The sequence below is a fragment of the Castor canadensis genome, chromosome 2, assembly GCF_047511655.1.
Source record: "Castor canadensis chromosome 2, mCasCan1.hap1v2, whole genome shotgun sequence".
NCBI classification, from domain to species: domain Eukaryota; kingdom Metazoa; phylum Chordata; class Mammalia; order Rodentia; family Castoridae; genus Castor; species Castor canadensis.
In genome coordinates this window covers 167,255,206-167,399,384 of record NC_133387.1, presented here as the reverse complement: position 1 = coordinate 167,399,384, position 144,179 = coordinate 167,255,206, and the positions used below count along the sequence as shown (strand labels likewise).

Sequence of the window (144,179 nt, the reverse complement as noted above, 5' to 3'; positions counted from 1 at the left end):
TGTCTTTTCTTCTCCTGTGTTTTTGTACTGCCTGCCCTTTCATGGTTTTGTTTCCTTTCATTTTCTGTGTGCAGGATTCTTTGAAGAATTTTTGTAGTGGTAGCTTGGTGATCATATATTGTTTTAGTTTCTGCTTATCATGGAAGACTTTTATTGCTCCACCTATTTTGAATGATAGTTTTGCTGGGTAGAGTATCCTAGGGCTGAAGTTATTTTCATTCAGTGCCCGGAAGACCTCACTCCATGCTCTTCTTGCTTTTAAGGTTTCCATTGAGAAATCTGCTGTGGTTTTGATTGGTTTACCTTTGCATGTTATTTGTTTTTTCTCTCTTACAGCCTTCAATATTCTTTCTCTAGTCTCTATGCTTGTTGTTTTAATGATAATATGTCATGGGGTAGTTCTATTTTGGTCAAGTCTGTTTGGTGTTCTGGAGGCTTCCTGTACCTAAATGGGCATAGTTTTCTTTAGATTTGGGAAATTTTCTGTTATTATTTTGTTGAATATATTACACATTCCTTTTGCTTGCACCTCTTCTCCTTCTTCAATGCCCATGATTCTCAGATTTGGTCTCTTGATGGGGTCAGTGAATTCTTGCATATTTCTTTTCATAGTTGTTTGACTAATAGCTCTTCAGTTTTCCCTTTAATTTCCATTTCATCTTCAAGTTCTGAGATTCTGTCTTCTGCTTTTTCTAGTCTGCTGGAGTGGCCTTCCATTTGTGTTTTGTATTTCTGTTTCATTCTTTTTTCTGAAGTTTTCCATATCATGGGTCACTTCCTTTTTAATATTGTCAATTTTTGTCTTTAATTCATTTATCTATTCATAGTGTTCTCTGTTTCACTTTGGTGTTTATTTATGGCTCCTATGAGTTCATTTATTTGTTTCTGTGTCTTCTCATATTCTTTATTTTTGTTGTCTTGGAATTTCTTGAGTGCCTCTTGTATGTTTTGGTTGACCATGTCTAGTAACATCTCCACAAAATTCTCAGTGATTACTTGCAGGATTTCTTTTTTCAGAGTGTTCTTGTGGGCTTCATTGGGTTCCTTGGAGTAGTTTATCTTTGTTTTGTTAGAGTCTGGAACTGGGTATCCATTTTCTTCATTTCCCTCTGAATCCTGTATTTAATTATTTTAGGGGGGGAAGAATGGTTTCCATCCCTTCTTTGTCTTCCCATTGCTCCATTTTGTACTGTGGAACTATGTTCTTGATAGGCTGTTGGTGGTTTCAGTCACCTGTTTTCTTTCCCTTGGTTTAATTTTGTTTTGTGGGTGTGTTGGGTTTTAGGTTTATGTATGTATGCTATTTCTGTCCCTAATCTGTGTGTAATTTATATTAGCTAACTCACAATAGTAAAACTAATAAAACAAAAACAAACAAACAGAAAAACCCAAAGAAATCAACAGGGAGAGATGGACAAACACACACAAATAAACAAAGAGGAAACAAAGCAAACAAACACACAAAAAAATTCCAGGTTCAGGAACAATAGAATTTCAGTCTTAGTAGTTCTGGTGTTATTCCTTTAGCATCCAGTCCTGCTGTTGGTATTTAAGCAGAGGCTCTGTCTTAGTCTCGCCAGGTAGTTGGGGAGTCTTGCCAGTTATTTTTTTTTTCCTGTCTTTCAGCAGCAGCTGCTTGGTCAGGTCCTTCCTCTGTGAGGTGTGGCAGTTTAAGTTAGCATGCTGTCCTCAGGTTCAGGAGATCAGCTCTGTAGCCCACCAGCCATCCTGCTTTAGAGTTGGGTTTTCACTGTGTTGGTTTACTGGGGGCTTGTTTCTTTGCCTTGTCCCCTTTCTCTGGGGCAAGGTCAGTGATCCATCAACCAGCCCCCTGCTGTCAGTGTGTTGTGATGGTTTGCCAATTGTTTTTCAATTTTGCAGTGTCATTTGACTTTGGATGTTGCTCATTGGCTTATGAGATGAGCTTTATGGACTGCTACCTGCCCTATTTCAGGCAGCAGCTTATCACCCACCCGCTGTCGGCCCTTCTGCCTTTCCAGTCTTTGTTTACCAAAACTTCCTGTGGAGATCAGCTCCTTGCTCCTCCCTCCTTCTCCAGTGTGCTTACAGCACCCCACCCCCTCTGCTGCATGTTCGTGTTCAGTTCTTTTATTTTTCCCCAGGGTGGGGGATCAGTCTGTCCAGGGGGCTATGCTGGTTTATCCCAAGGGTAGCTGTGGGAATACCATGTGACACTTGGTACTCACCTGTTGGTCTGCTGGATGTCTCCCAAGCAGGTTTAAAGCTGGCGTCTGGCAGCACAGGAGCCCTCCTGTTTTCTCAGAGTAATGTGACTTGGAGAAGCTTTGTACCAGCTAGTGGTTCAGGGTGTCAAAGTTTTAATTCTTTGTGGTGCTTTTTTTTTTTTTATTGCCAAGCATGGCTCCAGAGTCTCAGGAAGACTTTGATTTACAGAGCTCACGCTGTCTGCCTCTGCACCCTAGTCACCATTTTGTACCCTCTCTCAAATTCCATACTTTTCAACCTATTGGACTTGCACCTGCAAAACAAATGCAGAAAGTTTTACTTGCTGGAAAAATGGTATCAAATAAAATGGGTATGAATTATTTCAATAATATGTGCTGTCCGTCCATCTGTACTGAGATGTGAGCATGACACAGATGACAGAGCATGAATTTTGGAATCGGGCCACTGAGATCAAATTCCAACTAGTTTTGCAAGTTTGGGAAACTTGCTTAATATCTCTGAGGTTCCATTTTTCTCATGTGTAAGGGGGAAGGTATGTTTGCCTTGCAGTAGTGTAGCAAAGATTAGCTGAAATCACTTGCATAAAATAAAAATAATGAAATGCATATAAAATAAATCAGATGATATATTACAGTAAATGGACTCAAAAGTAAAGATTTTCACATAGAAATTCTCATTTGATTGTTGGAATTGTGAAATATCCTGAAATGGACTTGTCAAATGAAAAGATGGAATCTCTCCAAAGTAGTTTTTTAAAATAGTCTGTATTCTCCATTCTCTAGAATGATTGACTATGACCCTTCTGCAGAAAACCATCTCCGGGCACAAGATGCAGAAACAGAGCTCTGCCAAACTGAGACTCCACTGACTTTGACAGAACACCTGTGACCGTCAATCATGCTTCACTATCACCAGGAACACCTAAGGCTTTGGGATCCATTCTTTCTTCCCACCAGAGAAGGTTGCTCTAAGAATATGAGGACCAGCCCAGTGCCAGTGGCTCACCTGCAATCCTAGCTACTAGGGAGGCTGAGATCCAGAGGATCATGGTTTGAGGCCAGTCTGGGCAAATAGTTTGCCAAACCCCATCTCCAAAATAACCAGAGCAAAATGGAGTGGAGGTGTGGCTTAAGTGGTGAAGCACCTACTTTATAAATGGGAAGCCCTCAGTTCAAACCCCAGTCCCGTCAAAAAAAAAAGAAAAAGAATGAGAACTTTGTCTTCTATAGCTTCTCACACACTTTTAAGATGATTCAGAAAAGCCCAGCCCAGGAAGCAAAAAAATGCCATTAGCAGGAGAACTAATCATAGCGTACCCACACACTAAAATACTACTGAGCAATGAAAAAGGGCTTGTGGAGTGGCTCAAGCAGTAACAGCACCTGCCTAGTAAGCATGAGGCCCTGAGTTCAAACTCTAGTGCTGCCAAAAAAAGAGCAATGAAAACAACAACCAGATAAGTACAATGTGGAAAAATCCTCTCTCTCTCTCTCTCTCTCTCTCTTTCTATCTCTCTATGTATATATACATATATATGTACATATGTATATATACATGTATTCTGGAACACATTTATGAATATATATTCTGGAAATATCTAGCTAGGATAGACAGGTATCTGGATAGATAGATAGAAAGCTAGATAGGTAGATACAGATATAATCTACAGTGGCAGAATCAGAATAGGAGGTCGCACACTCGGGGCCGGGATTGATTACACAGGGACACCAGGAAGTGTTGGGTGATGAATCTTGGGATGGGTGACGGTTACACGGTGCACACAGGCTGGAGCCCATCAGGCCATCCAGAGAGCTGATCATTTTCAAGGCTTTCGTAAGTCATTCCCCATTGGACGCTTGGAATTGGCCGTGGCCACGGGGGAGGTCTTTACACCAAGGAAACTGGCAGACACTGCAGAGCAGGGCGTCTTCGTCCCACCAGAGAGCCTGTTGTTAAACATTTAGCAACACAGCACTGTGCACACTCACCAAAGCCCAAAAGAGCTTTATACAGCACTGTGTGAAAATTAGACCTTCATCATACCTCAAAAAATATAAGTGTGCCCATCAAAGTGAACAAAAGCACAAGGGTGGAGGCTGGGGCCAAACAGTCGTTTGGGAAAGAGCAAAACTGAAGGTGTGTTGCCCAGGGCCTGGGAAGTAGCTCAGAGATAGCGCTTGCCTAGCGTGTGAGAGGCCCCGGGGTTCAATCCCGTGCACTGAAAAAAAGTGTAGATCCAGTTGCCAGGCCTTAGCGAGGGGATGCGAGGCTCATCTCCCCTCCAGAACCCACTGAACATCCTGTGCAATTTATTACTTTTATTTTCGAACCATGGTATGGTAAAATTTACTTTTCTGGTGTACAGTTCTGTAATTTTAACACACATATAAGTTCATAACATCACGACCATGCCCGTTCAACAAAATAGTGCTATCACCCCTAAAAATCCCCTCATGTTCTTTTTGTACTCACAGCCTCCTCCTAACTAACTGGAATCCACTGACCTATTCTCTGTCACTATTTTTGTCTTTTCAAAAATGACCATCAAATGAAAACCACAGTAATAAACGTCTGATACTTCTACCTCCTAGTGCAGTGCCCTGGAGTACAGCAATTCTGCACGTATGAATAGCTCACTCCTTTTCATTGCTAAGTACTATTCTATTGTGTGGACATACCACAGGTTTTTTTTTTATCTGTTCACCCTTTGAGGATGTTTGCTTGGGGCAATTACAAATAGAGCATCAGTAAACTTTCATATACAGGCTCTCCTGTGAGCATAAGTTTTCATTTCTCTAGGGAATAGAATTGCTGGACTAGATGATAAATTTGAGTTAACATCATAAGAAATTGAAAAGCTGTTTTCCACAATGGCTGTACCATTTTTTCAGTCTCAACCAGAGTGTAGGAGAATTACAGTTGTTCTGTATTCTTGCCAGAAGTTGACATTGCTGATATTTTCATTTTTGCCACTCTGTTAAGTGTCTGTTCATCGTTTATATATCTTGCATAAAAGTCTATGACATATGTGATTTGCAAATCTTTTCTCCCACACAGTGTTTAGTCACAGAGTAAAGGTCATTAGATTGGTCTTGATATAGAACAATGTATCAATTTTTTTTCTTTTATGGATCACTTTTGGTACCATGTCTAGGAACTCCTCCTAACCTCAGGAAAATGTTTTCTTCCACATCATTTTCTAAATTTTTCAGTTTTACATGTATGAAAATAGAAAAATGAGACCTGTTGAAACTATTCCAGGAATGGGGGAAGGAAGAGATAAAGGAGAAAGATGGAGGGGGTAAGCTCAAGTTTGATATATTGTAAGAACTTTTGTAAATGTCATAATGTATCCTCAATACAACAATAACTTTAAAAAAAAAAAGTCACAGGAAAACATGAGCACCTTTGGAAAAAATAAAATTTTTAGAGTTTTAGATTTAGATCTACTGTCTACATCGAGTTAGTTCATACATGGGCTGTAAGGTTTAGGTCCGTTTGTTTATATGTTCATTTATATGGATATCCAGCAGACATAACATCATTTGTTAGAAAAAGGAACCTTTCTTCATAGATTGTTTCTGTACCCTTGTCAAAAATCAACTGACCTGCCACCTATGGTGAAGCAGCCCTGTAATCCCATCCTTCAAGATGGCAGAGGCAGGAGAATCCCTATTTCAAGACCAGCCTGGGCTGCATAGTGAGACCCTGTCTCAAAAAGAAAAAGGAAATCAGTTGGCCACATTTGTGTAGCTCTATTTCAATGCGTGCTGTGGCATCGATCTGTGTCGCTGTACGATGTCCACTGTCTTGATCACTGCAGCTTCACAGTGTGTCCTGCAAGTGGGCAGTGGGTCATCTACATTATTGTTATTTTTCAAAATTGTTTTAGTGTTTTTGGTTCTTTGCATATCTGTGTGAATATTAGAATAGGCTTGCTTACATTTGGACAACGGCCTGGTGAGATTTTTTACTGTGTATCAATTTTGAAAGTACTGAAAGGTTTTTTTCTGTTAACTCTTCCAATCCTGAAATAGGGTATTTATTTACTCAGGCCTTCTTTGAGTTCTTTTATCAACATTTTGAAGTTTTTAGTGAGATCACTGCTTACTTCTCTGGGAGGGCAGTACTAGGGTTTGAACTCAGTGCTTTCCAGTTGCCAGGCAGATGCTCTACCGCTTGAGCCACGCCTCCAGCCTTTATCTGCTCTGGTTATTTGGGGGATGGGGTCTCACTTTTTTGCCCAGGCTGATCTGGACTGCGATCCTATTTTAAGTTTCCCACTGTTGCTGGGATGACAGGCACCAGCCACCACGCCCAGTTTTGGTTTTTTTTTTGGTTATGATGAGGTCTTGCTTGGGCTGACCTGGAACCATGATCCTCCCAAGTAGCTGGCATTACAGGCTTGAGCCAACAGAGCCCAGCTTTTATTTCATTTTTTGAAGCTTTTTCAGTGGCAATTTTAATTTTCCTTTTCAATTATACATTGCTGGTTGTGATAGTTAATTTTATGTGCCAACTTGGCTAAGCCCCAGGGCCCAGTTTCGAGTGAAACTCCAGTGTCGACATTGCTGTGAAGGAGTTGTTTTTAGACGTGATCAACATAGAAATGAGCACATTTTGGGTAAAATAGATGACCCTCCATCATGTGGGCGAGCCTAACCCACTCAGCTGAAGACCTTAACAGAAAGCAGACTGAGGGTCTCCAAGGAAGAAGGGCTTCCTCCTCCAGGTAGCCTTCACATGTGACCTGCAGCATGAAGTCTTCCCTGCGCTCCAGCCTGCCGTGTGCTCTGCCAGCCCACAGTTTCACACAGCCTCTTCCTTAGACTGAGTCTCTCTCTCTCTCTCTCTCTCTCTCTCTCTCTCTCTCTCTCTCTCTCTCTCTCTCTCTCCACACACACACACACAGAGGGATGGGTTCCATGACTTTTCCAGATACAAAAACCCCATAGATTTTTGTTCCTTTCTATAAAATAACCTGATATTTGTATAAGCCGATACACATTCTCCTGTAAACTTTAAATCATCCCTAGATGACTGTAATTCCTAATACAATTTAAATGCTGGAAAAATAGTTGTTACACTGTGAAGTTTAGAGAATGATAACAAGGACAGAAGTCTGTACATGTGTAGTACAGATTTTCTCAAATATTTCCAGTCCATGGATGGTTGGCCCCAAGAATGAGGAACTCACGGGTGCAGAAAAGCACTGTGTGTCTGCGTCTAGATATTTTACAGGTTCTGTTTCTCTGGAAAGCCCTGACGAATGCACTGGAATGTGGACATATCATTGGCGTGTGTGTAGATCTTATGTCCTGCAACCTGGATAAACTCACCTACTAGATCCAGGGTTTTCTGAAGACTCCTGGGGATCCTACCAGACAACCATGTTCACTGCAAATAGGAGCTGTCACCTGGGTGGCAGGACTCAGAGCCCAGGGTGAGGATAGCATGTCCCTTGGATTTCTCATTAGCTTAGAGATTTCGGGGATGTACACTGCTGCCCTGGTCCTTTTGAAAAATACAGTCATTCTGAGAAGTGCAGCATAGAACAGGTCTTCTCAGTCATGAGGTAATGAGGGGGATTCCTGCCCTTGATTGGCTGAGACAGGCCTAGACTGGGGGGCAGGAGGCAGGAGAAGATAGGTGAGGACCACAGAAGGCAAGCCTGTCCCTCAATGAGGCCTAGCTTGCAAATCAAGCAGGAATCTGCACTTAAACTGAGGTCCGATTCTGTGCAGGGTTGGAGGAACTCTGCCGTTCTGCTGAGAAGCTCAGTGGAGATCACTGGTGGTGATGGGGAGAGGTGTTGCTAAGAAACTTTCTGTGGTAGAACTCATAAAAGGAAAGAGAAATCAGATGCAGTGAACTGACCCAGAACAGAGCTCAAAGCATTCTGAGCACAACACCAATAAAAAAAGAGTTTCACCTAAAGTCTATAGAATTCCGGACATCAGGACCGGATACAGTGGCTCATGCCTGTAATCACAGCTACTCGGGAGAAGGAGATCTGTAGGATTGTGCTTCAAGGCTAACCTAGGCAAAAAGTTAGCAAGACCTTTCTCTCAACAAGCAAGCTGGGCATGTTGCTGTACATCTGTAATCCTAGCTATGAAGGAGGCATAGGTAGGAGGATCACAGTCGAGGCCAATCCAGGCAAAAAGCCTGAGACCATATCTGAAAAATAACCTCAAGCAGAAAGAGCTGGGGATGGAGGGGCCATGGCTCAAGTGGTAGAGCGCCTGCTCAGCAAGCTCCATATCCTGAGTTAAAACCCCAGTACCTCCACAAAAAAAGAACCCTGGGCATTGGCACCCCTTCTTGGGAACCCATCTCCTAAGCTGTAACTGCAGGATGACCCCCACGACCAACAGAGCACAGTGACACAGGTGCCAGCAAAGAGATGTGGAGCTGTGGTGGGCATTGACCTTGCCCATGAGTGCATGGACACTCCATGGGGACTCCAGAAACACTAGCTACAGACTGAAGGGAAAACACCCTGTGAGATTTGGGGGATGCAGGAGTCAGTGCAATTGGAGTTTTTAACTCATAATGTGCTTTTTCTTTGGGCCTGTGAAATCAAGAGAAAGTTGAAAAGAGAAAGGGGAGTACCATGCTTGTCCCCTTAGAACACCTGTGTATGTCACCTCTGTCACCTATGCCAAGATGAGCTCCTGCCATCTCTATAGCACTGCGGGCTGTGGTGTTGTCTGACCACCTATGAAGTTGATGAGGTGGCAGAATGTCACCTGACTCGCCTGTGAATTATCACACCTCCTCCATCGTCCCATGGATGGTTTCTGACAGCTGCCACAAGTCCTCCCAGGCAATAGAAGTTTCTCTTAAAATGACACTTAAAAACACTTACTGCCCCAAACCTTCACCTCCCTGCCCACCCTTCCTCCTTCTCTCTTTCGTCTCCTCCATCTTTAACCCACCTTCTGTTCCTTCACTCTTTTCTCCCCTTCACCCCGCACCCATTCCTCCCCAGCCTCCCTTTCCCGCTTCTTCCCCAGTTCCTCACACCAACATGAAACACTTGTCAAACCCTGGTGGCCCTGGCCTTCCACACATCCTGCGGCCCGGTGCCCTCTAACTTCCTACCCGCCTCCAGTCCCTGAACGCCTGGCCTCCCTCTGACAGCTGGGCCCTTCCTGGTCCCCGCTGTATCACCGAGCTAAGCCAATGTTCCAAAATTGTCTCCTGAGGGATGAGGACAACTGCACAGTTATTTTGGAAGGTGTATGTGGCCAAAGTCCCAGAACAATGTAGAGATGACAATGGGGTAGCAGGCAGTGGACCTCCTGGCCAGCTCTGTGTGTGCAGATGAATTCCTAAGCCTGGCATTTGTCCTGCAGGATGACCAGAGAATGCATGAGCCTTTGGGACAACACTGACACTGAGTCCCTATGCTCCTCACCCCTTAAATACACACGAACCTTAGAGATACAGAAATGGCTTCTTTTCCGTTTGACTTTACAGCTCTCTTGGCTTGGGTTGCACCAGGTCAGGGCATAGTCTAAGCACTAGCCTTTGTCAATGACAGCGTCTAAAATGGCCCTGAATGGGCTCCAGTCATTCTCTAAGTTTATTTTCTGTAAGTTTTATAAAATACACGTACAGAAATGAGCATAAGTCATACGTTTATAGCTCAGTGAATTTTCACAAAGTGAAGAAAGAGACTAGTCTAAAGCCCAAAGCCCTCCGCACCCCCACTTCCAGTGACAGCTCCCCCAACCCCAGGGTGACCATGCCCTTGAATTCCAGCATGGTGGATTGACTGTGCCTGTTCTGGCACTTTCTGCAGTGGAATCATAGAATAAGAATACTCTGTAATTGGGGTTTTTTTTTCCAGTCAACATTATGTTTGTGAGGCTCATCCTTGTATGCAACTCTAGTTAATTCATTGCTGTATAGTATTTTATTCAGTAAGTGTGCCACAGTTAATTCATCCACTCTGTTCAAGCATTGGGGTTGTTTCCAGATTGGCAGCATCAGTAATAGAAGTGGTATGAACATTCTAGAACATGTTTTTCAGTAAACATGCAGGAAGTTCTGTTGGAGTGGGAGTTCTTGCAAATTTACTTCAAAGAAAAGAAACCAGCCAGGTGAGGTGGCACTTGGGAGGCAGATAACAGAAGGATGGTGGTTTGATGATAACCTGGGCTAAAACGTAGTGAGACACCCCCCTCCAGTCTCAGCCAATAAAAACTTAGGTTGTGGTGTGCCATCCCAGCTATGCAGGAAGCATAAACAGGAGGATTGTGGTGCAGACCAGCCTGGGTATAATGCAAGACCCTATTCAGAAAACTAAAGCCAAAAGGGCTAGGGGCGTGGCTCAAGTGTTCGAGTGCCTGCCTAGCAAACATGAAGCCCTGAGTTCAATCCCCTGTACCACCAAAAAAGAAAGAAAAGAAAACAGCTTCATTTTGATACTGACTTGACTGTTGCAAGACATAGATTCTGTGACTGTGGTGACCCCAAGCTGGTTGTGGAAGGAGGGTGCTGCTTAAAGAACAATTGTGATATTGGGAGACATTCAAGTCTCAAGAGAAGTGCCAGTGTCACCAGTGGTCACACTGGTCTCAGATGACCGTGGTGGAGATCTCAGGTCTTTGCCTCTCAGATCAAGGCATTGGACAGAGGCGCAGTTGGCAAGCAGTAGTACAGTTTTTTTGAAGAAAAAAAGAAAAAAGAAAAGAAAAGTGTAGACATGAGGAAACGCCACAAGACAGAGTGGTGGGCTCTGGCCAAATGGCACTAAAGCCTTGATCTTTGTTCAAAGGGCAACATAGGTTTAAAGGCAAATGGTGGAAAAAACTCTGGGCTGTCTTTGCAGGAGAGGCCAGGATGATTGACAGGTTTAATTGACAGATGTATATAGCTTCATGTGCACACATGTCCCTACCTACAATGCATTCTGTTATAACTGCATGTGTGACAGGCCGTCCACATTGTATGAGGCTTTGGAGGGGTGGAGGTGAAAAGGTCATCTGAGGACAAGACAGGTTCCCCAGCCCTCTGCGCACGTGCTGACTCCAACTCCGGGACTTTCCCTTCTGCACAAACATCCTCTTTTATCAAAATGTAAAGGCTATTGAGTCAACCACAAAAAGGACGTTCCGAGGACGTTCCCAACAAGAAGTCTCCTGAAGGAGATATGTCCTAGGTGGGACTTGGGGCATGTCCTAAGCGAGACTTTAATGACATTTTATCTGATCATTCTCCACCCCCTCTTGGCCAAACTGTACTTCCCTGTTCTCCTGCCTCACCAAGTTTTTACGAAATGATGGAAAGAGTTCTGAATAAACACCATAAAAGCATGCAGATAAACAGGCTGATGGTGGGGTCAATTAAGTCTCCAGAGACGTGTTCAAGATCACCCAGCTATCCTTCGTTCTTCCCTGCACAAATTTCTGAGAGCCAGGAAGCATTGGAGAAGGAGACCAACAGGTGTGGAGAGCATATTCTGTGCATATGGGGTCTTCAAAAACTCTGTCTGCTTTAGCGCTGGAGGTGTGGCTCAAGTGATAGAGCGCCTGTCTAGCAAGCATGAGACCCTGCGTTCAAACCCAAGCACCACCAAAGAACAAAACAAAACAAAAAAAAACACTCTGCTTTGGGAGTTTTTAAAAGTCCTGGATGGATGTAAGGGGCAGGTGAGATTCTATGATCTTAAGGAAAGAAGACTCCATGCCACAGTTCTCTGACCTGGTCTAGGAGTGGAATCAAAATTAATTAATGCTATCAGATCCCCTTAATGAGACTTCTAAGAAATATTTATGAACAATTCCATGTCATTCTCACTATTATGAAAATTGATCGTCCCATTTTAAAAATAGCGAAACAAATTTACAAAACTTTGCACTTTCTGGTTCTAGGCGACCATCCCGGAAGTTCTAGCCTGGTAACCAACCGAGAACGCTAGGCATGGATTCACAGCGCCCTCTGGCGTTCACAACGAGCAGCTGCGTTTCTCCGCAAGAACGTGCTTTAGTCATTCAACGTCAGTCCTATGCCTCACCGTTTGCGTTAGGTGCAGGGCATTCAGAAATTAATAAGGCAGCTTTAGAGGGCAAATATTTTTTAAATTTTAAATATTAATGAGATAATGAAGGACTGGAGGAATGGCTCAAGGGTAGAATGCTTGCCTAACAAGCACAAGGCCCTGAGTTCAAAATCCTAAAACCACCCAATCCCCCCAAAAAAATCTTAATGAGGTAATGTGATGTTTGGATATATGTATATATTTGTGTAATTTTTAAAACAGATTAACTGTTTCTATCATATCAAGCTTTTATGATCTCTTTATGGTTAAAAACAATCTTTCAAAATCCTTCCTGCTAGATTTTGGAAATGTACAGTACATTCTTGTTTTCTGCAGTCACCCTGCTGGTCAGTAGCACCCCAGAACTTCCTGCTCCTCTAAGTGTAACCCAGTACCCACCCATCAACTTCTCCCCAGCCTCCAGCCACCCTAAATTCCCAGCCTCTGCTCGCCAGCATTCCTCTCCCAATGTCTATGAGATGAACTCTTTGAAGTCACACACGAGTGAGATCACATAGTACTTGTCTTTCTGTGCCTGGTTTATTTCACTTCACACAATCAGCTCTGCCCATGTAGCTGAGAATGGCTGACTAGTATTCACTCTTTCTGGCTCAATAGTATTCTATATTCTAACACTTTCTTTATCATTTATCACTGATGAACACTTATAGAGCCGGAGAAAATATTTGCAAGCTATACATAATACAAGGAGTTGATGTCCAGAAGATACAAAGATCTCCAAAAACTCAATAGCAAATAATAAGAAGAACCCAATTCTACTTGAGTAAATGACCCAAGCAGACATTTCTCAAAAGAAGAGATACAAATGGCTAATGAGTGTATGGAAAAATACTTGCCATCACCAATCACCAGAGAAATGCGATCAAAACCACAGTGGGATATCATCTCACCCTAGTGAGAATGACTGTTATCAAAAAGACTGATGATAACAAGAGCTGGCGACGGTGTGGAGGAAAGGGAGTCTTGGCACACTTCTGGGAATGTAAATTAGTACAACCATTATGGAAAACAGTACGAGGTATCCTCAAAAAACAAAAGTGAACTAGTGTGTGATCCAGCAATCCCACTCGGGGTGTGTATACAAAGAAATGGAATCCATATGTCAAAGAATTATTGCTTGTCTGTGTTCATTGAAGCCCTATCACGGTAGAGTTCAAGTCTTTCCGTTTTGTTTTGTTTTCTTCAGATGGGAACCTCACTCTTTTTGTCCAGGCTGATCTTGAACTCTGGGCTCAAACTATCCTCCTGCTGCAGCCTCCTGAGCAGGTGGGACTACAGAAGCATGCCACAGAGCCCAGATTAGAGTTCAAGTCTCAATTGCCACGTGGCTTTGAGAAATGTCTTTGACTTTGCTGTGTTTCAGTTTCCTGAACATGGAAATGGAGATAAAATATAAGATTCATAGTTTTTCAGAAGAGTAAATAAAATAAGCAACATAAAGCATTTACGTTTTTTACTTGTTAATCACTCAACAAGTAGTAACCACAAAACACATTCCCTTAAAGACTTATGGGAGGGGGCAGGCACATAAGTGAACACAGAAAATACATGATAAATACCAGCAGAGAAATTAAAATACCACATGGATAGCTCCTTCACATGATAGGCATCAGCGTGTGACTCTTACATGTGACCTTTAGTATACAGTAAGGCTTCTTTAACCTCAGTCAAAAATAAGTAACTAAGAACTGGTGGAGTGCCTCAAGTGGCAGAGCTCCTGCCTAGCAAGCAAGAGGCCTTGAGTTCAAACCCCAGTACTGCCAAAAAATAAATAAATGAGTAAAGTAACAATTAAAGATCATTTATGTATCCAAAGAACTTTGGGACACAAGTGGTGAGTTATCTAGCAGTGTTATGGTCCCAGGTCCCATTTCTCAAGTCTTAGTTGTTCCTTCTCAAACATTAACATTTCAGAAGTGCATTTAAGCTGTAAGTATTCTCTAAACCACAAACATACAAGGGCTAGTGTCAAAGACTATGGTGATAAAAATCATGGCATATAGACAAAGTAGCATTGCCTCTGACTCAAAAGTGGAATTCATTTGCCCCCTGATCTTGCCCGCTCTTATCCTAGCTCCTCGTGGCTCAAGAATGCTCCCTACAATAAATCAGATGTATTGCCGTTTTCAAGCTTTATTATAACTTTAGAAAAGCTTGTTGGGTTGCTCAGTTGGCTGTGTAACAAATGTACTCTGCGTCCACCAAAGCTGCTTCCTTTCTGTATTATGGCTTCCCTTGCTGACACTAAACCCACCCTCCCGCTATGACACTACTGCGCCCAAGGCTGGGCCCATGGCTCTCCCCTCCCACTCCCTCTTGTATCACCATCACTGTTTCTGGCTTCAGAGCCACAGACCCTCAGCTAAGCCTCCATCCAGGGCTGGGGGCAAGGGTGGTAGAGGAAGTGGGGGGAGTGGCAGGAGGCTGCCATTGCAGGTGACAAGGTCAGTTTTTGCTCTTTCCCTGCTGCATCCACAAAAGGGAGCTTCAGGCCAGCTTCTCCAGCCACAATCACAGCCACCAAGACACTTCCTTTCCAAATGCCTCTAGGGGTGGCACCTCACAACCTGCAGCTCACAATGCCAATAAAAAATTAGGAGGCATGAAAAAAATGTAGAAACACATGACCCACAATAAAAATAAAAGCAGACATGAAAAGCAACCTAGAAATGACATGTACTTATAGAGTTAGTGGACATTAAAATAGATATTATATTGTATCCTACGTGTTCAAGCAGACAGAGGAAGAATTAATTTGTTGGTAGACACATATAAAATTGTTTTTAGGACTGATGGAGGGTTCAAGTGGTGGAGCACTGCTTAGCAAGCGTGAGGCCCCGAGCTCAAACCCCAGCACTGAAAAACAAATTGTTTTTTTTAAATATTCAAATCAAGCTGACATGGTAGCACTCTTATAATTCCTGCTATTTGAGAGGTTGAGGCAGGAGATCACAAGTTCAAAGACCAGCCTGGGCTACATAGTGGGACCTTGTCTCAAAATAAATAGGTAAATAGAGTCAAGTTGAACTTGTGGGGTTAAAATTACAATATGCCTGATAGGAAAATACACTGGATGAGATTGATATCAGAATAGATACTGAAGAAGAAAAGATGCGTGAACTTGAAGACAACAACTCAATAGAAAAATACAGTAACGCAACGACAAGCATTGGAACGCAGCTAGACAGCTTCAATTGTCTGACGGTCAAAGAACTAAAAATACTTTTAAAATTAAAGAAGTCATTTGTTAGAGTCTATCAGAATTTTTAATAGCTTTATTGGAGGGGGAAAAACTTCATTTTGCATCCTAAGACCCCAGAAGGTAAATCACTGTGACAAACCCTCTATGACATCACCAACCCAGTCAGGCTGCTCGGGCACTGACACAGTCACCACCAGGACCTCATCACCCATCTGTACTTTTTTTTCTTTTCATTTTTAAGACAGGTTCACACTGGCATTGCACTCCCAATCCTCCTGCCTCAGTCAGTCTACTGAGTGCTGAGATTACAGGTGTGTACCACCACACCCAGTTAATATTTTTTAATAATATAAAAGAATACTTCATCAAGAAGGGTCTCTTCCAGAAATGCAAAAGTTATTCCACAATATGAGTCCTGTCTATATAAATAACTACATTTATAAACTAAGAGGAAAACCCAGATTATTTTATGAATAAATACAAGAAAATTTCTTCCCTCATGTGTAATAGCACCCTAATTTAAATATATACCATGTAGGACTAGAAAGAAACCACTTAAAGGATCAGGCACAGTGGCTCACACTATAGATCAGTCAAATCAAGGTTGAAAGCCAGCCTAAGGCAAAAAGTTAGGGAGACCCCATCTCAACAAATAAGCTGGGCTTGCTGGAGCATGCCTTTCACCCCAGCTATAAGGGAGGGTATAGATAGGAGTGGCATGGTGTGAGGCCCACTAAGGCAAAAATTCAAGACTTTATCTGAAAAATGACTAAGACAAAAAAGAGAGTCGGGGGCTGTGGCTCAAGTGGTAAAGCACCTGTCTAGCAAGTACCAGGCCCTGAATTCAAATCCCAGTATAGCAAAAAAAAAAAAAAAAACTACTTAAACAAGATGAAAAAATCTTTTTTTTTTTTCCTACTAAAGCAGGAAAACAGAATTCTGTTTTCAACCATGATGGAATAACAGAGACTTTACCCTCCTGCCTTTCACACCTAAAAGCTGGACAAAATACATGAAACAAAACTTTTCTGACATTGGACAACAGACACTGAGGGACAATGACGCTGAGGGAAAGAAAGCAGATGGGCGGGAAGTACGAGGGCCCCCTCCTCACTGCCTGAAGAGTCTCCAGACTGACGACAGAAAAAGAAAACAGCACAGAGCCAACAGCCTCCCCGACTGCTGAGTCAAGGTCCCGGCTTCCAGCAGGGCATGGTGATGAAAATTTGTGAGGCAAAGAATCAGAGAGGAACCAGGAACCGCAGGGAATGAGGGCTCCAGGGGTCCATGGGGCGGCCCCCTGTGTCTGACGTGATGTCCAGTGAGGCAGGCATGGGCTAAACCATTTCAAACGTTCACACAGAGCCAGAACTAGAGTCCACATGAGCAAACAAGGGTGGCTACAGTGTTGGTACAGTCCTATTACCTCGGTGGAACCAAATTAGCCCTTGGGGAAAAAGTGTCTTAGATCTGCTCTATTGGAATTTGAAAACCAACCTGGAAAAACTCAAACTGATTCCAAGTTAGTTAGTTACATTCTTAATAAAGCCCAAAAGAACCTGAATGAATTTGAAGCATCCAGCACCCAGTCACACAAAATATTCCAGTCTAGAATGCAAACGTTAGCAGGTATGAAAATAAACCAGAACATGAGGACATGGAGCCAGAAAAACATCCACCCATTGACATAGGCCCAGATATGACAAAGACATTAGACTTCACAGACAGGACATGAAAAAGGAGATTACAAACGTACTCCCAGTGCTCAGGGAGGCATGAGAAAGCCTGTGTGACAGCACAGAAGCTAAAGTTCCTGAGATGAAGCTACAGTCAGTCTCTGCTGAAAAGTCTTTTTTTGGGGGGGATTGGGGGGTAGGACTGGGATTTGAACTCAAGGCTCATGCTTCCTAGTCAGGTGCTTTACCCTACAGTCTCTGAAATGGAAAATACACTATCAGGATTAGCAGCAGACTAGATGCTCTGGGGAGAAAAATGAGTGAACTTGAAGACATAGCAACCAGAACTATCTAAGCCAGACGCCGCTGGCTCACACAAGTAATCCCAGCTACTCAGAGGGAGACAGAGATCAGGAGGATCCCAGTTCAAAGCCAACCTGGGAAAATCGTTCGAGAAATCCTATCTCAAAAAAAAAAACCCACACAGAAAAGGGTTGGTGGAGTGGTTCAAGTGGTAGAGTACCTGACTAACAAGAGTGAAGCCTTGAGTTCAAACCCCAATACTACAAAAAAAATTATTTAATTAATTAAAATAAAATAAAGTGAAACAGAGAAAAAAAGACTGAAAGAAAACTAAACAGAGCATCAGAAAGGTGTGGAAGCAATGCCAAGTTGCCTAACGCACAGGTAATTATAGTATCCAGAAAAAAGGAGAAAAATATACTGGAAAGAAATGGCTTTATTTTTCCAAACTTAATGAAAATTATTAAACAGTGTGTACTTATCAGGTTCTTCAAAGAAGTAGGATGAGTAAGACATATATTATATTTTTATTACTAGTATGCTTGGAAAATAAAATATATTTACAATGTATTTATAATATCAACTCACTTTATATAGAGAGCGAGCAGGAAAGAACAAGAGAGACTGATTGATTATGAGGAATTGACTCATGCAGTTATGGAGGCTGATCTGCCATCCACAAGCTGAAGTCCCAGGAAAGCCAGACCTGATCCCAGGGCACAGTAACACTAAAAGCTATCCTAAGGGAGCCCTGCATTCGAGTCACGAGCTTCCTCGCCTCCTCTGTGGAGCAGCAGCCCCATCTCCCTGCAGTCAGGATCAAGCCAGCACAGTAACCCCCTCCCTTGTCTGCTCATTCAGAAGCATGAGGGCTCCTTTGACCTGGTGGCAGTCTTAACTTCCAGCTAGCAGAGTCACATTATGTCCCCTGTGGAAGCCTTCCCCCTCTGGGACTAAGATGCCTTAGATCAGCAGAGCACAAAGCCACAGGAACAGGAAGCAAAATGTTCACTATGTTCACTCGTGGATCATTCACGGAAATGGTGAGTGCTGGTGCGTTTCCATCCCTCGATTCCTGGACTCGTGAATCCTGGTTGTGGAAGACACAGCACCATGTGGTATCAGAACCCATGCTGCCTCTGGAGCCTTGTCCAGTCCCACAAGGTACTGCCACTAGCTGGCACTGTAGTTGAATCTTCAAAAAGCCGTGAGTCTGAGGGTGAGAGAGCATGGGGAAACAATGGCAGAAACCCCAGTCTGAGCAAGATGAGATGAGGTGTCCCTACCTAACAGTGAGGAGCAAATACCCTCCCTTCACCTTTGTTCTATTCAGGTGCTCGGCAGAGTGTCCGGTGTGACATTGGGAGGGCAGTCTATTTTACTGAGTCTACAAGTTCAAGTGCTTATCTCATCCAGAGACTCTGTCACACCCAGTATGTTCAATGTTTAACTGGGCACCCTGTGGCTCAGGAAAGTTGACACAGAAAAATTTAACTACCACAAGTCCAGCCCCTTATCATCTTGGCGCCTGTCCACATCTCCTCCTAGCAATACTGAATCTCCAAGTAAAGATAGCAACAAGGTTGTAATTCCATCTAGCCTGATAAAGCTATCACATGTGCAGCTGGAACCGTACTAATCTCTCCTCCAGAAAAGGAGATAAAGTCCTGGAGCAGTATTTACCCTTCTCCCTGACAGCCCATAACCTAGACGTATGATGTCAATTCAACAGTACTGAAGGTGCGTGACATAAAATCAATGCATCTCATGTTGCACGATAAGCAAATGAGAGGAAAGAAAATGAAGGCACACAAATGTATTCATGGTAAAATAAGGAAGAAGCAATCGTGACAGTTGCCTTCCTCCTTTTTGCAACTGGTCACATGGTCATGGCTGGTGTTTACAACTCCCTCCTTCGACTCCTGATTCTGTATTCCCTTTGTCTTCAGGAGGTACCTCAGTTGTTCCCAGTTCTTCACCTGACTGACCTGAACCTTCCTTCTTGAAGAGTTTGAGCCATTGGTGGTCCTGTCTGTAGAGAGTTGCAGTTTTCCATTGGTCGTAATCCAGGGCACAGTAACACTAAAAGCTACCCTAAGGGAGCCCTGCATTCGAGTCACGAGCTTCCTCGCCTCCTCTGTGGAGCAGCAGCCCCATCTCCCTGCAGTCAGGATCAAGCCAGCACAGTAACCCCTTCCCTTGTCTGCTCATTCAGAAGCATGAGGGCTCCTTTGACCTGGTGGCAGTCTTAACTTCCAGCTAGCAGAGTCACATTATGTCCCCTGTGGAAGACTTCCCCCTCTGGGACTAAGATGCCTTAGATCAGCAGAGCACAAAGCCACAGGAACAGGAAGCAAAATGTTCACTCGTGGATCATTCACGGAAATGGTGAGTGCTGGTGCGTTTCCATCCCTCGATTCCTGGACTCGTGAATCCTGGTTGTGGAAAACACAGCACCACGTGGTATCAGAACCCATGCTGCCTCTGGAGCCTTGTCCCAGTCCCACAAGGTACTGCCACTAGCTGGCACTGTGACTGAGACTTCAAAAGGCCGTGCCACTCTTCTACCAAGTCAGCAGCTTCAGGGTACCAAGGACCATAGTAAGACCAAGCAATGCCATGAGCACGGGCTGTGAAGACAGTTCACAATGTTGTGACAGAGTGTGTGGCCCGTGCCTGTAATCCCAGCTGCTCAGGAGGTGGAGATCAGGAGGATTGCAGTTCAAGGCCAGCCAAAGCATAAAAAGTAGTGAGACTGCATCTCAATCAATAGCTGGGCACCATGGCGTGTGCTTGTCATCCCAGCTACGCAGGAGGAATAAACAGGAGGATCGTGGTCCCAGCTAGAAAATAACTAAAACAAAAAGAATTGGTGGCTCAAGGGTTAGACTACCTGCCTAGCAAGCACTAGATCCTGAATTCAAACTCCAGTACTAGGGAAAAAATACAAACATGGAATACCATGACCGTAGATGAGGCATTTTGTAAGCCCCCAAATAGCAGTAGGGTTTTGTTTTGTTTTGTTTTTTTGCAAAAGCATCACATACAAGAAAGGCAAAGCCATATTTAGAGTAAGTGCCTATCCCAGGGAGAACAGAACTCTGCCCTTTCATGATGGAAGTGGGTCAAAGCTTCAGGGTAGCTGGCTGCATGGGGGCTTGCGCTTGATTTCTGTTGCTGAGTGGTTGACCACTCTTTCGTGGCTACAGGCACCCTAGCCTTGGGAGAGGGAGTCTGTGTTGCTTGGGCCACACATTCCCTCCCTCCATGCCACCATGGTCACTTTTTCATGAAAGCATTGGGTGCCTAGCAAAGAGGCTGGCGTATCCACGGAGCAGGCCATGCTATCTGCTTGACTGTTAAAGTCCCCTTTGGCGAGCACTCATATGTGACATAAATTTGCTTTGTGACATAACTTCCCCAAATTCCACAAACTTCCTTGCCAGCTTCCAGTCACAGTCCTTCTAAGACCAAACCATTAGCCACAGCCTGAACTGGTATAAAATCACACGTCTGGCCATTTCTCCTTCCAAACAAGGTATACAATCAAGTATCCCGCTGACCATTCTGACCACTGGGGGAATATGCTTTCACAACAGCCCTTCACTGCTGTCCCAGAAAGGGGCGGTCGTGAGGCTACTGCCCTCTCTTGGGTGGTGCTTGCATACTGTGCAGAACCATCTGTAAACATGCATTCATAAACCACAATTCTCACACAAATTTATTGTCTCCCTATTCTACTGGCTAGAAATCCAAGGTCAAAGTATCACAAAGGTCACATCCTCACTAGAGAAGAACATCACACTCCATGCCTCTCTCCTACCTTCTGGTGGCTCTCTAGCCCGCCATGGAATTCCTTGGCTTTTGCTCCATCACAATTTCTGCCTTCATCACACTCTCCCCCTTTGTGAGCCTCTGTCTAAATTGCTCTTTTGATAAAAAAAAAACACTAGATACTTTGGATTAGGACCCCATCCTACTCCAGTATGACCTCATCTCAAGGCAATAACATTTACAATAACCTTATTACCAAATTAGCTCAGACTCTGAGCTACTGGAGATTAGCACTTTACATATTATCCTGTGCTATCTGGCACATGAAAGCAAAATAAAGTGTTTGCAAGCATGCAGAAGATGAATTTGCTGCTGAGAGATTAGCACTAGAGCCTTGTTGAGGGAAATCCTTTAGATAGAAGGGAGATGATAGCACAGTGATAGCTGGATCAAAAAGAAATAAAGAACAGAAAAATAGCAAATGCATGAGTAAATATAAAGGCTCTTCTTGTTTTTAAAATCTATGTAAAGGATATTAGTTGAGCTTCCAGAATCTGGACCAACATGAAAGACACTTAGAAGTTGCCACTGAATTCTGTCAGGTAAAAAGCTGAGAAAAATAAAAAATCAACAACCCTCCTTGAATCCGTAAAAGAACTGAGGTCACAGAATAAGCTGCTGCCCCAAAATGGAAGAGATGGATAGTCACATACAGAGAGCTACAACTTCCCCAGGAGGACACTCACCAGCAGAAGTCTGCATGGGAACTAAGTTGGAATGATGAACTGTGGTGTGGACAAGTCTGAGGTGAAAATTCCAGGAGACTCAGTTGTCAGGAGGCCCCCATATTTTTGTTAGTTTTACCCCCTAGAGTTTGACCTGTACTCACAGCACATATCAGAGAAAAATTCTCTCATGCCTCTGGCATGGGGGAGGGAGAGAGGAAGCACATTTAAGTATGTTTTTCTTAACAAGGCCTGTCGAAGGGAGAAATTATTTACTCAAAGCCCATCTGCTGTGGTTTATCAGCATCCGACTAACTATAAGGAAGAAAAATACCCAACTCCAATCCCATCAGACTTCCACAGGGGGAAGGGGAATACCCAACTCTAGCCCCTGGAGCCATCCTGGCCCAAAGAAATGTGAAGGATGAAGAGCATTCACAGTCCAGAGGCTCAGGTTTACTACAAGCCTGACACCTCACCATAGGACTGTAGACCTTTACTTTCCATCAACACAGCACTAAAAATGGCCTATTTGCTACAGTTTCTCTTACCCAGTACATTACGCTTGCTTATCAAGAAAAAAAGTCACAAGACATACTAAAAGACAAAAACAAACAAACACAACAGTGTGAAGAAACACAGCAAACATCAGAATCACGTATGGCAGGGGTGCTGGAATTATCAGACCAGGAATTTAAAGCAACTATGATTAAGAGGCTAAGGATTCTTCTAGCATGCACAAGGCCCTGGGTTCGATTCTCAGCCATGGCAGAAAAAAAGGAAGAGATTCTCAAGGATAAAGCAGACACCACTAAGAATGGAGGCACAGTATAAGCTTAAGGACATGGCAGTACTGACCTCTACAAAACTAAAAGACAAGGAGAAAACCCAAAGTACCCAAGAACTACAGGACAACTGTCAAAGGTACAGCATTCTAGCCAGGCACTGATGGCTCACGCCTATAATCCTAGCTACTCAGGAGGCAGAGATCAGGAGGATCACGGTTCAAAGCCAGTCCGGCCAAATAGTTCAAAAGACCCTATATCATAAATACCCATCACAAAAAGGGGCTGGTGGAATGGCTCAAGATGAAGGCCCTGAATTCAAGCCCCAGTGCTGCCCCCCCCCAAAAAAGGCATGGCATTCTCTTAATGGTAATACCAGAGTGGGGGAAAAAGTGAAAAGAACAACAAAATATTTGAAAAAGTAATTACTGAAAATTTCCTACAATTAATGTCAGACACCAAACCACAGATCTAGGAATCCAAGAGAACACCAAACAGGATAAATGCCCAAAATTTGATACCTAAATGTTTCATCTTTAAACAGAAAACCAAAGATAAAGAATCCTTCTGTGTTTTGTATATTGATCTCTTACAGGCACCTGGTTTGCAAATATTTCCTCCCATTCCATTGGTCACCTTTTCACTCTGTTGACTGCCCCCTTTGCTGTGCAGCTGTTTAGTTTGATGCAATCACAATTATTTACATTTGCTTTTGTTGCCTGAGTTTTGGATGTCATATTTTTAAAAAGTCATTGTCCAAACCAATGTCATTAACCTTTTCCTGTTTTCTCCTTGTTGTTTTATGATTTGGAGTTTTCTATTTAAGTCTTTAATTCATTTTGAGTTGATTTTTGTATATGATAAAGTTCCAATTCTGTATGTGGATATCTAATTTTTCCAAAAGAAATTACTGTTAATTAACATGTAAGTGATAATCATCCATTACAGGAGGCACCAGACCAGAGGGTTCATTGGTGAATTAACCAAACATTGAAAGAGGAAATTATAGTGATTTCAGGAGATTAAAACAGAGGGAATGCTTCCGATCTCATTATATAAATCCAGGACAATCCTAACACCAAAACCAGACAAAGATTTTACAAGACCACTGCTTACCAATATCTCTATGAACACTCTGCAAAAATTATCAAAAAAGTCGCAAGTCAAAGCCAACAATATATAAAAACAACATGTACACTACAACCCACTGGGAAAACCATATCAGCAGATGAAGGAAAAGCACTTGACAAAATTCTACACTCAGTTATGATTTAAAACTTATGGTAGCCAGGCATGGTGGCAATGTATTCAGTCCCAGCTACCGGAAGTAGAGGTAGGAGGACTGTGGTCCAAGGCTGGCCCTGGCAAAAGTGCAAGACCCTAACTGAAAAAAACAATTAAATGCTAAAGGACTTCCTCTACCTGATACAGAATTTCTGTTAAAAATCTGCTAACACCATACTAACGGTGAGACATAGGGAACTTTCCCCCTAAGATAAGCAAGACTGGCTACTCACCAGGTCCTTCCAACACTGCAGTGCAAGTCCTACCTAATACAATAAGATGAGAGAAGAAGATGAGACCTATGGTTCATGCCTGTAATCCTAGCTTCTTGGGGGACTAAGATTGGGAGGATCATGGTTCAAGGCCAGCCAGGGCAAAGAGTTCATGAGACTGAAACTCCAAAATAACCAGAGCAAAATGGACTGGAGGTGTGGTTCAAGCTGTAGAGCACCTGCTTTGCAAGCACAAAATCCTGAGTTCAAACTCCAGTCCCACCAAAAAATAAATAAACAAATAAGATGAGGATTTTCTATGTACCAGCAATAAACAAGTGGAGACATTGCACCCCCAAAGATAAAAGACTAACAAAATACACACAAGATCTATGTGAGGAAAACTACAAAATTCTGAGAAATAAATGAAAGGATTCAATATTGTCAGGATGTCAGTTCCTCCAATTTCAATCCAATCGATATCCCAGAAAATTCATGTTGTGGATATTACTAACTGATTATAAAATCTGTAGGCAGAGGCAAAAAACCTTGAATAGCCAACTCAATTTTGAAGAGTCACAGAGTTGGAGCACTGATACCGCCTGATTCAAGTCTTATCATAAGGCTACAGATATTAATACAGCATGGCATTGGGAAAAGAATAGACAAATAGATCAGTGGCCAGAAAAAAGACCCTCATAAGTATAGTCTATCTTTGTCCAAGGCACAAAAGCAATACAAGAAAGAAAGAAAGAAGCCCACCAGGTACCAGTGGCTCACTCCTGTAATCTTAGCTACTTGGGAGGCTGAGATCAGGAGGATCACAGTTCAAGGCCAGCCTGGGCAAATAGTTTATGAGACTACCATCTTCAAAATAAACAGAGCAAAATGGACTGGAGGTATGGCTCAAGCAGTAGAATGCCTACTTTGCAAGTATGAAAGCTCTGAGATCAAATCCCAGTCCCACAAAAAAAGAAAAAAGAGAGGGAGGGAGGGAGGAAAGAAGGAAAGAGGAAAGGAAAGAGGAAAGGAGGGAGGGAGGAAGGAAGGAAGGAAGGACACCTTATACCCTTCACAATAATTTACTCAAAATGGGTCACAAACATAAATTTAAAATACAAATGTATAAAACTCCTAGGAGATAACATAGGACAAAATCGAGCTGACTTTGACCTTGAAACTAAGTTTTTAACTTTTTAGTTGGGACACCAAAGGCATGATCTGCTCTGCCAAGGACACTGGCGAGAATGAAAAGACAAGCCACAGACTGGGAGAAGACATTTGCAAAGACATAGTTGGTAAAGGAGTGTTATCTAAAATATAAAATGAACTCTTAAAACCCAACAATATGAAAAGAAGCACCCCAATTTAAAAAATGAACCATAGACCTTAAGACACCTCACCAAGACAAGTCAGAGATGGCAAACCAGCATATGAAAATATGTCCTGCATAATATGTCATTGGGGGAATGTATATTAAAATGACATTGTACCACTAACATCTATGAGAATGGCCAAAACCCAGGACATTAACACCAAACGCTGGCCGGGATGTGGAGTGACAGGAACTCTCATCGCTGGGATGCAAAATGTTTTGGCCACTTTCAAAGACACTTGGAAGATCTCTTACAAATACACATATTCTTAACATACTACCCAGCAACTGTACTCCTTAATATTTACCCAAAGGAGTAATTATGTCCACATACTTACACCCAAAGACCTGTGAAAGCTTTATTCCTACAAATTGAAAGCAATCACGATATCCCTCAATAGTTGAATAAATAAATCATGGTACATCTAGACAATGGAATATTACTCGGCACTGAAAAGAAATGTGGTATCAAGCCATGAGGAGACTGGAAGGAAGCTTACATACATACTGCTAACTGAAAGAAGTCAATCTAGAAAGGCTCCATACTGTATGATTCCAACTGTGTGACAGTCTGGAAAAGGCAAAACTGTGGGGATGGTGAAAAGATGATTTGTTACCAAGGAGGAGCCCTGAGGAGAGATGAGCAGGCAGGGTCAGCAGGAATTTTAGGGCAGTCAAAGTGCTCTGACTCCACACAGTGCTACATGTCGTTATGCATTTGCTCAGATCCACAGAATGTGAGAGTGGACCCTAATGTGAACTGCAGACATTAGGTGGTAATGATGAGTCCTGGCAGGTTTGTGATTGGAGTAAAATGTACGACTTCGGTGAAGGATGCTGATAATGAGGGAGCCTGGGGGAAGGGCTGGGTAGATGGGATACCTCTGTGCCTTTTGCTAAAATTTTGCTGTGAACCTAGAACTGCTCTTAAAACGAATTCTGGTTTTTTAAAAAGATAATTGACTGACTACAGCAAAATTAGGACCGATGAACTTTGGAGTTTATAACATATGTAGACGTATAATGCATGGTGACAGTTCAAAGGCCAGAAGAGAGGGAAAAGAACCTCGTTATCGTAAAGCTATCGCACTGCAAATAAAGTGCAATGTTATTTAAAGGGATGTTGTGATAAATAAATTAAATGTGTAAATTGTAAGCCATAGAACATCTACTACAAATTTTTAAATAACAAAGAAGTAGGACAAAAAGCCAACAGTGGTAAGTGTACTTATTAGAAAATCTGAAAAGAGACAAATGAATTCCACTATCACCCTTTTGTTTCCATGTCACTAGAAAAGAACAGAGCCCAACAGTTATTCCCACTTGGGCTGCAGAGATAAAGAGATGAGCAAGCTATGTGCACCAGCCTATAATCGTAGACACTGCAGAGTCTGACACAGGTAGAATTGCTTGAGACCGGGAGTTTTGAGCCAGTGTGTGCCACATAGTCCACCACCTTCTCAAAATACAAATAAATGGAGCCAGGCGCCGGTAGCTCACACTCATAATCCTAGCTACTCAGGAGGCAGAGATCAGGAGGATCAAGATTCAAAGCAAACCCAGGACAAAATAGTTCTTGAGCCACTATCTCAAAAAAAAAAAAAATCACACACACAAAAAAAAGGCTGATGGAGTGGTTCAGGCAGTAAAGAGTGCCTGCCTTGCAACCGTGAGGCCCTGAGTTCAAACCCCAGTGCTGCCAAAAAACCCTGAAGAATGGGATACAGAGAAAGCAAATACCAAATGGTAGATTTAAACAATCACATTGATACTCTTGACACTGACCACAAATCTACTAAACACTCAATTGCATGCTGCATACAAGAAATCCATTTTCTGCTCACACACATTTAACGTTAATGTTTATTCATTTATTTATTGAGATGTGCTCCCACTATACAGCCCGGACTGGCCTGGAACCCGTGATCCTCCTGCCTCAGTCTCTTTATTTTGATTTTTGGTGCTGCACAGGATGATGTTCCATCTCTTCTTTTTTTCTGTTTGATGCTGTTACCTTACTTACTGACAGTGAGCGGGAGCATGTGTGACCTTTTCCTTTTTCTGCAGGCCATCTTAAGCTTTCTAGACTTGGAACATCCCAAGGAGCTGAAGGGAGAAAGGAGTCTGCCCACAGTAACTCTAGGAGAGGGAGGTGCCTTGTCACTCATGCCCTAAGGTAAGTGACTGTGCAGTTCTATTTCACTTTTAGCAAATTGTGCTTAAGGTTTTTTTTTTTTTTATTACATGTGGGGTTTCCTTGGAAGAGAAGCTCATTCTGGCCACACACAGCACTGAGTGATGTCACATCCAGGGTAGGAGTGGTGCCATCTCCCCACAGCGCTGAGTCTGGAAACTTCGCAGATGAGGCGGCCCTGGCCGGCTCCACGGTGTCCCCAGGAGTAACATAAATTCTGTACACTAGGCCTCAGTTTCCATTTTCCTGCTAGTACTCAGTGAGCAGGTCTGGCTTGTCGAAGGACCACACCATGGCACCGTGTGCACACAAGCAGCCATCTGTTAGTCCAGACTCTCTGGAGGACGTCCAGGGCCTCCTGCAGGCTGTTGGTCAGGCTGTCCTCCTAGGTGACCACCATGAGGATGATGGCAGTTATATCACTGAAACCCTGGATCCATCTACAGCCATCCTTTTTTTTTTTTCATTTTTCTTTTATTATTCATATGTGCATACAAGGCTTGGTTCATTTCTCCCCCCTGCCCCCACCCCCTCCCTTACCACCCACTCCGCCCCCTCCCTCTCCACCCCCCTCAATACCCAGCAGAAACTATTTTGCCCTTATTTCTAATTTTGTTGTAGAGAGAGTATAAGCAATAATAAGAAGGAACAAGGGTTTTTGCTGGTTGAGATAAGGATAGCTATTCAGGGCATTGACTCACATTGATTTCCTGTGCGTGGGTGTTACCTTCTAGGTTAATTCTTCTTGATCTAACCTTTTCTCTAGTACCTGTTCCCCTTTTCCTATTGGCCTCAGTTGCTTTAAGGTATCTGCTTTAGTTTCTCTGCGTTAAGGGCAACAAATGCTAGCTAGTTTTTTATGTGTCTTACCTATCCTCACCCCTCCCTTGTGTGCTCTCGCTTTTATCATGTGCTCATAGTCCAATCCCCTTGTTGTGTTTGCCCTTGATCTAATGTCCACATATGAGGGAGAACATACGATTTTTGGTCTTTTGGGCCAGGCTAACCTCACTCAGAATGATGTTCTCCAATTCCATCCATTTACCAGCGAATGATAACATTTCATTCTTCTTCATGGCTGCATAAAATTCCATTGTGTATAGATACCACATTTTCTTAATCCAATCGTCAGTGTTGGGGCATCTTGGCTGTTTCCATAACTTGGCTATTGTGAATAGTGCCACAATAAACATGGATGTGCAGGTGCCTCTGGAGTAACAGTCTTTTGGGTATATCCCCAAGAGTGGTATTGCTGGATCAAATGGTAGATCGATGTCCAGCTTTTTAAGTAGCCTCCAAATTTTTTCCAGAGTGGTTGTACTAGTCTACATCCCCACCAACAGTGTAAGAGGGTTCCTTTTTCCCCGCATCCTCGCCAACACCTGTTGTTGGTGGTGTTGCTGATGATGGCTATTCTAACAGGGGTGAGGTGGAATCTTAGCATGGTTTTAATTTGCATTTCCTTTATTGCTAGAGATGGTGAGCATTTTTTCATGTGTTTTCTGGCCATTTGTATTTCTTCTTTTGAGAAAGTTCTGTTTAGTTCACGTGCCCATTTCTTTATTGGTTCATTAGTTTTGGGAGAATTTAGTTTTTTAAGTTCCCTGTATATTCTGGTTATCAGTCCTTTGTCTGATGTATAGTTGGCAAATATTTTCTCCCACTCTGTGGGTGTTCTCTTCAGTTTAGAGACCATTTCTTTTGATGAACAGAAGCTTTTTAGTTTTATGAGGTCCCATTTATCTATGCTATCTCTTAGTTGCTGTGCTGCTGGGGTTTCATTGAGAAAGTTCTTACCTATACCTACTAACTCCAGAGTATTTCCTACTCTTTCTTGTATCAACTTAAGAGTTTGGGGTCTGATATTAAGATCCTTGATCCATTTTGAGTTAATCTTGGTATAGGGTGATATACATGGATCTAGTTTCAGTTTTTTGCAGACTGCTAACCAGTTTTCCCAGCAGTTTTTGTTGAAGAGGCTGCTATTTCTCCATTGTATATTTTTAGCTCCTTTGTCAAAGATAAGTTGCTTATAGTTGTGTGGCTTCATATCTGGATCCTCTTTTCTGTTCCACTGGTCTTCATGTCTGTTTTTGTGCCAGTACCATGGTGTTTTTATTGTTATTGCTTTGTATTATAGTTTGAAGTCAGGTATTGTGATACCTCCTGCATTGTTCTTTTGACTGAGTATTGCCTTGGCTATTCGTGGCCTCTTGTGTTTCCATATAAATTTAACAGTAGATTTTTCAATCTCTTTAATGAATGTCATTGGAATTTTAATGGGAATTGAATTAAACATGTAGATTACTTTTGGGAGTATCGACATTTTTACTATGTTGATTCTACCAATCCATGAGCGTGGGAGATCTCTCCACTTTCTATAGTCTTCCTCAATCTCTTTCTTCAGAAGTGTATAGTTTTCCTTGTAGAGGTCATTCACATCTTTTGTTAGGTTTATACCTAGGTATTTGATTTTGTTTGAGGCTATTGTAAATGGAATTGTTTTCATACATTCTTTTTCCGTTTGCTCATTGTTAGTGTATAGAAATGCTAATGATTTTTCTATGTTGATTTTATATCCTGCTACCTTGCTATAGCTATTGATGATGTCTAGAAGCTTCTGAGTAGAGTTTTTTGGGTCTTTAAGGTATAGGATCATGTCGTCTGCAAATAGGGATATTTTGACAGTTTCTTTACCTATTTGTATTCCTTTTATTCCTTCTTCTTGCCTAATTGCTCTGGCTAGGAATTCCAGTACTATGTTGAATAGGAGTGGAGATAGTGGGCATCCTTGTCTGGTTCCTGATTTTAGAGGGAATGGTTTTAATTTTTCTCCGTTAAGTATAATGCTGGCTGTAGGTTTGTCATATATTGCTTTTATAATGTTGAGGAACTTTCCTTCTATTCCTAGTTTTCTTAGAGCTTTTATCATGAAATGATGTTGGATCTTATCAAAGGCTTTTTCTGCATCTATTGAGATGATCCATTGGTTTTTGTCTTTGCTTTTGTTAATGTGGTTTATTACGTTTATTGATTTTCGTATGTTGAACCACCCCTGCATCCCTGGGATGAAGCCTACTTGGTCGTGGTGAATAATCTTTTTGATGTGTTGCTGAATTCAGTTTGCCATTATTTTGTTGAGGATTTTTGCATCAATGTTCATTAAGGAGATTGGCCTATAGTTCTCTTTTTTGGAGGTGTCTTTGCCTGGTTTTGGGATAAGTGTAATACGGGCTTCATAAAATGTGTTTGGCAGTTTTCCTTCCCTTTCTATTTCGTGGAACAGTTTAAGGAGGGTTGGTATCAGTTCTTCTTTAAAGGTCTGATAGAATTCAGCAGAGAATCCATCAGATCCTGGACTTTTCTTTTTGGGGAGACTCTTGATTGCTGCTTCAATTTCATTTTGTGTTATAGGTCTATTCAGGTGATTAATAGCCTCTTGGTTCAGTTTTGGATGATCATATGTATCTAGAAATCTGTCCATTTCTTTAAGATTTTCAAATTTATTTGAATATAGGTTCTCAAAGTAGTCTCTGATGATTTCCTGGACTTCCATGGTGTTTGTTGTTATCTCCCTTTTTGCATTCCTAATTCTACTAATTTGGGTTTTTTCTCTCCTCATTTTAGTCAGGTTTGCCAGGGGTCTATCGATCTTGTTTATTTTTTCAAAGAACCAACTTTTTGTTTCATTAACTCTTTGTATGGTTTTTTTGGTTTCTATTTCGTTGATTTCAGCTCTTATTTTTATTATTTCTCTCCTTCTATTTGTTTTGGGATTTGCTTGTTCTTGTTTTTCTAGGAGTTTGAGGTGTATCATTAGGTCATTGATTTGGGATCTTTCAATCTTTTTAATATATGCCCTCATGGCTATAAACTTTCCTCTCAAGACTGCCTTAGCTGTGTCCCATAGGTTCTGGTAGGTTGTGTTTTCATTTTCATTGACTTCCAGGAACTTTTTAATTTCCTCTTTTATTGCATCGATGATCCACTCTTCATTAAGTAATGAGTTATTTAGTTTCCAGCTGTTTGCATGTTTTTTGTCTTTACTTTTGTTGTTGAGTTCTACTTTTACTGCATTGTGGTCAGATAGTATGCACGGTATTATTTCTATTTTCTTATATTTGCTGAGGCTTGCTTTGTGCCCTAGGATATGATCTATTTTGGAGAAGGTTCCATGGGCTGCTGAGAAGAATGTATATTGTGTAGAGATTGGATGAAATGTTCTGTAGACATCTACTAGGTCCATTTGATCTATTGCATATTTTAGATCTTGGATTTCTTTATTGATTTTTTGTTTGGATGACCTATCTATTGATGATAATGGGGTGTTAAAGTCTCCCACAACCACTGTGTTGGCGTTTATATATGCTTTTAGGTCTTTCAGGGTATGTTTGATGAAATTGGGTGCATTGACATTGGGTGCGTACAGATTGATGATTATTATTTCCTTTTGGTCTATTTCCCCTTTTATTAGTATGGAATGTCCTTCTTTATCTTGTTTGATCAATGTAGGTTTGAAGTCTACTTTGTCAGAGATAAATATTGCTACTCCTGCTTGTTTTTGGGGGCCATTGGCTTGGTAAATCTTCTTCCAGCCTTTCATCCTAAGCATATGCTTATTTCTGTCGGTGAGATGAGTCTCCTGTAAGCAACAAATTGTTGGATCTTCTTTTTTAATTCATTTTGTCAAATGGTGTCTTTTGATGGGTGAATTAAGTCCATTAACATTAAGCGTTAGTATTGATAGGTATGTGGTGATTCCTGCCATTTAGTTGTCTTAGTTGTTTGAAGGTTTGATTGTGTGTACCTAACTTGATGTTACTCTCTACTGTCTTGCTTTTTCTTATCCTGTGGTTTGGTGCTGCCTGCCTTTTCATGGTTAAGTTGGGTGTCACTTTCTGTGTGCAAGATCCCTTGCAGAATCTTTTGTAATGGTGGCTTTGTGGTCACATGTTGTTTTAGTTTCTGCTTATCATGGAAGACTTTTATTGCTCCATCTATTTTGAATGATAGCTTTGCTGGGTAGAGTATCCTGGGGTTGAAGTTATTTTCATTCAGTGCCCGGAAGATCTCACCCCACGCTCTTCTTGCTTTTAATGTTTCCCATCTACAGCCATCCTTACAAGAGCCACCCATGTGGCACGTTTAGAAGTTGACTTTGTCCACCCAGAATTTGATCTCCAAACCCCAGAAGTCAGAGCTGGGAGCAGTGGCTTACATCTGTAATCCCAGCTACTCGGAGGTAGCGATTGGGAGGATCCCAGCTCAAGACCAGTCACAGAGACTCCATCTCAACCAGTAAAAAATTGGACACCAATAAAAAGTGGTGGCACCATGCCTGTCATTCCAGCTACTGCAAAAAGTTTAAACAGGGGGATTTTAGACCAGGTGGGCCTGGGCATAAATGTGAGACCCTATCTCAAAAATAGCCAGACCAAAACAAGTATGAAATCCTGGGTTCAAATCCCAGTACTGCCAAAAAGGGCTAGGGGCTTGACTCAGGCAGTAAAGTGCCTATCTGGCAAGCCCCAGGTCTTAAATTCAACTCTAATACCAGTGGGAAAAGAAAGAAAGAAAAAAAAAAAAACCTAGAAGTTAGGATGCAGTGGCAGAGCAGGTCCTGGATACCTGGCACATGGTGGGCCTGCTTGATGACCTCAACCTTTTCCAGAAAGTTCTCAGCACCATCAGCTGGTCCTGGTTGGAGCATTCATGGCAAGCAGGCCCTCCTCATACTCCCACACCAACATGCCATTGGTGGGAAGTCAAAGTCTACTGTGGTCGCCATGCTTAGAACACAGTCCCCTGGGAACCAGTTCTCTGCATCCTCCAGCTCCACAGGGGTAGGGGTGGGCAGGACCACCTTGCTCATAGTTGTTGATTTCAGTGGCCTCTTTCAGGAGGTTTCTACTGTCCTGCTCCATCTTTCTGAGGCCTTCTCCCTGTGGCTATTGCTCCTTGCAGCCCTCAAGTCCTCATCTGTTTCACAGGGTGCTCTCATGAGGTCCAGTACCCAGCGGCAGTCAGTGTGTGGCATAGAACACCTGCCTATCCTTTATGACTGTGTCTGTACCTCCTGGATGGCCTCACACTGCCTTCTGCTTGTCACACGGGTCTCAGTCTTACTGTGCTCAAAGCAGCACTGGTTGGCTCCTTGCTAGGAGTGTGCCTGGCATCCTGGTAGTATGGATTACACAGGAGGCCAGGACTCCCCTGGCCAACACCAGAGGGACTGATGGCCACCAAAAATCAAGGAACAGGAAAGCAGGAGCCAAAGGCGCTGCTTGAGATCCTGTTTTGAACATAAAGACACAATCATTTCAAAAGAAAGTAGTGGGGTAATTCTCTCATATTAATGCTAATCAGAGGAAAAGCTAGAGTGGCTACATCTCAAGGACAAGGAAAGATCATTCAATAATCATAGAAAGGTTAATTAATCAGAAGGAAATAACAATCTTAAATATATATACTCCTAACAACAAAGCTTCAAAATGAATGTCACAAAGGCTGATGGAACTGAGAAACAGATAAACCCTTTTTTTCTTTTTTTGATTTTTTTTTTTTTTTTTGGCATACTGGTGATCAAACTCAGGGCCTCTAGTTGAGGCACACACTCCACCACTTTAGCCACACTCCGTGTCTTTTTGTTCTTGTTTTTTGTTATTGTTGTTTTTAAGGTCTTTAGGTTTTTGGTTTTTTTTCAGGTAGGGTCTTGAGCCTTTGTCCTTGCTGGCATTGGACTGCCATCCTCCTATCTCTGCCTCCTGAGATTACAGGCATAGTCCATCACTCTGGGCTTAGCTAGACATGTTCTTAATTGTAACTGAACATTTCAACAGACCTGTCTGAACATTTAGAGAAAAATGCACACTGAAAGTTTTCCAGCTTGATTTTCCTCACTTTTGCAAAACGTCCTTCCCAACAGTGGAATATACATTCTTCTCATGTGTCCAAAGAACATTTACCAAGATTGACCATGTTGTGGGCTATGAATCATGTCTCAATAAATTTAAAAATACTCAAGTTAACATATGTTCTCTGGCCACAGTGAAGTTAAATTATAAATCAATAATAGTAAGGTCTCTGAAAAATCCTGAGATATTTGGAAATTAAAACACATACTCCATTTAAAAAAAAAAAAGATGAACCAACATCACACAAAATTATGAAATTCTGACTCCCCTTCCATTAAAATCAGGGGTAAACCAGGCACAGGTGGCTCATGCCTGTAATCCTAGTAAGCTGAGATCAGGAGGACCGAGGTTTGAGGCCAGTCTGGGCAAAGCAAGACCCTATCTCAAAAACAACCACAGGAAAAAGGGCTGGAGCCATGACTCAAGTGGTAGAGCACCTGCCTAGCAACCACAAGGCCCTGAGTTCAAGTGCCAGTACCTCCAAAAAAAAAATATCAGGATGCCTGTTATTACCACTATTATTGTTTTAGAAGGCCTATCTAATGCAGTATGGCAAGAAAATTAAATAGGCAATACAAACACTGGAAAAGGGAGACTTCTTTTCCACTGATGTCATCATAAAATTATATGACTTTAATCTGCACTCCCACTAATACGGCAACATCTTCAATAACAACCACGGTGCTATTACTTTTGATTCCTTTGGCGAAAACATTCAGATGAAGTTGCTGTAGGGTTGCTGCTAAACATTGCTTAGCACGTGCTCAGAACATCACCTGCTCTGATTTTTGTTGCTTGATTCCTTATAAATGCATAGTTTAGTAGTTTATTGCATGATTTGCTTTGATAGTGATTGGAGCTGGGAAGTTTCATCTTTCTTGGGAGAGGCAATAGTTTAAATTGCTTGTTGACTATTTCCAACATAGCTTTTCACTATGTATAAAGAAGAAAGCAGTGACTTGGGGGAGATTATTTTGATGTTCATCAAGTTTGTTGATGAGAAATGCTATATCCTGTTCTGTGCCTACCATGCCTCTCCTCCACTTCCTGTCCCAGGGGGAGGTCAACAGAAACCCCTTTAACTATGTTTTAGCCAACATTCTCTCTTGCCTCATCAAAGCTTTTAGAAGCAATTGCTTTCTCAAAAATTATAGAATTGGCAGACTGCCTCTTCCGATTCTTGGAACTAAATACTCCAGAAAGATTTTAAAAAGAAAAAAATGAAAGCCAGACTGACACATTATTTCCTCTGAGCCCTCTGGTCTTCAAAATATCCAGCCCTGCCTCACTTCTGACTTCTTCTGCATTCAGTTGTGTGTTCCTTCCTTTTCTTTGTTGATTATATTCTGTCTTTGCTTCTAATTTAAAAAAAAAACTTTTCAAAGCAAAAATTTAAAAAAAGTTGCTAAGTATATACCAACGTATGCATAGCCAGTATTAAACAGCTGTGACCATTGTGTTTTTTACTTTAGATCTCTTTGAACAGGGAACATTTGTACTCTGCTTGGCTTGCCATGTAAATATGTGTACTCTTGTCTAAAATTCATGCAGATAGTTTTTTTTGTTTGTTTGTTTGTTTTTGGTGATACTGGGGTTTGAACTCAGGGCCTTGCACTTGTTTGGCAGGTGTGCTGACACTTGAGCCATGCCCCCAGTCCTTTTTTCTTTAGTTATTTTTCAAGTAGGATCTCACATTTATGCCCGATCTGGCCTGGACCACCATCCTCTTTATTTACATGTCCAGGGTAGCTGGGATGACAGGCGCACACCATTGCATCCAGCTTTTATAGTTGACACGGGATCTTGTGAACTTTTTGCCTGGGCCAGCCCCAAAACGTGATCTCCCAATCTCTGCTAGGATTACAGGCATGAGCCACCATGCTTGGCAAGACATGTGTATTTTGGTGATCACATCATCCCTATGTGGTAGACATTCTCATTTCCATTGTACAAGGAGAAGTCGAGCATGCAGAAGTTTGCACTGTCACATGTCTGATAACTGGCAGGTTTGAAACTTGAACCCAGATAATTTATATGTGAAAGTTCATGATTTTGACCTCTAAACCATTTACTGCCTTGAACACAGAGGCTATAGGAAAGATTGTCATTTAAAAAGGAATGAAACTGTACAGATGTATATCATGCACCTTCTTCCCACACTGTCCTTCCCACATCCCCCAAAGCAACCACAAACCTGCAAATGTGGGTAGTTCCTCACAATAGCTCCTCTTGTTGCCCCACGTTTGGGTCTCATGGGAAAAAGGTGGAAGGAATCAGATACTCCCTTTTCAGCACAGAATCTATTTGGTCCACATAAGTTCCTCTCTTTTTTTTTTTTTTTTTTTTTTTTTTGGTACTGGGGTTTGAACTCAGGGCCTCTCAGTTGCTAGGCAGGTGCTCTACCACTTGAGCCACACCTTCAGCCCTCCTCTTGTTTTTTTTTTAATTAATTTATGGATCCCCTTTATCCCTGCTTTCCATTCTCAGACCCTCATTTCCCCACCCATCACTTCCATAGTTAACTTCTCTAGTGTGACTTTTGTGTATTTTTTAATTCCCACATTTCTTTTTTTTACTGGCATAAATAAAGCAGTACAGGTTTAATATTTTATAGTTCAAAAGGTCAGAAGTTAAAAATCATTGTCACTGGGCTGAAGTTCCAATGTTGGCAGAGCTCCATCTTTCTGTAGGCTCTTGAGGTGTGGGTCCCCTGATTTTCCTTCCAGCTTCTAGAAGCTCCTGGGTCCTTTGACTTGTGGCCACTTCCACTGTCCTCAAAGCCAGCCATCACCATTACCATATCTCCTCACTGCCTCCCTGTTGTAAGAACCTTATGGTCCTGGGAAATGGATGATTTTACCTTTTTAAAAATTTTTCATTGTCCTAAATTATATGCACAAAGGGCCTTCATTGTGACATTTGCAGACATGCATATAATGTGCTTTGAACAATTCACTTCCTCTTCATACTACTCCCTCCTCTCACTTTCCATATTTCTTTATAAAAGCCATATTGACAATAGTGGTAGTGATGGTGGTGTGCGTGTACCTTAAATGTGTAGAATGGCCACCTCGTGGTGTAGACCTGGTTAGCACAAGGCCTTTCTTACTATTTATACACAACGTGGTTTCATATCAAATCCAGGTTGCCGCAGACAACTCACCATTGCCCAGCAACAGATGTAGTAGTACACATCTGCCACATCTGTCCTAACTGCTTCTGCTTCCTACAGTTACAAACAGATCAACAATCCCCAATGTATACATGTTATATTGTATTGTGGATCCATGGGGGAATTTCCTTGGAATATATGACTGCTGAGTTTTCTTTTTGCCGTGCTGGTGTTTGAACGTTGCATGTGTCAGGCAAGCACTCTACCACTGAGCCACACTCCAGCACTGCCCAATGTAAATGTAAGTAATTTCACTACATGTGCATGCTCAAAGACAGCACAATGAAACCCACCAAAGACTGCTCCAGAAGGGGAAGAAAAGAGGGGAATGGGGATACGATGGAGGGCTGAACTTGTTCACAGCACACTGCACACGTGTGTAGTTATCACAATGGACCCCTCATGTTATTAATGTATTCTAATCCAGAAATGTGGTAAAACTATTAAAAATAACACAGTACATTATCTTACTAGCCAAAGAAATCTGCACCAGCCCAAACTCCCCAGAAATGCGGAAGGGTTCCTATTTTCCCCGCACCTCTACATTTGGTATAATCCAGTCTCTGATTTTCCAAAATTCTGATGTCTAGGCAGGCATAGTGACTCATGCCTGTAATCCTAGCTACTCAGGAGGCAGAGAACAGGAGGATCATGGTTCAAAGCCAGCCTGAGAAAATAGTTCACAAGACCCTATCTCAAAAAAAAAACCTTCACAAAAGAGGGCTGGTGTGGTGGCTTAAGTAATAGAGCTCCTGCTTAGCAAGCCTGAGGCCCTCTGTTCAAACCCCAGTACCACAAAACTCTGATGTCTGTTTTCTCAACACCTTGTAGGTTTTTGAAATTACAATTGTGTTGGCATTTATCTTGGGGTACTTTTCACTCAGGGTTCTCCACTTGGGATTTTCCTTCTCACATCATTTGCCAAGGCTCCCTGGTGATTCTCATTGTTCATTCACAAGTTGCTTCTGTGTTCTACAATTGGTCTCCTTCAGTTTAGATGCATTCTCTCAACTGTGCAGTTTCAAAAAAAAAAGTTGTTACAATGAATGAGCTGGCATGTAAGTTATACCTCTTTAAAAGTAATGAAAATAACAACCAGCCATGGCCAGGGCTGAGAAGGCAGGGGAGCAACAAGACGGTTGAAGTTAGGTGACGGCAATAGCATTCATTTTATGCTTTCTTCTCCTTCTATGTACATTAAAAACTTTTCATTATAAAGTGTTTTAAAGTTGGGGGCTAGCCCTGTTACACCTGAGAGAAGTCTCAGGACCCACCCTGCTTGATTTTAAAATTTACTATACTAATCAAGACTGTGGAAGTAAGTGTGTAACAGGCACCCAGGTCCAGGGAGTGACCCAGAAGTGACCCTTTCGTTAATGCTCAACTGATTTTAGACAAAAGGCATTCAGTGGGAGACTGATGACAGGCCTGAGGGAACAGAACAGGGAATTCAGTGGTAGAAACGTTGATACATGATAACATGAGGCCACAAATCAGTGCTCAATAGATGGGATTGAAAAAATTGGTCCACAGGTAGAAAAACTAAATGGGATTCCTACCTTATCCCAACCTTATTTATAGAGTTGGACCTTAGATGGACTGAAAAATCTAAAGATACATACTTTTAAAAGCCTATATAAAAGTATCTTGTGACTACTTAAGACCCCAAAGTATATAGCATATGCCAAGAAAAATAACTCAATAGTGTGCTAGTCTGCTTTCCATTGGTGTGACAAAATACCTGAGATAATCAACTTAAGAGAAGGAAAGGTTGACATTGGTGCACAGTTACTTGGCCCTGTTGCTTTGGGCCTGTAGTGGTATACATTATGGCAGGTGCATGTGACAGAGAAGGACAGCTGACCTCAAGGCAGGCAAGAAGCAAAGAAAGAGGAGGGACTAGGGTCCCAATACTGCTTTCAATGGCACGTCCCCAGTGACCTAACTTCCTTCCACTAGGCTCCATCCCCTAAAGGTTCTGCCACTTCCCACAAGCACCTCGGGTTAGTTAGGGACCAAGCATCTGACATGTGGGCTTGTAGGGACACTTCCAGACAAGCCACAGCAAATCGTGTGTGTAATGCTGTTACGTTTGCAGGTCCTTGTAATTTTTTCACTGCACCCATCCCAGGGGGTGACTGGAATTCTGTCATGTTTTAATTTGTGTTTTCCTAATTGCTAATTCTATTAAGCATCTTTTTGTGCTCATTAGACATTTGTTGGTGAGATGTCTATGTAAATATTTTGCCTGTTTTTCATGGGGTCTTCTTAATGAGGTATTAGAATTGTTTATATTTTCTAGATACAAGTCCTTTATCAGATATATAAGTTGGATTTAGTTTCTCCCAGACTATGGCTTACAGTGTTTTCTCCTTCTTAATGGCCTATTTTGAGGTTCTAATTTTGATAGAATCCGATGCCTTTTCTTCTTTCACAGAGCATGCTTTGGCATGGACCTTAGGTCCTGTCCCATCTCACCTGTATAGATACAAGGATAATATAGCAAGGGCCTCCATCTGTCTCATATTCTACATCCCATTACATGTTTGGTCAGTCCCCCAGTTCATTGCTTGCACCAACCAACCAGGTTTGCAACTTGGGGATATCTGCACTACTGGTTATCTCCAAGTTTGTAAACTTTTTGCCCAGCTGTCTGCAAACTTCATTCTTCCTGATCTCAGCCTCCTGAGTAGCCAGGATTACAGGCATGAGCCACCACATCCGGTCCTATTAAGTCTGCTTTTAAGATCTGAAGTATGGATTTAAATTTTTTCCATAAAGGTCTAATCTTAAAAATCTGATAATATCTAAATTTTTACAGTGCCATTGATTTGAATGATATCTTATTTTCTATTCTGTTATCAAATAATTTGACCAGGCACACTGGCTCACACCTATGTAATCCCAGCTACTCAGGAGGCAGAGATCAGGAGGATCACGGTTCAAGGCCAAGGCGGGGGAAAAGTTAGCAAGACTCCATCTCAAAAAATGAAGCCAGGTGTGGTGATATATGTCTGTAAACCAAGCTACATGGGAGTTAGAGGTAAAAGGATTGGGGTCTGAGATCAGCCCTAAGCAAAAGTGAAAAGATCCTTTCTGAAAAATAACCTAAAAGCTAAAAGGGCTGGAGGAGTGGCTCAAGTGTAGAGTGTCTGCCTAGCAAGCATGGGGCCTTGAGTTCAAACCACAGTATCACAAAAAAAGAAAACAAAATCTTAAATTAAAAAAATCTAGAAGATGGCAACCAGAACAGAACCATCTGACCTCCATGATCCAGGGACTTTGATAAGAAGCTGGAAACACACTTGACAGAGATAAAGGACCAGGGAGAGTTGATACATCAGCACTCTGAACCCCTAGCTCCTGGGAGTCCTCTCCACCTCACCATATACTAAAAGAACAGCAGGGCTGTATGCTAAGCCCCACCCCATAGGCCCACAGAGCTGCTGCTCCACACACCATGGGATCTCCAATCCTCTGGCCATGCTCCTTTGCCCCACCAGGGTTGTGCTACCCCAAAGTCCCACCCCTCAGAACCACATGATCTCTGTGGGAAGAGCCCTTAAGGCCAGGGATCCACAGACATTTACAATCTCCAACAGGCCATGCCCCCCAATAGCCTACCAAGAACATAGTTACACAGTACCAAATGGAGCAATAGGAAGACAAAAAGGGATGGAAACCATTCTCCCCCCAAAAATAATTTAATGTAGGATTCAGAAGGAAATGAAGAAAATGGATACCCTGTTCCAGACTCCAACAAAACAAAGAAACTACTCCAAAGAACTCAATGAAGCCCAAAAGAACAATCTGAAAGAAGAAATCCTGCAAGTAATCACTGAGAATTTTGTGGAGATGTTACTAGACATAGCCAACAAAACATACAAGAGGCACTGAAGAAATTCCAAGACAACAAAAATAAAGAACATGAGAAGACACAGAAACAAATAAATGAACTCATAGAAGCCATAAATAAACACCAAAGTGAAACAGAGAACACTATAAATAGGTAATGAATTAAAGACAAAAATTGACAATATTAAAGAGGAAGGGACTCATGATATGGAAAACCTCAGAAAAAAGAATGAAACAGAAATACAAAACACAGTAGAAGGCCACTCCAGCAGACTAGAACAAGCAGAAGACAGAATCTCAGAACTTGAAGATGAAATGGAAATTAAAGGGAAAACTGAAGAGCTATTAGTCAAACAACTCAAGACCTATGAAAGAAATATGCAAGAACTCACCTACTCCAACAAAAGACCAAATCTGAGAATCATGGGCACTGAAGAAGAAGAGGTGCAAGCAAAAGGAATTCATAATATATTCAACAAAATAATAACAGAAAATTTCCCAAATCTAGAGAAAACTATGCCCATTCAAGTACAGGGTGCTTCCAAAACACCAAACAGACCTGACCAAAATAGAACTACCCCACAACATATTATCACTAAAACAACAAATACAGAGACTAGAGAAAGAATATTGAAGGCTATAAGAGAGAAAAAACAAATAATATACAAAGGCAAACCCATCAAAATCACAGCAGACTTCTCAACAGAAACATTAAAAGCAAGAAGAGCATGGAATGAGGTCTTCCGGGCACTGAATGAAAATAACTTCAACCCTAGGATACCTTACCCAGAAAAACTATCATTCAAAGTAGACGGAACAATTAAAGTCTTCCATGATAAGCAGAAACTAAAACAATATATGACCACCAAGCCACCACTACAAAAGATTCTCCAAGAATCTTTTTCAGAAAATGAAAGGAGGATTCCAAGATGGTGGCTAGAGGGAGGAAGCAGAAAGCGAGCCTCCTATAGTGAAATCTTGGAGAGACGCCGGAGACACATTTTGCAGGCATAATCACTGAGAAAAGGCATAACTTTGACCCCTCCACACCTCCAGCCGACGCAGAGAATCTCCATTTCACGTTAAACAGAGAAACAAGGAGGGCCCCCAGGCCGCCAGTTGCTGGCGCCAGATGGCTTGGGAAGACGTGGACCAGGTGTGCTTCGCAGTACCGTGGTACTTCCACAGACAAGCCTGGGCCAGAGCAGCATAGCCCCCTGGACAGACTGACCTCCACACGGGGAAAAAAAAGAGAAGCTGAGTAATAAGCAATAAGAGCAATAAAGACACGCTGGAAAGAGGGTGGGGCGCCCTGAGCGCTGAAGATTGGGGGAAGGGAATCCTTCCTGGAACTGTAAATAAACAAGCCGGGCAGGCTGGAGAGCCTCTGGCAGGAGTGGGGGCGGGGTGGACGCCCAGCAACCAGGAACAGGAAAGCTTGTGAGAGTGGTGGAGGGAGGAAAACTCCACAGGAGAGGAGGGAAGACCCACTTCCCACGTGAACTGTAAACAAACATGGCAGCTGGCAGGAGCAGCAGCACCGCCCAGTAATCAGGAGCAGGAAAGCTTGTGAAATCGGAGGTGGGAGGAGAACTGCACAGGAGAGGGGGGAAGACCCACCTCCCACATGAACTGTAAATAAACACACAGGCCTGAGAACACGGGTGCAGTGTCACCTTTCCCAGTGCTTGGAAAGGGGAAAGCTTGTAGCAGAGGCTCACACACAGGAGAAATCTGAGCAAACAAAGCCTGCAGGGCCAGGTGAGTGCTAAGCTCACCTCAGAGATCTGCATAAATAACGCCTCCAGCAACAGCAGGCTGACAGCATCAGGCAGGCAAGCCACAGTTGCAGATACCATTCTCAGGACTGTCTCCAGACTCTTTGTTTTTCTTTGTCTCCCTACCTTTGATGAGAGAACAACTGAATTACACCTGCAAGCTGAAAAACTTACTGAAACTATTGCATTTGAACTTGGGACACTTGGTGGGGTTTTTTTTTGTGCGGGTGTGTGTAGTTTTGTTCTACTTTATGCGTCCCCTTTGATGAGACAACTACAGAACAACATCTGAGGCACCGTCTCCAGGACTGGAGACTGAGACTTCACTGCATTTGAACTAGGAGGTTTTTTGGTTTTTGGGGTTTTTTTTAAATTTTCTATTTTTTCATTTTATTTTAATACATTTTTATAAACAGATTTTTCTTTCATTTACTTATTTTTTATTTTTATTCTTACCTTTTTTTTTTTTTGATTTTCAATCCTCTCTCTGTCTCTCCAATGTCTGTTCAGCTTACTGTCGATCAGTACACTAAAGCTCCCTGGTAATACCTTTGAAATCTTCTTGTCTGATACCTTGTTCTGTTTTCTCCCTCCAGTCTGTGTATTTGTTTTTCCCATTTCTTTAACTTCTTGCTTTCCATCTCAGCTCACTCTTCCATTCTAAATATTACCATTGTTATTATTACAAGCTAGAAAATACTTAATTACACACAGTACAGGGACAGTAACAGCACCAAAGACAATGACGGGAAGACAGAAAAAACAGGGAAACCAATATCCCCACAGCAAAAAATTAGTACAGGAACCAGAGGGGAATGAAGAAAACGGGTACTCAGATCCAGACTCCAACAAAATGAAGATAAACTATGCCAAAGGACCCAATGAAGCCCATAAGAATAATTTAAAAGAAGACATACTACAGGTACTCAATGAGAATTTTATAGAGATGATACTGGATAGGGTCAGCCAAAATGTACAGGAGACACTCAAGAAATTCCAAGACAACAAAAATAGAGAATTTGAAAAAACAAAAGAAGAAATAAAGGAAACCATAGAAGCACTATATAAACACCAAAGTGAAAGAGAGAACACAATGAATAAACAGATAAATGAACTCAGGACAAAAATAGACAACATTAAAGAGGAAAACAGCCAGGATATGGAAAACCTCAGAAAAAAGAATGAAACAGAACTGCAAAACAAAACGGAAGGCCAATCCAGCAGAATAGAACAAACAGAAGACAGAATCTCAGAACTTGAATATGAAATGGTAATTAAAGGAAAAACCGAAGAACTATTAATTAAACAACTCAAGACCTGTGAAAAGAAAATGCAAGAACTCACCGGCTCCATCAAAAGACCAAACTTGAGAATCATGGGCATTGAAGAAGGAGAAGAGGTGCAAGCAAAGGGAATGAGTAATATATTCACAAAATAATAACAGAAAATCCCCCAAATCTAGAGAAAGATATTCCCATACAGATGCAAGAGGCCTCCAGGACACCAAACAGACCAGATCAAAATAGAACTACCCCATGACATATCATCATTAAAACAACAAGTTCAGAAACTAAGGAAAGAATATTGAAGGCTGTAAGAGAGAAAAAACAAGTAACATACAAAGGTAAACCCATCAAAATCACAGCAGACTTCTCAACAGACACATTAAAAGCAAGAAGAGCGTGGGGTGAGATCTTCCGGGCACTGAATGAAAATGACTTCAACCCCAGGATATTCTACCCAGCAAAACTATCATTCAAAATAGATGGAGCAATAAAAGTCTTCCATGATAAGCAGAAACTAAAACAATATGTGACCACAAAGCCACCACTACAAAAGATTCTTCAAGGGATTCTGCACACAGAAAGTAAAACCCAACTTAACCATGAAAAGACAAGCAGCACCAAACCACAGGAAAAGAAAAAGCAAGACAGTAGAGAGTAACATCAAGTTAGGTACACACAATCAAACCTTCAAACAACTAAGACAACTAAATGACAGGAATCACCACATACTATCAGTACTAACACTTAATATTAATGGACTTAATTCACCCATCAAAAGGCACCACTTGATGAAATGGATTAAAAAGGAAGATCCAACAATTTGTTGCTTACAGGAGACCCATCGCACCGACAGAAATAAGCATAGGCTAAGGATGAAAGGCTGGAAGAAGATTTACTAAGCCAATGGTCCCTGAAAACAGGCAGGAGTAGCAATACTTATCTCTGACAAAGTAGACTTTAAACCTACATTGATAAAATGAGATAAAGAAGGACATTCCATACTAACAAAAGGGGAAATAGACCAAAAGGAAATAATAATTATCAACCTGTATGCACCCAATGTCAACGCACCCAATTTCATCAAACATACCCTGAAAGACCTAAAAGCATATATAAACACCAACACAGTGGTTGTGGGAGACTTTAACACCCCATTATCATCAATAGATAGGTCATCCAAACAAAAAATCAATAAAGAAATCCAAGATCTAAAATATGCAATAGATCAAATGGACCTAGTTGATGTCTACAGAACATTTCATCCAACCTCTACACCATATACATTCTTCTCAGCAGCCCATGGAATCTTCTCCAAAAGAGATCATATCCTAGGGCACAAAGCAAGCCTCAGCAAATATAAGAAAATAGAAATTATACCGTGCATACTATCTGATCACAATACAGTAAAATTAGAACTCAACAACAAAAGTAAAGACAAAAAATATGCAAACAGCTGGAAACTAAATAACTCATTACTTAATGAAGAATGGATCATTGATGAAATAAAAGAGGAAATTAAAAAGTTCCTGGAAGTCAATGAAAATGAAAACACAACCTACCAGAACCTATGGGACACAGCTAAGGCAGTCCTGAGAGGAAAGTTTATAGCCATGAGTGCATACATTAAAAAGATTGAAAGATCCCAAATCAATGACCTAATGATACACCTCAAACTCCTAGAAAAACAAGAACAAGCAAATCCCAAAACAAATAGAAGGAGAGAAATAATAAAAATAAGAGCTGAAATCAATGAAATAGAAACCAAAAAACCATACAAAGAATTAATGAAACAAAAAGTTGGTTCTTTGAAAAAATAAACAAGATCGATAGACCCCTGGCAAACCTGACTAAAATGAGGAGAGAAAAAACCCAAATTAGTAGAAACAGGAATGCAAAAGGGGAGATAACAACAAACACCATGGAAGTCCAGGAAATCATCAGAGACTACTTTGAGAACCTATATTCAAATAAATTTGAAAATCTTAAAGAAATGGACAGATTTCTAGATACATATGATCATCCAAAACTGAACCAAGAGGAAATTAATCACCTGACTAGATCTATAACACAAAATGAAATTGAAGCAGCAATCAAGAGTCTCCCCAAAAAGAAAAGTCCAGGATCTGATGGATTCTCTGCTGAATTCTATCAGACCTTTAAAGAAGAACTGATACCAACTCTCCTTAAACTGTTCCATGAAATAGAAAGGGAAGGAAAACTGCCAAACACATTTTATGAAGCCCGTATTACACTTATCCCAAAACCAGGCAAAGACACCTCCAAAAAGGAGAGCTATAGGCCAATCTCCTTAATGAACATTGATGCAAAAATCCTCAACAAAATAATGGCAAACCGAATTCAACAACACATCAAAAAGATTATTCACCACGACCAAGTAGGCTTCATCCCAGGGATGCAGGGGTGGTTCAACATATGAAAATCAATAAACGTAATAAACCACATTAACAGAAGCAAAGACAAAAACCACTTGATTATCTCAATAAATGCAGAAAAAGCCTTTGATATGATCCAACACCATTTCATGATAAAAGCTCTAAGAAAACTAGGAATAGAAGGAAAGTTCCTCAACATTATAAAAGCTATATATGACAAACCTACAGCCAGCATTATACTTAATGGAGAAAAACTGAAACCATTCCCCCTAAAATCAGGAACCAGACAAGGATGCCCACTATCTCCACTCCTATTCAACATTGTACTGGAATTCCTATCCAGAGCAATTAGGCAAGAAGAAGGAAAAAAAGGAATACAAATAGGTAAAGAAACTGTCAAAATATCCCTATTTGCAGATGACATGATCCTATACCTTCAAGACCCAAAAAATTCTACTCAGAAGCTTCTAGACATCATCAATAGCTACAGCAAGATAGCAGGATATAAAATCAACATAGAAAAATCATTAGCATTTCTACACACTAACAATGCGCAAACTGAAAAAGAATGTATGAAAACAATTCCATTTACAATAGCCTCAAAAAAAATCAAATACCTAGGTGTAAACCTAACAAAAGATGTGAAAGACCTCTTCAAGGAAAACAATACACTTCTGAAGAAAGAGATTGAGGAAGACTATAGAAAGTGGAGAGATCTCCCATGCTCATGGATTGGTAGAATCAACATAGTAAAAATGTCGGTACTCCCAAAAGTAATCTACATATTTAATGCAATTCCCATCAAAATTCCAATGACATTCATTAAAGAGATTGATAAATCTACCGTGAAATTTATATGGAAACACAGGAAGCCATGAATAGCCAAAGCAATACTCAGTCAAAAGAACAATGCTGGAGGTATCACAATACCTGACTTCAAACTACATTACAAAGCAGTAGCAATAAAAACAGCATGGTACTGGCACAAAAACAGACATGAAGACCAGTGGAACAGAATAGAGGACCCAGATATGAAGCCACAAAACTATAAGCAACTTGTCTTTGACAAAGGAGCTAAAAATATACGATGGAGAAATAGCAGCCTCTTCAACAAAAACTGCTGGGAAAACTGGTTAGCAGTCTGCAAAAAACTGAAACTAGATCCATGTATATCACCCTATACCAAGATTAACTCAAAATGGATCAAGGATCTTAATATCAGACCCCAAACTCTTAAGTTGATACAAGAAAGAGTAGGAAATACTCTGGAGTTAGTAGGTATAGGTAAGAACTTTCTCAATGAAACCCCAGCAGCACAGCAACTAAGAGATAGCATAGATAAATGGGACCTCATAAAACTAAAAAGCTTCTGTTCATCAAAAGAAATGGTCTCTAAACTGAAGAGAACACCCACAGAGTGGGAGAAAATATTTGCCAACTATACATCAGACAAAGGACTGATAACCAGAATATACAGGGAACTTAAAAAACTAAATTCTCCCAAAACTAATGAACCAATAAAGAAATGGGCACGTGAACTAAACAGAACTTTCTCAAAAGAAGAAATACAAATGGCCAGAAAACACATGAAAAAATGCTCACCATCTCTAGCAATAAAGGAAATGCAAATTAAAACCACGCTAAGATTCCACCTCACCCCTGTTAGAATAGCCATCATCAGCAACACCACCAACAACAGGTGTTGGCGAGGATGCGGGGAAAAAGGAACCCTCTTACACTGTTGGTGGGAATGTAGACTAGTACAACCACTCTGGAAAAAAATTTGGAGGCTACTTAAAAAGCTGGACATCGATCTACCATTTGATCCAGCAATACCACTCTTGGGGATATACCCAAAAGACGGTGACACAGGTTACTCCAGAGGCACCTGCACACCCATGTTTATTGCAGCACTATTCACAATAGCCAAGTTATGGAAACAGCCAAGATGCCCCACCACTGATGAATGGATTAAGAAAATGTGTTATCTATACACAATGGAACTTTATGCAGCCATGAAGAAGAACGAAATGTTCTCATTTGCCGGTAAATGGATGGAATTGGAGAACATCATTCTGAGTGAGGTTAGCCTGGCCCAAAAGACCAAAAATCCTATGTTCTCCCTCATATGTGGACATTAGATCAAGGGCAAACACAACAATGGGATTGGACTTTGAGCACATGATAAAAGCGAGAGCACACAAGGGAGGGGTGAGGATAGGTAAGACACCTAAAAAACTAGCTAGCATTTGTTGCCCTTAACGCAGAGAAACTAAAGCAGATACCTTAAAAGCAACTGAGGCCAATAGGAAAAGGGGACTAGGAACTAGAGAAAAGGTTAGATCAAAAAGAATTAACCTAGAAGGTAACACCCACACACAGGAAATCAATGTGAGTCAATGCCCTGTATAGCTATCCTTATCTCAACCAGCAAAAACCCTTGTTCCTTCCTATTATTGCTTATACTCTCTCTACAACAAAATTAGAAATAAGGGCAAAATAGTTTCTGCTGGGTATTGAGGGGGGGAGAGGGAGGGGGTGGAGTGGGTGGTAAGGGAGGGGGTGAGGGCAGGGGGGAGAAATGACCCAAGCCTTGTATGCACATATGAATAATAAAAGAAAAAAAAAACGGAAAAAAAAAAAAGAAAAACAAATCATTTTCTACATGCAAAAGTGGCAGGAATGGTGCTTTTTCTCCCACCATGTCTGCATTCCTATTCTGAAGGTGGTTGAAAAAGATGCTAATATTTATTCATATATTCTAGGAAAAAAGAAAACGATACTTCTTTTTGAAATAGTTCCAAGGAAACTGATGGTTTTGTGACTAAATTTTGATTACTGTGTGCTAATTTTAAGTAATATAATCTTTCATTTTAATTAGAGGTAATGTTCAAGAAAACACATTTGTTCAAAGACAAAAAAACAGTCAACAATTAGAGGAAAAGGCTTATTGTCACTTGTTTTCTTAAGGTTCTGTTAGAAAGTTGGTAATAAACTTGTCAGTTCTCTGAGGCTGTGGAAAGGATGTTGAATGACTAAAATCAGGAAAATTTATAAAGCTGCTTTTCCTAAATTGTTTGTTACTTTTCATCTATAAGTGGCAGACATTCATATTAAAGCCTAGAACTGAGGGAGGAAAGGGGAAGAGGGTGGGGGAGAGGGGCAGAGGGAAGAAATGACCCAAACAATGTATGCACATGTGAATAAAAGAATAATAAAATTAAATTAAATTTAAAAAAAAATGAAAGGAAACAAAACCATGAAAGGGCAGGCAATACCAAACCACAGGAGAAGAAAAGGCGAGAGAGTGAAGAGTAACATTGATTCAGCTACACATAACCAAACTCTTAATCAACAAAGACAACTACACGACAGGGATCACCATGTACTTATCAGTACTAACACTGAATGTTAATGGACTAAATTCCTCCATCAAAAGACACCAATTGGCAAACTGGGTTAAAAAGGAAGATCCAACAATCTGCTCCCTACAGGAGACCGACCTCATCAACAGAAATAAGCACTGGCTGAGAGTGAAAGGCTGGAAGAAGATTTACCAAGCCAATGGTCCCCGAAAACAGGCAGGGGTAGCAATACGTATCTCAGACAAAGAAGAATTCAAACCTACTTTGATCAAATGTGATAAAGAATGACACTCCTACTAATAAAAGGGGAAATGCACCAAAAGGAAATAACAATTATCAACCTATGTGCACCCAACATCAATGCACCCAATTTATACTCTGAAGGGCCTAAAGACATATATAAACTCCAACACAATGGTAGTGGGAGACTTTAATACCCCCCTATCACCATTAGATAGGTCATCCAAACAAAAAATCAATAAAGAAATCTTAGAACTAAATCACACCATAGATCAAATGGACCTAGTTGATGTCTTCAGAATATGTCATCCAACTTCTGCACAATATACATTCTTCTCAGCAGCCCATGGAACGTTTTCCAAAATTAATCATATCTTAGGGCACAAAGCAGGCCTCAGCAAATATAAGAAAATAGAAATAATCCCATGCATTCTGTCTGACCACAATGCATTAAAACTAGAAATCAACAACAAAAACAGCAGTAAAAAACACACAAACAATTGGAAACTGAACAACACATTACTCAACAATGAATGGATCACTGATGAAATAAAAGAGGAAATTAAAAGGTTCCTGGAAGTTAATGAAAATGAAAACATGACCTACGGGAACCTATGGGACACAGCAAAGGCAGTCCTAAGAGGAAAGTTTATAGCCATGAGTGCATATATTAAAAAGACTGAAAAATCTCAAATCAATGACCTAACAGTACAGCTCAAACTCCTAGAAAAACAAGAACAAACAAATCCCAAAACAAGCAGAAGGAAAGAAATAATTAAGATAAGGACTGAAATCAATGAAATAGAAACAAAAAAAAACATGCAAAGAATCAATGAAACAAAAAATTGGTTCTTTGAAAAATTAAATAAATTGACAGACTCTTGGCAAACCTGACTAAAATGAGGAGAGAAAAAAACAAAATCAGTAAAATCAGAAATTCAAAAGGAGAGATAACAACAAATACCACGGACATAAAGGAAATCATCAGAGACTATTTTGAGACCCTTTACTCTAATAAATTTGAAAATCTCAAAGAAATGGACAGATTTCTAGAAACTTTCAACCACCCAAAACTGAACCAAGAGGCTATTAATCACCTGAATAGATCTATAACACAAAAAGAAATTGAAGCTGCCATCAAGAGCCTCCCAAAAAAGAAAAGTCCAGGACCTGACGGATTCACTGCTGAATTCTATCAGACATTTAAAGAACTAATACCAACTCTCCTTAAACTGTTCCACAAAATAGAAAGGGAAGGAACACTGCCTAACTCATTTCATGAAGCCAATATCACTCTCATTCCAAAGCCAGACAAGACACTTCCAAAAAGGAGAACTACAGGCCAATTTCCCTAATGAATATCGATGCAAAAATCCTCAATAAAAAACCGAATCCAACAACACATCAGAAAGATCATTCACCATGACCAGTCGGCTTCATCCCAGGGATTCAGGGGTGGTTCAACATACACAATTCTATAAATGTAATACAGCACATCAGTAGAAGCAAAGACAAAAACCACTTGATCATCTCAATAGATGCAGAAAAAGCCTTCGACATAATCCAACACCACTTCATGATAAAAGCTCTAAGAAAACTAGGAATAGAAGGAATGTACCTCAACATTGTAAAGGCTGTATATGACAAACCTACAGCCAACATCATACTTAATGGTGAAAAACTGAAACCATTTCCCTTAAAATCAACATAGTAATGGAATTTCTAGCCAGAGCAATTAGGCAAGAAGAAGAAATAAAAGGAATACAAATAGGTAAAGAAACTGTCAAAATATCCTTATTTGCAGATGATATGATCTTATACCTTAAAAACCAAAAAAAAAAAAACTCTACCCAAAATCTCTTAGAAACCATAAACAGCTACAGTAAGGTGGCAGGATACAAAATCAACTTACAAAAATCATTAGCTTTTCTATACACCAATAATGAACAAACTGAGAAGGAATATATGGAAACAATTCCATTCACAGTTGCCTCAAAAAAAATCAAATACCTAGGAATAAATTTAACAAAGGATGTGAATGACCTCTACAAGGAGAATTACAAACTCCTGAAAAAAGATCTAGGAAGACTACAGAAGGTGGAGAGATCTCCCATGCTCATGGATCGGTAAAATCAACATAGTAAAAATGTCTATGCTACCGAAAGCAATCTACATGTTTAATGCAATTTCCATCAAAATCCCAATGACTTTCATCACAGAGATTGAAAAATCTACCCTAAAGTTCATTTGGAAACACAAGAGACTGAGAACAGCCAGGGCAATACTCAGCAAAAAGAGCAACGCTGGAGGTATCACAATACCCAACTTCAAACTGTATTACAAAGCAGTAGCAATAAAAACAGCAAGGTACTGGCACAAAAATAGACATGAAGACCAGTGGAACAGAATAGAGGACCCGGATATGAAGCCACACAACTATGCCCACCTTATTTTTGACAAAGGTGCCAAAAATATACGATGGAGAAAAGACAGCCTCTTCAACAAATGTTGCTGGGAAAAATGGTTACCCATCTGCAAGAAACTGAAACTAGATCCATGTCTATCACCCTGTACTAGTATCACCTCAAAATGGATCAAGGACCTTAATAACAGACCTGAAACTCTGAAGTTACTACAGGAAGGAGCAGGAAACACTCTGGAATAAATAGGTATAGGCAAAGACTTCCTCAATAGAACACCAGCAGCCTAGCAACTAAGAGAAAGGATGAATAAATGGGACTTCATAAAATTAAAAAGCTTCTGCACAACAAAAGAAATGGTCTCTAAATTAAAAAGACCACCCACAGAGTGGGAGAAAATATTTGCCAACTATACATCTGACAAGGGACCAGAATATACAGGGAACTTAAAAAACTAAACTCTCCTAAAATCAATGAACCAATTAAGAAATGGGCAACTAAACTAAACAGAACTTTTTCAAAAGAAGAAATTCAAATGGCCAAAAAACACATGAAAAAATGCTTACCATCTCTGGCCATAAAGGAAATGCAAATCAAAACCACACTAAGATTCCACCTCACCCCTGTTAGAATAGCCATCATCAAAAACACCACCAACAACAAGTGTTGGCAAGGATGTGGGGAAAAAGGAACCCTAATCCACTGCTGGTGGGAATGCAAGCTGGTGTAACCACTCTGGAAAAAAATCTGGAGAGTTCTTAAAAATCTAAACATAGACCTGCCATATGATCCAGCAATCCCATTCCTAGGGATATACCCAAAGGAATGTGACACAGGTTACTCCACAGGCACCTGCACACCCATGTTTATTGCAGCACTGTTCACAATAGCCAAGTTATAGAAACAGCAAGATGCCCCACTACTGACGAATGGATCAAGAAAATGTGGTACTTGTACACAATGGAATTTTACTCAGCCATGAAGAAGAATGAAATCTTATCATTTGCAGGTAAATGGATGGAACTGGAGAACATCATTTTGAGTGAGGTCAGCCAGGCTCAGAAGACCAGAAATCGTATGTTCTCCCTCATATGCGGACATTAGATCTAGGGCAAATGCAGCAATGTGGTTGGACTTGGATCACATGACAAGGGGAGAGCACACACGGGAGATACAGGAATAGGTAGAAAACCCAAAACATGAACGCGTTGGATGTCACCACTCCAGAGGAGCTAATACAGAAACCTTAAAATGACAGGTTATCATGAGCAGGGGTTCAGGAACCCACGCAAAAATCAGTTAGAGTTGAATCAACATGGGTTGTAACACATTTGTACATGAAAGCAATAGTAGGAATCGCTCTGTATAGCTATCCTTAACTCAACTAGCAAAAACGTTCTGTCTTCCTTATTATGCTTATATCTTTTCTTCAACAAAATCAGTGATAAGGGCAGAACGGGACCTTCCTGGAACAAAGCAGGGGAGGAGGAAAGGGTAAGGAGGGGGGCAGGGGAGAGAAATGACCCAAACAATGTATGCACATGTGAATAAATGAACAAAAAAAAATCTAAGCCTCCACCTTTAGGGACTAGGAAAATAGCAACAGATTAAATCCCAAGTAAGCAGAATATAAGAAACAATACAAATTAGAGTAGATATCAATGAAATTGAAAACAGGAAACAATAACGAGAAAGAAAAGATCAATAAAGTTGACAAGCCTTTAACCATGCTAGAGAGAGAGAAAGAGAGAGAGAGAGAGGACACAAGTTACTAACATTAGAAGTGATCCTAGTTACTCAGGAGGCATAGATCAGGAGGATCATGGTTCAAAGTCAGCTCTGGGCAAATAGTTCACAAGATCCTATCTCAAAAAAAAACCAACACAAAAAAGGGCTGTTGGAGTGGTTCAAGGTGAGGGCCCTGAGTTCAAGTCCCAGTGCCACAAAAAAAAAAGATGGATCACAGACATAAATATAAAACACAAACTATAAAACTGGCTGTGCATGGTGGTATACATCTGTAATCCCAGCTACTCAGGAGGCAAAGGCAGGAGAGTCACAAGTTCAAGACCAGCCCAGGAAAATTTAGCAAGACCCTATCTCAAAAACAAAATTTTTTAAACAGGGGGTTGAGGGCTGGGAGCATAGCTCAAGTGTTAGACGTGTTGCCCTGGATTCAATCCCCAGTACTGCAGATAAATAGATAATACAGATGATATAGATACAGACAGATAAACTCCTGAAAGATAACATAAAACAAAATCTAGCTGACCCTGAGTTTAGCAATAACTTTTTAGTTGAGACACTGAAGGCATGGTCCTTGGGAGAACTGGCCAGTAGAACTTTATTAAAAATTAAATTTTTCTGCCCTGCAGACAACCTTGACAAGAGAATGGAAAGAGAAGTCACAGACTGGAAGAAAATATTCACAGAAGACATATCTGATAAAAAGCACAAAGAATTCTTAAAACTCAACAATGAAAGAGATAAAGCAGTCCAGTTCATTAAGTGGGTCAAAGACTGGCAGACACCTAGACAGCTACGTGACAAATAAGCACTATCTTTGGGAAAATGCAATTAAATACCATTGAGAACTTGCTAGAATGGCTGGAACCCAGAACATCACTAACAGCTAATGTGGGTGGTGATGTGGAGAACAGGAATGCCCATTCATTGCCCATGGGAAAACAAAATGGCACAGCCACTTTGGAAGCCAGTTGAAAAGCTTCTTACCAAACTAAGCACACCCTTGCCAAGAGTGTGGCAATGGTCAATAGCTGCCAGAAGGAAGAGAGGAAGAGGAAGGGCAGGAAACTCCATGACATGATACTGTCAGGGCACACAGCACGCTGTAAATCCTAGTGCCAACTGCTGATGTGGGGTGATAATGCCCTGCCAATGTAAGCTTGTCCATTTCAAAGGTGCCACTCTGGTGTGGGGCGTTGATCATGAGGGCAGAGATCACGTGGGAAATCTCTATGCCTGCTGCTCAATATTGCTGTGAACCTTACCTAAAAAGTCTGTTTTTAAAAAGAAATAAGAGAACAAGCACTAGCATCCCCCAAATCCATCTCCTTTTCTTTTCCAGTCACTAGTTCCCTAGATAACAGTTATCATAACTTCTAAACCATGCATTCCTGTTGCTTAATTTTGAAAGTCACATGCATGCCATCAGAGACAATGACGGCACACGCTCCTGCTTTTCAGTCTTTTTCTCCTTCCGTCCAACACAGCTGGTGAGACTCTTCCATGGTGCCGCGTGTAGCGACAATGCATTCGTTCCCACTGCTGCATACTCTTCACATGTAGGAATGTATAAACTTTTCTTTATCCATTCCACTGGTGTTGGTATTTGGCTTCTTTTTAAGTTTGGGCTAAAAAGTCTTGATTTGAACAATCTTCTTCAAGTCTTTGGGGAATCAGCTGAATTTATTTCTTTGGGTAGGTTCTTTAAAAGTTTGGGTAGCTGGGTCATTAGTGTATATGTGTGTTCAAATTTATTGTATATTGCCAAATAATCTTCCAAATAGTTTTAACCAACCTACACTCCCATTAGCAGCAGATGAGGATTCTACTTGCTCCACGACCTTGCTGACACTTGACATTGTCACTCACACTCACTTTTGTTGTTTGGTACATGTATATTCATACCTTATTGTGTCTTAAATTTGTATTGCTGCGATGAAAACAAGACTGAGTTGTCTGCCTAATTATTATTGATTTATAGAAATTATTTATACATTCTAGATATGACAAATACTTTCACCCAGTCTGTTTCTTGTCTTTTCACGTTCTTAATGTTGCTTTTTTTTTTTTGAGCACAGAGTCTTAATCATAATGAAGTTTCACTTATCAATTCTTTCTTTTTTTGGGGGGGTAGAACTGGAGTCTGAACTCAGAGCCTCATGCTTGCCCTCTACCATGCCCCGTCTCAGTTCTTCCTTTTAAGATTATTACCTTTTGTGCCCATTATAGGAAACATTTTATTCTCAGATAATACATTTTTCTATATTATCTTCTGAAAGCTTTATCCATTTCTTTTTTGGTGGTGCTGGGTTTGAATTCAGGGCCTGCCATTTGAACCACTACTCCAAGCCCTTTTTGCTTTAGTTATTTTTCAAATAAGGTCTTTTGCTTTTGCTTTTTCCCCGTGGACTGGTCTTGAACTGTGTGTAATTCTCTTACTATGCCTCCTGCATAGCTGGCATTGCAGGCATGCACACCTGTAATTGTTCTTTTGGGAGGTATTGGGGGTTGAACTCAGGACCTCAACTTGTTAGGCAGAAGCTCTGCTACCTGAGCCACTCTACCAGCCCGTGGCTTATTCTTTGACATAGGGCCTTCACTGAGTTTTTTGGCCTAGCCTGGCCTCAAACAACAATCCTCCTATCTCTGCCTCCCAAGTAGCTAGGATTATAGGTGTGAGCCACCACCAGTAACAGCTTTATTGTTTTACCCTTTGCAAATATATATACAATCCACTGTAATTGACTTTGTGAACCAGTGTGGGAGGCACAAAAGTTTTTATACAAACATACAACTGACCCAGCTCCATTTATTAAATGACTATCCTTTCCTTACTGCACAGCACTATAAACTTCATCATAAATCAAGGGACTACACATTGGTGTGTCACTTTCTGGGCTATTTTTTTCTGGGGATTTTTTTGGTTGCTTGTTCATTGTTCTGTCCTTGTGATAATTCCCACATTACCTTGATTACTGTGACCTTTTAATGGTCTTGATACTCCAGATTTGTTCTCCTTTTGGCTTATCAGCCATTCTGCACTCCCTTTGTACTTCCATGTTTGTCTTAAAACTCAGTTTATTGCTATTCACGGAGACAAAAAAATTCTCCACTGATTGATTGAGATTGCATTGAATCTATAAATCACTGTCAAAAGACAAGCATCATTACTGAGACATGGATGTGACACACCCTTCCTGTAGTGGAACTTCTCTCCTTCCTCCTCTTCTTCCTCCTTCTTTCTCTTCTTACCTCCCTTCCTCCTCTTTCCCTGCTCCTCATCCTTCCTCTTAGTTCCCTACTACCTCCTCCCCCTCTTTTTCCTCCTCCTCTCTCCTCCTCTTCTTCTCCATCTTCTCCTCCTCCTTCTTCTCCTTCTTCCTCTTTCTCTGTTTTTTTGAGACAGGGTCTTGCTGCATAGCCCAGGCTGACTTGAAAAACATGATCCTCCTTCCTCAGCCTCCTGAGTGCTGGGATTACAGGCATGTACCACCATAGGTCTTCTGTAAGCTCCCTCAATATCATTGCACAGATTTCTGTGTAGAAGTGTTGTCCATTTGTTGTTAGAGTTATTTTATTAATTGTGAGCATCATCTAAAGTTAGGTCTTTTCTGTCAAAGGAGTTAATGCGTTGATGCCAGCTAACCTCCCCCAATTGCTGCCTACATCTTTGTGAAACGTTGCTTGACCCTGAAAGATCAGACAAAGAGCTGTTTGCCACCAGATGCCCTAACCTCAAACTGCTTGATGAGTAAAATGTCAGCCCCCTTCCCTTTATCTGCAGGGGACCTTGAGAAATCACTTTCTCACTGAACTGTAAAAATGTCACTGCTTCAGAAAACCTTGCCCTTACCCCCAAACAATATCAAGCCAATTGCAAAGACTGTGAACCAAACCCATCCATTAGGGTGAGGGGCAGAGAGATAAAAACTGAGCTGACTCCCTGCTCAGTGTGTTTTGCCTATCAGACTCTGGTCTGTGGCTGCACCCTTCTGCAGAAGTGGAACTTTTCCTTTTTGCCTAGCTGAGCGACTCCCGAGTGTTTCTTTGATCACCATTTGGGAACAGTGCTTCTAACCCTAGTCATCATTGTCTTATGATGAATTGCCAAATGGCAATGTTCTGATCCTATCATTCATTATGTATTCATTACCTATAATTATTCTATAAACAGCTTTTTTTCCTCATCTATTTAATTTGCTTGACACACAGTTCAGACCAGAAAGTCTTTAATGACCTATGATTAGCAAGTCATTTGTCTAAAACTGCCCAGTTCATTCACTTTACTTATCTTTCTCTTTTGAATATCATTTTGAACTGATGGGTTTTTTTTTTTATAAATCTCATAAATTTATGTTTGTGTAAATTGCGGACATTTTGTTGGATTATCCTATCTTTGGACAGAATGTCCTTTCAAGCTAGCTCCTGTGTCCTTCTGACAAATTCCCACCTTTAACTAGGTTTCCCCAAATCAGGGCCTGAGGAAAAGGCCAAGTCTAGGTGTGTTTCTGAGAAGATTCCAGAGAACGTGAACAATGTGGAGAGTATCACCAGAAAGGAGGAACAAGTTGGCCACTGGTACTTTTTGAAGAGCTTTTAAAAACGAGTTTCAGAATTCTCTGCTGAAGGGAAAAAAAGGTTGAAACTTCTATCCTTTGCCTCACTGATCAAGATGGCCTCGTGGGCTCTGCTTCTCTCAAAATTCTCAGTTGCAGCCAGGAATGGGGACTCACACCTATAATCCTAGCTATTGAGGAGGCAGATTCTACCTTCTGGGAAGCTTCAGAGAACACCTGAGAGCAGGTCAGAAGCAAGAGATCAACGGCGCCAGCAGACAGATGGGCACCCTCTCTGTCATGCCCAAAGCCTGCCAATGCTTGCATACAGGCTCACCAGGGCCATGACTGAAATAAGACGTGGGACTGAGGGGATGGGAGACACAAGTGGTGCTGCATTCTGCTCACTTTAAGCTACTTGTGCCTCTTCCTTGCAGTCCTCCACAGAATCTCCTTCAAGGCAACAGCCTGCACAGTGTCTGCAAGCACTCCATATAAGATCATTAATGGAACACTGCTCAACTGGCCATGAGCCATGACTAGGATCATTGTCACCTACCACCCAGCCCAGATTCACACAGCCTCACCCCACTTCTGAAAAGAAGGGATCACTCCCCTGCCTCCCTAGTATCTGATGACATTGTCACAGAGCAACCAAAGTCACTTTCCACAGCTTCCTTATATGGTCACACGTGTAACACACACAAAGCTAATGGAAATGTATATGGTGTGTAATATGATCTCATTATTGTGAAATAGACAAGCAAAGGGAAAAGAAAAAACATACCCATGGGTGTAACAGGCCTCTACAGAACACTACAGCACAACAGGATACACGTGCTCAAGTGTTCAAGGTCACAGATCAAATCTCTATAGACTTAAAACAACAGATAGAAGACAAAGTGTCTGCTCTGACCACAATGGGATGAAATTAGAAACCAGAAACGGAAAACATTTTTAAAATCGTAATTTTATGGAAATTTTTTAAAACAGGGTTTTTGTTTACAGTACTAGGGTTTGAACTCGAGGCCATATGCTTGCTAGGCAGGCACTCTATCACTTGAGCCACTCCTCCATCCCTTTTTTGTATTAGTTATTTTTAAAGTAGGGTCTTTCATTTTTGCACAGCCAGCCCTGAGACCATGATCATATTACCTATGTCCTCTCACGAAGCTGGGACCTCCAGCCTGCATGCCACCACACCTGGCTTATTGATTGAGATGGGGTCTCCATAACTTTTTGCCTGGGCCAGCCTCCAACCATGATTCTCCTGATCTCTTCCTTAGAAATAGCTGGGATTATAGTTGTGAGCTACCACACCCAGTCTTAAAGCACTCTTGCACAACCAATGGGTCAAAGAAAAAGAACACCAGCTTCCTGGCTCCTCCCTCCTCTAGACTTCTCCTTGACCCTGGCCCAGAAAGGAGGCTGAGAGGGCAGATGAGATTACTTAGGCTCAGGTCACCCTGCCTGGAAACATCATCCAAAAGGGAATCCCAGCCAAAACTATTTCTGCTGCTTTCTGTGACATTTCCCTTAGGGTGTCCACATTTTCTGGTGATACCTAAAAAACATAGGCCCCAGATTTGAACAGCAGAAGATGATAACGAAAGTCTTCTTGCTGCAGTCCTGAGCCTGGTGAAGGATCTTTGAATGGTAGCGAGGGAAGGTGCAGGTGGGGGCAGTCTGTCTGTCATGTTCGTCTCCACGTTCTTGGAGGTGAGAAGATGAAATGACCTTCTGATTAAGTAAGCAAGGGTTAGGAGTAATTTTCTCTTTTCTGGGCAATAATAGTACTTGAAATTTCCATTACAGTTAAATAGCACATTTATTTTGCCTGTGAATAGAGACTGGAGAAATAAAAACCTACCCATAATAAAAGACATCGTTGTATGTTTTTTAAAAAGAAAAAGAATGCACAAAGAAGTTTAGAAAATACTTACAGAATGAATGAAAATGAGAGCATGTATCACCAAAAGTTATGGGGTGTAACAGAAGTAGCATGGGGGAGGAGGAGCCGAGAACATTACACTCAAGCTCAAATCAACAACCTAACTTTACAACTCAAGGAAGTAGAACAAGGTAAACTCACAACTTATAGAAAGGAAGGAAAAGCATAAAGATTACAGCAGAGAAATAAAATGGAGAACCGAAAAATACAGAGGAAATGGGAGAAACTAAAATTGGGTGGCTTGAGAAGATAAATAAAACTGGCAAATCTTTTAGCTAGATTGACTCAGACATAAAGAGAGAAAAGTCAAATGACTAGAATCAGAAATAGGGCTGGAGGTGTGGTTCAAACAGTAGAGTGCCTGCTTTGCAAGTGTGAAGCTCTGAGTTCAACCCCAAAACACCAAAAAAAACCCAAAAAAACCCTAGAATCAGAACTAAAGGTGGATTTGTTACTATAAGCGAAAGGATTTTAGGAACACTGCGGTCAGTTTTACTCCGAATTGAGTAACTGATTGTAGTTTGAATGTTTTTATCCATTCCAAAATTCACACGGAAACTTAATCCCCAAAGCAGCAGTGCTATGGGGTGTGGCCAAAGGAGGCAACTGAGTCACTATGACTCGGCCCTTGTAATGTGATTAGAAGCCCTTGTTAAAGGGCCCAGCCAGACACCCCCACACCCTGCCTGTTGCCCTGGGGAGGAGGAAAGGAGCCTCTCCCAACCATGAGTTGTCTCCTCCCCCCAAACTGGATCTGCGGGGGAAGGGAGGGCTCTGTCTGTCTGCTGGAGGGCTAAGAGAAGGAACTCTTCCCGGTTCCACTCTCTAGGCACATGCAAGCTGTGGGCAGAGGTCTTCCCCTCTCCAGAAAGGCTGAGAGCCAATGGGATCCTCTTTGTTCCCTGGAATGTCCTTTGCTCTCCTCTCTGCAAACTTGCCCAAAGGCCCTGTTTCTGGAATCTTGGTCAGCAAAGAGGGGACCTGGATACTAGGCCTGCCCACGTAAAAAGGCTGTTTTAATCACTGAATGAGATACTTACTCACATTCAACATAAAAAGTAGGGATTCTCATCCCCACCCTACAAATGAGAAGCCTGACCAGAGCCCTGACCACAAAAGACCTGCAGTGTGCCACCCCCTTCCTCAAGCTTCCAGGGAATCTTTGGTGAAGGGAGTAGGAGGATCCAGCAGACACTGGACACCCAGACACCAGGCTCTTGTTTCCTGTGCAAACAACAATCAGACAAAATTTGAACTTACATTTGTCCATCAGAATAAAATTGTAATTGGCACTTTAAAAAAGATAATCTTGGTGAAAAGAACACAACAGAAGTGATTATATAATGAAGAAAAAAAAGGGCTCAACCAGAGTCATCCTGTTTCTTCTAACCCCTCTGCCACATGAGGACAGGTTTTCCTGACTTAGCAGACATGGCAACAAGACACCATCTTGGGAGGAGCAACTGGGCCTCTGGCCAGACACCAAACCTACCATGCCTTGGCCTTGATCTTCCTACTCTCCAGAGCCGTTCTTTATAAATTATCCAGTTTCAGGTACTTTGTTATAGCAGCACAAACAGACTAAGATGATAATCTAGATGAAATGGACAAACTCCTAGAAACACACAACCCATGGAAACTAAACCATGAAGAAATGGCAAATCTAAAGACTTCTAAGTTTTAAGATTGAATCAGTACCCAAAAATCTCCTAGCAAAGAAATGACCTGACTGGACATGGTAGTGCACATTTGTAATCACAGCACTCGGGAGGACGGAAGAGGGAGGGAAGGAAAGAGGAAGGGAGGAAGGGAAGGAGAAAGAGAAAGAGAGAAAGAAAGGAAAGGAGGGAGGAAGGAAAGAAGGAAGGAAGGGAAAAGGCACGAATCTAATGGCTTAATTTGCTAATTCTACAAACTGTTAAAGCATTAATACCAATCCTTCTCAAATTCTTCCCACCTAAAAGAGGATGTAAGGATGTTTCAATACATAAAAATTCATCCATTAGTATATCACTTGAACAGCATGAAAAGAAAAAAACACACAATCATTTCAAGTGATACAGAAAAAGTGTTAGGCCAAGTTCAACAATCCTTCATGATAAGAGAATGACAAACGAGGACTAGAAGGAACCTACTTTGACATAATAAAGGCTAGATTTGAGAAAATCAGCAACTAACCTCAGACTCTGAGGTTTCTGAAAGACTGAAAACTGTCCCTCAATGTCAGAAACAGGACAAGGACTGCTGCTTCTGGTACTGCTGTTCAGCAGAGGACTGGAATAGAATTGCCAGTTGGAGTGATTGGAATTGGAAAGGGCTAGAGGTAAGAGGGTCGTTGTTCACAGGTGACATGGTTTTACATGTAGAAAAACTGTCACCATGAAACCTCATTAGAAGTAATAAATGAGCTCAGCAAAGTAGCAAGATAAAAAATCAGCACTCAGAAATTAGTTCTGCTTCTGTTCACTAACAATGAACAATGAAAAGGGAAATTTTTTTTTAAATCCCATTTACAATATCATCAAGGGGAATAAAAGAATAGTTAGAAATGAATTTATGGGCTGGATATACAGCTCAGTAGTATATAGAGCTTAGCATAGGAGAGGCCATGGGCTCTTCACAGTACAAAGATGGGGAGGAGAGAGGGAGGGATGGAGGGGGAGGAGAGAGGGAGGGATGGAGAGGGAGGGAGAGAGAGGAAATAAAGGGAGGAAAGAAGGAAGCAAGGAAGAAGGGAGGGAGGGAGCAGGGAAGAAAGAAGGAAGGAAAGATGGAAGAGAGGAAGAAAGGACAGAAGAAAGGGAGGGAGGGAGGAAAAAAGGAGGAAAGTAGGAGAGAGGGAAGAGGGAAGGAGGGAGGGAGAAAGGAAGGAAGGGAAGTGGCACAATACAAGTGGTAGAGCAACTGCCTAGAAAGTGTGAGGCCCTGAGTTCAAGCCTCAGTTCTGTTAAAAAATTTCCTGAAGAGCAAAACCTATGGCTTGCTGATGACTGGGATTTAATTATCAGCTAGAAACAGTCTCTTATCTTCCTGCCAGAAAGACGGTGGATTCTGGAGGATTATGCAAATTATAAGGAATCCTGAGGAAAGTTGATAGTGAGGAGTGTGGTGTTGATGAAGTTGGGGCAGGGGTAAGAGTGCACTGGGACCTCGGGTGCCCTACAACCCTGAGAGAGAGCAAGATGCTGACATCTGGGCGCAGGGAGGGCCTGTCTACTGAGACTGTGTATACAGATTGCAACGAGGTAGGCCTGTACAACTCTGGTAAGAAGAGACTTCTCTTCACAATTTTCTCACATACCTGGTGAAGAATCTGCGACTTTGCTCGGTGCCAGCGGTTATGAAGCGGCCCCTGGGAAGCATGGAAGGCCGTGTGAGTAGCTCTCACTCAGTATGTCTGGATCTCTAAAAACACACTTTTGTTCACAGTGCCTCTCGTATAAAGGTTGTACTTTGAGGATGTTGGTGTACAACAGAACTGATGTTTGTTTTGTTTGAGAGACAGACATGCTGTAGAATGTTTTATTGCCTAGTTGACAATGCTGCTTTTGATGCTGGTGGTTCCATTCCTTGGACACTATGCATTTTTGTAATATGTGTTAATGGTATATGAAAAAATGCTGTTACCTAGGCCAAGTACGGTGGCTCAAGCCTGTAATCCTAGCTATTTGGGAGGCAGAGTTTGGGAGGATGTCAATTTGAAGCCAGCCTGCACAAAAGAAAAGTTCTCAAGACACCACCTCAAACAAAAGCGGGGTATACTGATATGCAGCTGTAATCCCAACTAGGTGAACGCACACATAGAGTCCTCCAATCTACTTTCATGCCCAGTTCAGGCTGGCCCCAGGATAGAGTAAGACTCTGTCTCAAAAATAAGCAATGCAGACAGGGCTGGAGGCAGGGCTCAAGCAGTAGAGTGCCTGCCTAACTTGCATCAGGCCCTGAGATCAAACTCTAGTACTGCAAAAGAAAAAAAAGATGGATAGATTCTAAGTAGACAGATAGATAGACAGATTCCTAGTGCCAAAGGTGTCAGTATCTATAACTGGACACACTTTCTTTAAACATTTTTATTAGTACATGGTAGTTACACAGGTAGGGCTGGTTGTGCAATTTCCATGTATACATATATTACACCCCAGAATGGTTCATTCCTCCATTATTCTCCCTCTTCCCCCCACTACCCTTCTTTAAATGACTTCGACAGGCTCTTTTGGTTTTTTTAATGATGCTTAAAGTTAACAGGCTGCTCCTCAGGCCTTTTACCTTTGCTCAAATTGTTGAATGCTGGCTCAATTTCATGGTTTTTGGTTTGTGTCTAAGGTACATCTTAACATGATAGACTCAATGCATTGTGTAGCTGTGGTTTTTTGGAAAAGTCAATCTTTTAGAAACTGTTTTTCAATCTTTGATAAATGTTTTCTTTAAAGTTCAAAAACAATTTAATTTTTTTGAATCAAAGGACACACATAGTGGGAGAAAATATTTGCAAATTACATATGTGAGAATGGATCAATATCCAGAATATGTAAAGAACTCCTGAAACAACAAAACCAGAATACCCAATTCTAAAATAGGCAAAGGACTTAAGTCAATCTTTCTCAAAAGAATACACAGTGGCCAATAAAGATGTTCAGCAGACTAATTACTAAGGAAATGAAAATCAAAACTACAATTAATAAAGTGGTATTCACTTTATACCCATAAAGGTGGAAAAATTAGAACTCTGGTGCACTATTTGTGGAAATGTAAAATGGTGTAGCTTTGTGGATAACCATGTAACAGTTCCTCAAAACACCGCTGGAGATGTGACTCAGTGACAGAGTGTTTGACTAGAATGTGGGAGGCCCTGGGTTCAATCCCCAGCACCATGAAAAGAAGGAAGGGAGAGAAGGAGGCAGGGAGGTGAGAAAAAGACTGAAACACAGAATTACCACTAAGTCTAGCAATTCTACTTCTGGGAATATAAACAAAAAGATGAAATCAGGGACTAGGTGCAACATACTCACAATAGCCAAAATGTAGTAATCACCCACAAAAGATGAATATAAAATGAAATGTTGCATAAACCAACTTACAATGGGATATTATGCTGCATTCAAGAGGAATGAAATTCTGACAGATGATAATATGTGGATCAGACTTGAAGATATTATGCTAAGTGAAATAGCCAGACACAAAGGACAAACATTGTATGATTCCATTTACGTCAAGTTCATAGAGACAAAACAGTGGTGGCCAGGGGATAAGGAGGAATGAGGGGTACTGGTTAATGGGTACGTCTTGGTATAGAATGTCAAAAGGTTTTGGAGATGGGTAGTGATGGTGGCTGAACTCCATGTGAATGTACTTGATACCAGGGAACTGTATTAAACTGTTCAAAGGGTAATTTTTTCTGTTCAAAGGGTAATTTTTTCTTTTTTCTTTTTGGTAATTCTGGGGTTTGAACTTAGGATCTTGCACGTACTAGGCAGAAGCTCTACCACTTAAGTTACACTGCTAGCTAAAGGGTAACTTTTATGTAATGTATCTTTTACCACAATAAAGAAAGAAAAGAAAAACCCCTCACTACTCCCTGACTTTTTAACTTTAACAATACATCATAATTGTTTTCCTGGCCAATAAATGTACATCTAATTCATCCTTTTCCAAACATCCTAGAAACATGCATTGTATCCTAGGAAGGGCATGTGCAGAATACAGTCCAACCACTCCTGAGGACTTTGCTGTTGTGTGTCAATTAGAATGCTAAGGTTTTTATTACCTGTTAGTTCTGCACAACAGAGTTCCCAAGTGCCACCCTTTGATTACTATGGCCCACATGTGGACCTATTTCTACACTAATTTGCTGAACTTTTCTATTAAAATATCTTAATAATAATTTGTTAATTGGTGTTATTGTATTATTTTATAGTTGAATTTCTAATGATTTTCCTTTTTATAACTACTTCATTGAAGCTGTTTGATTTAGGTTGTTTTTATAGTTTAAGTTAAAGATGGTCAAAGTTGTATTTGAAAAAAGTGGTTTGTCTTAACGCCTAGATATTATAATTTGAGGCAGACATAACTTTCTTCATAATGATCTTTCAATATTAAGAAACATCTCTCCCCACCCATAACTATACAACTAAGATGTCTCAAATTTGTTTTATGATCGTAGCCTATGAGAAAAATAAAATATTACTAAAGAGAAAGTCCATAAGAGGAATTTGAGCAAGCTGTGATAGTGCACATCTGTAAGCCAACATTCTGGAGTTTGAAGCCAGCCTGGGTTACCTAGTAAGATCCTATCTCAAAAAAAAAAAAAAAAGAACAAGACAGGGAGAGCTGTGGCTCAGGCCTATAATCCTAACTACTTGAGAGATGAAGACAGGGAAAATTGCTGCTAGAGGCCAGCCAAGGCAAAAGTTCAAGAGACCCCATCTCAACCAATAAAAGTTGGGACTGGTGGCATGTGCCAGCCACCCCAACTATGAAGGAAGTATAAAAAGAAGGATCACAGTCCAGGCCAGCCTGGGTATAAATGTGAGACTCTATTAGAAAAATACCTAAAGTAAAAAGGGTTGAAGGCATGGCTCAAGGGGTAGAGCGCCTGCCTGGCAAGCACAAGGCCCAGAATTCAAATCCCAATACCACCAAAAAACAAACAAAAAGGATCTAGTTATAGAACTGCCTCTCCTTTCTCAGGGTTACAGCCATCCCAGGCCCCACCTTCTGCCCCATTTCAAAATCCATGGGTGTGAGCAGGTGACAGAGTGAGGACTAGTGATTAATCACATTCTCAAGCTGAGGTGCCTGGCTCACACCCATGAATTTTGGAATGGAGGATAAGGTGGAACCCTGGATGACTGTCACCCTGGGATGGGCTGGTCTCTGCCATCAGAGCCTCCCTTTGGGTTTTTCTCTTCAGGAACTTGGAAGGCTGTTGTCCATCTCCTGGCTGTAGTACATATGTGTCACATGCATGGTTCCCTTATCCTTCTGAGAGCTCAGCCTCCTGGCCACAGTCCTCTCCAGCCAGGGTCCCCTTCACTCTATTTTACAGAACAACGCATTGCTCAGGTTAATGCCTTGTGCTCCAGAGTTCCTTTATTTGTACAAAAAAAGAAAGGTTATTTGAGCAAAAGAAGCAGCACCGGTTCCATGCCCTTCTGTGCTGCTAGTCTATCCTTTGCTTTCGAACTTGAGTACAAACATCCTCCCTGATCTTTCAACAGTGGAAAAATTGGAAGGTGCCTTAGAGATCTAGACATGGGGTTCTGAGCTCTGACTTCCTCCCTCCACCAGAGCAGCTTTTAGTAGGTACCTCTGCCAGCACTGCCACCCCAGATTCTTATTTGGAGTTTACATACAGCCTTACCCTCAGCGTTCTTTTAATGTCTTCAGGGTGACAGAACGGGTCCAATCCCTCAGCTACAGATACTACAAAGATAGCTACCAAGACTTATAGTAACTTAGATATTTATGACAAAGAATGCCATGTATTCCTAGGCAAGAACCCCGTTCCTCCTTGGTTGTGTTCCTGAGGCTTAGAACTGTGCTCATCTCTCAGATGAGTGGTTGGACCAGTGCATGGGCAGATTTATTGGATGGATGAATGGATGGACGGACAGATGGACAAATGAACAAATGTGATAAAGTTAGCCACCACCAAGCTTTACCTAGAAAACGTGAGTTGTGGTCCTGCATGTACCACCGGAACCTCCTTTGCTGGAGAGCGATCCGTGGTGGCCGTTCCTCCGATGTGCAAGCTTTAGAGCTACAACTCCTCCCCACCTTTAGAGCTCAGCTCCTCCCCACCTTCCAGGCCCTGTGATTGCTTTGCATAGCAGAAGGTCACGGTCGGTTGAAGTCCACCTGCAGAAACTGCAGAAGCACACACCTAAATCAGGGAGTGCCTGGGACGGGATAGGAAGGAGGGTCAGGAAGGGTCACGAGCGCAGAGGGAAGTGCAGTTCGGGCGACTGGAGGCTTTGGCAGGAGGTGGATGGAGGGTGGAGAGGCAGCGGGCGGGCTGGGCGGGGCGGGGCCGCGGCGGCCTCCTGCACCTGCTGGGGCGGCGCTGGGCAGTTGGCGGCCGGCGCTGGCAGCGGACACCTCGGAGGCGCCGGGCGCAGGTCAGACAGGGGGCTCGGACCAGGGGCCGGGAAGGAGGCGCCCACCGGGAGGGGATCCGCTGGGAAGGGGACTCAGACAGATCCGGGAGCTCAGATTTGCGTGGGTCTCCACTGAGGATGGCGCTGGGATGGGGAGGGGGCCGCGGAAGCCTCCAGCTGCGCCCCGCGCATCCCGACCCGGGCTTTCGCAGCCCTAAAACTGAAATGACTCAGGTGAGGGGACCGAGTGGGGCTCCTGGCCTCCATGCAGCCCGCGGGAGCGGCTCACGTCCGCCCTAAAGACCCCCCAGCTTTCAGTGCTCCACACACACACTTAAGTCGTGCGCACAGGGACCCTATCTGTTGCTCCTTGTTAGCTCCGATCCCGACGTGTCCCTTCTTCCAGGAAGTCTGGTGTCTGTTAATGCCAGGGGACTGATCAAGTCCCTCAAGTCACTATTCAGCTTGCACTGATAGGGCAAGGGGTAGAAGCAGAAGGTGGGATCAGCCCTGCCAGGTGAGGTTCAAGTTGGTGTCTTAGCCCAGAGGGGTGATCAGAGATCTGATCCAATCTTCCACAGAGGAATCCGGTGTATATTTCAGCCAGGAAACCAAGCGCTTTATTAGTTTGAAATCACCTTACAATTGGAGGGCAGCCCCTCCTAAAAGTCACAGAAATGGCCATTTCCTTTCCATCCTCACTGGTGCCTGCCATTTTCGTCCTCTTCCCCCACCGCTTCCCGCATCGCCCCGCCCAGCGCTCCCGTTTGACGCCTGAAGTGGCCTAGCCTTCTAAACCGAAAGGCAGACAGCATTGGGCCAGTAATCAAACACTCATTTTAATAGGTAGTGTGGCTTATTTTTCAGAAGAAACGTGTCCTTTTTAAAAATTCAGTAGAATCTGAGTTTTATACCTTGAAGTAGAGAATTGTAATACATTGTGAGATATGAGCCTAGGGCACGTCAGACTTGGTGCTTCACAACAGTCTTGTCACCCTCTGCTCTTCTGGTCTCTAGAAAAGCTAGGGAATTGACTTTAAGGCTTCTTTGAATATGACGCCTTGGTTTTACAAGGGGGGAGTGGCTGTGCAAGGGGAGGGTAGGGCATTTTCTCTGTGCACATTATTTGTTCTGTTATTATAGGAGCCAAGCACTCGATTTCCGTCTTCCTAAAGAGCTCTGATTTCCTCTCAGTTTTCCATGAAAGGTAGAAACACTATTGCCCACTAAATGCTATATATTCTGGGTCCTTCTCCAGCCCTTCTGGTTGTTGCTGCTTGTAATGGCTTAGATGAAGCTATTGAATTTCATGTGTAGCACCACTTACTCTATGTGGGGTCTCCCTTCATATGTCCCTGGCTATGGCTCTGGCTTAATCGTGGCAAATGGTACTTTGAGATAGGATTTGAGTGATGGAGAGAAAAGGGGTAATGAGATAGACTTCTGTTTATCTTCCCACTACTTCAAGATAACACCAACTGCCATACTTAATTGTTCAAAGTACAGATGATGCTTGTGTTGGGTATAATCAAAGGATTATCTCTCCTCTTCAGACATCTGCATGCTGAAAATGGGTAAGGTTCATTTCACCGTAAGTAAAGCCACCCCGATAGCCAAAGTCCTGAAATTTCAAACCTTCTTAACTATAAGAGAATCAGAATCATTAGTGTGCTGTCAAGAAATGGGTGTGTACATAGACACGCATCTTAACCCACATTTGTTTCTACAGACAGGTCATAAGACAAACACTAGGTAAGACTGTACTGAATATGAGCAGCTAGAGGACACAGGCAAGCGGAACTCTGAGCGTCCAGCCTTCAGACCAGCCCGCCTTCTCCCCCAGACTTTCACTGGAGCTAGAAACAAGCGAAAAAGAAATCATTTCAATTTTAGTTGCTTTGTTTCTTTTATTTGTTCTCCTGTGTAAAAATTAGATGCTCACAAAGTACATTAGTAGAGGCCAGAAGGAAGGTCCAAAGGTCTATCAGCCACCTGTATATGATGCAGTTACATTGGAGATACCCAGACATGCCAAGATAAGCCATTATCACTATCTTGCTAGTAATCAAAGCATTATGGGGCTTCACAGAGCACAGAGTGGTTTCTGTAGCAGCACTGTGAGGTAAGAGTGGTGAGTGCTGTCTGTACCATAAAAAAGGAAACTGAATTGGGGCATTGTTGTACTTCTGGCTCAGGGTTATTCAATGGTAGAACAAGCATCCCAACCAGAATTTCTTCCAAAATGGAAAAACACCCATGGGTAGGGGTAGTGGTGTCATTTGCTTAATTTTGTGATGGGAGATTGTGGTTCATTTCTCCTGAACATACGTTTGTTTATTTATTATTTGTTTATTTATTTTTGAGACAGATTAATTTTTTATTTTCTTATTATGTAAACCAGGCTGGCCTTGAACTCACAATTCTCCTGCCTCAGCCAAGTGCCGGGCTATAGGGTCCACCATCTCACCTGGTTTTTTGTTTTTTTGTTTTTTTGGTTTTTTTTTTTGCAGTACTGGGGCTTGAATGCAGGGCCTACACCTTGAAACACTCCACCAGCCCTTTTTGGTGAAGGTTTTTTCAAGATGGGTCTTGCAAACTGTTTGCCTGGGTTGACTTCAAATTGTGATCCTCCTGATCTCTGCCTCCTGCGTAGCTAGTATTACAGGTGTGAACCACTGGCACCCGGCTCTCCTAAACATTTTTTTCATATATTCTCTGACTTGAACTCTTAGAATGTAAGTTTGGAGATGGGTTGGTCCATCCATGCCGCACATCCTTGTTCAATGTCATCACAAGAATATTTTAGGCTGGGAATAGCCTTAAAGATCTTCAAGTCCAATCTTCATGTACTTCAGAAAAGAAAATAAGGTTCTGGAAAAGTTAAGCAAGTACTCCATGTTCCTCCCCCAAATCTACTTGGTTAAAGAACTACATCTAAAACCTAGGTCTCCTCAGGTTCAAACCGTTGTTCTTTCTGCCATCTAGTCCCTCAAAAGTCCTCTAAATATATATATATATTGATCCAGTCTGTTGTCTTGAGTCATAGTGTCCTGGATTAAAATGTACATTTCCTTGATTTATTATGGAGTTATGTTCTGATAAGCCCCTTTGTAAACTGAAAATATCAAAAGTTAAAATGCATTTACCACACCTAACTCCTGACCATGCCAGCCTGGCAACACGGGACACTGTGCTCGTTAACTGACTTGGAGTGCACTCGCCAACTGCCCAGCCTCACAAGTATACCAATACACAAAAGGGCATTGTATGGCCAGCCTGAGGGAAGATCGAAATGCAAAACTGAACACATGTGGCTGTCACGCCATCATAACTCAATAATCCCTAAGTTGAACCATTGTAGATCAGGTTCATGCCTACTGATCCTCCTGTTCTATTCTGTGTCCTGTGAGGGACAGAGCCTTCTTTGTCCCCCTATGTGATTCCTAGCACAGTGCACTTAATCAAATGTGTTCAATACATGTTAAATAAGTGTCTGAATACATATGAGATGGCATTAGAATTTCATTCAGCTACAAGTGACAGAAGGTGGCTTAAACAAGGAGTTTGTTCTTCAGTAACTAGGAGTGAGGAGAAGGCTCGCAAAGGACTGCCTCCTGGAACAGGCTCTTTGTGTCTTCCTGCATGTGTGGGACTTTCCTCCTCACCTGGCAGAGGTGCTTATCTCTCCTGTATTTTGGCAGAAGGAGGGACAGAAGGCAGTACCAGCTGGTTCTCTCCTTTCTGGTAACTACTAAGAGTTTTTCTGGAACCTCTGCCCATGGAGTTCTTACATCTCACTGACCAGAACTGTCACATAGATGCTCCAACTGCAAGGCAACCTGGGGAAATCTCGTGTTTTACTTGGACAAGTTACTGGAACAAGTAAGAGGAATTCACTTAATAAGGAAGAGAGAAGATGGATATTGCCAGGGGAGGAGGGGAGTATCTGTGTCACCCATGAATCCTTTATGAGTCACAGACTGTTTCTAAATGGGCTGGTTTATTTATTTGTTTTACTAAAAAAGCTATAGATAATGCAGTGAGTCTAAGGGGAACTTTTGAAAACAGATTCTGAGGCCTAACTCAAGAAATGCTGGTTACAACTGGCCATCCATATCTGGGGGTTCTACAACCACAGATAAAAACAACCTTGGATCAAAAACAGTAAAAAAAAAAAAAAAAGAAAGAATTGTGGATACACTGAACATGTACCAGCTTTTTCTCTTTGTCATAGTCCCTAAATAAAACAGTATGAAAATGATTTACACAGCATTTCTATGCATCCATCCTGTCAGGGTTTCCTAAGTGGTGTAGAGACGATTTAATTTACATGGAAGACGCATATAGGTTCTATGCAATGCCGTTTTGATTGAGATAATTGAGCACATGCAGATTTTGGTGTCCCTAGAGGTGCTGGATACTGAGGGATGACTGTTAAAAAGTCTGGACAAGTCTATGACTCTCTGGAATTCCAAGTGCTTTGCCTGCAGGCAGTTGCATTTTGAGAAACACTGAATTTGGGGTTAGTTTAGTAGAAGTGGCTTTAATTTATTCCCAACTGCTTTTCTGCCCCGTTCTTCTTGAGGCTATTACTTTTTTTAAACTTTCCTTCTTGGACAACACAAATCATGGTTTAGTGTTTGAAGTTGTTGGTCCTAGGTTTATATGGAGTTTTTACTGAGTCGCCTCTCCTGGCAGTGCTTTTGTCTGTGTTTTTCTGATCGTTACTGACGTGTTTCTAAGTGGCATGTGAATATTGACCATTTCTTTTTCTTTTTTTTTCCAGTTCTGAAAAACACCTATTGACATCTTATCTTGGAGGGTGAGGGTTTGGCTCTTTACACCCTTACTCTTCCCTCTTACATTGGCTTCCCTTTCTCTAAGCTCTCTAGAGGTCTAGCGCAATGGCTTGCTGTGTGAAAGGTAAGAAATATTCACATTATAGTAACTAAGGAAATATTGTTCCCAGCTAAGCCATATGACATATCCTGGTCTTTATCCTTCCTGTCTTCACCAAACCTTTTGTTTTTGTTTTGTTTTATGTTACTGGGGCCTATACCTTGAGCCTCTCCACCTGCCCTTTTGTTTATGATGGGCTTTTCTTTCTTTTTTTTCAATTTTTTTTTAGGATAGATTCATTATATGGGGGAGGGGGATTCACAGTGACAATTCCTATTAGACTTCCATTGTACATTATTTGGGTCTCAAGAACTGTTTCCCTGGGCTGGCTTTGATCCTCCTGATCTCTGCCTCCTGAGTAGCTAGGATTACAGGCGTGAGCCACTGGCACCTGGCTTTTTCACCAACCATTTTGTTTCTCCCGGAGTTAGTAATTGCTACATTTTCTTCAGGTGCTTAGTGATTTGAGCACTCCTCACCAATTCTTACTCAAACTCTGGTAGAATGATAAAATTCCTCTCAATAAAGTTAATCATCAGGTCATTAATGAATTTTTTTGGAAGCATCCAGGCTCAGACCTCCATTCTCTGGAACTGACTATTCTCGGTCTGCTGGTTGTTCTGGGATGTCCCCTCACTGCTGCCCTGGAAATGATGACTGAGTTTTTGCAGGGAGAAGGGAGTGCTGGAGATGGAACTCAGGGCCTGGAGCTTGCTAGGCAAGTGCTCTACTAAAGCCCCACCCCCAGTCCTTTTGTTTTACTTTCTTTTTCAGACAGGCCTTGAGCTCCTGCCAGGCTTGGTTGGGGCCTCTATTCTCCTACCTCCACCTCCCAAGTAAGTAGTTGGGAGCGCAGGCATGTGCCACAACACTGGCTTGGATTCTCTCTCTTTATTTTTTTCTTTTCTCCTTTGACATAGCTTCACAGGGAGGCAGAAGCAGACTTATCTTAGAGCAAAGGACACTCATGGTGCCCCTCTGAGTGCTTGCAGTTGTCTGGTAGAAAAGCCAGTTGCTGTCGGAAGCATTTGGGGTAAATTTTCTAAAGAGATCTTAAAAGAAAGGGCCCCGAATCTGCACAGCCCTCATGTGCCATGATTTCTTTTCTGATCCTAAATACATACTTATACCCAATTTTGGATTTGTAATTTTATTATGTCTTTTTGTAACAGGGACTCCTAAAGTTATATGAGTCTCGGGTCACCCACGGCCCTCCCTGCTGCTGGTTGAGATCTTGGCACATTTAAGATGTCATTTTTCTTCCTTCACACTTGCCTAATGATTTTGGATATTAATTGGAAACAATTTCCTCTCTGAATTTTGAAAGCATTGCTCCATTTTCTTGTGCTTTCTTACAGTACTGGTTTGGTTTTGCAGATTTTGTTTGTATGTTTTGTCTCAAGTTTGGTGGGACTGAGGTTTGAGGTCAACAGCTTGCCCTTGCTAAGCTGGTGCTTTACCATTTGAGCCATGCCCTCCCCTTAACTGTGGGGCCCTTCAGTTCCTTCCACTGCCTTTGATCCAAACCTTCTCTTTGATCTGTTTGTTTTTCTTCCCCCTCCCTCTACCTTTATCTGCCACCTGGTATATTTTAGACAAAGCACCTTGTCATCCTAAATTCAGAATACCTGCTCCACCAATCCTGCAGATGTCCTTTTGGTCTCAGTGTGCAAGTCTCTCTCTTCTGGATGTTCCTGAGACCATTTCTGCATTGGTCTCACTGGTCCTATTTATTTGTTTTTATGAAAGTTTTAGAACATTAACTAAACTACAATGTAAAGTCTGTGGATTACGGTTTCTCTATTGCCACATCAGCAATAGTCCCTGTACTCTCCAGGACATGGAGGCTGGGCTGAGAAGAGCCTGGCATAAACCACACTCCTACTACTAATAAATGTATGCTAACCAAATACATCGACTTAAAGATCATTTTCCCCAAAATCCTTAGGAGAAATTGATACTGCAGAATGATTATCGTGTTGGTGCTGTGGTTTCAGATATGGTTTGGGGATGGGGGACTCACCCATACACCAGTCTCTGAGGCACAGTAGTAGATGACCAAAGACTCATCAAGTGCCACAGGCTGAGTGAGACAGTGAAGAGACCTAGAGCCTGACCCGGATGGCTCCCTGAATGGAACAAAGCTACCAAGAACAGGAGGTCAGTTTCATGCGTTCATTCTGCTCTCACCCTGGCCGACCTTGCTCTAATTCCTACATTTCATTTTGTGATGTATTAATGAGGAGCACAGATATAGGGGATTTTAGAATTAAGAAGGGCCATGATACTTCTTGCAAACTACAATTTAAAAAAGAAAAAAATAGATTCCAAGAGTATATGTGTTTTGCTCAAAGTCACAGTCGACAGAACTTGGGCAGCAACCAGGTCTTCTCTCAGAGGCCAGTGTTTGTTTCAGATATTGACAAAGAATGGAATTTAGACCAGATTTGTTCTTTGGACTTTAATTTAGGATTCCAGTAAAACTGCCTAATTTTCATAACAGCTTGAAAGAGGCAAGGAAGAGGCCTTGGTCAAATGCTACCCACTTTATAAAGCCTTCTCAAATTCTCTCTGGGTTGTTTTGGTTTTTTGACTGTTGCTTTGGTTTTTTGTATTTTCTTGTTTTGTTTTATCAGTGGAACTGGGATTTGAACTCAGGGTTTCATGCTTGCAAAGCTGGCACTCTATGGCTTGAGCTGTACCTCCAGCCCAATATGCTCTGGTTATTTTTGGAAATGGGATCTCTCAAACTGTTTGCCCAGGCTGGCCTTCAACCTCAATCCTCCCAATCTCAACCTCCCAAATCTCTAGGATTACAGGCGTAAGCCACTGACCTGGCTCAAATTCTCTTGTGAGTTACTCACTTCTGATTGTATATGCCCAAGGATTGCTACCAGTATATCACACGATGTTCAATCTTTCACAGTTACCCAGCTCTCTACAGATTGTAAACTCCTTCAGGGTAGAGATCATTTCTTATTAACTTTACTATTTTGTAAGGAACTAGCAGAATCTGGTATTTAATTGGGAGTGGGGAGAGAGACAGAGAGAGAAAGAGAGATGGGAGGGGACAGGGCTGAGGCCACCTTCTGCTTAGGAATGAGACTGGGCTGGGAGTGGGTGGTTTTGTTCTGTATCATGGTGACACCATGCCGAACAAGGTCCAGACTCTTATTCTGATGTTACTCTTTCTGACTGTGTGGCTCCTGAGAGCCACCCATACAGGAAATATCAATGATGGTAGTAGTGCCATTTTTTAAATTATTATTTTATTGTTGTACTGGGTGGGAGTACACTGTGGGATTTACAAAAGTTCTTACAGTATTTCAAATATATCATACTTGAATTCACCTCGTCCATCTTTCTCCTTTATCCTCCCCTCCCCCCATTCCCGGGATAGTTTGAACAGGTATCACTTTTCCATTTACACACTTGTGTACACACACTTGCACTAGATTCACCCTCCCATGCCCTTTCCCCTAGGCAGGACCTGTTCTGCCCTCCTGTTCTCCAATTTGAGTAGTGCCAAATTTTAAAGAGGGCATTGCACTCCAGACCTACTTAGGCTTGTCAGGCTACCACAGAGCAGAGACATGCCTTAGCCTAAGTTCAGGACCATGGTCTCAGTCACATCCTCCTGTGAGCAAGAGAGAACTTTCAACACTGTCCCTACCTTCTGTCACTCAGCAATTCACAGAGCAGGAAGTAGTATTAACCTTGCTATTTTCAAGGTAACAAAATACAGGCTTGGCTGTATTCCAAAGGAAACTCAGATAGAAGCAATCTGAGTGTTCTTTCTGGAAAGGACAGAATCAGAAAGTCTAAAAATCATGTCCTGTAGCAAAATAATATGGTACGATACTTCACTACTGACCACGCAAACACCCCAACCCATAAAACAGATATAAATGCTCAGGGTCTGCCTTCTCTGGGATTGGGTAATTTTTCTCTTTGTGGGGTCAGCTACTCAAAAGCAAAGGACAGCAGCCTTAAGTTCAACAAGTGTACCTTTCTGGGGAGGTTTCTCCCCCATTAACACTGGGACTAGGTATAAGAGCACCAAATTAGATAGGAAACTCCATTTATAAAATGCTTACTCTGGTCAACTGTTAGATTTTTTCAGTTAATCCTCACAAGAGCTCCAAAATGTAGGTATTCATGTCCTAGTTTTAGAAGGCGGAGCACTGAGATTCAGGGAGATGAAAATTTGATCAAAACTAGGATTGATCTTGAACTCTTGACACTCCAGTTCCTCCTTAAAGAAAAGCTTAGGAACCCAGTTTCCTTTAGGAAAATCTAAGAAATCGAAGTCTTTTCTATCTCTGCTTTCCTTGGGCTCATATATGAGTTGGTGTATATCCTTTTTCCAGGGACTCTCGGGCACATAGACCATAATGTCTGTTCAATTTAACTTTTTAGTATACTCTTTTAGTCAGTCCAATCCAACACAATTTTAAGGTTTACAACATAGTGCTCCCATGGAAGATAATGACTAGTGGCCTTCCTTAGTCAACTAGGTGATAGGGTGATGAGGCCAGCCAACACTATCCTACCCAACTCTGCTATTTGGATTATTAGATGCCATGCCAGTTGCCTTTGCATGTGCTGTGTGCTGTTCCTGGAACTCCACCCACACTGATGACTAATGCTTGCTTGTTTTTCAGGGACACTTTCAAGACACTTCCCTTTATTGTGTTTCTGTCACTTCCCCCTCTAAACAGCAATCCTTCCTTTCTTTTCATAATACTCTGTAGATGCTAGCACTTTATATGTATCATAATAATTTAATCCATTTTATCACAGTTCTAGTAAGTTTAAGGAAAGTCCTTCTTCGAAGAGTCATGCAATATCTACTTTTGAGATTAGAAGGGTAGGCCAGGCATGGTGACTCACATCTATAATCCCAGCTATTGGGAGGTAGAGATGAGGAGGATTATGGTTCTAGGGAAGCCCAGGCAAAAAATTGTCTGGACACCATCTCCACCAATAAGCCAGGTGTGGTGATGTACAGGTGACTGAGTCACAAGCACTCTGTCCTTGGGAATAGATTAATGCTATCACTGCCACAGTCCCATCATTACAGAGGGAGTGGGCTCCTCATACAAAGACGAGTTCAGCCCCCTCCTGCCCTGTTTCTCCATACATTCTTCTGCCGTAGAATGACACATTAACACTGCCTGCTGATGAGTATGGAGGTACACACCTATAATGCCAGCACTTGAGAGGCAAAGGCAAGAGCAAGGCAAGGTGAAGGCCAGCCTTGTCTACATATTGAGTTCCAGATAGCCTGGCCTACATAGCAAGACCCTGTCTCAAAAAACAAAGCAAAACAAACCAGATGCCTTTGCCAGGTGTCAGTGCTTTGACATTGGACTTCCCAGCCTCCAAACCAGTGAGGCAATACATTTCTGTTTTCTGCTCATTAGAAACTTGCTAGCCTCGAGAATTCTTATAGTAGCACACACAGAATGTAGGTAGAAAGATGTATGTTAAAGGTACTTCTGATATCTTGAACTGAAATAAGGAACGTGCTACTGAAAACTAGAATAAACTTGAGCCTTGTTTCAAGTGGCAGAGAACTTGGTTGAATTACTAATATTCTAGCATTTTGTGGAAAGCAAAACTCATAAATCTTAAACTCAGATATTTAGTAGACATTTCTCTTTTTTTATCATATTGTTGTACAGGGGGTATGTTGTGACATTTACAAAAGTTCTTACAATATGTCATGGTTGAATTCACCCCCTCCATCATTCTCCTTTATCCTCTCTCCCCATTCCTGGAATAGTTTCAATAGGTCTCATTTTTCCATTTTCATACATGAGTACATAATATCTCCACTACATTCACCCTCCTACACCCTTTCCCTATATCCTCCCTCCTCCTACTGGTACCAACCCCCAGTAGAGGAGTTTTCTAGACAAAGTATCAAAGATGTTGCCTGGTGTCTCCTTGCTGCTTATTGTAAGATGTAAGATGAAAAAGGAATGTTTTAATTTAAAAAAGGAACCAAAACTTGAAGATTCAGGAAATTCTCAGCCTATCCCTTTGGCAAAAAAAAAAAAAATGAGAAAGTATATTCTAGACAGAACATGAAAGGTGTGGGTGGGCATCTAAAAAGATTACCTAGGTGACAGGCTCATGGATACAGTAAACCATCTCAGCAAAAGTCAGAGATACAAAACCCGGCCTGATGGCACATGCCTGTAATCCCCCTGAGGCAGAAGAATCATAAGTTCAAAGCCTACATGGGCTATATAGTGAGACTCCATTTTGAGAAAAAAAAGTCAAAACTAGAAATGCAGTTGGTTATCTGGGAACACCTGTGGAAGACCTTCTTACCTAATGGTAAGGCCCTGTGAATTGCATGGGAGACTCTTCTGGTTCATTTTCTATTGCTACAATGAACATCTGGGGCTGGGTAATTGATGAAGAGCTTTATTTTGGCTCGCAATTCTGGATACCGGAAAGCCACATCTAGTGAAAGTCTGGTGCTGCTTCGTAGCTTTGGCAGAAAAGTAGTAGCACAAGTGGGTGCACGAAGAGGCAAAGCACAAGGGGCCACCTTGCTTTATAACGCACTCTTGTGATAAGTGACCCAGTCTTGCGAGAAAGGCATTAACCCATTTACAAGGACTCCACCCCTACAACCAGAACACTTCCTACTAGGTCCCACCTCCCAACATCACAGCTTTGAGAACCAAGTCTCAACGTGAGTTTTAGAGGGGACAAACCATATTCAAACCATAGAAGAGGCCACCAAGGCTCTGAGAAATTATATCAGACACTCTGCCAGTGTGGACTAAAGGTGACAGAAATGGGGGCAGAAGGAGGCTGTCAGACTTCTGGAATTCTGTTGGATCATCTGATAGAGCTATATGGCTGACATGTTTACTACAAGAAAAGGGAAGCATGACCTCAAAGTTCAGAGGTCCACAAGACTTCCACTACTAACTTGGACTAAAAGGACACAACTGTCTCCTCCTTGGCTTTTGGGGGCAGGACCACATTCCCCATTTCAGGGGATGGCCCGATCTCCTTGGTTTCAATAGGCCAGGATTCCCCAGTTCAGAACCAAAGGAGCCCCCACCCAGGGCACAGGGGTCAGGGTCACTGCTCCTGTTGGCCAGGAAGTCAGGGCCACCCATGGACCCAAACAACACAGCATCAAGCCAAAGAAGATGACTGTCAAGGCTTCAAGTCTAACAGAATTCTGCATACTGATTTCCAGACTCTCTTGGGACCCATGACACCTTTCTTCTTTTCAGTTCCACCCAGTGGAATGGGAATGTCGGTTCTATGCTTGTCCTATTTTGGAAGCAGATAACTTCCTGTCCTGGAAAAGAGTTTTGCCCCGCAATGAATCATAACTCTGGTCTTACCCACACTCACATGTGGTTCATAGTTGGTGCTGGAAGGCTAAGGGTTTTGGCACTGTCGGAAATGGTGAATATCTTTGCATGTGAGGAGACATGAATTTGGGGGGTGGGGGAGCAGGCAGAGTGTGATGAGATGAATTGTGCCCCCCAAATTCATGTTCAAGTTCTAACTCCTTGTCCCTCAGAAAGGGACTGTATTTGGAGATAGAGTTCAGTTCTTTTTTTTTTTGGTGGTACCAAGGATTGAACTCAGGGCCTCACGTTTGCCAGGCAGGTGCCCTACCACTTCAGTCACACCTCCAGCCCTTATTTGTGTTGGGTATTTTCAAGATAGGGTCTCTCAAACTATTTGCCCAGGATGGTTTGGAACCTTAATCCTCCTCCTCAATGTCTCCTGAATAGCTAGGATTACAGACATGAGCCACCAGGGACTGGCAAGATAGGGTCTTTACAGAAGCAATTAGATTAAAATGAGATCATACGGGTGAGCCCTCTTTCAATACAACTAGAGTCTAAAAAGAACTTGGGAACACAGACACACATAGAGGGAAGACTGCGAGGACATAAGGAAATTGTATATCTGTAAGCCAAGGAGCGAGGTGTCAGATAAAACCAACCTCATCAATTCTTTCATTGTGAGCCTTTAGTCTCCAGAACTGTGAAAAGAGGAATTTCTATTGTTCAGGCAGGCTTTCCAGTCCATGATACTTTGTCATGGCAGCCCTAGAAAAGTGAACAAGAGTTTAGTTTAATATAGGGAAATAATATTCAGCTATAAAAAGGAACTATTAGTGATACATGCTACATTATGGATGAACCCTGAAAACATTAGGCAAACAGAAAGAGCCAGTCACAAAAGACTATCCATTCATTGTATGGTTTAATTTATTAATTGAACAGGCAAATCCATAGCTATAGAAAGTAGATTAGCAGCTGCTCAGTGTGTGGGGGCAGGGAACTAGAGGGGATAAAGACTGGCTGATGAGTAGAAGGTTTCTCTGGGGGTATGATGAAAATGTCTGAGACTAACTGGTGATTGTTGCCCAACTCTGTGAATATACTCTAAAGTATATTTGAGTATACTTAAAGTGTTTACACTTTAAGTAGGTTAACTGTGTGGTATATGTGGATTACATCTCAATTAGGCTTTTTTTTTTAAAGGATATAGGCCACAAGGAAGAAAAATTCTGAGCAAATGGGCTATTATTATGGCAGTACTGGGGGGTTGAACTCAGAGCCTTGTGCTTGCTAGTCAGCCACTCTATCACTCGAGCCCAGGAAGTGGGCTTTACCTCCACAAATAGGGAGAGGAGCCCTTGTAAGAAGAAATAAATGATGACAGAAATAACAAAGAAAGTGAGGCAGGTTAAACCTCTGCTTCTTTCAGAACAAAAGCTGTATAAGAAGCTTAACTGCCACGCATGGTAGCCTGTAATCACAGCATTCAAGAACCTTCAATAGCTGGGCACTAGTGGCTCATGCCTCTAATCCCAGTTACTCTGAAGGCAGAGATCAGGAGGATCATGGTTCAAAGTCAGCATGGGCAAAATGTTCAAGAGACCCTATCTTGAAAAAACCTATCACGAAAAAGGGCTGGTGGAGTGGCTCAAGGTGTAGGCCCTGAGTTCAAGCCCAGTACCGCAAAAAAAAAAAAAAAAAAAAGTAGAAAGAAGGTGAGGGAGGACAGGCAGAAGAGGAGGAGGAGCTGGGCTCCAGTAGAGGAGAAGGGTATCAGACTCTGTGTTATTGATACTTGGCTGTGGGGGCTGGGCTGCACCCTCTAGGACACTCATTAGGTGCAAGTAATGCCACCCCCCTTCTCTATTGTGACAACTAAAAATATCTCCCCATTTTGTACCTTTAGACTAGAGAACAGATCTGAAGACTTGGCCCTGTTGTGTGACAGACCCTAGTTGTGTGCATTTTAATTATGCTGTTAAGGGAAGGCAAGACAGGGTGAGACACTTGGACACCACTTCAAGGGAAAAGGTATCCTCCTGGTACCATGTTGTAAAAGGAGAAACGTCAGGGCAGTTTTATATACAATTTGCCAACATGGTTTGGATATGCCCCCCAGCTTTGTGTGGTGGAAGCCAGTTCCCCAATGCAGAGCTGTGGGGAGGTGGGGCCTAGTGAGTAGTCACCGGGCAGAGAGGGCAGAGGGTGAATGAATGTCACTGTGGGTGACATTGCCAGACTCTGTTCCTTGCCAGACTCTGATGCCTTGACATTGGACTTGCCAGGCTCTAGACCACCAGCCAAATAAACTTCTCTTGTTTGGAATTACTTACCCTGTCATATTCTGTTAGGTCAACAGAAGACAGACCAAGTCAGGCATGCTTTGGGTCTAATTTCTGCCATTCTTATGACATCACAACATCTTCTGTAGATTTAGTGGGCGTTTCAGTACTTGTTTTTAGCTGCATATGCCTGACCATTCTTCCCCATAACTGTTAGTCTAATATATACCTGTGTAATTCAGAATGGGTTAGGTTCTGCTGGGTCAGAGGCCACAAAGCCTCTTGGGCTTCTTACAGCTGCTGTTTTTCTCTCGTGCTCTGGGTTCTCATGGTTTCTTTGCAGGTCTGCTCCCTGGCTCTTCACTCTGGAAGGTAGGCTGCAGGAGGATCCACCATGTACACATGGACGGTGTGGTAGACGAAAGTGTTCTGGCGAGCACCGACGAGCACTGAACTGGCAATTTCATGCTTTAGCCCAGAGATAATTTACTAAGACACTTCTACTCAAAGCTCATGGGCCAGTACTAGTCCCAAGACCCCACCCAACCACTAGGGGACAGAAAGTGCAATCATACCATGTGGCTGGAAGACAGTCAGAAATACTTAATGATTACCATTAAATACTCCCATATCCTATTACCTCCTGATTCATATAGTCATGTATACATATATGTAAATTTCATATATGTAGAAATGCATGGAGGCCATTATTATTGTTTCATGAAATTGAATCATGTTCAAGTAGTCTTTTTGGGCTGTACTCACCTTTGAACTCAGGGCCTCGCACTTGGCAGGCAGGTGCTCTACCACTTGAGCTACATCCCCCCAATAAAGTAGTCTTTTTTAACTTGCTTGTCTCAGCCAACAAAACCTCCTGAGAAACCTTCTCAGCCAGCTGGTATAGGTCTGATTCATTCTTTCTAATAGTTGTATCATATTCCAGGATGGTGATAAAATATATTCAGTTGAGAATATGATTGAAACTAAGTAGAAGTGTGGATGATTGATGGTCTATATTTTTTGTGTCACCAATTTCTGGTGATAAATTGGGAGGGATTGGCTCCACCCCTTCCCCCTGCCACGAAAGCCCAGTCTCCAGCTCTCATAATGCTGGATGCTGGTTCCTGGGCCGAGGCACATGGAGGAAACCAGAATCCCCCCACCCGCTTTGATCTCTCACTCATCTAGACATCCCTCTGTCATCATCCCCACTGTACCCCTCCAAAATAAGGAGAAATCCTGCTTTTTCTTTCAAGTACCATGTCCAGTTTTATTTTTGCAGGCACCTGGCACCAGTCATGTTCTCTTCCCCTCTGCACCTCTTCCTCTCTCTACTCTTGTGGCCTCCTTCCTCCTGTCTCCCTGTTCCCCACTCTCTGTTGCCCTGACCTCTCTCTGACACCTTCTACCTTTTCTTCCACTTCACTTACCACAAATGAAAGGGGGAGAGAAAGAGGAGAGGAGGAGAGGAGGGGGGAGAGGAGGGAAGGAGAACATAGATTCAAGAAAAGATTAAAAAGAAGAGAGTAAGCTGGGTGCCAGCGGCTCACGCCTGTAATCCTAACTACTCAAGAGGCAAAAATCAGGAGGATGGCAGTTCGAAGCTAGCCGGGCAAATAGTTCGGGAGACCCTATCTCCAAAGTACCCAATACAAAAAGGGCTGGTGGAGTGGCTCAAGTGTTAGAGTGCCTGCCTATCAAGCGTGAGGCCCTGAGTTTGAATTCCAGTACTGCCCCCCCAAAAGATATACCATCTAATCTCACATAAATATCAACCAACAAGTAAATATAGCAAATTAAGAAAATTGGGGAATGCGTTTGTTTTCTCACTTGTGGGGTTTCTGTTACATCTGGAGGTCTTCTGAGCTATGGTCACACCGCCTGTGTATATTAGCACATTACTCGAGCACATTACCTTTCTACTTAATGTTCATTTTAGTTTTTACTTCCCACTCTCCTCACCCTCTAATATTCATTTTAAATAAGTATTTTATTTTAAATTATTTTTGAAGTTAGACTTCTCAGGGGCTTAGCCCATTTTGTTAGCCAAATTGCTAGAAGTCTAAATTTTTATTGCTCTATTTGAAGTTAAAATGGGCTCATCCTCTATCTCTACCATGTGCTCTGCAATGTAGCTAATCTAATGATTTAACCCATTAATTTGTAAATGAAAGAAGTCCGCATATCCTACCTCTTTTAGCCATCAAATGGAGGCACCCAGCCTTCCATGCAATATGTGGAAATTTAAGACTTTTGTACAGATACTCTGCTGGCCCAGCCATCACTGATGTGATTTTAGACCAGGGAAAAGGGAAGGCTGGAGCCTGACAAACTGGTATCAGGTGTATAGACGGGGTCAAGGACTCAGCCCTTACTCAGGCTACTCAGAGAAAATGAGGAAGGGCAGGGAGAAGCCAGCTAAACCACACATAGTTTTGACATACATTTGCAAAGCTGGTTTTTCTGCACCTTTGGCTAATAAAACAGAGGAGTGAAACAGGCTTGATCTTGAAAAGAACCTCTGTTAAACATTAAACGAAAGGAGAAGAGAGTTTTCTAGTTACACCAGCATGAAGAGGTGGGCAATTTCTTCCTGTAAAAAAGAAAACCAAAAATGCATAAAACTAGAAAAAAATTGTCAAAACCAACCATCTCATAGAATTAGAACCTGACCAAATGCAAACAAGAAGTGGAGAAGCATTTATTTCTAAAAAGCTAACTATCTTCCTGAAAGGAATAAGGGATTGTGGCGTTTCTTGCTTAGGACTCCTTCCATCGCCCCCTGGCCCCCTGCCCCAGCTCAGTCAGTGACTGCTAGGAAGACGGGGCCACCTGAAAGACTCATTTGGAATAGTGGCTGAGAGGTTGAGCATCCCTGCCAAAGGTAGCTAAACATGACAATGGATGCTTGGGAAGAGCAGGGAAGCCCACGGCTTGGCTATCCTCAGCTGTGGTCCACTCATGGCAAGCTTTAGATTAACCAAGAACTTAGCATGCAGAATGTGGAAACAAGAAGCCAGAGATGGATCGAGATAACCTCGGTCAGCTGACCCAGGAACCATGAGTCTGGTGTGCGGGGGAGACCTGAGAGAGCCCAGCAAAAGGAAAAGACCATGGAGACTGGAAAGCTGACCTTCTCCAACCCACACACAGATGGGTTGACAAAGGTTGGAAGCCTTGTAAAATTCAAGTATTTAAGCAAACCCATGCCCAAATAATCAGCTGCCTGCTATAAATAATTGGCTATGCAAAGGAGTGATCTCTTCAAAGCCAAGCAAAGAAATAAGAAGCAAGAATAACAAAACTAATCTGGGTATGACAATGCATACCTTTAATCCCAGCACTTAAGAGGCAGAGGCAGGATAATCATGAGTTTAAGGCCAGCTTGGGTCACATAGTGAGACTCTGTTTCAAAAAAAAAAAAAGTAGGGGGAGGAAGGGCTGGGGATGTGGCCCAAATGGTAGAGCACCTGCCTAGCAAGTTTGAGGCCCTGAGTTCAAATCCCATTACTGCCAAAAAATAACATTAATAATAACAAAACTTAGCAAAGACATTAGCATCAGTCTGCCATGTGAGAGACAGATTCCATAGTCCAGGCAAGTTACTAAAAAGGAAAAAAATTAAGAATTAATCCTTGGAAAAATAAAATAGAATTCAAAGTCGCTACAAAATAATCATCTGAAATGTTTGGTTTTCAAGTACAAATTATAAGACATGGAAAAAAACAGTAAGTTGTGAAAAGGGGGCAAAAAGTAGGAAGTAGAAAATAACTAAATCAGCTCAGATATTGTATTTAGTAGACAAAGACTTCAAAGCAGTCATTTTAAGTATGTTTAGAGAATTAAAGGAAACTGCTCAAAGAATTAAAAGAAAATATGATGAAAATTATTTGACAAATAGGGAGTCTCAATAGAGAAACACAAACCATAAAAACAATTAAATGGAAATTCCAGCATTGAAATGTACAATTACCAAAATTAAGAATTCACAAGAGGTATGTGAAGCTAAGGCAGAAGGATCACAAGTTTGAGGCTAACCTAGGCTATATATTGAGACCCTGTCTCAAAAAGAAACAAGCAAAAAAAAAAAATTCACTAGATGGGCTCATCAGATTTTGAGATAGTGGAAGAAAGAATTAACTTGTAAATAGATCAATAGAAATGATTGTTTGGAGAACAGAGAGAAAAAAAACCATGAAGACAAATGAAAAGGGTCTGAGACACAGGGTGATGTTAAATTTCCCCGCATATGTGTAATGGGAGCCTGAAAAGGAAAGAGAGAAAAAGATTGAAGAAATATGACTGAAAACTCCCCAAATGATGAAAAATATTGAATTATAGCCAAGCATCTTAACAAAAACATCAAATTTAAAAACACAAACAGAGCCAGGCATGGTGGAATAATTTGAGGGGTATAATCCCAGTGCTCAGGAGGTAGAGGCAGGAAGACTGAGAGTTCCAGGCCAACCTGGGCTATACCAGACCCAGTTCCAAAACAAAACAAACACACAAAAAAGAACCACACATGGGACCACGCATGGTAGCTGGTGCTTGTAATCCCAGGAGGGATCCCAGGAGGTGGAGATAGAAGGATTATAGTGTCAGGCCAACCCAAGCAAAAAGTTATTAAGACCCTATCTCAAAAACAAGCCAGACATGCCTATAATCCCAGCTATGCTGGAGGAGAAGGTAGAAGGATTATAATCCAAGGCCAGCCCTGTCAAAAGTGTGAAACCCTATCTGTAAAACAAACTAAAAACAAAGTGACTTGGAGCATGGCCCAAGTGGTAGAACACTTGACTGAGTTCAATCCCAGTACCACTGAGAGAACGAGAGAGAGAAAGAGAGACAGAGAGAGAGAGCGTACCACAGAGAGCACCACAGAGATATATCATAGTCAAACTGCTAAAAAAATAAAATGAAATCAATTAAGAAAATCTTGAAAGCAGCAGGAGGACAATGACTCACTCAATATAGGAGAATGACAAAATGATGGATGAAGGACTTCTGACTTCTCAGCAGTAACACTGGATGCCATAAATCAGTGAAATAACATATTCAAGTGTCAATCAAGAATTCTATACCCAATCCAACAACAGTCTGGTATCATTTAATGACAAAGATACATTCTAGAAACTCCACTGTTAGGCAATTTCATTGTTGGGCAAACATCATGAAGTATACTTACACTAAATAGAGTTACCTATCACTAGCAATATAATCTTAAAACACGCAGCCTGTCGTTAACCAAAACATGCTTATACAGTGGCTGATTATTCTTCAAAAGTGAGTTTGAAGGAAAGATACATCCAGAGAAGCAAAATTTAAATTTCATTGCTAACAGAACTTTCCTAAAAGAAAAAGGGGAGATGACACAGCAAGATAAGGCAATTACAAGTTTTCTACCATCACCTTCCCACAGTCAAGACTACCCTTTGTAGGAGTCTGGAAGTCCACCAGGGAATTTCTAGCACATTATTGAATAACAAAATCCAAGAGCTGGACACTGGTAGCTGATGCCTGTAACCCTAGCTACTTAGGAGGCAGAGATCAGAAGGATTGCAGTTCTATGCCAGCCTGGGCAAATTTTTTGTGAGACCCTATCTCAAAAAACCCATCACAAAAAACAGCTGGTGGAGTGGCTCAACATAAAGGCCCTGAGTTCAAGCCCTAGTACCTACCACAAAATATGTAATAAAAACTATCCAAGAATATGTAGAGGGGCTATGAATTGAATAAATCTTTTCTTTTGTATGTTAATTATCTCAGGTATTTTGTCATAGTAACAGAGCTAACTAATACAAGAGAGTAAAAGTAGTTTTACCTTATGCACCTAAAGATGGCAGAGTTCACAGAGTCATGAGAGGCCCTAAGAGCCTACAATTTCTCCCATTGGGTAAAATGAGAATACAATAGACTCTTGCTATTGGCAGGTGTATGGTCCAAGGACAGCTCTGTGGATAAAAACAACGCACACTCAGGATGCATAGACTTCAGGTGCTATATACTTCTGATGTTTGATTCATTTTTTTTCCTGTAAGGTCAGCCAACTTCTACTAAAGACTGTCTCACCAGGTCTCAAATTGTCACTTTACCTTGCTTTTGGGGCAGCATTTGCTTTTGAGGATGCAGATTTTCAAAGAATCCAGGGCAGGGAAACACTCAGTAGATCACACAAGATTTAAACACAACTGACAATAACGCAGGTCTGACTGAGAGCCTTCCCCACATCCACTGAGCTGCAGAACGTGCATTCGGGAAGTTAAGACTTTTTTTTAAATTTCTTTTGGGTTGGGGCCATGGCTCAAGTGGTAGAGTGCCTGCCTAGCAAGCACAAGGCTGCTTCAAACCATGGTCCTTTCTTAGTAATGTCTTGTTTTTTGTTTTGGTGATACTGGGGTTTAAACTCAGGGCCTCATGACTTGAGCCACACCTCCAGCCTCTATATATGTATATATTTGTCTTATTAATATATGTATGTATATATTTGGTGGTACTGGGATTCGAATTCAGGACTTCACATTTGCTAGGCATGTGCTCTAACGCTTGAGCTATTTCGTCAGGCCTGTTTTGTGTTGGGTATTTTTAAGATGGTGTTTCACAAACTACTTGCCCTGGATGACATGGAACCATGATCTTCCTGATCTCTGCCTCTCAACTAGCTAAGATTACAGGCATGAGCCACAGCACCCAGCTTCTTACTAATACCTTGAGAGGTTGGTTGAAAAGCAACTTACTCATATAAATAGAAAAGTGACCTAAGACTGAACTTCAATCATTTTATAATAAGCATAGGGAGGACGGGTCCCAAGGACAGTCTGCTAGAGAACTTACATGTCAAGAGGCCATTTTGTGGACCTCCACTGTGATGCCATCATGTTTCTGGGTCACAATGTTCCCATTATCTGCTTCTATACACACCTCAGGAATATCACTGGGGTCAGAGGTTAGCTTAGCTGCTTGCTAGGCTAGAACTGATACCACCCTAACACGATCATCTGATAGGATCCCTGGCAATCCAGATTAAGGACTAATTCTTCATCATAACCTCTAAACGCTGCTCCAAGGTCACCTCCATCCTGCCCATTGCCTACCTTGACCCAGGACTCTGCAGCACTACACATCCTTCTCTGCCCTGTTTCTTTATTCTTAATGACAGAAGCAAGGAGAAAAATCTCCAATTCACACTAAAAATCCCAACTAGACAAGATAGGGACGAAGTCTGGAGTAAGGAGCCCCAGCCTCCCATATACAGACTCAAGAAAACACCCATGTGCTCACTCATGCACACCATGGCTGCACCGGGACCAAAGGCCCTTGCCTGTGACAAGAGGTGAATTGGTTCAGACTAAACTAAAAGACTTCACCCACCTGGGGTGCAGGTAGAGGCTTTTCTAGACCACACCCACCTGCCCTCCAACACTCACAAGTGTTGGGGATTTGACCTCCAAGCTCCTTCCCAGCTCCACTCTGCCAAGCCCGGCCCATCAGCCGCCAGCTCTTAGGGTGGCAGGGCCAGTGCCTGTCATGTACATGACATTCAGCCTCAGTCATGAAGGGAGGGTACTGATCACAGCTATGTCACATTGCTCATAAAAATTGCATTTATCCACAAGGCACTCCGGCCCCTCCGGAGGGCTGTGGGGACCAGACCCAGCACCTTGTCACCCAGGCATAATCTAAGTATACATAAGTATTCCTCATGAACTGCATTTACACATAACCATGGAAACCAAGAAGGACATTAAAAGATAATTTAAAGGCAAAACTATTTTTTTATTTTGTTAAAAATTAAAATTTTTTTTGCTATTAACTTAAAGGGCATGCATTCATACTTCTCCCGAACAGGATGGGGTGTTGGGAGGCAGGCCTGTGGCCATCACAAAGACCCACTGTCCACTCCAGCTAGTCAGGCCGTTAAGTCCAGCACCAGCAAGGCTGGCCACACATGCACTTCAGTTTTTCCTGCAAAGAATTCAGGGCAACACACCTGAGCAGCAGACAGGGACACAGGACAGGCTGGAAGGTCCCATTCTGGAGAGGCGGTGGGCAGGTGAAGAGGGAATGAATGGAAGCAGCAGGCAACATTCTGCCTGCTCCCGGGGCTTCTCTCCTGGAACGAGAGTCTCACTGGTGGCTCTGCCAGGCTAACAGTCTTGAACTACAAACCTTTTAGGGGCAGAAATGGTAGAGAGGGGTGGAGATGAAACACACTGGGCAGCAACCGCTGTAGTCCAAGACAAAGTAAGATTCACAGTCACTTAAACAGGAAAAAATGTCGTGGGGCAAAGCTACAAGAAATGGGGAAACTGAGTCCCTACAGGAGTGGGAGGAAGTGAACCACTTCTTACAGCCAAGCCCACAAAGTTAAGGGACAGTGGTGGGGGACAGGACAGGGGCAGGGACTGAGGCTGTATCTTGCGTGTATGCTGCCTTCAGGCCTGCAGTCACTGTTGAGCCACTGAGGTCTTCCGCACTACACTGCGTGAGCGCAGAGGCGCGCAGAGTAGAGGCCGAGCCTTTCCCACCTCGGATCGCCGAAGGCGCAGAGCCGCCCAAGGCCGCCCTGACCTACACGGGCGCTGCAGGTGGCGCCGCAGTCTCAGAGTTGCCAGGGGCGAAAGAGCTATGCCCGCGCGGGCAAGGGCTGGCTTGGGGGCCTCCTACTGCTGAGCCTTCCTGGCCCCAGATGCGAGCTGTGCGCCACAGGCTGGTGCTGTCGAAAGTCAGGATCCTCTGGCTGGTGGTGGCCTTGGCCGAGGTGGTGAGCGGACAGCTGAAGCCACTGACGCCAGCGGTGCTGCTCCTGGTGGTGGCCATTTGAGCGGCACTGGAGAGAGGCTGGTCAAAGGGTCTGGCTGCTGCAGAGCTCTGGAGCGCCCCAGGCTGGCTAGACTGAAGTCCTGGGCCCATGACTCCAGGGAAGCTGGTGGCAGACACAGGGGGAGCCCCAAAGAGGAATGGCTGGGAGGTGGAAAGCATGGTTCTGGTCGAGCTGCTTGTGGTACTGGCCAGCCTGTTCACCCCAAAGCCAAAGGAGAGTTTTGAAGCAGTGGTGGTGACAGAAGCCACTTCGGAGGGAATGGTGGGCAGGCCAGTGAAAACAGGTGCAGTGGTAAAGGGAGTAGTTAGGTTGAAGGGCGTTGACAAGGAAACAGAGGTAGGTGGCCCCATGCTGCCAAAAATGGGCTTGAAAGTCAAGGTGGTGGTGCCAGTGGTGGCGGAGAGGGTGGAGCTGGAAGAGGCTCCAGGTGTGGCTGAAGGGATCCAGGACATGGGGCTGTCTCTCGTGCTTTCAGGTGGGGTCAGGAAGAGAGGCTGGGATATGGGACAAGCAGAAGACAGGCCAGGAGTGACAGGGGAAGGAGGGTTGGGAGGCCGGCTGCTGTGCACCTCAAACAGGATGCTATTTGGGGTGCAAAGCAGTGGGCTTCCCAACCCTTCTTCCCCCACCACTCCTGGCATGTCTTCTCCTGGCTTCAGGGTGGGGGCGGGGTCCGGGGAGCCTTGGGCTTTTTGCAGAGGTCTCAGCCTGAGGGGCTGGAAGTGACTTGGTGTTCATGACTGCTGTTATGGAGGAAGCAGGGGGCAGCCCCAGGAAAGACACAGAAGAGGTACCTGGCAGGGGACCTGGCAAGGAAGAACCACGAGGGTCCTGAAGGCCAGGTGTCTTGTGGGGAGAAAGGGCTAAAGTGGTGGCTGTCACAGCAGGCTCTGGGAAGGCTGGTGGACCCCCAAGGCTCTCCATCTTCTTGCAGGTCTCCAGCAGAAGGTTCGAACTGAGGGCTGGGAAGGAGGCCAGCGAGGATGCAGGACTAGCTGCAGGCAGGGTGAAAGTGACAGAGGGCTGAGTAGGCAGTGACTTCTCAGGAACAGAAGTGGAGGCTGCATCAGTCTTGTCCTCCAAGGCCTTGTTAAACCACTGGAACCTCGCCTTCCTCTCCAGGTCCAGGTCTTCTGCAGTGATGGGATAGCCAAGCTGAGGAGGCGGAGGCAAGGTCAGTGGAACCCCTCGCCTGCAGGGCAGCAGCCGGGTCTTCCGTCTTCGGCTCCCTGACATGGCAGGTGTGGATGAGGAAGTTCTGGAGTCCTTCTGTGGCCCTGTAGTCCCATCTGCACACTTTTCACCCTGGAACTCCTTGGTGGTCCCCTGTGGAGCTGAAGAATTGGATGAATGACACAGCCCCTCTTCTCTTGCTTTCTTGACTGGTCTCTCTGACATCTGGGAGCCAGAAAAGGCCTGGCTAGAAAAGGGGGGTGAGGTGGGACCCCCTTTCTTCCACAGCTGTGAGATGCCTACTGTAGAGCTGTAGGAACTGGTGATGGCATTGCGGCTAGAGCAAAGGATGTCACCTGTGTGCATGCTTGACACACAAGAGGTGCAAGATCGCTTGCTCCTGAGGTCTTCTGAACTCTGAGAAGTGAGGCCTCTCTTTAGGGACTCAGGCTTAGGCACAAAAGAAGCAGGGTCCCCGGTAGCCAGCAGGGGTTCAGATAAGGCATGTTTGCTTGCAATGCCATCAAGGTACCTTTTCTTGTGTCCCTGCTCATCAGCGAGTATTTGGTCTTCGTCCTTCACGGTCCTTTTCCTCCTGTCTTCGAGGGCACTTGGTGGCAGCTCCTTTGCACCCGGGTCTGGCTCTGCATGGGCTGCAGAGCTGACCATGTGCTCGGGCCCTGGAGGACGCGGGCGCTTGCTGGGAGTGGGAATCCGCACGGTGCCCAGGTGGCACAGCATCGTGGAGTTCCGCGCAGACAGCACGGCCTTCTGGTGGTCACCGTCCCAGCACACGGTGGGCAGCGCCCCCAGCACGGAGTAGCGGGCCTGCGGGATCGGGCAGCGCAGTTGAGGCGTGATGGCCAAGCGGCAGGATGAGGAGGGGGCACGGTCGCCGCGGGGGTCTCGGAGCAGCGGGGTGGGCAGCTACGGGCAAACGTGGAGGACGCGCTGGGCGGCCAAGGGCGGCGGGGAGCGCGGGGACGGCCGGTGGCCGGGCCTGTCCTGTCCTGTGCACAGGGCGGCGGGCCGGGCTTGCCCACGTAGCCTCCCATGGAGGGGAGCTGAGCGGACGTCGGGGTCGGGCCTGCGGACCGTGCGGTGGGACCTGTGAGCGGCCGCGGCGGCGGCTTTAGGACTTCCGTTGACGTCCACGTGGCCGGAGGCGCGGCGATCTGCCAATGGTCGTTGACACGGCGAGTTCCCAGCGAGTGGGAACCTGGCGCGCGACCCTCGGGGCTCGCGGCTCTGTCCCACCCAGCTTGGCACTGGGCATCCGCTCGAACCCCAGCGGTGACAGGCGGAGCAGCGCCCCACTTCACGTGCTTTGGGCCGCGGCAGCGCTGGGGACGCCCGCTCCGGTTTTTTTTGTTGTTTTAATTGGCCACGCTTAGACGAAACAGCTGTAATAAATTCGCAACGGACCTACTGTATAGACTGAGCACCCTTGAGGAACGCTGCCTGAGAGGCCCAAGTCTTTCTCACCCCTCCAAGAACCACCAGCATGTGGTTAGGAGATGCTGGGAACAGGAAGATAGGCTACAGAACTTACTAACTGCTCCACAGGTTCCACCAGGAAGTCTGCCCTTAGGCCTCTTCAGTTGCTTCACCTGGGACTGGCCCTATCCTGGCCCCCAGACACTCCAAATGCTACACATGCATCATGTCCGGGGGCCTAGCTTCCCCAGTGTGCCCCCACAAACAGCAAATCCAAGCGTGTTGTGCAGAGTGCTTACTTTAGGATTGGAAGAAGGCACACAAACTAGCATTTTGGGGAACCCAGCAGGGAAAACAAATGGGAAACTCTTAGCACTCAGCCTGGCTTTGCAGGATTGAAAGAAGCTGTGCAATCATTATTCCTTCCCAGGAGGGAACAAGAGGAATGGAGTGGGAATATCCTGGGGAAAGTTTTCAGACAGCCTCAGAATCCCTAACTTGGCTGTTTGAAAGGCGTCCATTTCCCAAGACTGGAAAAGGTGACTTCTTCAAATGTGAAACAGCAACACAAGACTTCAGAAACATGAGAAAAATTAAGGAAACAGGGCACCCAAAGAAATGAAGAACTACAAACTACCAGAAAAGAATTTAAAATTTCCATCCCATAGTCTCCTGCTATTGTAAATGGGAGAAAAGCAAGTTATGCCTGAAATCTTTTGAATAAGGTGATGTTTATATAATTATTTTGGCATTTACAGAATTTAAATCATACTGACCATATTTATGCATGTGAGTGCCACACTAAAACTTTTCAAATTATTTTCAAACTAGATGAATGCTATTGTGCTTGCATTCATACATCTAAAATTACAGTGAGGTTTCAAGTTTGCATTATATTGTGAATCATCTCTTCATGTCTTTTGCCCATTATGCTTTTTAGTAATTTGTAAAGGCTCTGTAATGCAATGGCCATTTATCTCACATTTGCTACAAATGTATCTGATTTGTTGTCTCTTTTCTAGTTCTTTCCTTTCTGTTTATGATTAGGAAGGCTCCTTCACCCTGAGATCAATAAATATTTGCCTGTCCTCCACTTCCCTCACCCAGTCATCTCACTTTACTGACATCTCTAAAGCCTAGGGACCAACGATATTGTCCTCATTCCATGAGTCACCTGACAAAATTATAGTGACAATCGGATAAAGGCTTTTTATGAAAATGAGTTGATCCTTCTTAATATGGCTCATGATTTGAAATCCTCAGTCATCTGTTTTGTTTCTTGCCAAAATATACATTTATGTCTTCTTCATTCAGCCACCTAACAGCTGTGCCCATTTTTTTAGGTGTCCTAGAACGCTGATGGCGAATTTCCAGGGCCACGCTCTCCCAGGGAGTTTCTTCTTGATAATTGGACTGTGGTGGTCCATAAAGTACCCACTGAAGTTCTTTCATGAAAAGGGGAAAAAGAGCAGGCTGAGCCAGCAGCAGCAGCGTCTCGAGGTCATTGAAGCCGCAGTCAGGACTGTGTTTTCTGTCATTGGTAAGAACAGAAGTCATTTGGCCCAGGGAAGCTCCCCATCACACCAGAACTTTTAGTCCATTTTCTGAACCTTGTGAAATAGATATTTTACTGGCAGAGTCAACAGGACAAGGATTTTCAGGTGGCCACATGGCCACTATATCATAACATCCATTGTGTCAAGAGTGTTAATAGTTAAAAGAAACTTATGTCATATTCTCTCTGAAAAACTACCAAATAAACTACATTCTTTGCCCTACGATGAAGGTATAGAAAGTTGTAGGAACAGAACACATACTGTATGAAAAAGATAAAACAAACAGAAAAAGGAACAAATTAGAGTAAGCTCATATACATGTTATGAGAAAGTACTAATTTAGTTCATTTAAGAAAAATCATCTTCCCCTCCCCAAGTGTGTCTCCTTTTAGAATCTTGGGGTAGTTAATGCCCAACTCAATGGCATATCCTCCATCCTCAACTCTCAAGTAATTCTAGAGAGGGGGAGTTTGTGTAGGGATGCTAGTAAGCCTGCAGAGGGCTGCCTTTAAAGGGATTTTCTTTTACTCTGCCCATCCTGACAAAATCTCCCCACTTCTGCTGTTCTCATCATCCTTTTCATCCACTGGTGGCTCTTAAGGAACAAGTAGCAGTGAAAGTAACAAGTGTTCCACCTTGGGGGTCAGCCTGCACCACAGTAGCGAGGGATCTTATTGTGAGATGGCCTTCTGCCACTTGCCATCCTTGGCCTATATTTCCCAGGACAGAATGAAGCAATGACAGTAGCTTCCCTTGGACTAAGTAAGGCTTGCCTAGCTTTGCCTAATCCGGCTGAATTTTCCCACTTTCAGTTCAGGTATCAGAAAACTTTTTCTGGAGTGAAGTGGCCAGGACTCTATGGCTCAAATGTGCAACATCAACTTTACCTAAACAAAGCTAGAAGTGTTTGCCATCTTGCTGGGTGGAAAAGATACTCATTCAACAGCTAGCTCCTGAGTTCCTACCACATGCCAGGACTCACTGTTCTGAGTACAGGGATGCCTTGCTTCTCAGGGCCTCCCGGGTCATTTTCACAAATTCTCTGATCCCTTACAGGTGAATTCAGAAAGGAGCTTGTTTGAGAAACAAATGTTTGGGGAACAGGGTCCAGAAGGTTGTCAGAGGACTTTTCAGGCTCCCCCCAAAACATTTTGGGTACCAGACATAAAGACAAATCTCCCTTAGAAGGGATAAGTACTGTGAACTACCCTGAGCCACAACTTCACCCATCTTCTGGCCCCAGTCTTGCCTCTCCTTAGGCAGTATGGCCAGAAACATGCAGCAGGGCTTTCACCTTGTTCAGTGTTTCACAAAAAAGGGCTAGTGGAGAGGTTCAAGGTGTAGGCTGAGTTCAAAAGCCAGTATGACAAAAAAAAAAAAAAAAAAAAAGTAAAAGAGGGCCAGAGATGCTCACAGGTCACAGAGCTTGCCCTGTGCTGAGAAAGGGTACTCACTTTACTTCAAGTGGATCCTCATAGGCACACCTGGGAGCTGCTTCCACACCTCAGGCAGGTACAAGGGTCTTCATCACAGTGCATCTCTGCATAGATTCTTCATTTAGCCTAAGTATTTCTTCCTGGGAACTCTTCACTTCTCACCTGGCAGGGGAGCCCGTATGAGCCACATACCACCTAAGTGGTAATGCTTTGTTTTTATCTCTGGTGCAGGACAAATTTCCTGGCAACCTGTGTGTGTGTGCATACTGTTACTACTTCTTCTTCCCCATCCTCAACCCCAAAGGAGCAACAAAGACCAAGTGTCTATGCAGATTACTCAGCAAACATTTTATGCTAAAGTGGCAGCACTCCAGGCAGCAAAGTAGGTCTATTGAACTGTAGGTCACTGTCACCCACATTTGGACTTTGTGCTCTTTCGATTATCTTCTGTTTGTGAGCTACTCTTCCCTCTTCACTTTCTACTCTTGCTTTCCTGCAGGGATCCTGGCAGAGCAGTTTGTTCCAGATGGGCCCCACCTCCACCTCTCCCATGAAAACCACTGGGTGAAGCTAATGAACTGGCAGCACTTCACCATGTACCTGTTCTTTGCAATCTCAGGCATCATTGACATGCTCACCTACCATTCCACCCACATCGTGCCTTTGGGGGTGGACAGATTGATTATGGCTGTGGCGATATTCAATGAAGGTAACTTAGTGGAACAGATGGAGAGAAGGGAGGAGAAATGGACAGGTGAATTTATGAGCGATCAGAAAATGTAAGATGACGAATGTGGAAATATAATAACCTTCCCTAGATACTCCAATTCTCAGCATCTAAAACCAGATTAGGACTTGTTCCTATACTCTAGATTGTCCAGATGACATATTCTATAAAGCAGTCTACGAAATCCAGATTTGTAGGCAGTTCTCAAAGCCTCTGGCTAACACTGCACACACCCTACCACCTTCCTGTGTGTGGGTACACATGTGTATACACACTCATACAAACCAAATGCCCAAGGCTGGTCGAATGCTACCCTGCAAGACAAATCCTTTTGGTGAAGGAAGAGAAACTGTGCACCCCACCCTAACCTACCACCTAGGCTGTTCTGTCTAGCCCCTATTAGAAATCTCAGGAGACTTCAGTGTATTAGTGAGCTTTCCATCCCTATAGCGATATACCTGACAGGCTATTAATGAAGAGATTTGTATTTGTGGATTCAAGTCCACAATTAGGTGGCACGATAGGTTCAGCATCTGGTATGGAAAACACCTCATGGCAGGACTATATGTAGGCGCAAAATGGTCACTTTTTGAACTATGAACAGAGACTGAGACGGGGTCCCACAATCTTGAGGACACAACCCCAGTAACCTAAAAACCTTCTAATACACTACAGTGGGGCCCAAACCTTTATATGTGAGAACACTGAGAGACACACAAACAGTGCCCATATACCCGCAAGAGGGCATTACATTATGCCTCATGCTCCTAAGTGCATGAAAAAGCATTTTGTCATCCAACAACCTCACCCACTTCAGTACTTCAAAGAGCTGAAAAGCACTGAATGAAGGCAAAACTGAACTTCATATCAGCCCCAGGATCCACCTACCTTGCCCATCCTGTATGGAACCCTACCATGGGTTCTGTAAAGAGATTTAAAGATATATCCACAAAATAAACCTTATCTGCATCTGTTGCCCAGTAATGTTGTGTAAACCTACTTCCTAAATGCTGAAAAATCTAGCTTTGACACAGATATAGGAAGAAATTCTAATAATGGGAAAAGCCCAGAGTAAACTGTCCCAGGTAGAAACAAGCAAGTCTGATGGCTGTCATTTGGTTTGTGGCAGGTTTTCTCTTCTACTACCACATTCATAACCGACCTCCACTGGACCAGCACATCCACTTGCTCCTGACATTTGCTTTGTTTGGAGGGAGTATCAGTGTCTTCCTAGAGGTGATCTTTCGAGACAATATTGTGCTGGAACTTTTCCGAACCAGTCTCGTTATTCTCCAGGGAACCTGGTTCTGGCAGGTGATTATTCACATCAACACTCAAATGGTCTGAATTGAGAAGCCCCTTTGAGCAGACCCAAGCTGTTGCCTGAAAATGCACCAGACATACCATGGGAATGGGTTCAAATGGCCCTTTTCTCCTCACATCCACTCCTTGACCTGTGCACTTTCTCCATTAATATCCTGCTGATGCACCATTACCTTGCACAGGTCCCATCTGCTAAATGCTCACATGAAACACAGGTCCTACAGTTTTGCAGCTTTTAAATCAGCCTATACTAATTTAGTAATTTTCCTTGTGTGAGAGGATTTCTGTGCTCATGGACACGCAGGAACCATGAAGTAGTGGGAAGCATGAGTCACTCTGGTGGCCATGGATGAAGGCTAGGTTGCTTCTCAGGACAACTAACCACAAGATCAACTTCTCCATCTAATCCTCCAGATTGGGTTTGTGCTATTCCCCCTTTTTGGAGCACCTGAATGGGACCAGAAGGACGAGCACAACATCATGTTCATCACCATGTGTTTCAGCTGGCACTATGTGGCTGCCCTCTGCATTGTGGCCGCCAACTACTCTCTTGTTTACTGGTATGTTTGAGAAAAGGTAACTTTTTTCTTTTGGTAGCACTGGGGTTTGAATTCAGTCTTGCCTTTGCTAGGCAGGTGGCACTTGAGCCACACCTTCACCTCATTTTGCTTTAGGTTATTTTTCAAATAGGGTCTTGCATTTATCCCCAGGGCTGGCCTCCTGATCCTATTTAGGCTTCCCAAGTTGTTGAGATAAGTGAATACCACCATGCCCAGCTTTTTACTGGTTAAGATGGGAGTATTACTCAGTTTTTCACGATGCTGGCCTAGGACCCTGATCCTCCGGATCTCTGTCTCCCATGTTGCTACGATTACAGGCATAAGCCAGTGTCTGGTTTAAGAAGGTAACTTTTGCCAAGTTTTTTACTCCAAGCCAACCCCTAAATATTGCTGATTAATTTCTACCACCTAGTGGATACCAACTATACGTGAGGCACTCTTCACTCCCAGTTAGCTATCACAACTTTGTAAACAAGGGTGACAAGGTTTTTCAAAGTTAAATGGCCTGAGGCTGGTGGGGTGGCTCAAGTGGTTAAAAGTGCCTGAGTTCAAACCCCAGTGCCATCAAAGTTAAATGGCCTGACTGGGTCACAGTAACCTGATAGATCCAGTTTTCAAATGTAGCTCTAACAAATTTGAAGCCTGTGGTGTGATGGGGGAAAACTCTGAAATAGGAATCTGTACTGAATTCTAGTCCCTGCTCTGTCACTAATTTATCCTGGACCCATCACCTTTCTCTGGACTTGCCTACTTCCCAGAGATGATGTGACTATCGCAAGATACACTAAAGCAGAAAGTGCTCTCTAAGATGCTCTTCAGCTGTATACAGACTAACAGCTATTAAATCCTATGCTTACTATGACCCAGGCACCATGGAAAGCACGTTCACTGTACTGCCCCATTTACCCTCAGTGCTTTATGATGTACTTTGAATATTTTACAGCAAGGAAAAACCAAGGTTTCAAATGGTTGAATAACGTGAACAAGGTCACCCAACTAGTAAATGGCAGAGCAGGAGTAACCTTTTAGAATATGGTATTACCGTTCTGTTGCTATTACAACTGTCTCTGCTTTTCCCCATGTTTTTATTTCCCTAAACCCAAGGCAGACATATTTTACCCCGAAAGATCCCACACAGGCCAACAGAAGAGAGCTAAGGCCATGGTTTCCTTCAGGTCTGCTTCCTGGTCAGTGATACAGCAAGCTGGATGGCAGGAGACCTAAATTTAGTCTCAACTATGACATCTCAGTCACCATGAGTTCCTTTATGAAGCAAGAGACTGAAAAAGTAAGATAGACATGCAATCCCCGTATTTAACAGATGTGGAGAAAAGACTCTTAAGAACCAGTAGATTCTTTCACATCCTTGGGTAATGGAATAAGGGACTTTTCTGGCTAATCTAATCAGTTCTTTATGGTTTCTCTATTAAAGCCTTCTGACCCGCATGAAGAGACATGGAGGAGAAATCATTGGGATTCAGAACCTGAAGTCTGACCACACTTACCAGGCAGCTCTTCTGAGTGGCTCAGATGAGGAATGAGATCGAGTCACAGAGAGGTGGAGACCTCCTAACCTGTTGACCTGCAGCAGCTGGACAGAATGTAGCTTGCCCCTCCACTTTTTTTTGGCGTGCTCCTAGGGTCCATCCATTTGCATCTCCCTTATTTAATACAAAGCTGGAGGCTTGAATACAGGAAATTAGATTTTGAGTGATTTGTACAATTTTGCTGTTTAGATTTTTAGGCATAATTTAACTTAAAGTCTGTATTAGCATAACATCCTTCATAAAGAAAAATTAGTATCTATGAGCAGCAAGCCTGTGCATCTCTGTGTAGAGGAATTACAGATTCTGAAAGCCTAGAACAGGAAGTGACCTTGTGGAGGTGTTGAGGAAATACCATCAAGACAAGAAACCAAGCGACACTCAGAGAAGTAGAACTCAGATTTTATTTTACGACGGCAGTCCCAGATGAGCTCACACTCAAAATTCTGGGCCCCCAACAATGAATTCACAGGATTCTTAAAGGGCAGTGCAGGGCATCAAGTTACAAGGAATGTGTGAAGGTTAATAGGTGAGCCAGTGCTGGGTGAGAGACCTGGGGTTGTTTAGATAGGAGCAACAGGGAAGATCTGCTTTGGAAAGTCTGTTTACAGGAGACCAAGGAAGGAAGGAATGGGGAATTCTCTCTACATGGGGCCTTTTTGTCTTAGCCCTGAACTCATTTTATGGCTTAACTAGCAATTTCTCGTGTCCTACGGCCTGCTTCAAGAAAATCTTCTTGTTCAGAAAAAGCACATTATGTATGTATGAATCCAGCAGGACATGGTGCTGTTTCTGATAACTTGCCCCTCTGTTTATCAACAAAGCAGGTAACTGGGCTGGGAATGACTCAAGTGGTAGCATGCCTGCCTAGCAAGCATGAGGCCCTGGGTTCAACCCCCAGTGCCACAAAAAAAAAAAAAAATAGATACTTTGTCAGAAAGATGTATCAGGACTTACGTGGATGACAGTGCCATTAATTAAGAGCTACAATTCTCAATTTTTTTTTTTTAAAGTAAAGCAATTCACAACCTTTGGTACTTTTTTTTTGTGGTACTGGGGTCTGAACTCGGGGCCACTTTGAGCCATTCCAACATCCCTTTTGAGTGTGTGTGTGTGTGTGTGTGTGTGTGTGTGTGAAAGAGAGAGAGAGAGAGAGAGAGAGAGAGAGAAAGAAGGGTTTTTTCCAAGATAGAGTCTTGCAAACTTTTTGTTCAGACTGGCTTTGAACTGAGATCCTCCTGATCTCTGCCTCCTGAGTAGCTAGGATTACAGGAGTGAGCCTATGGCGCCTGGCTGCTTTGGTACTTTAAACATTGCCTGTTAAACATTTTCTAACTAGTGTACCAGAGTATTGCAATACCATAGTTGATAAGGACCAAAGTTAGGTAATTTTTAAAAATCAAGGTATTAGTTACTGGTCCAGTGGAGAATTGAAAGTCAGCTTTTCTGACTTATCAAAGTTACCCTACTAGTGAATAGCTATACAAGAAATCTGTATAATGAGATATGGAGAAAAATGTCAGGTTTGAAAGGCACTGGATTTTAACTTAGCTGAAAACAAAGGATATGAATTCTGAATTCGTCTTGGTTCTGGGTATTTTTTTAAGAACTTCCTTCAACAAATATCAAACATCCACTTTGCACCAGCACTGAAATTGTTACAAGGACTGATGAGGTTTGTGACCATGAAGAGTCACCAGTCTGTCATCAGGGAAAGCAATGTGGGCCATTTTATGTGTGTGTATATACATATATATACACCCACAGCGTGATGGGTGCTGTGAAAGCCAAGTACAAACCATGAAGAGGGGGAAAAGAAATGGGGAGTCTGTCCTATGGAAAAAGCAGATTCCAGGCATGGAGAATAGCAGGTTTAACAGTAAAGAAGGCACAAAAGACTGTTGGAAATTAAACATATAAAGTTCTACAAATGATAAAAGTGGGCTAGCACAAAGCTAAAAGTATCTCAGAACCAAATCACACCTTTGCCTGGTACAGCATTTTTGATTGAGATGCATTCTATCTCACTTGGCTCCCACAACCTCCTAATGTAAGCACATGAGGTCCCTCCCACAGGCTGCATAGCCTATGGTCACAGAGCCACCAGGTGGCAAAGCCTGTCTCCAGCATGACTTGAAAGTCTGGTGTCTCTCACATCTACCCTGCTAACCTCACACACATCTGGTAAAGATAATTTATATTATTTTGCATGTTCTTTGGAAGAAATGCTGTACTCAAGTGAAAGGTTAGCCAGACTTTCAGAGTTGAAGTCACACTTAGGGACTAACAGTGAGTTTACTAAAAACATGAATTTCATTATTAAAAAACTCCTGGGTCCCCTCTCAGGATCTACTTGGTTTATCAGCTGAGCAGGAACTCAATCATTCATTCCCCAAGTACTGGAGGACATACTAACAACAATTAATATAAAATGCATTTTTCCTTAGAAATTATAATTAGGAAGAAGAACCTACAATTTGGTTTTACTTTTGTAGAAAACATCTACATCTGAGGGTGTCTGGGCTTTTATTTTGTTGTTGTTTGAGGCAGGGTCTCACTACATAGGCCAGGCTGACCTCAAACTCATGTCTTCCTATTGTTCCTTCCTAGAGTAGTGCTGAGATTATGGGCATGTACCACAATGCCTGGCTTCATATTTGAGATTTTTTTTTTTTTACAAGGGTAGAAATACTCTAAGGAAATACAGTATTTTTCAGAGTGAAGAGGTTAAAATGTGAAGATCAGATATAAAATATTAAAATTTTTTTTGCTGTCCTTCACATAAAAGGTTTGGGAGACCGTCATGGAAGTGACAAGCCCTGGCATAAACATTCTTAAATGTGGTGTTAAAAGTACAAATCCGTCAGAACTCCATTCACCAGAACCTGTCTTGAACACATGGCTAATAATTCTACCAAACCTCTGTCAAACGGAAGCTCACCAGAAGTTCCTCAGGAATTACTTCCTGCGAAAATCCACCACACTGACCATGACTTGGAGTCCCCTGAGTCTGCGTACAAAAGCAGCATGTTACAGATACTTGGGCTGTCACTGACCACCACCAGTAACTGGAGGCTCCATGCTACACCATTAACAGGCTGGTAGGGCCAAAGTTCAACTTCCTAGGGCATCAACCCACAATGGCATCTTGAAACAGACTTGTTTTACATCCCTGCTCTAGGATACACATGTCTGCATGTATAAAGCAGACAGGCACAATTGGGTGACTTCAGTATACAAAAGCGTGGTGTAGGGTAAGGCTGAGTGCCAAAGCTATTTCTATGGGATTTGTTAAGTAAATTCAGAAAGGGTTTGTTTTTAAACAGCAGTGATTATCTGAGACAAGATATCTCAACTTTCTTTTTTGTATATAGAAACTGTCTCAAGGCTTTCTATGTGATTTGGAAATAACAAGGTGCAAGTATCAGAGTATTGTAAAGCAGGTGAACTCTCCCTTACTCGGTAAAAGACTGTGTTTTTCCTCACAGCAGAAACCTACCTCTGTCGTTGCCAGTCTTATTCCCATGCCATTCCTCTCTGTACCCACTAAGAGCTCAATCTCACCTTAGCCTATCATCTCTGCTCTTTGTTGGCTTTCCTTTTTTTGGGGGGGGTTGTGGGGGACTGGAGTTTGAATGCAAGGCTACATGCTTGTAAGGCAGGTGCTCTTATCACTTCAGATGCACTTCCAGCCCACCTCTGCTTTTTCTAACCCAGGCTTTCCACCTCCCAACTCTGTGATCAGCCCCAATGCTTACGAGGACATATTCCAGCCATCCTCCCCTTAAGAATTCAGCCCAAAGGGAACTTGTCTAAGTATCAGAAGACTGGATTTTCATCTTAGTTCTCTTTAACTTCAACTCAAACTCACATCTTACACTTAAAAGGGGGCATGGAAACATCTATTTGACAGAAGTGCTATGAAATCAAACAGAACTGCAAAGCCGCTGTGTAACCAACAAGCCACTCTAATTCTCTCTGCTCCTCCGCAACTTGCCAAATCACTCAACTTTAATCCAGCTGCCATTTAAGCAAGGCTATTTCTATTCTATGGCCTCCAGATCTACTTTCCCATCCAAGCCCCATAAAATACATTCACTAAAGTTCCACAGATTAAAGGTAATTTTTTTAATAATTTGCATACTTTCAAGAGAGACAGAGAAGTCCTATGACTTCAGAAAAGATTCCCACCCAGCCCTGCTCCACATTCAGAGGTCTATAGAGTAGACCCTGGGTAAATGGAGGTGTATGGTTCTAAGGAGACCGCTGTTGAGGGAAAACTGCAAATGCTCAGGATGCACAGAGTTTAAACTCAACAGGTAACAACACAGGACTGACTGAGCTTCACTGCATCCACTGAGCTATTGCATACGCATAAGTTATTTATTGACCACACTTGGCCAAAACCATAAATAAGGCAGGGTTACTGTACTGGGAATGACCAGTGCTTAAGTACTTAAGACATTTTAAAATATCATTCTGTGCTCTTCCTGTAGCTGATGGTGGCTGAGAAGTGTGAACTAGCCAGTAATAAGTGAATTTAAGTCCAGAATGTTTCTGAAGCCCCACACCCATCCCTCCATTGGAGCAATGGTCAACAAACTTTTTCTTAAAGGTCAATTAAAAGAAAAAGTTTGGGCTTAAGGGACATACAGTCTCTGACATCTACTCACTTCTGCCTTCTAACTCAAAAACAATCATAGATACTACATAAGCGATATGAGATGTGTTCCAATAAAACTTTATTTACAAAAACAGATGGCTAGCCCTAAGAGCCTGGTTTACGACCCCTTCTTTAGAACAAAACAGAATGCACAATCTGAACTGTAAAAAAGTCTATGCTTCAAAAGCAGCATCTCTGCTGTCATTCCCCTACTGTCTGTCCACTGGCTCTGGACTTGCATGTGAACAGGCCTGCCAAAGGCAACATCAGCAAGTGAGGGTCTAGACACGATCAAGATCCCAAAGCCCATCTTAGGAAGGAGTTGCAAACTAATCTCACTTCAGGGAATCCACATTACCTCACCTCCTATGTGATCCCCACCTTACATCCTCTCAATTACTATGTAGTTATCGAATCAGCCACCCACTTGCTAAGATTCTTCCTATTCTTTCACTCTGGTCAAAAGAATAAGTAATCAGTTTAGGAGGGCTAAAGCTTAGTTTCTATTTGATAAAAGATATACAATAAGTTCTTAAAAAAATAAGTTACACAAAATTTTCTGGATACAAAACTCATATCCAGAACATAAGTCAAAGATGACCAAAAGCTAAAAAGTACAACCCTCACATAGAACAAAACTTATTCACTGCCTGCCCACTCTCTGGGCGTTCTACTTTTAGGAGAACTTTGGCTTGTATGTTGTAACTGTGACCTCCCATGACTCTTAACAGATTCTTCTCCTGGACTGGTACAGAGCAGACCCAGGAGCTCTGAACAGGACCATTCTCACATTCAACTGTAGAATGTGATAGCAGAATCTAGGCCATAGTTGCTATCACCCCTGACTGGTCTGCTTCAAGCAGACAAGCTGAGAGGAATGAGGCAACCTCCTTGCTCCTGTCCTTTCAGCCAGGACAGACCAGGCCTGGTCTCTTATGGAAGCCACTTCTCTGTCACTGTTGTTCAGGTGCTTGTTTAGGAGATGGAGCTGTGGTCACAACAACAGTGGAGACAGCTTTGGAAGACCCAGATGCTGTGCCTTGTTGGAGATGGGATGCAGGGACTGTCTGGATGCGCACCTGTTTGCAAACACAGAAGTCTGGTCAGTAGACTGCAAGTGGGCTCATCAGTTAGGAACAGCAAAGGAGGCGGAGAAACCTGATGCAGCCAAAAGCCTGCTGTGGACCGTACCTGTGTGGCCTGACCTTGTTGCTGAAGCTGCTGCAACTGCTGGGCAGTGAGGAAACTAACTGGCTTATTGCCAGCAATGAGCTTAGTACCTGCTGGCATGGTCGTGAGGATGATATTTCGGCCCAGTCCACTGAGGCTGAGGAGGGAAAGCAGGAGTAAGGTATGACCATATCATGGGAGAATCTGACATGCCTGCATTTAGGCCACACAGTGAAGGATAGTCTGGTACCTGATGAAAATTCCAGCATTCTGGATTCAAGTGGAATCTAGTGCAGAGAACCTTTCTTCCAGTTTCTATGCTTCCCATGGCAGAAGCCCCAATAGTGCTGGATTTTTAAGATGGCCATAAGCTCTATACCCTGACCAGCAAGAGTAAGACAGAGCCCAGAAGGGCATGTGCTCTGCAAAAAGCCCTCCCAGCCATGCATGGTGGCACCTGAAGTCCCAGCTACACAGTGGGGAGAGACAGGAGGATCACTTGAGCCCCGGAGTTTTCAGTCAGTCTGGGAAACACAGTGAGACACTGTTTCTTAGTAAGAAAAAAGATCCAGAACCCTACTCCCCCAAAAAGCCTTATCACACAAGCTGCTTTGAGACTGCTTTCTTTGTTCCCTTTATCCAAGTTTAAGTGAGGGCCACAGGAAGCTGTCATCCTCCAACCTATCTAAGTTCACAGAATAAATATCAAAAGGAAGCTCTTTCACACCCTCCTGAGTATTGCCTCACTGCCCCCACACTCCTTGTTTTCTACCACTCAATATATTACTATTATTCCTCTCCCCACTCTACAATGTAAGCCTAGAGATAACATAGAATTTTGTGCTTAATCACTGCACCTAAAACAGTACTAGGTATTCAATAATCACTGATGGGTATGACAAAAGAGAAACATCAACGTGTGACCCCCAAAATAAGTGACCTTCCCATTCTGTGACAGACTGATATTTACACCCCAAAGACCCCTACCCCTACCCTCCAAGTTTGCTCCTTCATTAAAAACAGCACTCACTTGGCTCCAAGGTTGCCTTTGATAATGGGGGCTGTGACCACACTCTTGCCCTTCATTGGCTGGCTAATCACAGAGAGTGGAACTGTGATCCGCGTAGGTAGTTTCCCCTACAGAAACATAACAACAATCAGCTTTTGAGGGATACAAGATAAGAAAAACCACCAAGTACCACTGTAAGGGACAAGAAGTAAGAGCAAGCACTACACACACTTTTAGCACCTATTACCACCAGGTTCCAATATTCCTGAGGTTTGGGCCCAGGTAGCCCTAAAAAAATGGCTCCCATACTGAAGTTAGGTGTCATTTGATCTATCATCCTCTTTCATGCTCCCACTACCTCACCATGGGCTCAGAATCAACAGTCAAGAACCATGGCTATTAACTTAGATTAATACTTAACCCAAAAGGTTATGTATTAATCTCAAGTAGTTTATATCAGATATTGTGTCACAGCAATGCAAAAACTAATACAACAAGGGGATATAATTTCTTATACACTGTTGAATTTGATTAGCATACACTTTATTAGGTGCTTTTGTATCTAGGTTCTTAAAAGATATTGACCTGCAGTTTCTTTCTTGAAATGTCGTATCTTGGCGGGGGGAAAAATGCATACACATGTGAATAAATATAAAAATGATAAAAGAAAAAAAAAAAGAAGAAATGTCATATCTCTTTTTGGTTTGAGGGCAATGTCAGCCTCATAAATGAATTAAGTGTTTGCCTTTAGACTACTGTATCATATCTTTTATAAGTGTATAGAACTCACCAGTAAAATCCATTACCAGTTGTATGTCTCTGAAAAACTATTAATCTTTTAATTTATTAGGAGCAGGTCTATTGAAATTATTTCTCCTTTATGTGACTCTTGGTAGTTTGTGTTCATTATGAAATTAAACCATTTCACATTTAAAGTTGAAAAAATAAAAAGAGCAACCACACACACCTGCATTCATAGGTATAAAGCCTGTAATTGAACCACAAACAGAGCGTATGCTCACTTGGCACAGTCCCAGATCCTATTCCCCTGGGAAGGGAGAGTCTTATTGTCTTGGTATCTCACAGCACAAAGCAGTGTTGGGTCCTGTGTAGTAACTAGGAGATGATGGTGAAACAAGTATGAAGAAGGTCAGAGGAGCTCAAGAGGGAATAAAATGCAAAGCCACACCTTCACTGGAGCTCAGGCTCACTGGGGAGCGGGAGAGGACACGAAAAGCAGGGCACAACTGATAGAAACAAGTCACATTCTCCAGGTGCTTTGTTTCTCCCAGAGAAAAGAGAGGTTAGTTAAGGGCCAATAATAATAAACTCAACTGAGAGAAGAGTCCAATCCCAAAGCTAGTAAGGCCCAAGAAAGAGAGGATGGGAGGGGAAGATAGGGGAGAGAAAAGCAAATGCAGCTTAGTGACTTCAGGAGAGATAAGATGGTCATTGCACCAACTTATTCTTAGGCTACCAGGATTCCAACAGTTGACTAGTAATATAGTATGTACATTAAGTATGTATTTATCTTTTTCTTCTGTGGTGCTGGGGATAGAATCCAAGGTCCTGAATATACTAGAAAAGTGCTCTACCTCTGAAATGTAACTCCAGTCTGGTAATCTATATGTAGAAAAATCTAATGTAAATCCAATTGCTTTTTAAAAAATAGTACAAGAGACATGATTGACAGGATGCTAAGAAAAGGCACGGGCATTTCCTGAGCAGGCTAATTCTAAAGAAGTCAGGCACTCCACTGCAAACTGTTACAGGCCCCATGTCAACCTCCATTCAGCTTACTCACCATTTGTAGCCTATTAAAAGAGCACTTAAAGACGTCAGGAGGCATTTTAAGATGAGATGGTACCTCCACATAGATTTACTCAAGGCTTTACTTTCTCCTGAAAAATGCCTACAACATCTCAGACCACAGTATACAGACGAGAACTAGCTTGACTGCTGAGTGGGGAACAGCATCATTCACTACTTCCTGCCCCACTAAAATCTCTCCAGATATATTTCCTAGACTGAGTATAACAGGGAGATGACAGTGGGTTGGACCTTTCTATATGATGATTCAAGAGGGCAAAAGTAGTTTCCTCACTTTCTTATTTTACCTGCTATGATATGGAAACCTAAATAATTATTTTCTTTTAAACCATACTATGTCAGAGTTTTTTGGTTTGTTTAATAATATATATGTATTTTTTTCCTTCATCACCTTGGCTTTAACTCAAATCATTGAGCTTTTCCTATGCTACTTGCTTAGAAAGGTGGGGTCATGTTTTATATTCTCCACTACAACAGTACTCCTAACCTTAAAGCTAAAGAACACACACACACTCTCTCTCTCTCTCTCTCTCTCTCTCAAGTGGATATGGGGATTTGGTTTGTGATAAATGAGGCACTTCACATTGATTTTGGAATTAATTTGAAAAATATGAGATCCCTATTTCACAAAGCTATGTTTCAAATGGACTATCAGTTATACTTATTATACTCAAAATTTTAAGAAAATAAAGGTTATCTTTATTACCCTGAGGAAAGGAAGACACAGGCACAAAACCTAGAAACCATGAAAGAAAATGTTGATAGATCTAATCAGATAAAACTATAAACACCCATGGAGCAAAAGGCTCCAAATCCAAGGTTAAAAAATGACAACTGGAGGCTGGGAGCAGGGCTCCAGTTCCACTAATAAAAAAAAAAAAAAGGAAGAAAAGATGATGTTTAATTTCACTTGTGGTTAAAGAAACAAAATTGAAAAAGAACTCCCTTTCCTCCAGTAAGACAGGAACACAAAGTTAAATAGCCTTTTCACATGAACCAGCCAGCATTGGTTAGGGTCTAGGAGAAACAGTAGACTTGCTGATGGCTATGTAAGCTGGTATGGCCTTTTTGGTAGCACAATTAAGAGTACCAAAACTTTCAGTGTATACATCTTCATGACTCATCCTAGCGAACTCTGCTTCAGAAAAACACTTACATGTGTTCAAACACATTCTAGAGCATTACTGTGGCAACTCTGGAAAGGTATCCTTCTACCGAATCCTTTCTATGCATTATTACTTAAAAGGGTAAGGTTGGTATCTGTGTATGGCCTAAAACAATCCCCAACACATTTTTTAAAATAAATAAATAAATAAAGCAAATTATTGGGCAACATATAATGTAAGGGCTCTCACAGTTTTGTTTTGGATTTTAGTTTAGCTTCCCCGCCCCTGCCCCGGCCACTTCCCAAACCCACTATATACATGCATGAAAATGCTCAGGAAAAGGACTGGAAGGATAAATGCCACATTACTAATTAGCTCTGGTACAGTAAAAACTGGAGGGGGAGTAAAAGAAATTTTATACTTTAATCTGTACTTCTGGCACTGTTCTTTAACATTTTATAGGACAAATACTATACTTTTACAAATTATGTTTCAGAAGAAAATAAAAAGTCTATCAGTAAACAAATCTATTTGGGTCAAATAGGTGGTACAGATTGGACCTTTGTAGAAACTTCATTTCTACAAAGAAGTTTCCTAGTTTTGAGGGAGTTTCCTGAGGGATGGGGAGCTGAACAACTTTAGAAAGTTTCCTAGAATGGTGGTGTGTGCCTAGAATCCCAGCACTTGGGAGGCTGAAGCAAAAACATCATGAGTTCAAGGCCAATCTGGGCTACACAACAAGGAATCACCTCCCCACACCCAAAAAAAAAAAAAAAAAAGTTTCTTGAGCAGAGAGCTGCTCTTTACCACTGACATTACTCACAGCCTGGGATGTAGACACAACTGTGGTGCTGACAGGGACCTGCCGCACAGTGGGGGCTCCTGTCCCGATGCTGATGGGGGTGCTTGTGGCCCCAGAAGCCACAGCAACAGTTTTGGACACGGTGGCATTCATACTGGGCAAGGACACCGCTGAAGAATGGACAGATCCAGACCCGCTGGCGACTGCGGCCCCTTGTTTGGCATGGGTTGCAACGGTGATGGTCTGGCCTGCTTTAGGAGGCATCATTCCTAGGCCCTGCACAATGCGGATTGTGGCAGCCGGTTTCGCTTCTGAAGAGGCCACCACGGTGTTTTTCCCCTTCTGATCTGCCACACTCACACCAAGAGCTGGCATCAAACGAAAAGCTGAACTCGAAGGTTCTGTTGGCTTGAGGTCAGGAGTCACTTTGACCACAGTGGTACCTGCTGGAGCGGACGAAGGGGCACTAGCTGAACTGGCCTTGGCAGGGCTATCAGTTGCATGGACAGGATTGGAAGTGACATGTAAGGTAGCAGAGATGCCTTTGCCTGTAGTGCCGCTTCCTGTCCCGAAGAGGTCCTGGGTCAATTTGACCGTGGTAACCTGGGACTTAGCCAACGTTGCCATCATGTCTGGAGTGATTCTCAGCACAGTTTGGCCCTTGGCATCTGTGGTGATGGAAGAGGGTGGCAGACGCAGCACATCCTTACCCTGGATGCGAAAGTTGGTGGCTGTGAGTGGAATGCTATTCCCTGTCTGAGGCTTCACACCAAGCTGGCCCGTGATTGCCACCTGGATGGGTAAAACACAGCACTGATGAAGGGATTCACGATGCCAAGTTGCTTACGTAGCAGAACTATGCAAACCTCTGCTCATGAGTATTTTCAACATACACAGAGCCTCTCTGTCCCAACTCCCTGCATGTCAGGGGGTGCTCTTCTCTCCCTTTCTATTTCTACCTGCTTTGCCCTCTTTACTTAAATAAACACTTGCTAATAAAAAAATTTAAGTGGAAAGAAAAATAATAAACATGCACAAAAGTAGAGAAGAATACAGCAAACCCATATACCCACCCTTCATCCATCTTCAAAAGCAATTACTTTGTCAATTTTGTTTCATCTACCTTTTCCCACTTTGGGGGGAGGGGTAAGAGGGAGGAATTGGAATTTTGTTCCTCCCTGTCCCCCACTGGATAAGCTAGAGATTAAATCTAGGGCCTCACTGATGAGCAATATCATATTCCCAGTCCTTAGGAATTAGAATATTTTAAAGTAAATACAAAATTTTCATTTTATTGATTAGAACTTATGATACACATGGCTAGAAACCCAGAAAAGCTTTAAACTTAAAAAAAAGAAAATCACAGTGTTATCACCACTGTGCAACATAACCACTGTCAGTATATACTCTTATTTCCCCAACTGTCTCACACCTGTTTATTTACAGTTGGACCAACTCCACTTAAGAGCAGTAGTATGTGTGGCAGTAGCGGTGAGCATGGGCTCTGGAGTCATCTCCCTGGGTTCACACAGCAATTCCAACAGAAAGTCAATTCCCCACAGGTTAACACATCAAACCTTTTAGTCTACTCAAACTCTTCCTCTCTTGATGGCCACTCTATTGGACTGCTGCCACAAATGCAAGCATGTTGTAACACTGGCCACCCTAAAAATAACCAACCCTGGTTCTGTTCCACACCTTCTCTTGCTTCCCTTCCCTCCAAACTCTACTCTGGCCCAATTCTCTGTTCTCTTCAGAAGCAAAATTCCTCTAAAAATTACTTGAATATGTAGTCTCTGCTTCTTCACCTTATGTTCTTTTGAGCCCATCCCCAAAAGGCCACCAATCCCCTAGACATAGTTGGGTCCACTCAATAGCTAGTCTCATCTTGCCCACACGTTCACTCCACAATGATGTTGCTCCTCCTGCATGAGCACACCTGTCTGTCTGTCCTGAAGTCTCCACACTTTTTCTTCCCTTTCAGTAAGTGATACCACCATGTAACCAGTCACTCTAGCCAAAGCTCACAGAATCATTCTCAACTCTCAGACACATACTCAAGCCACCTGCAAGCTGCACTGGCTGCCTTCAGCTTCCAACCACCTCATCTGCTCTCACATCATCTCCCACCTGGGTATGACAACACCCTATCTGATTTCCCGGCTTCCACTCTTTTCCCCACATTTCACTGCACCCAGGCATCAGGGGTTTCTTTAAATGTAAACCAGAAACTCAATTACTGCATGTTGAATTATATGGATGGAAACAGAAGAAATGTCTTTGGCAACCCTAAAGATTGCACTACCCTTGGTGGGGACTCACACCTGATGTACCTACAAAGGATCAAAAATGACAAATGTTTTAAGGGGACCCAGTCTCTTTAGGACCTTCCATCCTAGGGGCCCTTTGCTATAAGACACAAGAGTCAGGTCAGCCTACCTGCTTGATGATGTTCTGTCCTGTGACGTTCTGAATGACGGCAGTTGTGGAGGCACTTGGAGCAGAGCTCCCAGGAGAACTCGTAGCTGGCTTGTTCACAGGGCTGGCTGCAGCAGAAAGACTAGTCACCGTGAGCCCAGTCTGTCCAGGTCCGGGCCTCTGCACAGTGGCTGCCGCAGTCTGCCCCTTAACCGGAATGGTGGCCACGACTGCCTAGTTCAGGGTGTAAGGCAGAGAGCCTAATTAGACACTGAGACAGAGACCAGCACAGCAAGCAGAGGCCCCACGTATCATCACTCAGCAAGTATTCATTCTGAAAGTACTTCTGCTCTCCGTATTTAAGGTTCACCACTCTCTAAAATGGACACTGTAAATTTCTTGTTTTACAGAACACCTTAATTTTCAGAATGTCTTTACATTTAACATCTCATTTTATATCTATAGCTGAACACAAATAGCTCTTTTATGTACAGTAAAAGAAGCTGAGGAAAAGAGGATACAAATCCTCTCTAAAATCACACAACTAGTTAGATGCATGGCTGAGACACAATGGAATGAATCTGAGATTTAGACTCACAAGCTTTGGCTTTATATCCCACTTCTACCAGAACTGTGATGCTAGAAAGCTAGGCAAATCACTAAATTTCTTGGAAGGTCTGATACCCAACATGGAAAATAGAGGATCTACAAATGTTCACCCAGCTTTAAACATTAAATGAGATGTTTCAATGAACTTCATCAGTAGCAACAATCTATGACTCCAGGCCATCCCGACTCTGCCCCTTTGACTCATCATCCCACCTCGGGGTCCTGCAGCTTCCCTGTTACCTGGGGAACTACTTTGGTCTGTGTGGAGGTGGTTGGTACCCGGATCTGTGGTCCTGCTGGCATCTGTGGCAGTGTTGGTGCTGGCCCTGCTGACTGCTGGGTGACAGCAGGAAGGCTAGGCTGGGCTACCACCCGTACCTGGGGCAGTCCCGCTGAGCCTGAATGGCTCACGACCCGGGCAGTGGCCTGAGAGCTGGGTGGAGTCTGGCTGGAAGGTGGGGAAAGCATCGTTCCTAGCTGTGGCATTGTTGGTGAGGACACCAGAAGAACACTAAGAGGAAAATTAGGGGAAAAGAAAAACCAAAAACTTAAGACAAGACTACAGAAGGACTTGGAAGGACAAAACAGGAAAAGAAATGGAGGCACTTACCCTGAGCTAGACTTGGCTGGTTCTGAGACAGTGGTAGGTCCACTCTTATTCACCGACGACATGGGTGGAGGGGAAATAGGGGTGGTAGGCAATGCTGGTGTGGTGGGGGTTACAGGCGTAAGTGGTGTGGGAGGCATGCTGGAGTCACTAAGACTCATTTGGCTCTGCTCAGAAGGGCCACCGCTGAGAGCCTTCACAGAGCTCTCCTTATTACTGGCTTTCTGGAAAGGAAGAGAAAGGGCGCACCACAGGAGTCATGAAGGTTCCATGAGGCTTCCAATGCACTGAGTTAAGTAAAAACTGAGTATCTACCCCTGGCTGCCTCCACCCCAGAATCCCTGTAACAGATGCTCTTGTAAGGTCACTTACCACCTTGGATGGAGGCTTGGGCTTTTGCTGAAGGGCTTTTCTGGCTTTAGCTGCAGCTGCTTGAGCTTGGTGAATCCTCTCTGTAAACAAGAGTACTGAACTTCAGCAAGTATGTGACCTTAGAATACTAATGAGGGGACTTCATTAAAAAACCAAGGCCTCACCAGGCACATGCCTGCAAACCCAGCACTTAGAAGGTTGAAGCAGGAGGATCTCGACTTCTAAGCTAACCTGAAGACCCTATCGCAACACACAATGAACAATACCACCAAGCACCAATAGCCTTGATCCCACCTCTATAATCCTGGCCTGCCTGAATATTAATAAAAAGACTAAGAGAACTGTGATAGAAAGTCAAAGCAGTTCACATCCAGTTGGCACACTGCCCAAAGGCCTTGCATACCAAATTCTTCCTCGCTCCGGTCCCGATGCAGATAAATCCACAGCTTCCGTCCAATGTCGTATTTCACACAAGGGTCTTTTTCATAATGCAGTCGATCCAGTGCACCACTCACTACTGTGTTCACCTAAGAACAGAGCAAAGGAAAGTAAAGAAGCAACAAGTCCAATCCAAATAACAGAAGTTATTTGGACTCCAGAGAAAAACCAGTGGATGAGTCACAGCTGATAAATAGATTGTATCTCAGCTTAGCTGTGACCTCCCAATGGCTCACCAAATCATCTGACAAAACACAAAATGATGTAAAATTCTTGATCTGTTTTCACTGTAAAGATATTGCGAACTTGGTAACTGTAACCGCCTTCCCTTTACTATATGCTGAGAAAAAGCTTAAAGCCAAATCTGTGCATCACTGACAGCAAGGGATTTTGGTCATCACTATCTCCATTTTTCAAGATGTTGTTCTTTCCCCTTCTCATTCCCTTCTGCATATATGTGTGTGTTGTTGCTGCTGAGGTAGGGTCTTTTTATGTATGCCCATGCTTCAAACTTGCGATCCTCCTGCCTCAGCCTCCTAATTTAGCTGGGATTACAAATACTTGCCACCAAGCAAGCCTAGCTTTCTTCATTCCGTTTTTTAAAAAAATTATGTTACAAGCTGTGGGTGTAGCTCAGTGGTAGAGTACTTGCCTAGCACATACAAGGCCCTGGGTTCATACTCAGCACCACAAAAACTAAAATTAAATTAAAATAAAAAGGAAAAAGTGTAATTTATATTTCCTGTGAAGTATTTTCAAATGTGTTCTGGAACAAAACCAAGCAAAGCTGTTTCTCCAACTTACCTGAGTGCTGGTGACATCTGGTGCAAGGAACTGGGAGTCCTTAAGAAGTTCACATATCTCTGCCCGAGTGCCTTCTCCATTAGGCAGCCGAGCAGCAGCATCCCGAACTGACAACATCAGAAAATGCAAAGTCCAACAGTCAAGCAAGGCCTCAATGGAGGAACATCTACTGACCTGCTATGGTGGAGTGGCATTCCCCTGGAGATACTGAACCTCACCTGACTGCTGAGTCAGGTGCACACTGCCTTCTAGTGGCCAGAAGCTCTGCCACTGGGGTTCCCTACACACTCTTCGTATTGGGATAGGGAAAAAATACTACACCTTCTCCCCCAATTATGAGCAAAGACCATAACCATTTATTGAATGTGCTGTGATGCTGTAACAGAAATCAAAATATAATTTCCACTTATCTCTGTTTGGAAATTACCTAAATTATAAAAGAACTGTTGCTAGATCGTCATTTATTATCATCACAAATACGTATTTCTGCACATAAATTTATTTTAACATCTTAACTATTTCAACACAACTGGCTTCTTTTGTAACTCTAAACATTTTTATTCTGTACACTTAAAAAAAAGCATCAGTCTGGAAAGCAGTTCAAAGGTTCCACCAGACTGCCAAACGGATTCACAGCACAAAAACATTCTTAACAAGGTAAAGTCCTGGGCTGGTGAAGTGGGTCAAATGGTAGAGTGCCTGCCTAGCAAGTATGAGGCCCTGAGATCAAATCCCAGTACTACGAATACAAAAACAAGGAAAGCAAAATTCTACATTTAACTACATAGCTGGGCCGTGAGCAATTCCTGAACATAAATATGAATCCAACTTTAGGAAGAAACACTGATTCTTGGCATCAGTCTCTTGAGTCAGAAACCCGTCTTGCCTCCCAAATTTCAAAGCTTCCAAATGCTATACTGGACCCTCAATGCCATACCTGGGCGGTAGATCCAAGATGTAGGATTTGGTGTAGGGAGGACAAGAGTTGATCCGAGAAAAGTTTTGGGATTTAAAAAAATGGAAATTCCTAATAATAAATATACATCACATACCAAGAGACAGAATGGTGACATAGGCAGGCCGGTCCGAGCGCAGCAGCGAATGCTCTCGAGCCTTGTTGAGGGAGGTCTCCTTGTCAAACACACCTTTCACTGGCCCCACCACAGACTCAAAGCCATGCATGCGAAAAGTGAATGCCTTATGGGGTTGGCTGTACCTATAACGTTCCTACCAAGAGAAAAGGCAGAAAGCTCCCAAGTCAGAATTAGTGGGGCTCCTTCTAGAGTTCCCTTATAATAAGGAGACCCACGGAGACATTAAAACAGGAAGGAAACAGAAAATCCCACTAAGTCAACCACAGTGGAAACAGATGGCCCTCAGAGCTGATCACCCAGCAAAGGACAAGGAAGCAAAATTGTGCTATCTGGAAGAAAAGATCATCAAAATGGTTCTCATTCTCTTTCATCACAGTACTTCTGCCACAACAAGCAATCTTAACTAACAACATATCTAAGGCGAAGGGTATGAATTTCCTCCGAGAAGCTGGATGCAAGAAGAATGCTTCTCTCTGCATGGCCTCACAGAAGCAAAGATTTACACTGGCTTCTAGGTACTTCTTACCTGCTCCTGAAAAACCCGTTTTTCCTCCCCTGTGCTGGGCCGCACCACATAGTCAGTTCTTCTGGAACATAAAGAATTTTGTATCATCTCTGAGAACTAGAACGCAGGTGACAGATCCAACACCCATCTTCAGCACCCAAAACTATTCCTCTGGCAATATAAAAAAATGTGTCTTCATAAGTATTCAACTCCCACAAGTCTACTTTCCAACTCCTACCTACCCCTGCTGGTATTTCCAAAATTACTCAATTCTTAGAATCCAGAAACATTCTGGATAAACAGAAAAGAGACTGAGATTTTTACCTTCTGTTTTCAGTATTGCTGCTAAGCAACCCCAACCTAACAGCACCAAAAAAATTCAGCCTTAGAGGAACTAAGGTCTTCAGGAGTATTCAAAGACAATTTTCTGCCTCCTGAGGAAAACAGGGTTGAATTCTACAACCTTATTATGTGATTACACATGTGCTGCACTTAACTTAGGTTGGGCCTCTGACAGAGTTTGAAAATCTAATTGTAGAACCACACCAGACAAGAAACAATATGAGATGATGTGACATAGAGTCTAGGTGTCAAGAAATATGAACTCTAGCAGGGATCCTGTTGCTAATCTTTAGCAAGACACTGAACTTTGTACCCTGATTTCTTTACCAGTAAAATAAGGAAGTCAGGTGAGATGAATCATTCTGAAATGGGAACTCAGGAAGGGTACACATGGAAAGTTATGTCCACCTACAAGGTCCATGTGCCTGCAGAGATTCTCTCTACAATCCCTTCCCCCAATCAGGAACCCCTTCCACAGGAACCACTCTTTATTGATAAGCCAGTGTTGCCCTCATCAGATAGGTGAAAATAAGCTGACTCCTAGGGACTCTAAGGTTCATCACAGTGCTAACGTACATGTCAGTAGAACCACAACAGCACAGTAAACCACGGTTTCATGAGACACCACCCACCATTAGAACATTATACTCACACCCGAGGGACAGGTGTTGTGGCATCTGAACTGTCTTCATTTTCTTGCTGGAGAAAAGAAAAACATTTTCAGGTAAATGGACTGAACAATATTCACTAACTTTGAGGAGTCTGTAAACCCAATGAGAAAGAGCTGGTATTTTTTTAAAAATATACCTTACAGAAGGCCTGGTCTTTGGTCTCAAGCCATAACTGGAAGAGTGCAGCTAATTCCTTTTCATTATCTTGGGACTGACCTATTGGAGGGGAGGGAGACACAAAAAATAAGCAACTCTAAGGTCTATTCAGAATCCCACTTTCTTTACCTGCTCTATCTATGCCACAGAGAGAATACATCAGGACCTGTCACAATGATCCTCTGCACGTATACTGCCCTTCTACTTGCTGCATGGACCACCACTCCTGGATGCCACCTCTCCAGATCATTGGTTCAACAGTAGCTATTGTGTGCCAGGCACTACATGCAAAGCCAGAGCCATTTAACGAACCCAGTCTCTGCCAGCATAGTGTTTACAGTCAAGTGAAAAAAAAAAAGAGCATATATTAAAACAATTTTAAAAGTGGTACAGAATATGCTACAATAGATTACACCAGGGCAGTTACCCCATTCTTACAGTGAGAAAAGGCCTCTGGCTAGTGGAGCACAAAGGCATTCTACTACACACTGGCAGGTCGGTAAGAAAGCTGAGACAGGAAAAAACTTGACTCTGCCGCTTGCCTAGAAGGAGAAAAATACTCTGTGCCCATCTTGTGTCACTTTGTTCAGACTCCTAGTGTCTGAACTGATTCGTAATGGTACCTAAATCTCCCTCCCAGGCAAGAATCACCACAGGACCAGTAGCACCAGGGCTGCTGTGTGAGAATGCAGCTACATATCCCAAAGAGGCCAGGAGACTGGAGAACACCCAGTACAACCAATACCACTATCCCCAAGGTCCCCTGCACTCTAATCCCAGGACCACCCTTCCTTGTTCCCGCTGTGCCTTCTAGAAAGACCACTTCCGAACCAGTTGATTTTCCTGTAGCCCAATCTTCCTCTCCCAAGGCTCCCTGCACTCCGGTGTGGTGTTACATTAAGCTAGACCTCTAACCCTCTATCTGTATTCCTATGTGCAGATTCCAAGCCTGTCATATCAATAACATGCCTCCCAATACAGAAATGTCTTTGCCTCTGCCCTTTGATCTTTGCATCACTCTCATTTAGCAAAAATTCAAGTTCTGAACTATCCATATTCTCCATGCTGCAAAATGGTTAACTAATGGCTGCCAGAAGAAAAGGTTTAGGGACAGGCAATGTATGCCCTGACAGGTGAAAAATGAGCAGCCTCCAGTGGCATCTCTGGTCACACTGTTTCACATGGTCCATAATGACTATCTTCCCACTCTCTTTAAACCTCCCTTGTCACCCACAGCAGACTACCTCACCATTCTCATCTCCTACTTTACAACAAAAAGTCAACAGACCAAAATTCCCACAGGGACCACTGCTGCAGATCCATTTCTTCCTTCACTTCTTCTGTAACAAGAATATGACTCCTGCCATCCAGAGCCAATCCTTGCCCCTTCTCAGAAATGTGTTATGATGCATTTTCACTTCTTCCCTGTATTTTCAACCTCCGCTCTCCATAACACACTTCCCATTAAACACAAACTCATCCAAGGTTTCTCCCATTTAAAAAAAATTCCTCAGGTGGTGGAGTGGCTCATGTGGTAGAGCATCTGCCTAGCAAATGCAAGACTCTGAGTTCAACACCTAGTACCCCAGTACCTCCAAAAAAGTGTTTAATTTTTTTTTTTTTTTTTGGTACTGGGGGTTGAACTCAGGGCCTCACACTTACTAAATAGGTCTTCTACCACTGGAGCCATGCTCCTAGTCCTTTTTAATTTGATTACTTTTGGAACAGAGCCTAATGTTTTTGAGACCCACCTATTTATGCTTCTCATGTAGCTGAGATGACAAGGATGCACACCACGCTCAGCTACTGGTTGAGAAGGGGTCTCACTAACTTTTTGTGTGAGGTGGCCAAAAACCATGATCCTCTCACTCTCTGCCTCTCAATTAAGAGGCATGGGCCACTGCACTCAGCTTAAACATTTTCTCTCTTGGTCACAAGTCTCCCTTACTGTCCTCCACTACCCCAGTTAATCTTCCAGAAAAAGTTGTTCAGATTCATTGACTCTTTAACCATCAGTAAATTGTGATTCAACTGGCTATAAGAAGGCAGCCCTGATTGGTGGCATTTGCAGATTTCCATGGTGTGCTTCAAGAGAAAACAAACTCACCACCTGTTCGTTTACCTATTGTCTAGCTGCTCTGCATTACAATGGTAGAGGTGAGTAGTAACAACAGAAAGCATATAGTCCACAAGATAAAGTACTTATTACCTGGTCCTGTAAGAAACAGTTAACTTTCTGCCTTTTTTCTTAACAGGAGTGTTACAGATACAGCCAACCCCATAAGAGCCAGTCATGGTGGAACACACCTGTAATCCCAGCATTTAAGAAGATGAGACAGGAGGATTTCAAGTTCAAGGCCAGCTTGGACTACTTAGTGAGCATAGTGAGTTCTAGACCAGCTGGGGCTGTGCAGTTAAGTTTCTGGCCAGCCTGGGCTACACAGTAAGATCCTATTTCCAAATGCCAAAAGGAAAAAAGGGAAAGAAACAGTGTGCTGAACGAGTGTACATATTCCTGTCATGGCTGACTCCAGCCACCAGCTTGGCAGAATTGGTGGGCAAAGCCAACATCATGAGTCACCTTCAGTTCACACTGTCTTCAGCCTTCATCATTCGCTAAGGAGTCACTCTCACTAAAAAATTCACAACTTCAACTTCCTCCAGGTCCACAAACTTTCACCTTTATCTTACTGAATCTTTTAAGAATAATCTAGGCTCCTCACTTCTTAAAATTCTTTAGTCCTTTGGTTTCTAAGAATTAACAATCTCAGGCTTTTCTCCTGTCTTTATAGCCACTTCCTCTCCACATGCACTGAACTCAGCTGCCTCTACTGTGAGTTTCTCCAGGGTTAGTCCTCAGCCCCATTTCTCTTCACATGATACTTTCTAGGGGAAAGTGTAACTGCACCTTTATTATGTAGTTGGCCCTCTGTATCAGGGCTCTACATCTGTAGTTACTTTAGTTGCATGTTATCACAGCTCACACACTAAGCAGGTTTTATAAATTTAAAACAAAAAGGAGGAGCTTCTTCTTTAGAAATAGCTTATATGAGACTGCCCAATATCTCACCGCACATTATCCTCAATAGCAAAGCCCATTTTTAGAGAATAAAAACTATATTGCATACTAATCCCAAACTGCTTTGGCTAATATAAATATTGATGCTATTCTAAAATATCCCTGCAGACTTAAACTTAGCTATCACCTGACTGCATCATAATAGAAGGGCCATTCCACTTCAGCTTTGATGAGCCAAAGTCCAGTTGGGGGTGTATGGGGTAAAACTCATACATTTCCATTTTAAGAGATCTTGAAAGATTCCTTCACAGAGAAAAGATCTAAAACTGCCTATCTGTATTAACTGAAAGGCAATAGAAGCTTAGGTAAGAGACAGATAGTATAAATTACTTACCAAGCAATTTCCACTGCTGGGTTTTCTCTTTGAACTCAACAAATGGAGAGAAACTGGAAGGAACAGCTGCAAGAAATGGATCACATGAGTAGGGCACACTGCAGAGAAAGCGCTAAGATCAAAACAAACAGCTTGCACCCCCGAGCTCCTGGAGAGTTTTTGAGTGTTTTATGGTATATCAGGAGAGCAGAGTTGCCCATGGCATGGCATGATGCAAAGGCACATGTACCAAATGAGCACAGCTGCCTTTTACTGAAAGAATTATTTAGACCAAAAAGGAAAAACATAAAGACCTTTCAAAGTAAAGGCCCTTACCTCGGCTTTCTCCAGCAAGATACTGTAGGGCAGGCAATACCAACTCAGCCCAGTTGGGGGCGGCAGAAAACCAGCTGTTGAGGGAGCTGGCTGGAGATGACTGCCAGTCCAAAACCCGCTCCTCCAGCTGAAAGGAAAAACAGAACCCAGTTACCAGCAATTCCAGAGATGTGCCAGAGCTAGCTGGGTACATGTGTCTAGTTTTCCTAAGTCCCAAATCAAGCTAGCTATAGTGCTTTGGGCAGAATCCAAAGGCTAGAGACCACCAAAGATCTAAATAATAAGGTCTGAACTCTTACCATAGGAAGGCTGGCCTGATTCTCCAGCAGCAAGATCTCTAACAGAAGAGAGAAAAAACTGGAAGATATCTCATTGATTCCAAGGCAAGGCTTGAGGTCTTCTAGGGGCCTAATGAGAGAAGAAAAATGTAAGAACAACCTCGAATACATTATAGATTGGCTCAGGTCCCCTAAGCCTCCTACCAGTCGTAAGAACTCAAGAAATGGGCATATGATACATTTTTCCTGAAGGAATACTGAGACTCAAGGCTTACTGTTCCAACATGCAACCAGCCCGCACAAGCCCCAAGGGATTGGGTATAACCCTCTGCTTAACCTCCCACCCTGAATAACATGTAATTTCTATGGCTCACGTACTCTTCCTTGATAGCAGATATTGCCAATGGAGATGGGGCTTCTGAGAGAGGTGGGACCCCTTCAGTACTGCTTAGGGGCTCAGCCAGATCCTCTGCTTCCGATTTGATCAACTTTATTTTCTTCTTCTTCCTGTCCTCTTTCTCCTTCACTCTTTTTTTAAGGACTGCCAAGTCATATAAAGCTGGGAAGAAAACAACACAAGCCACAGAACTACATTTCCTACATCAGGAAGTGATCTGCATATTCTTTTTCCAAGGCCCACCAAAACTAGAAAAGTCTTAATAATAAGAGATTTAGATTTTTTTTAACCAAACTCAATGAGTGATTTATATCTTAATTTTAACATCTAATGATCTGTTGTGCTGATTTTAAATTCATGAGGGTAATAATAAAGGTGATCAGCACAAAGGACGCTATGGTTCTATTTATTTTTGACACATGTAAACAAGTTCATACAATTTAACACAGGCAAAAGCTACCTGGAGGGAACTTAGTCTTTTACCTGCAAGAGAGCCCTTCCTGCCAGCATTTACTCGGGTCATGATGTCACTGAGGGTCAGGTCTCCTGTCAAAAGGTCCGGGTGATCCTAGATGTGATATTCAGAGATTTGGTTAAGGAGGCCCAAAAAGGGATTAAAAACTGATAGGGACTATGCCAATTTACCTAGCAGATACAATTAGATGTCAGGTACACATGACAAAATCATACTGAATTTAAAACATTAAAAAACTGAATTTAAATTATTTTAAAATTTAAAATAATGGTACACAGGAAAACCCAGTCTTGGCTTTCCCGTGTACAGCATTTCAATCCATAAAGCTCCTCTGCAACCCTTGTCTCCTGCGCTCTTTAAATAATTCTGTTCACACTACTGTATTTTAAATAATCCTGTTCACACTGCTGTATTTTAAATAATCCTGTTCACACTGCTGTATTTTAAATAATCCTGTTCACACTGCTGTATTTAAAAGTCTGGAAACAGAGTTCAGAGAAGTTAAGGGACCTGCTTGATATGGGAGAAAATGGAGAAGACACAAAGAACTCAGTTCTGACTTCCCACATGGTACTCTTCCCATCTCACCCCTGCCTCACACAAGCTCTTTTCTCCACACTATACTCTCTGGCTTGGTGCTACCTCAATTTGGCTGAGTGAACAAAAAACTAAATTCTCCCAAAACTAATGAACCAATAAAGAAATGGGCAAGTGAACTAAACAGAACTTTCTCAAAAGAAGAAATTCAAATGGCCAAAAAACACATGAAAAAATGCTCACCATCCCTAGCAATAAAGGAAATGCAAATTAAAACCACACTAAGATTCCACCTCACCCCTGTCAGAATAACCATCATTAGCAACACCAATAACAACAGGTGTTGGCGAGGATGCTGTGGGGGGGACGGAGGCGGAGCGGGGGAGAGGAACCCTCTTACACTGCTGGTGGAAATGTAAACTAGTACAACCACTCTGGAAAAAAATATGGAGGCCTCCTAAAAATCTAAACATAGATCTACCGTATGATCCAGCAATACCACTCTTGGGGATATACCCAAAAGACTATGACACAGGTTACTCCAGAGGCACCTGCACATCATGTTTATTGCGGCACTATTCACAATAGCCAAATTATGGAAACAGCCAAGATGCCCCACCACTGACGAATGGATTAAGAAAATGTGGTATCTATACACAATGGAATTTTATGCAGCCATGAAGAAGAATGAAATGTTATCATTCGCAGGTCAATGGATGGAACTGGAGAACATTATTCTGAGTGAGGTTAGCCTGGCCCAAAGACCAAAAATAGTATGTTCTCCCTCATATGCGGACATTAGATCAAGGGCAAACATCACAAGGGGATTGGACTTTGAGCACACAATAAAAGCGAGAGCACACAAGGGAGGGGTGAGGATAGGTAAGACACCCAAAAAAATAGATAGCATTTGTTGCCCTCAACGCAGAGAAACTAAAGCAGATACTTTAAAGTGACTGAGGCCAATAGGAGAAGGGACCAGGAACTAGAGAAAAGGCTAGTTCGAGAAGAATTAACTTAGAAGGTAACACACACGTACAGGAAAGCAATGCGAGTCAACTCCCTGTATAGCTATCCTTATCTCAACTAGCAAAAACCCTTGGTCCTTCCTATTACTGCTTATACTCTCTCTTCAACAAAATTAAGAGATAAGGGCAAAATAGTTTCTGCCTGGTAGCGAGGGGTTGGAGGGGTAAGGGAGGGGGCGGGGGGAAGGGGGGAGAAATGACCCAAATATTGTATGTACACACGAATAAAAAAAAAATTTGGCTGAATGGAATAATGGAGTCAATGAAAAGTGGGGAAACCACAGGATCTGATGCTTGGCTCTGCCACTTACTGGCTGCAGAACCAAGGACAAGCTGATTATTCTCTGAGCACAGACAACATGAAGATAACAACTCATTCATAAACCAGTGTCATCATAAAGACTGAAGCAGACACTGTCAAGCATGCTTCATAAAGTCAAAGCACTTGTGGAATCTCACATCTTTGATGCTGACTAGTCTCTGGTTACTCCTCTTCCTTAGCAATGATAACAAGGAAATACAAATGAGGTGGTGACTACCTGCTATCTTACTCAAAATAGAAAAACCACAGACTGGCCTGAAAACCATGCATGACCATTCCCATCCCAATCTTACTGGTTGATGTTTCCGCTTCTCATGGTGCTTCTTTAACATTGTCTTCAGGTCACTGTCTCCCAGTTCTATTTTATCTGAGAGAAAAGGAACCACCACATGGACTAGGTCATTCACTATGATGATGCTCTAATTTAAATCTCAGTCACTTGGAGCATTCTGACTGTGTACAACAAGTACCAAAAATCTTTAGTCATAGGATCAGCACTTCCACTTTTCTATACACTTACCAATACATGTCTCTGGTTACTTAGCTAGTCTAAAAACATACTACATCTTCTCAACATTGTCCTTTGGTTACCATTTCAAACAGATTCTTCTCCAATTTCACAGATAGTCTAAGGAATTGCTATGGTTCTGGTTACCCATTCTATTACCGAATTCTCCCCTACTGTAATTATTTCAAGATTTTGCTTTCTATAGCCCCAAATACCAGCTGATCAGCTCCTGACAATTTTCAAAACAAAGGAAAAAAGTTAGAATTGCCTCTACCTGTAAAAATGTGCAATGGTATACAAATTTCTCTAAATCACTCACTTTCTAAGGAGCACTGCCATTTCCTAGCAAGTAAAACTCCATCCCCACCTCCCTTCAAAAGATCTCACTTTTACACTGCAATTTCCCCAAACAGCAGCAAAATCCGTTCACAGTTCTCACCTGCAGTTTTCATATCCGTGGTGGAAAGCGTGGGCACCACCCTCAGGGGCACCGCAGGACTAGGAGAACGTGCTGGAGAGCTTGGAAGCCATGAGCTGAGATCTTCAAAAGAAAATTTTTCTTGTAAATCCAACGTGGCTGTGGACTCCAATAGGGGAGACTGGGTAAGTGGCCATTTGGGTTCAACAGGGCTAAGCCAACAACATGGAGGCCAGGGTTCCACATTTCTTTCTGACCCTTCCCCAGATGAGGTGGAGCACACTTAGATCATTTAAACGGCTCTTCCAGGAGAGAGACTTCAACAGAGTGATGGGGTCGCATTGCAGCAGGCCAACAGTCACTACTACTCTCCTGTAAGGGGAAAAGCAGTTCTCTCAAGTGGCACAATGGGACCAGAAGACCTACTGTGGAGAGACCCTGCTCTGCAGGGATCCATCCAAGAGGTTCTCATCTAATTCAAGTGCCACATGAGCACAGGGGTAAAGAGGGCATGGAGACACTCCCACCTGACAGCAATGTCTCAATGACTCAAAGACTAAGGGCCAATGAGTCCCACTCTCCACCCCCCAAGACAAGACAACTTGGAGAGCTTCTTTACCAGAAGATAAATGGTTACCACTTGCTCCAATACCCCAATTACCCTAAAGTGCCCAAGAATGCTCACCCTCTTCATCAGAGGACAGTGCTGTGTCGCCACACTCCTCTTTCACTTCCCTCAAGACCTTCAAATAGCGCTGCTGGGTCCGCCACTCCCGCTCCTCAGGGCTGTGGGATGGCGAAGACCGCTTCTGCCGGAAGGGAAGGGCCGGGCCACTCCTGCGGGCCGTCTCTAACAGATCCTAGGAGATCAGATTGGAGTGCATGTCATCATCAAAGCTGCTCTCTGTACAATCTGTTTCTTCAAAGGTAAAAAAATTTCCCCACCAGATCACACACAAACAAAAAAGATGTAGATGTGAGTATGTACAAATAAAAAGGGCCTACACTGATTACTGGTTGAGTATCCCTAATACAAAAATCCAAAATCTGAAACTTTATGAATGCCAAAGTGACAACACAGATGGAAAATTACACACCTGACCTCATGTAACAGGTTGAGGTGAAAACAAAAGCACACTAACCCAGTACCGCCAAAAACAACAAAAAAAACCCCAAAAGCATACTAAAAATAACTGCATAAAATTACTTTCAGGCTATGTGTATAAGGTGTATGTGAGACATAAGTTAATTTTGTGTTTAGACTTGGGTCCCATACCAAGATACCTCACTATGTACATGCAAATATTCCAAAGCCTGAAGAAAAATCTAAAATTCAAAACACTGCTGGTTCCAAGCATTTCAGAGAATACTTAGCGCGTATGACATGGTTAAAAAATCCCAAATCTGAGCACTGAATTTCTCCATTGTGAATGACTTAGACTAAACATTAAAGAACTTCTATACTGAAGCTTAAAGAATCTCTTAAAGAACTCAGAACAACTTTGCCTTTGAGAATTACCAGCCTGGGAGAGACCCAGAAATCACTGAGCTCTCTTGTCCACACATGCGTCACAGAATTTAGAGGCTTCTGCACACAGGCACTTCAGTTCCAACACATCCTGGTTTTTCTCAATAACCCACAATGGATCTGAAACCCATTTGTTTTCTTAGTAAATGCCGAACACACTATTTCTTGTTAATTTTATGAAGCACATTCTTTTTCATGTTGTAACATCTAAGATAAGAATATATCTTAAAATTGATTATAAGAAAATATACAGCTTAACTGTGTCATGGCAAGGCACTTTTTTTAAATTAGTGGGACTGAGGTTTGCACTCAGGGTTTCCCACTGATAAAATAGGTACTCTATGGCTTGAGCCACATCTCCAGTCCATTCTGCTCTAGTTATTTTGGAGATGGGCTCATGAACTATATGCCCAGGCTGGCCTTGAATGGCAATCCTCCCAGTCTCAGCCTCCCAAATAGCTAGGATTACAAGCATGCACCACCACACCCCGCTGACAGCACTTCTTTTCTAAGTGGTATCTTTTGTATCACTTGAGTTTACTGACCACATTCTATATATCCAGTATCCAGCACTACTTACACTCCGGGAGGCAAGAATCTGCTTTAGCAGTCGATGGAAGTACTGCTGCTGAGAGTTGAGGTACCGCTTGTACTGTGACTTGAAGCATAACTGCCGATACTTGACCACCTCAGGGTTAAAGTGTCCATCTTAAAAAAATAGAGGCACAACTGCATTTGCATCAGTCCACACATATCTAATGAGTGTTTAAGATGTGGTTGTAGCACAGATGTAAAGAAAAAACTGACTAAGAGAATGAGAAAAAAGAACCAAAAGTAAAAAAATGCTGAAAACAACATAGCTCAATTATGGGCTGATAACCGTAATAGTCACAGTAATGTCATCATCTTCAACAAAACTAGAGTTAAAATATGGCACTACTCAGTGAAATACAGAGCAATTTCTGACTTTGACCTTCCTTGCTTGTATATTCACCAGAGTTTGGGAGAAGCATTTCAGCCCTGCTGACAGTACTAATACCATACAGTCCCATACATAATCCTCTAAATCCAACCAGCTTTTCCACTTGTTTCCATAAGAAAGGAAGGCAGTGTATTTCTACCTGAGGCCTCACATTCAATGAAACAGATCTCTGCCAACCACAGAAGGCAGTTCTTCTTTAAACTAATAACCCATTAAAGGAGGGAATGCAGTTGGGCACAATGACACATCTGTTGCCCCAGCTACTCTGGAGGCTGAAGCAGGAGAACCATGAGAATTCCATGAGGAATTCAGGGCCAGCCTGAACAACATAGCAAGACCCTGTCTCTTAAAAAGCAAAAGGGGCTGGGGATGTAGCTCAGTGGAACAGCACTTACCTAGCATGCATAATGACCTAGGTTTGAGTCCCAGAACTACAAAAATTAAAATGAGGATACTAATTTTAAATCCTTAAAATAATAACAGATTTGAAATGGCCTGCTCTTTCTAGTCTTTTGCAACTGTCAAGTTGTCCAGTTTAACACAACTCAAAGCTGTTTGGGGTCATGATGCCAAAATACAGTCACCCCAGAAAGGGGGAAGGAGGGTAAAATTGAGACTTATTAAAAGTTGTCCCAAATCATTTTACAACCCAAGAAGTAATAAGTGGTTCAGAAAAGAATCATCACCACTGAAGCAAAAAAAAAAAAAAAAAAAAAAAAAAAAAAAATATATATATATATATATATATATATATATAAAGACTTTAGAGAAATAAGATTATTGCTTGATCCCAATGTATCACCTGACAAATTGCTTAATTATGGGGTGGGGGGGGAGAATATGCCCTTACAATCAAGAGGTCTGGCAGCAACCACTTAACCAAATCACACATAGCCCTTACCAATGACCAAAAATTGACACCATCTGCCTCCTGAGATGACACAATAGGAGGGACATTTCTCAGGTAGCATCCTTGCCAAAAGAACTTGACTCAAACCTAATCATAAAGCAACAAGACGACATATTCCCAGAAAGCAGGATACTGTACAATTCAAGTGTCCTGGACCCTCAAAAATACCAGTGTCTTGGGCTGGTGGAGTGGCTCAATGGTAGAGCACTTGCCTAGCAAGTGTAAGGGCCTGAGGTCAAACCCCAGTACCACCAAAAAAAATAAAAATAAGAAAAAACAAAAAAAAACCAGTGTCTAGAAAGACAGTCAAAAAGGGCAGAGTATACTCTATTCAATGAGCTAAAGAAACATAAGACCCAAACATACCATAGATACTGATCCCTGAATGGATCCTGGATTTAAAAAGCAACAAAGGACATTTCAGGAACAATTAAAATCATATGAACATGGAATATCCCATAACATGGACATAAAATTTCTCAGCTAAGGGAAATGTGATTACATGGGAGAACATTCTTGTTAAGATACACATGTTGCTAAGCACCAGTAGCTCACACCTGTACTCCTAGCTACTCAGGAGGCAGAAGGATTCCAGTTCAAAGCCACTGGGGCAAACTGTTCGAGACCCTATCTTGGAAATACCCGACACAAAATGGGTTGGCAGAGTAGTTCAAGTGGTAGAGCATCTGCCTAGCAAGCACCAGTACCACCAACAAAAAAAAAAAAAAAAAAAAAAAAAAAAAGAGAGAGGGAGAGACATATGTTGAAGTGCTTGGTGGTGAAATGTCATGTTTTTGTGCAGGAAGAAAAAGCAAATAACAAGCTGAGTTCAAACCTCAGTACTGCAAAAAAAAGAAAAAAAAAAGTGAAATGTATTCCACGTAAGACTATATAAAAAAAGCATTTATAGCCAGGTGCCGAGCTCATGCCTGTAATCCTAGCTACTCAGGAAGCAGAGATCAGAAGGACTGAGGTTCAAAGTTAACCCTGAGCAACAGTTTGAGTGATCTGATCTCCCAAAAACCCTTCACAAAAAATTGCAGGTGGAGTGGCTCAAAATGTAAGAGCTCCTGCTTCGCAAATGTGAGGACCTGAGTTCAAACCCCAGTGCCAGAAAAAAAGAAAAAAAAAGCTTAAAGACCAGCATAAAGAAGACCTCTAGGATGCTGGTTAAGTTTTATTTCTTGTTCTGGGTGGTGGTATAAAGTTGAATTTATATTATGTATTTTTCTATGTAAGTCAATCAAATCTTACTTTTAAAAAAAAAAAATAGCACAGTGTTGATCCATCCACAGAAATACCCAGGGGTGAATTTTTTTTTTTCTAAAAACAAAGTGAATGCTCCAAATGGCTCTCAGTTTTCTAAATATTTCCATGGACCATTAAAAAACAATATATATATACATAAATAAAATGTTTAATATCATTTTTTGAAAAAAACTTTCTCCGCATGTGCTTGACATGTGGAAAATATTAACTCGAAATCAAAATAGAAAAGCAGTTGTTTTCTCATTAACTAAGGTCAACAGCTTCATCTGCCAAAGGATTCTAAATAAAAGATTGGAGCAAAAAATCTAAATCCTGACAGTGTGATGTAGATAACATGCTCTTCGAACTGCTTGATTACGAGTGAATACCAAATCTAACAGGGACATGAAGGGATCAGTTTTTTTCAAATGATTTAGAATTTATCCCAGATCAAAACTAAATATATGTGGTAGTCTTGATCACTAAATAAAATATATCTCATTCATGCAAAAAAAAAAAAAAAAAGCACAGGCAGCAAAGTATTACACCAAACCACTCTCTGCTGGATCAGTATCTGTACATAGAAATGAATACAATACAACAAAGAAAGGGGTACCCACATAAGTAAACATGCCCCTACCCCTACCCTACCAAAAACAGAACACTGAGTTACAGACCTCGGAAAAGCTTCTGGGCAATGTGCAGAGGGTTTCCAAAGCGGAAGTTTTCCCCACTGAACAGGGAAAGGATAAGCCCGTTCTGCTGCTCCACACTGTCCACAGGAAAATGAGGCAGAAACTGCTGGAGGTGCTCACGCTGGGAGTCACTTAGTACTTCCTGCCACGTTGAAAGGCTGACGACATCAAAGAATATCTCAGGCTAGGAAAATTTAGGGAAAAAAGTTAACAGATAAATACATGTTTAAGTGTGTGTGTAGTAAAATATATGTAACATAAAATTTGCTATTTTGATATTTTTAAATGTACCAGCCAGTGATTTTATGTACATTCACATTCGTTGTGCAATCATTCTAGCTTAAGCTGTCAAAACTAAAATGGCAGTATGGAAATACCACAACGAAACCCTTTTGTACAGTTTACACTAATATATATATTTAAAAAAAAAAAAAGTCTGGGTATGGTGGCCTACAATTCCAGCTACCTGGGAAGTAAAGATTGAGAGGACTGCAGTTCAAGGCTGGCCAGGCAAAAAGTTAGCATGACCCCATTTCAATTAATAATCCAAGTGTGGTGGTGCGTTCCAATGATCCCAGCTTCACAGGAGGCTTCACAGGTAGGACAATCAAGATCTGAGGCCAACCCCAAGCAAAAATGTGAGACCCACATCTGAGGAATAACTAAAGGAAAAAGGGCTGGGAACATAGCTTAAGTAGTAAAGCACCTGCCTGACACAGGTGAGGCCCTGAGTTCAAACATAAAAAATAAAATTCAAATGACCTTTATTAATTCTCAAAAATTAGAAAAGATGACACATAAGCCACACTAACAGTACATAATAATACAGAGGAAAATTATCTCAGTAGAGAGAAGCCCATCTGGAAGCCATCCCTGCCAATAATAGTAGGATGGAGGATACCTGCATCCAGCTTAAACAGGGTAGCAGGAAAAAGTTAACATGAGAGGAAAGAGCTTGAGGAGCTGAGGTCACCTGCTAACAGGGAGAAGCAGCAGGAGGGAGTTCATTTTCAACTCACTAGTTATATATTGGATATATATTCATACTAAGCTAGACTGGCATATGTATATCTGGAGGGGCAACAATGAAACATACAATGTAGTTTAAGAAGTACTGATTCATACAGAAGCATACAGCATAGAAAAGATCCACTAGAGACAGGGATAAGATAGTTAAAGGGCTAGGAAAAAGATGGGAAAAGGGTTAGAAATCCACAGACTAAAGCCATAAAAACAAAAGAAAGGACAGCAAAGTACACAAAACAAGAGGAATTACCGGTGGGGGAAATGGAGAAGGATAAGATGGAGATAGGGTACACAGAGGCTTAAATGCTATTGGTAGTGCTATTATCCTATTGGTGGCTATATGCATGTTTTTAGGGTCTTTTTTTTTTTTTTTTCCCCCAGCACTGGGGTTTGAACTTGGGGCCTACACCTTGAGCCACTCCACCAGCACTCTTTTTTTTGTGATGGGTTTTTTTCTAGATAGGGTCTCACAGACTATTTGCCTGGGTTGGCTTTGAACCACAATCCTCCTAATCGCTGTTTCCTGAGTAGATAGGATTATAGGTGTGAGCCACTGGTGCCTGTCTATAAACGCAATTTATGTAGTCTTATTATGTGTAATACATTTCACTTTTTTTTTTTTTTTAATTTTTTGGCAGTACTGAGGTTTGCACCCAGGGCTTTGCTCTTGCTAGGCAGGTGTTCTACCACTTGAGCCACACCCCAAGCCCACATTTCACCTTTAATTTAAAAAAAAAAAAAAAAAAATCAGTCAATGTCTGAGTAGAGCAAGAACAGAGAGGGTAGGCAAGCCAGTAGATAGCAGAGGAGAAAAGGACTTATAAAACTGTTAGGTAGCTGTGACTTTATCCTAAAGATAAAGGAGAGCCAGAAAGTGTCTCTAAACAGGAGCAAACTCAGTGATCCAAACACCTGCCAGACAGCTTTGCATGAACAGACCAAAAGCACTCAGACACAATGTCCAAGATCTTCTCCTCAAAACTTATTTTTTGCACAGCATTTTATCCCTAGCATCTAACTCAGTGTTTGACATAGAGCAAGCACTTAATAAGATAAGCATTTGCTGACTACATAAATGACAAAGGTTCCTTGAAAGAGTATGCAAATATGGATGGGACTAGACAACACAGCCTGACCCCATCACAAAAGGAAAAAAAAAAAAAAAAAAAGAATGGGAAATATATATAACAACTGCCTACAGTTGCTGCTGCAGTAGGAGGAAGGATCAGAGAAGGGCACAATGGCAGCTTTCATTTTATCTAGAATATTTGACATATTATGGAAGAATCTGAAAGAAATATAACTAAATGAAATTATCTCCTAAAACTAGGTGACACACAGGTATTTGCTTACTCTATACCAGTCTTTATTTTCAAGATATGGCAAACAAAATATATGCTGCTTAAATCAATGTTTTCATATATAGTTCCTTGCACATAAGCCACCTTAATAATGATGATCGGACATCGTGCCTGTGAAAGTGGTCAAAGGCAAGCTAACATCCTATCCCAGGGCATGTACTATTATTTGACTATAAGGTTACAGAGTTACCCTATGGACAGAGATAACATGTCTAGGTTTTGTTAAATAACTCATAACATGGTAGCCATTTAAATGTAAATACATATATAATTGTGTTCCTAAAATAGAAAACCTTTTTCAAATTTAATTTTTAGGTTTTTTTGTGGTACTGGGGTTTGAACTTAGAGCCTCACGCCTGCTAGACAAGCGCTCTACCTCTTGAGCCACTCTGCCAGCCATTTATTTTCTTTTTAAGACAGGATTTTACTATGTAGCCTAAGCTGGCCTTGAACTCGTAATCCTCCTGCCTCAATTTCTCAAGTGCTAGGGATTACAACTGTGTGCCATTGCACCTGGCCCAGCTTTTTATGATTCATGAAAATTATCTTGTTAAAAATAACAAGGGCTTAGGACCAGGCATAGTGGTCCATGTTTATAAAATCCCAACTACTTGGGAGGTGGAAATAGGAGGATCTCAGTCTGAGGCAGGCCCTGGGCAAAAGTGAGAGACCCTATCTGAAAAACAGACTAAAGCAAAAAAAAGTCTGAGGGCGTCACTCAGGTGTAGAACATCTGCCCTGAGTTCAATCCCTAGTACCACCAAAAAAATAGAGCTTACATTATGGTATCAAGTTATGCTGACATGCTATTAAACACATAAATGTAGCTTATACTTTCTTCCCTAATCAGAATACTAGCTATACTTCACACTTAAAAGAGAGAGAAAAACAACAACCCCCCCCCCAAAAAAAAAGAGAGAGAGAGAAAAAAGAGGGCTGGAGGCATGGCAGAGCAGAAAGGTTCAGAACAACTGCTGTGGAAAAGCTGATGGGGTGGAGGGAGCAGGGAGACACTTGAAAAACAACGTTATTACTTACATCCTCCAGAAGGTCCTCTGGCAGACTGACCCTGGTGCCTCCCAGCAGGCAGTCCTCCATAATGCGGGTGCCATGACCATCTCCACATGGACCAAGTTCCAGGGGATCTGTTAGCATATGGTCCAGGGAATCCATTGTCTCTTCTCCACAGGTACTCTACAGACAAAAACACACATCTTGAGTCAGAAATCTGGTTGATGCTAACACTCTTCCAGAAGATACTCAATCTCAAATCCACTCATATCTTAACCTTATACCCTAACTACAGCTAAACAACTATTCTCCCTCCCTTCTACCACTGCACTCCCACTGGAATGTTCAAGTCTTATTTAGTGGAACTCTTTTCTCAAAACACTTCTACAGTAACTACTAAATTCGTTAAGTTTTTCATACATTCATTTTACAAAGGAGTGAAATGAGACTCAGAAATTAAATGATAACCATATCAGTGCATAATTTAGAGTTCTCAAATCAATAATCTCTCTATTACAACATAAGTTCTCGAATATTTTTTAGCAATTAATTCTTTGTTACTACAAAGTGACTGGAAATCCACATACTCCAGTAAACACTAACAGGAACAGTTACTTCATGTGGGCTTATTAAGCACCAGACTTTTCATGTATCTCACTGCAACAGTACTTATTACACTTAACAAGTCCTGAGACAACACTGAACCTAGGTCTAACTACCTGCAAATCTATAGAGGATTTTCTTTGTTTTTTTGCCTGAGGCCAGTCTCAGATGCTATCCTCCTACCTCTCCCTATGTGGGATTACAGGCATGTAAGATCACACCCACCTTGCTTGTTGAAAGAGGGTCTCACTAACTTTTTGCCTGGACTGCCCTAGAACTGCAACCTCCCAATTAGCTGGGATTCTAAGTATGAACCACCATGCTAGATCCAAATCCATGTTCTTAACACTATACACAATACCACTTGCATAAACTCTCAATTTAAATCATGAAAAGAAACACAAACTCCTGAGGCTCCAAGCACCAGGACAACCAGAAAAGCCAGCAGTCAATCCATTTTATTTGGTCCATCTGATCTTTACAATCACATAAATCAGTGCTATTTTTCTCCTTCCTGTAATAACTAAACAGTGCTGACCACCTGTAGGAAATTACTTACTAAAACATTTTCAGAGAGCATCTCACGAAGCTGATGGCTGGAATCAGGTGTAAAGTTGAGGCCACAGGACTGAACAATCCCAACAGGAACTTGAGCTCAATCACTCTACAAACATTTATATTCTCTAGCTCTTATTCCTACCAAATGGACTAACAGCATACTAAAATAGAAAGAAAAAAAATGGACTTTGTCAAAACACCAGACTTCTAGCCCAGACATTCTGCAAACCTTACCTCACAAGATGTCAATTTCCTTATCTGTAAGATAAAGAAGAGTTGGACCAGGGCCTGTCTAATGTTATTTCCAATAGGAATCTTGAACTGAATAATCTCTAGCCAAATGACAGTTTATATGTCATTTAATGCAGGTACTTCTCATTTCCAAAATTCTCAAATGATAAAAAGCAGACCTGTAATACTACATATAGAATGAAGCACTTTTCCACTAAATATTTCAAATTCTATTGAAGAGATTTTAGATCTAAGTAAAGCTACAACAGAACGATTACTGTTAGGTTAGAACGTCTGAGTGGTCCCAGCACCTGTGTCCTACCTTCCTACAGCCCACAGTGAAACAAGAACACCCTCAAGAGGCCTGGTGCCTGCCTGATGCAGGTGAAAGGGCACGTGAGTTTAACAAAACTTTAAAATAGGAAAAATAATGCAGAAGCAACTTGATGCTTAGAGTAAGATCCTCTCCACAGACCTGACTAAGGACACAGTAACACACGCACAGTCATTATCTCGTGTGACACGGACGCAACTGACACAGCTTGCTCCCAAGTTTCTTCAATTACAATAGGTATTTAGTTAAATGTAATACATTCCGTGACAATCTTTGCCTTGTCACTATTCTAAACAGGATCTCACAGCACGAAAAGCAAGCAGCTACCAGAGTGTTGGAACCCCGGAAGCAATGGTCTCTGAGTGTTGGGGTGTCCTAGACGTCTTTCGGGAACCAGGAAGCCTCTTCCTAAGATCTTTCTTCTGCAACCGAGCTGACCTCCGTTCCTGGACCCTCCCCAAGCAGAAATTAAACCCTTGGCTCCTTCCGGAGCAACCTCAGGCTGCAAATCCGTCGCCCTCCGCAGCAACCTCCACCCGCCACCCAACCTCACCTCGGACCAAGGCCGGAACCCCCATGCACCCGGCCCCTTTCGCCCCCGCCCCTCCCCCACCCCGTGCCTAACCCTAACCCTCACCCACCCGGGCCTCCCCGCTCCCCACGCCCGGCTTCCCGACCCCTGCCGACGAGAACGGCGACCTCAGGGACCCACTTCCTCCCTCCGACTGCAGACTACACTTTAACCCTCTCGCCGCCCCAGGCCCGCCCTCACCTGAACCACAGACGCCGGTCTCCCAGCCCGCTGCGCTTCTCCAGCCGCGGGCTCCCCGACGCGCTCGCTCCCGCAAGACGTCTGGGTGCGTGCACGCTCCGCGCTTCGTTGGCGGAAGGGGCGGGGCCCGACCGTGTCGGGGCGGGGCTATGGGAGGGGCTACGGGGCGGGGCCTCGAGCGGCGCTGGTGGGAGCTGGGGTCTGGCTGAGAAGCGCTGGCTCTGGGCTGAGTCTCGGCGATGCAGGTTCAGGTCGGTTGTGGTCTCACCTGTTAGGGGCTCCCGGAGGGCAGAAACGATGTGGGTTTCCTCTGCCTGGCGGTGAATGAAGGCTCTGGAAGCGAACGTTTGCAGAGAGCATACCCTGCCCCAGGCATTATGAATCACCTTCCATATACCATCTTTGTACTTGAAGCTATGCTCACAGTGCTCTTTTTACAGTGGAGGAAATCTTGGTTTCTTGGGGTTCAGTAAGGAGAATGTGGACCTCCGCCATGAGTGTCTTCCCTCCCCTCCCCGGGCTCACAGTGTCTGTAGAGTGCAAACATTTAAAAAAGTACTTTTTAAGTTAAAGTCTATATTGTTCTTGTTACGTATGGACCATTTCCTCTCAACTGCGTTTTATTTACAATAGCGTCACACCACTTACTCCACAGCTGCTTCTCCTCGCCCTGCAGAGACCATCCTCAGTTCTCTCCGTTGGAAGTAAGTAGGTCAGAGAAGACAGGACTAAGTATAAACGTCGTCCCTCCCTTGATGGAAAACGCTGGTCTCCAAATAAAGCCAAATCTCTGCTCCTCCACTGGCTCACGGATGCTCTTATTTCCGGATAGACTGTTGGAGGTTCTTGCATTAGAAACCATCCTGTATAAATGGCAGTGGAACGTCATTCCATAGTTTCCATCAAAATTTCCCCTTCCTTGGAACTATGACCAGACTGGAGAGAGAATTAAAACACAACAAATTGTAACTTTAACTAGATCTTGTCTTTTAGAGCAGCCTTTCCTTGACCCCCACACATTCATAGCCTCCGCACATTATCAAAACCCCCCACCACTGTGGTTCCTTTCTTACAATTGATACTTATATTGACACATCATCATCCACCATTACATTGTAATGTAGTTTTACTGGCCTAAAAAAAAAAATCCTTTCCTCTCCCCTGGGGCTTGTCATCCCCTTCCCCCTCCTCTTCCCACTGATCTTTTAACGGTAGCCATAGTGCTGCCTTTCCACAACATCATATAAGTCGGAATTATTCAATATGTAGCTTTTTCATACTGGCTTCTTTCACTTAGTAATAAGCGTTTAAGTTTCCTCCACATCTTTTAATGGTTTAATAACTCACTTAAGTATGGAATAGTATTCTATTGTCTGCATGCCATAGTCTACTCCCCTTCTCAAGTGACAATTTACTCACCTCCTGAAGGACATCTTGGTTACATCCAAAATTTTGGCAATTACAAAAATGCTATAAACACCCACATTCAGGTTTTTATGTGAACACAAGTTTTCAAGTCCTTTGAAGGTAATTGCTGGATCATATGGAAAAAAGAGTAAGTTCAATTTTGTAAGAAATTTCCAATTTCCTTTCCCAAGTGGCTGTACCATTTTGCATTCCCACCAGCAGTGAGGTTCTGTTTCTCCACATTCTTGCCAGCATTGGATGTTGTCATTGTCTGGATATTGCCCATTCTTATAGCTCCACAGTGGTATTTCATATTATTTGAATTTGGATTTCCCTGATAACAAAGCATCTTTTCATATGTTTTTTACCATCTGTGTATATTATTTGCTAAGTAATCTTTGGTCCATTTTTTAGTAGGGTTCTTTGTTTTCTTATTGTTGACTAAAGTGTTCTTGTGTATTTTGGGTAATAGACTTATCAGATATATCTTTTGCAAATATTTTCTCTCAGTCTGTTGCTCTCATTTTCTTGACAGTTTCTTAGAGCAGAAAATTTTAATAGGGTTCAGCTTGTCAATTATTTCTTTCATGATTTGCACCCTTGATGTTATATCTAAAAAGTCATCACCAAAAAAGTCATCACCAAACCCAAGGTAATCTAGATTTTTCCTTATGTTATCTTCAAAGAGTTTCATAGTTTTGCATTTTGTATTAAGGCCTCTAATGCATTTTGAGTTACTTTTGGTGATGGGTGTAAGGTCTGTATCAAGATTTACTTTTTGCATGTGGACGTCCAAGTATTCTATCACCACTTATCAAAAAAGACTGTCTTTTCTTCATTGTGTTGTCTTTGCTCCTTTGTGAAAGATCAGCTGACTATATTTTTGTGCAGCTGGAGCTGGAGGTGTAGCTCAGGGGTAAAGCATGTGCTTAGCATGCAGAAGACCTGTGTTCAATCATCAGCACCAAAACAAAATAAAACAACAAACCAACAACAAGAACATGACTTGGAGGTGACAGAGTGCCTGCTTAGCAAGCATGACTTAAGCTATAGATTCGGTGCAATCCCATCCAAAATCCCAACAAAGCACTTTGTGGAGCTCAACAAACAGATTCAAAAGTTTATATGGAGAGGCAAAAGACCCAGAATAGCCAATAAAATATTGAAAGGAAGAACCAAGTTGAAGGACTGACACTATTCTATTTTAAAACTTAATAAAAGGTGCTGGGCATGGTAACCCATGCTTGTAATTCCAGCATTTGGGAGGCCTGGCCTAAAGCTTGTGATCCTTCTGCCTCAGCCTCCCAAGTGCTGGGATCTCCACAAAGAAGTACTTTGTTGGAATTTTGGATGGGATTGCACTGAATCCATAGCTCAAGTCAAGAAGAACTGACATCTTGACAATATTGAGTCTTCCTATCCATGATCATGAATATTTCTCCATTTATTTCTTTGTTGATTTCTTCCATCAGTGTTTATTTTTTCACTTTTTTTTTTAACAGGAGGGGATTTTATTTGTCATGATGGTGGGTTTCATTAAGTTGTCTTCATATGTACATACTATACTTCGACCCTTTCACCCCTAAGTATCATTTCCTTTCCTCCTCCCTCTTCCACTGATCCCCCTTTTTACATTCATGTCCCATTATTATTATTATTATTATTGCCATTCACATAGATCTGGTGCATATTTTCCTAGATTTATATGTATTTCATTATCAAGGGTGCTGATGTAAATGGAATTAGGATTTTCAGTTTCATTCAGTTTCACAGGTACACAGGAACATGGTTGATTTTTGTATATTAACCCTTTACCTTGCCATGCTCTTTATTTTATCCATTGGAGCTCTTAGCATATTGGTCATGATTATTTGAATTTACTGTCAGCCTAAGTAACAACTAGAGAGAGATTTTCCAAAAAATGATAACATTCATTTGGGACTAGAATAACATTACAATGGGAGTATGCATGCCAAAATAAACTATGAGTGTACTCAAAGAGGTTAAGGGAAGAGAAAACTCTTAAAGGCAAAATAAGGAGGATGACACAATATATTTTGAAGCGATAATGTTTTGCCATAAGAATTCATAACTGTTAAGATTAAATGGGCTATTGCTGAGAAGATGACCTTATAGAAGGAGTATAAGGTGTGGTTGCCTTTGTGCAAGGCTGTGGCCTTAAAGTCTTTTGTGATGATTACTATCAGGCAGTAGTATGTTAAAACCTTCCCTCACAACCCTAACTTGTTTTGTTAGGGTTGGCACAAGTAACTCCATTTTGATTCTGACAAGTTTCATATTCACTATCTGATAATTCCAACATGTTTGTCATATCCGGTTCTGATGTTTGCTCTGTCTCTTTAAGCTGTGGTTTTCATTTTTTGGTATGTATACCTTGTAATTTTTTTCTCCAGCACTTGCTAATGTATGCTGAGCAACTGCATTACCACTGAGCCACATCCCCAGCCCCTAAGCTTTTTTCTTGATAGCTGAACATGATGTACTGGTTAAAGAGAATTTTTGCAAGGAAGTCTTTAACTTACATC

The 144,179-nt window shown here is 42.4% G+C and overlaps 2 protein-coding genes and 2 pseudogenes across 9 annotated transcripts; 1 reads left to right on the top strand and 3 right to left on the bottom strand.

The window, feature by feature from the left end:
* Window positions 1-69,514: 69,514 nt before the first annotated feature.
* Tmem45b (transmembrane protein 45B) lies at window positions 69,515-102,835 on the top strand. Of its 4 annotated transcripts, XM_074066340.1 has the most exons (7): window positions 69,573-69,603; window positions 94,047-94,098; window positions 96,878-97,074; window positions 99,026-99,235; window positions 100,383-100,567; window positions 100,991-101,136; window positions 102,569-102,835. In XM_074066340.1, exons 3-7 carry the CDS (start codon window positions 96,894-96,896, stop codon window positions 102,675-102,677), a joined length of 831 nt encoding a protein of 276 aa, XP_073922441.1. In that variant the 5' UTR covers window positions 69,573-69,603; window positions 94,047-94,098; window positions 96,878-96,893; the 3' UTR covers window positions 102,678-102,835. The 4 variants fall into 4 exon arrangements, with proteins under 4 accessions (XP_020022548.1, XP_073922441.1, XP_073922442.1 ...); XM_020166959.2 differs by lacking the exon at window positions 94,047-94,098 and having other exon boundaries at window positions 69,515-69,603; XM_074066341.1 differs by lacking the exons at window positions 69,573-69,603; window positions 94,047-94,098 and adding an exon at window positions 74,368-74,505.
* On the bottom strand, window positions 90,865-91,178 carry LOC141420864 (ragulator complex protein LAMTOR5 pseudogene; annotated as a pseudogene).
* LOC109688544 (nuclear envelope pore membrane protein POM 121 pseudogene) lies at window positions 92,672-95,603 on the bottom strand (annotated as a pseudogene).
* A 235-nt stretch (window positions 102,836-103,070) lies between the features above and the next one.
* On the bottom strand, window positions 103,071-140,352 carry Nfrkb (nuclear factor related to kappaB binding protein). Of its 5 annotated transcripts, none has more exons than XM_020166965.2 (27): window positions 140,227-140,330; window positions 138,891-139,050; window positions 137,756-137,911; window positions 134,313-134,514; window positions 131,076-131,203; window positions 129,653-129,827; window positions 128,989-129,126; window positions 128,335-128,408; window positions 126,163-126,247; window positions 125,661-125,841; window positions 125,304-125,412; window positions 125,005-125,131; window positions 124,690-124,755; window positions 121,257-121,336; window positions 121,102-121,148; window positions 120,129-120,189; window positions 119,561-119,735; window positions 118,509-118,615; window positions 117,670-117,793; window positions 117,267-117,346; window positions 116,898-117,118; window positions 116,528-116,798; window positions 115,700-115,912; window positions 113,282-114,052; window positions 109,544-109,650; window positions 108,535-108,670; window positions 103,071-108,422 (listed from the first exon to the last, which is right to left on the bottom strand). In XM_020166965.2, the coding sequence occupies exons 2-27, from the start codon at window positions 138,909-138,911 to the stop codon at window positions 108,297-108,299; spliced, it is 3,981 nt and encodes a 1,326-aa protein (XP_020022554.1). In that variant the 5' UTR covers window positions 138,912-139,050; window positions 140,227-140,330; the 3' UTR covers window positions 103,071-108,296. The 5 variants fall into 5 exon arrangements, with proteins under 5 accessions (XP_020022554.1, XP_020022555.1, XP_020022556.1 ...); XM_020166966.2 differs by having other exon boundaries at window positions 120,129-120,186; XM_020166967.2 differs by having other exon boundaries at window positions 128,989-129,090.
* Window positions 140,353-144,179: the final 3,827 nt, after the last annotated feature.

Coding starts and splice junctions, on each gene's coding strand:
- Tmem45b (XM_020166959.2), top strand. CDS start 96,894: ATGGCGAATTTCCAGGGCCACGCTCTCCCAGGGAGTTTCTTCTTGATA. Junction 97,075..99,025: donor GACTGTGTTTTCTGTCATTG/GTAAGAACAGAA, acceptor GCTTTCCTGCAG/GGATCCTGGCAGAGCAGTTT. Junction 101,137..102,568: donor AACTACTCTCTTGTTTACTG/GTATGTTTGAGA, acceptor TCTCTATTAAAG/CCTTCTGACCCGCATGAAGA.
- Nfrkb (XM_020166965.2), bottom strand. CDS start 138,911: ATGCTCTCTGAAAATGTTTTA. Junction 121,337..124,689: donor CCAGCAGTGGAAATTGCTTG/GTAAGTAATTTA, acceptor CCCCTCCAATAG/GTCAGTCCCAAGATAATGAA. Junction 117,794..118,508: donor CAGATGTCACCAGCACTCAG/GTAAGTTGGAGA, acceptor CTCTGTTCTTAG/GTGAACACAGTAGTGAGTGG.